At 43.7% G+C, this 144,179-nt stretch overlaps 2 protein-coding genes across 3 annotated transcripts; both read right to left on the reverse strand.

Moving 5' to 3' along the window:
- Window positions 1–24,727: 24,727 nt before the first annotated feature.
- Window positions 24,728–106,932, reverse strand: LOC147458609 (pyruvate dehydrogenase (acetyl-transferring) kinase, mitochondrial-like). Of its 2 annotated transcripts, XR_015187760.1 has the most exons (7): window positions 106,178–106,932; window positions 27,325–27,583; window positions 26,960–27,140; window positions 26,659–26,806; window positions 26,371–26,584; window positions 25,227–25,347; window positions 24,728–25,043 (listed from the first exon to the last, which is right to left on the reverse strand). XR_015187760.1 is itself a non-coding variant. In XM_086510060.1 (6 exons), the coding sequence occupies exons 1-6, from the start codon at window positions 106,424–106,426 to the stop codon at window positions 24,985–24,987; spliced, it is 1,110 nt and encodes a 369-aa protein (XP_086366186.1). In that variant the 5' UTR covers window positions 106,427–106,932; the 3' UTR covers window positions 24,728–24,984. The 2 variants fall into 2 exon arrangements, 1 of the variants encoding a protein (XP_086366186.1); XM_086510060.1 differs by lacking the exon at window positions 25,227–25,347.
- A 13,482-nt stretch (window positions 106,933–120,414) lies between these two features.
- On the reverse strand, window positions 120,415–121,047 carry LOC147458610 (uncharacterized). The gene has a single exon (XM_086510036.1). The coding sequence runs from the start codon at window positions 121,045–121,047 to the stop codon at window positions 120,415–120,417; it is 633 nt and encodes a 210-aa protein (XP_086366162.1).
- Window positions 121,048–144,179: the final 23,132 nt, after the last annotated feature.

Below are 144,179 nucleotides of genomic sequence, written 5' to 3' on the forward strand. Positions count from 1 at the left end.
CACTCCCAAGCGCATGGAGCATCACCCACTCGGAGGTGCTGGAGTGTCACCCAATAAGTTCCCTGCATGCATGTCACTTATGCCTCAGCTTTTACACGGCAATCACGGCTACCTCAGGTATATTATAGGTACTATGCAATGAAGTAGGTTAAGGATATGCATGTCCAGAAGATGTAGATATTCCACCTTATTAATGTTTGTATGCAAAATCTTGAGAGAGAGAGAGAGAGAGAGAGAGAGAGAGAGAGAGAGAGAGAGAGAGAGAGAGAGAGAGAGAGAGAGAGAGAGAGAGAGAAGAAGAAGAAGAAGAAGAAGAAGAAGAGAGTTTTAACATCGTAGAAAACTATCCCAGAGATCTAGTCGACGAGGGGAGTTGTACTCAAGAACTGTTATTCAAGAGGGAGAGGGTGCAAGCTTTTCCACTACTTTTTGAGAGAGAGAGAGAGAGAGAGAGAGAGAGAGAGAGAGAGAGAGAGAGAGAGAGAGAGAGAGAGAGAGAGAGAGAGAGAGAGAGAGAGAGAGAGAGAGAGAGAGAGAGAGAGTGCAAGCTTTTCCACTGCTTTTTAGACCCATGTTTTGCATGGTGTCACTTACACAGACGCCCTATATAAGGGTTGTCTGGTTTCCAACTTACAATAGGCGGACAGACAATCCAGACAATCCTCACCAAGACTTAAAAAAAGTCTAAAATAATTCTCATTAACCAATGAGGTACACTAGGGTAAAACCCCCAATAGCGGAACACCTAAGCTACGTGACAAATTCTTGAGAGCCTTCTGCTCTATTTTGAGCTCAAAAGGGTGCAAAGGAAGGGTGAGTGTAGCACCTATATGCAGCAACATTGGCACCATAAACAGTCAGACAAAGGCAGAGACCAACGTGATCTAGCAAATCCTATGTATCAAAAACAGGATCTAGTAGCAAGATGATCGAGGGGGGCAGTTGGAAGAGCAGGAATTGTACCCGATTGATTGCACGGTATAGATCTAATCGCCCCAACCTCTAACCACGCTAGCATTGGAGATATGTTGTACCTGCTCTATGGTGGAAAATCTATCTTAGCACTGGGGGTAGACAGGTCCTTGTATAGGGGCCCATTTTGTTATTGGCCCCTTTACCCTAGGTGAGTGTTGGACAAGGGGAAGGGATGGTTGTCAATAGCAAGGGGTCTGTTGAACATGAGACAACAACCATGCTCGAGTAGAAAGTTTTGACCACCACCTTGTGTGATAGAGAAAGGCCATGGCAACCTCTTTTATAGGGCCAACTCATACTGAGGATCGTGCAACTGTACTTATATGACAAAGGCTTCAATCACAATGACTTGAAACTCTCGTATTAACCTTTATTATCGATTAGTTTTGAGTAGATTCAATTTGTGAGAAATGTTATTTCTTCAATTAATTTACACAGTCCTCTTGATCACAAATCAGTGTTTCAAAAAAGTGTGTCAACTTAGCCTTGAGCTATTTAGAAATCTAGTACAACTAGCTAGGGGTAGATTGAAACAAAAGAAAATTTGATTAGATTTTGAAAAAAAGAAGAAGTAAATATAGCTAGAAATACAACTCACTTTGCAAACATTTCCACTTATATACTCCCTTGAAGGGATCTGTGTATGTTTGGGACACAGGTTTTTCCTGAACCGTTATGAAGGCATGCTATTAGTAGCAGGCTATTGTAAGCAAAAAGCATTATACAAGACTACTATAAATCCAAAGAAAATGAAGGTCATGTTTACAACCTTGGTAAGGTTTCATCCTCATTTGCTGGAAGAAATGCTCCATGTGCATCACAATGTGCTACTATCTATTGTCGTTAGAACTACCACTCTGAGAGTTATCTACTTCTCCCTAAAAAAGTTTCACTTTTAGTGTTGAATACCTCACTCCCTTAGCTACTATGTAACAATTGCAAGTACTACCCTTCCCTTTCCAACTTTTGCTAGAGAATAGCATCCCAAGAATAGACATATCTCTATCCTTGGTCCTCTTCTTGGCTATAGTTGTGCATTGATGTTGGAGAATATAGAATGCTTGAGATCAAGGTTATTCTTATAAAAAACATTTTGATCCCATTGCAGACCATACATCTTTGCATCCACTGACTTTTTGGAAGCACACGTGAAGTTTGGAGGCTAAAAACATAGATAATGGAGACAATGCACAGGTGAAGTTGGAGACATATAAATAGATGATGGAGAGGATGCTTTCTTACTTAATCATGACCTACATCAATTCTACAACATGGATTTTATTAAGGTGATTTTCCAAATATTGCTCGATTTTGTGTTCGCTCGGAATGGCTTGCTCGGAGTTTGGGATTCCTCCATTCTTTCCAACTGCTCTGTTGGATCGTCTGCCTCTTTTCTGGTATGATGCTTTGTTTGAGGTCCTTTTAGTCTTGTGGGTACCCATTTTTCTGGGTCCTTCCCTTGTGCTTGCCTACTGCGCTGGCATGCCTGTTTCTCTCTTTCAAATCGTGCTTGTTTTTTAGCTGGTTCCTCTTGGTGTGCAGCCACAACTTTCCTTTTCATCTCTTCTCTCTGAGCTCTCTTTTCTTCATTGTCAGAGCTCTCGCTGCAGTGCTATTCCAGCGAGCTGTCAGCTGACTCATCATCTGATTTATGTGACCTTTTACATGACCTTGTAGCTCGTGGAGAGGGTTGTGCTGCCAATATCCATGTATTATGATCAGGGGCAGGCGGTAGGTTGTCGGCCATGCCAATGGCATGATACACTATTCTAGTCAACACCTATGGCACACCCAAATATGTGATTTTGCCTTCCTTCTTGGTGCCCTTCAAGGTTGTCAAGACATACTACATGTGGTCCACTGGTTGTCTTGTTGTCGACTTAAGAACCTGAGTGAATGTGGTGGCCACGGCGTGATTTGGTGTAGTGTACCTTGATGGCCTTTTTGCCAAAAAATGGAAGTGTTGATTATACAAACGGGCTGGCTCTTCCACTTGTTTGTGGATAAGATTGGTGAAGGTAGTCGCGACTGTCTCCTTGGTAAATGTGCCTGCGGTTTTCCTGTCTGTTGCCCGCATGGTCATTCCTTCAGTGGGCAGTCTGAGTGACTCTGCCACTGTCTCTTTTGTGATCACTACCTCGACCTTGTTCCCTTGGGTGTTAGATATCTATGCGGTTCTATTCTCTTTGATGGTGGATAGAAGCTCGTAAGCTTTCTGAAAGTCCACTCTGCAAGGCTCTTGTTCATAGAAATGCCTGAGCCCCAACCTACGGTTAGCGTCATTTGTCTCTGGCTTGTTGGCAGTTACATCATAGACTTCTTTGGGCAGGAGTTGCAACTCCACCTGATGCCCCTCTTCACTCTTGAACTTGCCAGTGAAGATCGTAGTGTGGTGCTCTTCAAGTTGTTCTCTAGAAAGGTAGGATGCCTTTGCCGCTTTGACTGACTCGGGGTCTAGTTGATACGTAAGCAGTTCTTCTAGTTTCTCTTTCTGGTTTAGCTTCTTCTTGGCCCTCTCCGCTGCTTGCATTGCTCTTGTTCAGTGAATAGAGTGCAAAGTTAGTAGATTTGTCAGAATTTTCTCTGGAATGTCCTTTTAGACTGAAATGCTGACAATTTGGTTCAAATTGCTTCAAATCAATTTTTGAACAAGCAAAGATGCAAAAAAACATGCAAGAAACAAAATTGTATGGTCAAAACAAAAATTTGCAACCAAAGTAAATAATCGCGATTATTTACAGCTGAGAAAAATTTCCAACTTTTTTCAAACTTGGCTTTATAGGCTTGAAGTATATACCAAATACATGCTCTGAGGAAAATATGGGCTCATTTGGATGCACAGGGTGAAAATGGTACCAGATTTTGGCTTTAGGTCTCTGAAACAGTAGATATAAAGGAAATTTGAGATTTTGAACTCCAAATTGATTCAAAATTGGCTAGTGGGCTTAACACATCATGTGCTTTGGATGTATGATGACAAAATATCCAAATTCCTCAATTTTGATCAAAAAGTAAATAATTGTGATTATTAACTTTTCTTCCAAAATTGACATTTTTTTGTACAAATTGGTTCTAGGCATTGTATGGACCTTGGGTATGAGATATGAAGTGATTTGGATCAAGAAATGTGGTCCATAACCCAAATTTTGGCTTGCAAAGACTTCTTTGCATTTTTTTGGCAATTTTACAAGTAATGGGTGGTCATTTTGGTTCATACTTGATTTTTGGCATGTAATAGGTGTATACACATGATAGGTGAGGTGATTTGACAATTTCCAAACAAAAATGATGCAAAAGTAAATAATCACGATTATTTACTACAGTGAGAAAAACTTTGCAAAACCTACAAATTTTGACCTAGACATGTTTCATACACCTAATACAAGTCCTAAATTGAATTTGGTCAAGTTTGATCATGCCGGCATCACTTTGTGCTCTGTCGACTCTGAAATCGCCGTTCTTTGTGACAACTCTGTCTGTTGGGTTGGTCGGTCAACTTTGAGGCTTTGGACTTGTCCGTAACATAGTCATGAAGCAACCTGTCCAATTCTGGCTCATTTGGAGTCAGTTTGACCTCGTATATCGAATTTGACGATTTGTAACCTTTGAGCCGTTTTCTGCTTTTCGAGGGCTTTGCTTGATGGATTTCACCAAACTAATCATATACATTGTATATGGACCTCATTAGCAAGCCATCTGTGGAGTCAGGCCGAAATTCTGGCATTTGCCAAAAACCTACTTTTCTACTGGGGACCCCCTTGACCCCAGTCGAATGGTCATCTGATGGTATAGAAAGGTTCTATTATGTTGGGGCATGCTATGATTCAAATCCCATCCGATTTGGTCAAGCTGGAAGGCCGCTATGGTTAGTTTTAGGTCGTAGGTCTTAGTGCACTCCTCAATTTCTAGGGTTTTTCTTGGGCTTTAGACTAGCTACCGGCCGTACAAAATGGATCATTGTTGAGTAAAGAACTTACCCCTCATGTCTCGTGTGAGACGGCGTTGAAAATGGTCAAGTGTGGGCTCCAGAAAAGTCGCACGAAAGAGGCCAAAATCTCTCTCTGCAAAGGCTCCAAGTGAAAATGAGGTGGTTTTAGCCTACCTCGGATATCTATATCCGAACTTCTAGAACCAAATCCCGATTCCCCCGTTATTCCTACTAGACCGTGACATCTATGTTAAACTCAAAAAATTCCCTGATCGGATTCCTGTAGCTCATTGTGCAAGAATTTTGCAAAAGTAAGCTTGGCCATCTAATTTAGGCTTCCCGCTTTCATCTTCTGATTTCATTGAAAATTTTTGTGCTTGTCTGCCTTGTCTTTTTTATCACCATCATGTCTTCAAATTTTCCATATGAGCTTCCCTACTATTTATTATTAATTTTGACGTGTTTATTTAAAAAATCAAAGAAAATAGCAAAATGCTCTAAACAAGTAAAACTAAAATCCAATAATTAAGAAAATCCCTTGAAAAACACAGCTTTATTGTTTTTTGTTGGATTTCTCCATTTTTAAGCCTTATTATCAACAAAAATGATTAAAAATACCCAAAAAAGAACTATTTTTAATGATTTCTGATAGTATATACGCTATTTACACTCATCGGGAAGATATTATTAGTGAATTTTCCCTTGATGATGAATTATAAGGGCATTATTAGGTAATTTTGCAAAAAATCACACATTGACATAGAACTTTTTTCTCCCTCTTCAAACATTGCCCTTAATTACTTTGACTTAGTGCCCTTCCACCCCTCCTAGATGGCGTACTCCGGGACAACTGTGTGCATGGGTTGAACAACAGTGTCTATACATAGCCCTGGTTGGCTCTACCATGATATGAAGATCAATGCAATTCAAACCAATATGTTGTGCAAGAGCTAGGTCTTGAGTAATTAACTCAAGGGTTTCCGATGTCGAGGTTTGCTGTTGATGTCTTCCAAAGAAAAAATCTTGTTGTTTGTGTGCTCTCTGTTTGATTGTACCATCATGATTTTTTAGTACGCTGATTGCCTGAGGTGTTGGTAGCACTTTTGACTGTTGTCGAGCTTTTTCTCGCCATTGGTAATTTGGTCGGTGTGGTGCTGCATGGTGTGGTGGAGTCTGTTGAGACTTAACTCGAAATTGCTTGATTGGTTTCGCGGATTGTGGAGAAGATAAGTGGTCCTTTTTCTTCCAAATCATTTCCATGTTAGGTTCCTTGCTCGGAGATGCTCGGCTCTGTGTTCTAACGCTTGGAGCCTTCTTTTGTTTTGTCGGTAAATTTTTAGGCACTCAGATATGAATCGATTTATCCTTAAGCCGTGCTTTCGGTACCCAAATTTGCCTGACTCCTTGCATGCTACATGTAGCATTTGATTCTCAAGGGGATGGAGAAGATTGACTTTGTGGATTGGTTTGTTTGTTGATTGCTTCTTTTCCATCCGTCCTTGCTTGGTGCAATTGGAACAATGAGTTTCCCTCCTTTAGGTGACAGCTTTAGTTGATTTGTATCCCAATCTGGTACTGCTTTGTATGATCGCATCCAGGGAATTCCAAGAATCATCGTCTCATTCATGTGTTCATCTGGCAAGCATACAAACTGATGAGGACATGAACATCCATGTACTATCACGTTCAAGTTGACTACTCCCAATGTTGGAGTTGGGTTCTTGTTGCATCCTTTGATCGTCGCTATTCCTGCCGTCAATGCTTGACTTGTTGCCTTCTTGTATGTGGAATAACTGACTGCATTCACTCTAGCTCCTGTGTCGACCAAAGCATTGGTACTATGATTGGGAGCTTACTTTGATGCGCATATCCATTCCATCTAACCAGTCATCATCTGTTGAAATTACATCTTTAGGTAATTTCCATTGTCGATCATCTATTTCCAAAGTGTTGATGGGAATCGGTATCTATTGATTCTTGAGAGCAGCTTTCCACTTGAGTACCCAAAGCCTAGCTTCCTCTTGGGCTTCATCAATAACCTGCTATCGTTTGATCTTCCTTTGTTTGGCTACATGCATTCTCTCTATCAATTCATTGGTTAGTGGCAAATTGTATTTCTTTAAACGACATCCACTAATCCAATTAGCCATTGATTCACCATCTAGGGTGGACAATTTTACTGCTCCACTTGGAGATACATCTTCAATGACAAATGGTCCGTTTCCCTTTTTCTTAAACTTGGAATGTGTTGCTTAAGGGAATAGACTAGAACTAAGTCCCCTTTCTTGAAGATTTTTGTGATTAAGTGGGAATCAAAAAATTGTTTTTGTTTCCGCTTTTGTGCATAGATATGAGCTACAGCAGTTAACCTTTGCTCGTCTAGCTTTTCCAAATCTTCAAGTCATTTTGACAATTCATGTCCAGTCCACTCAAGATTTTGTGCTACCTCCGTAGCTACAATGATATATTGAGCTTGGGTTCTATAGGCAGGTGGTTGTATTGGTCCAACAAAATCTATACCCCATTTTGCGAAGGCTCTAGCCCCCATCATTGGTCTTAAGGGCATGCTATCTAGTCGTGTTCGCATTTTTTCTCGTTGACAAGCATCACATCTTCGAACATATTCTTTGGCGTCTGCAAAAAGTGTTGGCCACCATATGCCTCCCTTCAAGATTGCTCTTGTGGTGGTCTCATTAGAAAAGTGACCTCCAGCTAATCCAGCATGTGCTTGTTCTATAATCGGAATATACTCGTTTACATTTGCACAAAGACGCAAATGTTGATCTTTACCTCTCCAATACAATTGGTTTCCAATAAGAGCATAATTTCTTGCTTCAATTTCAATTACTCTTTGATGGCGTTTACTCATATTTTCAGGAAATGTTCGGCTCGATACGTAAGTAACCAGATAATTACTCCACTTAGGAACATGTAACATTTGAAACAATGTTACATGAGGAATGTGTGTTTGTTTTTTACATTGAGGGAAATCCTTTACAAAAGATCGAACATCTCTCCTCATAGTCGGCCAAATTACTCCAAGTCTCAAGATTTGTTGCATAGTTTGGTCTTCTGCAAAGTGAAGTCCTACTATGGTAACATGTGCTTGACTTGGGTACTGTTCTTTTTCTTCAGGGTTAATGCATAAGAGCAATATTTCGTCTCGATTTCTTTTGTATAGCCTTCCAGCTAGTAATTGACACATAGCCGATTGCTCGATTAATCCGATTGTGATAGGAAGTGGTATTTGTGAATCCACTTGAGCTATTGTCATTAATGACACAATGTTTTTAGACCATCTAGGTATCATTTCTACGGAGAACAAATAGGCATCTGGTAGATCATCATCTACCCCTTTAACAATCCTTGACAAATGATATGCTCGTTGATGTATAGTGCCTTTTTTTACAACCACAGTGAAATCAAATTCGAGGAGAATGATGAACCATCTCACTATTCTTCCTGTGCTGCATGGCTTGTTGACCAAATACAACAAATCTTGGTGGTCCACAAAGAACACAAACTTGTTGGCTAATAGGTAATGTCTATACTTTTTAACGGCATAGATCATTCCTAGTCCTTTTCTTTTGGTGGTGGTGTAATTCTTTTCTACCATGTTCAATTGTCGGCTAGCATAAGAAATAAGAAAGTCAATTTTCTCATCTCCTGGTTGAGCTAGTATACAACCGATAGCAAAATTTGAAGCATCTACATGTACGTGGAATACCTTATCCCAATCTGGTGCTTTCAATATTGGAGCTGAAGTGAGAGCCTGCTTAAGCTTCATGAAGGATTTGTCCATTTAATGACTCAAGGTTTACAAGATCAACAAAAAATTATGGGCCCAAGAACTAGGATCCAAACCAAAATGTCAATAATTTTAGACATAGACCACTTGTAGCTCAACAAAACTTCAATCAAAATCAGAGACCTCCTTAAAATCTGGGAAATTTTTTACTAGGGAAACCACCTTTTGTGAGAAATGGACCACCCAACAACAACAATAATAATGGGAACAACTTCAATTGACAACCTTATCCAACAGGAGGAGGAACAAGAAATCAACGACCTCAAGGAACAACTCAAGTCATCAGAGCTCAAAGTGCTAGAGACGATGGAAATCAATCAAATGTCTATATTCATATTGCAATAGAACACCAGGGAGTTAACAAGTAATTTTCAATAGTTCAGACTCCAGCAAAGTATCAAAGTAAGCATTTTACCTTATTGATTGATTCTGGGAGTACACATTCTTTTATCTCTCCTAGATGCATTAGAAACCTCATTCTACTTAAACACCTTGATACTAACCTCACAATGGAATTAGTTGCGGGTAGGAAAGTTAAATCTTCTACTTCAATGGATCTTGAATTTTGTTTTGGATGGCCACAATAATTTAGGTCATTTTAAAATTTTACTCATAGGAGTCTATGATAGAATTTTAGGAATGGATTGGATTAAGAAAAATGATGCTCACTTACATTGCAAAAACGGTTCATTAACTTTTGTAGATAAGTATAACTCCAAGGTCACCATTATAAAAAAATAGGGACAACCCAAGCTTTAGCTCGTGAACTTCACTAAACTAATGAAAAGTTACAGAAAGAATGAGATGATTTATGCAGTTAAGCTTAAGCCAGTAGAAAAGAAGTCAGAAACACCTGAACTTGAGTGGCTAACCAAATTTGTTGATGTGTTTTCTGAAGAACTTTCAAAGTTACCATCCAAGCGATTATCTATTTTTTCTTGTACTCTTTGATTATAGTTTTATTTACTCAAAGAATGAACATGAACAACATGTGAAATGAGTACTTGAACATCTACATCAAAACCAATTTTATGCTAAGCGTATCAAGTGTATCTTCTTCATTGACAAAGTGGAATACTTGGGATGCGTTGTTTCCAAGGATGGCATCTCTACTGACTCAAGTAAGATTGAAGTTGTTATAGCTTGGCCTACACCAAAGCTTATAAAAGAAGTACGAGGCTTTCTTGGATAAACAGGATAGTATCATACTTTAATTGAAGGCTATGCTAAGATAGCTTCTCCATTGACCAATACCTTTGAAAAGACTAAAATGTTTTCTTGGAATGATTGTGCCCAAGCTAGTTTTGAGCGACTCAAAGAAGCTTTCATGAATGCTCCAGTTTTACGACTTTCAGACTTCACAAAGGCATTCACTGTCCTCACTGATGCAAGTGGACAAACAATTGGTGACATTTTATCTCAAGAAGGAAGACTGGTAGCTTATGAACCTCGTTACACATTCATGAATTAAATTACCCTACACATAATTGGGAATTTTTAGCTATTGTACATGCTCTTGAAGTATGGCGGCACTATCTTCTTTGACGGCAATTTGAATCACACAGACCTTAAGAGCCTCAAGTCACAAGTGGATTTACACTCAACCTGAACTTAATATGCGACAACGGATATGGATGGAATTATTATGCGAATATGATTTTGGGATTGAATATAAACCAAGGAAGGAAAACTTAGTGGTTGATGCTTTAAGCAGGAAAAGTATAGTAGGAGCAATTAAAACCTCTACTACCTCTTTGATTAACCTTTGTAGAATCTTTTGTAAATGGAGATTGTGATGCCAATATAGAGTGGGCATTTAGTGCATATTATACCTATGATCCTTCTATCCATGATGCATGTATGTCAGTTGCTATAGAGTCACATATGATAGGTTAAGGGGGATAACAAAGTGAGCCATTCATGGGTGAAATAGAACATAGTTAAGCTTAAATTCATCATAAAAATGAGTACATGAGAGCCTCTTATATAGACATAGGCTAGAGCTTTTCGCTTACATCATGGATGAGGAGCGAGAAAGCTCAAAAATTAGCCCAAAAGAGGATAAACAAGTGGAGAACTCATATACACCTTTTTAGGGTCTATTTTGACTTCCTTCTTGGCCTCTTATGCACTTGGCAAGATGCTAAAAAGGTCCATGGGTCTTGTATACATATATGGGCATCATTTAGGATGTGTACATGGTCATGGAAAGCTAGGAAATGGCTCCATAAGCTAGGATAAGCTAGGCTTACCCCAACATATGCACTCCTAATCCTAGATTATTCATATGCCTCTAGGAACATCTTATACACATCTACAAGGCTCACATGATTCATCATGGTGGTTCTCAATTGGATTCATCAACAAGATTCACTAGGATACAAATCTCAGGGTTTGATTACATGTTAGAGCACATGTGTTTAGGTAATGAGAGACTGTCCAAGAGTGTATTCATCTTCATGATCATGTTCTTCAATTAGGTTTACCTTTTCCTTGCCTTGATCTTTGTATCTGTTCTCCATGGTCCTTTCATTGCCATCGTTTTGTCTTTGATTGGTGTTCCTATAGAAGTAGCGGAATGGTTGATGCCCTATCCTTCCACAATGTTGGCATTCTTTAACTTTGAAGCAATCCTTGGACTAGTGGCTAGTTCTGTTGCAATGTGTGCATCTCTTCTTTGAGGAGGTTATAGCATACACTCCATTTGCTGTTGATTCCTTTTTGCTTTTGTTGATCTCCTTATCTTCTTCTTGTAGAAAATTAATGACACTTTCAAGTGAGGATATTGGTTCCTTTTTTTTGGGCACACTTACAATTTGATCATATTCCGTAGGAAGGGCCTTCAATAGCACAACTACTTGGTCTTCTTCTTCAACTATCGACTATATATACATGAATTGTGTGCAAATTATTTTAAGCCTATTAATGGGACTAGAGATATCCTCATCACTCCTCAACATGAGCCCGTATGATTGCATTTTCAATGAAGTTTTTGAGTGCTTTCCTTTAGCTCCAAAAAATCTTTCTAGGGTTTGCCATGCACTAAGAGTGGTGGTGGCTTCATCTGAGTAATGCACAAAATTATCATGAAGTACTATGAGGATGATGACAAGTGCTTGTTTATTACAACTTTGAAATTGTGATGTGCTAGTCTCTCCATCACCCATTGGCCTCACCACACTCCATAGCCCCCTTTTTTCATGAGATATCCCTTGAGTTTTACTTGCCAAATGTGAAATCCTTTTCCATTGAACCTGCTTAGATCGTTTTTCCCCATGGCGTGATTGTGTGTGAGAGAGGTTTTTATCAAGGGACTCCCTTGGTGGTCTCTATTGTCTAGAGTACCAGACAATTAGCTTCATACCCATGGGAAGATCGCATACATTTCAAGTGGGATTTAAAAAAAAAAAAAAAAAAGTGCCTCGTGACACAACTCTTCCCATTGTGAAGCACCTCTTCACAAGCCTTTGGAGTTTAAGAAGTAATTCTTTGTGAGAAATTACTTGAGTCTTTTTCTTCATTTCTTTGTGGTTTTCTGCAATGGGAGAGCCCTCCAGAGACCAAGAGGTCTAATGCATTTGACACACAGTGGTGAATGTTGGTAAGAAATGCCCCTTGATGACCTTGGTGGATGAAGCTTATGAGAAGTCCCCCTTGGGTACAGGCATTGATTGGCCGATGGTGAGCGATGATGGTCGGAAATAGCAGACGGTCATTGGAGGTAGACCGGAGCAAAGGGATTGACTGGCGCAAAAAAGACCTACTTGTCGGTGGGTTCAATGAGCCTATCCGATCGGACCCAAAACCCTTATGGGCTACAATTAAGCGCACCTTTTTGCTTTCGCTCAGCTTGCCATCCTTGTAAAAATAGCATGCATGAGTTGAGCTCAATCCCCACGATCGAATGCCCTATATATGGTGCCCTAGACCACTTGTTCATGGACCATTGCACGTGGGCTTCTCCGAAAAAGGACTTTATGAGCTGTTTTTGGCAGTAGTGCACAAGGGGACACACACACACCTAATAATACCAAAATTATTATCAAGGTTCAATCTTGGCCAAATGGTGAGCTTGAAGGTGCATTGGAGAGCTCTTGCAAAGGGCTATCAAATAATGTGCTTGATGAACCGAGATATGATTCCTAATTCAAATTGATTGGACTAAACAAAAGGGAGTTAATGAGAGACAAATAAAAGCCTAATTACTGAAACTAATCAAAATCTCATTGATCAAGAAGGGTAGTGGCCAATTGGTCTTTCCAAAAACTTGCCCAGTCTTGATTAGGAGCTTCCAATTAAGAGTTTCAATGTTTCCCTCTTTGTCCTCTAATAAAACTCTTTTATTAGAGGACAAAGAGGGAAACATTGAAACTCTTAATTGGAAGCTCCTAATCAAGACTGGGCAAGTTTTTGGAAAGACCAATTGGCCACTACCCTTCTTGATCAATGAGATTTTGATTAGTTTCAGTAATTAGGCTTTTATTTGTCTCTCATTAACTCCCTTTTGTTTAGATCAAAGTGTGTGTGTGTGTGTGTGCACTAGATTTAGCGTGGAGATAGTAAGATGCCTAAGATCTACCAAGATGATTAGTGGGTACTAATCATCACCAAGGCTCTAAAACCACATGACGATAGGTTAAGGGGGATAACAAAGTGATCCATTCATGGGTGAAATAGAACATAGTTAAGCTTCAATTCATCATAAAACTTAGTACATGAGAGCCTCTTATATAGGCATAGGCTAGAGTTTGTTTCTTATATCATAGATGAGGTGTGAGAAGGCTAAAGTATCGCCCAAAAGAGGATAAAAAAGTGGAGAACCCGTATGCACCTTTTTAGGGGTTGTTTTGATCTCCTATTTTGCTTCTCATGCACTTGGAAAGATTCTAGAAAGGTCCATGGGTCATGTATACATATATGGGCATCATTTGGGATGTGTACATGGTCATGGGGAGCTAAGAAAAGGCTCCATAAGCTAGGATAAGCTAGACTTACCCCAATAATGTGTTTAGTACTTTCATAGTGGTGCTAGAAAGCACATTACTTTGCATCGTGACTTTGTTTGCCTCTCTCAAGGCTATCCCTCATAGGAATATGGTCACTTGTGCCAACAATGCCTCTTATCCGGTCATGGGAGTTGGAAATATTGTGCTAACTACTATGAATGGTATCTCTTTCACACTTGTTGATGCACTTTATGTACCAGAGATCAAAATTAACATTTTGTCTGTATCTGCAATTGCAAGACTTGGTCGTCTTGTCAAATTTTTGGGTGGCAAATATGCAATTCATGGCCTCAATTTTGGTGATGAAGTTGTTGCATCTAACATTTTGTGATGTGGATTGTATAAGCTCACTTTGTATGACAAGTATAGGAATTTTTTTTCAAATGCAGTTGTGGATCCAAAGACTATTTCAGATGCAATACTTTGGCGTGCATGTTTTGGGCCTTTTAATTTTTCCAATTTGTTGCATATACAAAAATATGACATGGTTGCTTCTTTTCCACCTCTTCAAGTACCTTCTAAGCATGTTTGTGAAGGCTGTATTTTGGGTAAGATGCGACATTCAAAGTTTCCAAAGGGCTCTTGGTAAGTAGTACTCACTGCTCCTTATTCTTTCAAAGTATCCAAAGAAAAAGTTAATCATTAGTGAGGGGCAATTGGCCAATTGGCCTAAAGCCTAACAATCTCCCACTTGAAGGCCAACGTGGCCCAAGTGGCTATAAACGTAAGGGTTAGTATGTACAACTATACAATTGTGAAGAATCACCATATCTTCAGCCTATGCCCATCATCTATATGCAATGTACCAAACCCCTCTGAAGATAGACTCTTTGTCAGAGCATCCACTGGGTTCTCATCTGTGTGGACTTTGGCTAACTTGACGTGTTTGCTAGCCAAAATATCCCGTATCACATGATACCTAACCTTGGTGTGTTTCAATTTGGAATGAAACATGGGGTTCTTTGCTAATGCAATCGCACTCTGGCTATCACAATGTAACACTGGAGTCTAGTGTATACCAAGGTCTCTCACTAGACAAGATAACCACACAACTTTCTTGGTGGCACTAAAAACTACAACATACTTAACCTCAATGGCGGAAGACAAAGTAAAATTTTGGAGACATGATCTCCAAGATATTACCTCTTTAGCAAATAAGAAAATGTAGCCAAATGTGAATCTCCTAGTGTCCACACAACTCGCATAATCAAATCAATGTATCCAACTATGGATGCATCACTGTTTCCAAAACATAAGCACTTGTTGATTGAACCCTTGATGTATCTCAAGATATGCTTAAGTGCTTCTTAATGCTTTTTGCACAGATTTCCATATACATGCTGACCACTCCCACTATAAATGCAATGTCTACTCGTGTGCTAACCATGGTGAACATGAGACTGTCAACAACTGTCGAATAGTATGGCACCTTTTCCATCTCTATCTTTTCAACGTCCGATTTAGGGAAATCATTCTTGCTAAGTTCTACATATGCAACCATTGGGGTACTCAATGTCTTCCCCCCTTGCATGTTAAAACATTGCAAGACCTTGTGAATACTCTTCTTGTGATAGTTCAAGTATTCCACGCTTATAATCTCTCTTGATACACATACCAAGAAAGTGATGTGCATCGCCCAAATATTTCATGGAAAATTGGTTGCTTAAGGCATCCTTGAGAAGTGCAATCTCATATTTTGACTTCTCGACTATAAGCATATCATCCAAGTACAAGATTAGAATGATGAGGGAACCATTGTTTAACCTCATTGTGTACAAGAAGTGATCCTCTTGGCTAGGTACATAAACTTGGGACTAAATGTACTTATCAAACTTAATGTACCAACACATTGAGCCTTGCTTTGATCTATATAAAGCTTTCTTGAGTCTACACACTAGTTCTACCCTAGTTCGCTTCTCACACTTTATCTCGAAACCTTTTGGCTTTCATGTAGACATCTTCTTCAATACCTCCATGAAGAAATGTCATCTTCACATCCATTTGGACCAATTTATGTCCTCTATGGCTACTAAACCAATCACAAGACACAGTGTATTCATTTGAAATATCTCATCAAAATCTACCCCTTTCTTCTGCTTGAATCCTTTAGCAACCAATCTAGCCTTATACTTAGGCTCAGGATCTTTTTCCATGTATTTTTTCTTGTACACTCATTTGCAAGGCAATGCTTGTTTATCGGATGGTAAATCTTTCAATTCCCAAGTCGCATTGGCTAAGATCGAGTTATACTCAAACTACATTAGCTTGCTCCCACTTCACACTATCTTCCATTTGAATAGCTTCTTTATAACAAGTGGGCTCACCGTAGCCAATGACTAACAAATAGTACAATCCTGGCTAAAAACGCTTAGGTGCACAAGATACACGAATAGGTCTTCTAAGTGCCTGACTACTAGATTGAGCAACATTTGTTTATGTACTATTGGAAGGTGCATCAATAGCACTTCCAGCATTCTGCATAACTGCATAGCCTACTCCCACTTCATGCTATCTTCCATCTGAATAGCTTCTTCATAACAAGTGAACTCACCGTAGTCAGTGACTAACAAATAGTTTAGTCTTGGCTAAAAACACTTAGGTGCACGAGATACACGAGTAGGTCTTCTAAGTGCCTGACTGCTGGATTGAGCAACATTTGTTTGTGTGCTAGAGGAAGGTGCATCCGTAGCACTTCCAGTACTCTGCATAACTAATGGTGAGGCAACATTCTCAAACCTGACTGTGAAATATTCAATCTCTTTCATTGGCTATCTATGCATCCTAGAGTCATTGAATATCACATGTGAATTGCATATGACCTTCTTAGATTCTGAGTGCCAAAGATGATATCCCCTCTCTTTGTCCACACCATATCCACTTGTGAGATTTGGGATCTAACTTTTACCTAAGCAATTTTGATACATGTGAGATTGCCTCACACCCAAATACACATAACCTATTGTAATTAGGTTGTTTGCCCATCCACATCTCCTGTAGAATTTTGTACTTCAATGGTGTACTAGATGAGCGGTTTATCAAGTAAGATATCATAACGGCTCCCCCCCAAAACTTCTAAGGTAAAGTGGCCATGAACAACATAGAAGTGACTTGTTCCTAGGTATTCTTATTCATCCTTTCTGCCACACCGTTCTGAGCAGGTGCGTAAGGCGCATTGAACTGTCTTCTAATGCCTTGTTTACTGTAGAAATCTATGAACTCAAAGGAGATGTATTCACATCCATTAGTTTGTAAAGCTTTAATATTTTTACCTCATTGATTTTCTATCAATGTTAAGAACTTCTAAAAGACACTAAAGACCGCTCTTCTGCTTCAAGAGATAAACCCACACCTTCCTAGTAGATTCATCTATGAATGTTAGGAAGTATAGTGCCCCCCCTAGAGACTTAACATGCATAGGTCTGCATAAGTTTCTATGAACAAGATCTACACGGCTTTCTAATTCTTTGTCTAAAGGAGTTGTGGTCAACTTAGTCTGGTTTCCATAAATACAATGCTCATATAAAGAAAATCAAAGTAATCTAACACAAGGATATAACTAGGATGTTGCAGTACCTTCATTCTTTTTAGACTCATATGTTCCAATCGTCTATGCCACAACTCTACAGATGCAACTCGGGTATATGTTTGACACTTTGCAGCATAAACTTGATGCCACTATGCATACAAATTCTGCATATGTCAAGCTCATAAGAACTACCTAGCTTCATTATACCATTTGCAACAGTATATGTGGAAAAACATTCCTTATGAGGAGTCACATGAAAGCTAGCACCTGAGTCCATAATCCAATTCTAGGCAAAACACTCGTCAAGAGCTAACAATGTATCATGACTCAAATATGAGGTGAAGATCAACACATTATTAACAGTCCCAACAGCTGCAGACTCGACAACATTAAGTTCTTCTATCTTCACAATGCTCTTAGGTTGTGAGAATTCACTTTTTCTTTGCCCTTTTTGCGTTGTAATGCATGGAAATCCTTATTTACATGTCTTTTTTTATGACAATTATAACATTCAACGTTCTTCATGTCTCTTCCACAACTGTTGCTACGATTATTCTTGCAATCTTCAAAACGATCGTGACTAGCGACCACGCTGCCTTGTCTTGTCACGACTGCCACTAGCCATATACGCATCACCATGCCCACTCACATCAAGAGACCAATGAGCAACATTCTAGTAACATCATTGAACACTAGCTTCCCGATAGGTGTTGAGTTACTTATGGCTGTATTGAATGTATCCCATATGACGATGGTAAGGAACATAGCAAGAAGATGGCTTTCATCTCATCATCAAAGCTAAGCACTTTGAAAGTAAATTGCAAAAAGACATTGTTGAACTCATTCAAATAAGAGCTAATGATGATGCTTTCTTCATGTTCATGTGCATAAGTTTCTTCATGAAAAGGACCTTATTTGAGGCTTTTTTACCATCCCATGCTGCACATAAGGCATCCCACAAATGTTTGGCATCGGCTTTATCCATTATTGTGCAGTAAACAGATTCACCAAGATGCAGGAAAATGGTCGCCATAGCACGCTCATTTAAATCTTCCCACTCACGATCAGTGTATGCATTCTCTTTTCTCTCACGCAATTGCTTTATCAAACCCTTATTGATCAACACATCATGCATATGCTGCTTCCAGATTGCAAAGTGTGTGCCATCAAACTTCTTAATGTACAACTCATCCTTGTCCGAAGCACTACTATTAGCCATAGTTTGAGAGAATGTGACAAAAGACTTATGGCAAATTTTTTAAGAGAATTTTGACAAAGTTCCAATGTAACGGGAGCAAAACCTTTAAAAAAATGCAACAAAATCACAGTGTGAACGATTAAGTGTTCCAAGAACGCGTATGGACGACTTGCGGAAAAAATACGACAGTCTCCTCTATTTGGAGATCAAAATCTCAAGGCAGCCAACATGTGAACAACACAAGAATAACCTGCAAGACAATCAAATAAACCCCCAAATGGCATACACGAAAGAGATATCATCACCTTGCACAAAGAAGCCCAAAGTGCAATAGCACGCTCTGGCTCTACAGAGACCACGCGGCCTAACAAACAATAACCCAATGAGGGCCCTGCACAACACCCCACAAGCCACCTAAAACTTGCTTGCAAATCCTTATACAATCAGCCTTGTTGCGAATATCTTTTCCTTGTCAAAGGTGTGTGTGTATGTGTGTGCATGTGTGCAGACACACACTTTTTGTTGCTTGTAAACCCGAGAGCTCACGCTCTTGCTGCTCTCTTTGCTTGCTCTCACTATAGCACTGCAGAGACTCCGAGAATCTCCAACGCTATGTTTGCTCTCTCTGTAGCACTACTGCTTATTTCCAAACCTCATAGTAGTCCAAGGCTATTGCACAGAAAACTCCAACGCTACTGGGTAAACTCACTTAGTGCTATTCAAAAAATTTGTGCTTTTGTCTTTCAACGCTACCTTTGCCTTGAAATTTCCTAGTGCTATCTGGTTTTGCATGTAGTGCTACTGCAAAAGGAGAGTCACTAAGAGACATTTCAACGTTGTCTTGCTGAGTAATTAGCACTTCTGTGTAGCTATTTGAATCTCCAATACTCAATGAATCTCTCTCTCTCTCTCTCTCTCTCTCTCTCTCTCTCTCTCTCTCTCTCTCTCTCTCTCTCTCTCTCTCTCTCTCTATCTCTGCTAAAGCTTTGAGCCTTAACTTGTACTCGAAGTCCATAGACGTGAAGCTTCTGCCACCCTCCCTCTTGCTTTGATGCCACGTGTGAGGCATTGCGGGAGCGTGTGCATGCAAGTGCGCGAGTGCAGTGCAACAGGAGACAAGATTTGGTGGAGCTCTTGATTAGAAGTAATGCTCACTGCTACTTATTCTTTCATTATATCCAAATAATAAGTTAATCATTAGTACCCTAACACAATATTTAGTTTTTTGTCTCACAGGGTAGCATATATATGTATGCATAACACATGGTCTAAGCATTATAAAGTTGCTAAAAAGATATTTCACTACTGGTTGTTATGACACACCTGTCCACAAGTTGTTTTTGTTTTCATGCTTGGAAATTCATGAATATCGTGGTTAATCAAGAGGCAACCTACTTTCGCCACTTCCAGTTGTAAGGTTGAGTACAAGGTAGTCTTCATAGCTACGGTTGAGCGTGTATCACTCAAACACCTTATGGTTGGTTTGGTTGTTGGACAAGACACTGCCAACGTCGTCTACATTGACAATTAGAGTGCATTGGTAGTCGTAAGGAACCCAGTTTTTCATGCTTGCACAATGCACATTGAGGTGCATTATCACTATGTCAAACGGAGACTCTCAATAGGAGTGATTATAAAGCTTTCTGCAAAGCTTTGGGCTTGCTTCCCTTTGTGGATTGGTTATGTATGTAGGGCATGTCACTTCCCTATACACTATGTGCCAGCTCTCGTTCACTGCATCCCTCCAAGGGGGGGATTTGTTACCATTTATGTGGTAGTGTTGTGTGTGAACATACTTAGGCCATCCAGGGCACTTTTTCCTCACTAGGAGGTTTTTTATTTTGTGCATTATATATGCACCTATCATTCTAGGGCTAATCTTTCTATTTGTGCACTAAGCAATACACTCTTTGTTGTGTGCCTTGAGCTTCTTCAACTTCTCCATTTGTGTGTGCATCTTTGCAACCCTAATTCCAAAAATGTTGATCATACTTACATCTCACTCTCCCTTGACATCACGTGCCTACCGTGCATACCACCTACATGTACCCCACACACCACCATATACTTCTCACACGGTTTTTCTCATATCTACACTCATCACGTCTATGATGGTATTTATCATCTAGAACTCTCATCACTACTTCAAGCATTCACCTAAGATCTCTTCTAGTTTGCATGTGCTAGCCCTCAGTAGCTTCCCACACCAAACTCACTCGTGATGCACCACATGCTCGCATACTATGTATGCCCCATAACCGAAGGTATGATGATGGGTACAAAGATATATATAGACAAATCTATATGCAGCATGCAAAAACTACCAAGGGGCTTGCAGACAGATGAAGACCCTCACCCACCACCAAAGGAAGAAATTCAAGGAGTCTTGAGAGCTAGGATTGTATTGCCTACTCATAATCCGTAATTCAATCGTGGCATGGCACCACCTACAAGAGCCCCACTTGTTGATTCTTTTGAGGACCCACATAGATGGAATAACTATGCGTGGAGACTCCATTAGGTACCTAGGCAATTATCGATTCCAATGCCTCATATACACCACAGACACCCTTGCCCTATTCATTGGCTTGTTCTTCAATAGAGCATTAGTAAAAGGATTATCAATACAATGGATTAGGCCACCATTGTGCCTATACACAAGTCCGAGGATTCTCTTAACTTGACCACCTATCAAAACATCATGAGTTGTCACACATTGGACAAAGTATAGGGAGCATTATTGGATGCAGATCGAAGTTCATACACAGAGAGCAAGGGCCTACAAGCCACTAGGTGGGGACCGGTTTCACACGACCCTTCTCTACCATCAACCACATCTTTAATGTATGCTACTTGATAGATTAGACAAAGGTGTGGAGGAGGTGACTACATTGTTGCTTTGTGTCTTTTTGCAAGCATTGGCTTCATCTTTGACCATCTTCTTGGTGTTGGTGATGGCCTTTTTCTTCCAGGATTGATCTTTAAAGTAGCACCTCACACCTTGAATTTGGTGCACTCTTTCTCTTCTAAGAATTGTGACAATGTATAATCATATTGGTTTGGAATTTCTCCTAGTAACATTGCTCCTCTTGATACTTTTGATTGAAGCCTCATTGTTGGTGTTGAAGATTAGTGTGAATATGTCCTTAGCATCAATCTCTGCCTCTCTTTTGTGGGAACCTCCTCTCCTTAAGAAGTTGGCCTTCTAGTAGGTGTGTAAGACAGCCCTTAAGAAGAGTGGCACCTCTTCAAGACTCTCGGTTGAGAGACAACACATGGGATCCAAGTTTGTCGGACCCACTTTTGAGAATAAGATTAAATATATATTTGTTTTTGACACCCAATGCCTCTTCAAAAGGATACTTCCCACATGTGCCAAGGCGCCAACAATCTCAACCTCAAACTTTACTTCAATTACCCGCTATCTTTTGCCAAAAATAATTCAACCCTTTCGAATCCACAACCTCAAGCCCCAAAGATAGGCTACACTCAAGTTAGCCACCCACCACGTGGTGATTTTGTGAGAGACTAAGAAATTAAGCTTCTTATCTAGAAATATCAAGAGGTTACCCACACACGCACCTATTTTGGGGTGAATTCAATGAAGTTAATTGAGTGGGCTATGGAGCTCCAAAATCAAGATTTAAGAGCTTGATCAAGAGGTCTGGAGAAGCTCTATTCACACACATAAACATGCATGGCTATGACAAGCTTGGAGAAACTAATTGAGAGTGTAAATATTGGAAAATTAGCCTAAACTCACACAAAATGAAGGGTTGAATCAACCAACAATTAATCCACTATACCATTCAATTGTTTGAGCATTGAGCATGCTTCAAGGGAGTCCAATTGAAGAAATAGATGAAAGTAAGATTTTTATTATGCAAATAAGAAAAAGCACATGCACAAAGAGAGAAAGCTCATCTCCCTTAATCAAGGCTATTAGTGGTTCAAGGGACTTGATACCCATGAATATAATTGCACTTGATCAAGGCCATTATTGCTTAGAGAAGTACATTGACACAAATGCTTAATTACACATAATAAGTTAGCAATGCATTAACTTTCATTAGGCTATGATACCAATTGTATGGAGCTTGGAGGATTGAGCAAAGTACCATTCGTGATCAACATAATCATAAGCACTTAAGCAAAAGAGTGAAATCAAAGTGAAAAACTTGATTATTAAACTAAGTGAAAGAGATGCAAAGAAGCTCAAGTTATAGCCATGAGCTAAGCTTGAAGGTTGGTGGAGGCGGCATCCCCACATAGTGCCAAAAGTACATGCATGCATCCTTACAAAGAAGGGTCAACCCTAGGAAGAGAGAAGGGTTTGGGAGGAGTAACCAATGCATGCACCTAAGTTACATTGAGTTACATTTCATCTCATGCCATCTAATGTAATGTAATGTCATGTGCATTCCCTAGGCTAAAGACCATCTTCATCATGTAGCAACAAATTGGGGGCACCTTGACTTACAACTTCATGGTGGAAACAGATTGAGAGCACAAGTCAAAGTGGCAGAGTTGGCCATAGCACCCATGGTAGCGGAGGCTTTCTTACAAACATGTTTCATCCAAAGATTGAAGGGGCTACGATAGGATATCCCTTCACACATAGCTCTTGAGGAATAAGACAGCTGGCAGAGGCAAATAAGACTAGATCATCATATTACACACATATGACATGCTGGTTTAGCACACATGGTCTAAATATAGAGCGACTCACCCTTTCAATCTTACCATTTACACACCCCTCACAACCGAGTCCTTGGATGGAATCTCTAGAAGTTGTACATCCTGGGCATGGATTACATCTCTTCCATCAAGGAGAGAGTATTATAGATAGCAGTTCATGACTATTCTAGAGGACAGCTTCATTTAATGGCCACAAAATATGTGCCAAATGTGTTGGTGATTGGATAGCTCAAGGTCTCATCTCACATGCTAAAGATCGATGAGCATTGCAACTTCACAAGGACACATATATGCCAAGTGTGTTGGTGATTGGATAGCTCAAGGTCTCATCTCACATGCTAGAGATTGGGCCATCAAAAGTTCACAAGGACAAAAGGACATGCAAACATGCGGACATGGAAAGGAAATACATCCATTTTCAAAGGACAACCCACACATAAGTACTATTGGAGTGGAAAAATCAAAGACAACCGGGTCCCTCATTACTAGAGATTCATAGACATAGGGACTTCTTTCAGAGAGCTGCCCAAATCGATAATGAAGGAGAGAAATTTTAACTTCGTAGGAACAATCCCAAGATTTACAAGGCAATTTGGGAGATCCGACTACAACATAAGCAAACCAGACAGAGAGATATACATGGCCTTCTCTAACCCAACTTGCACCTTGTACGGACTCTCTTTATTTATACTCCCTTACGCATATAGTTCCACATCCATTATAGTTCCATCCCCCTCACCCCTCATGTACACACACAACCAAACTCCCCCCCCCCCCCCCCCCCCCCATGTTCAATCTATTTGGTTTTGTTGCACATTCATTTCCAGATACCTAGAGGACACACACATGCACACCGTTTTGACTCAAAGGCCGAATTCGGCCTAGAAGACATTAAAAAGCCTTCTATCTTTTCTCTCTCGCCATCATGGAGTCTAATTGTTGTTGGGGCGGGCTCATTGGGTATGAATGCATAGCAAGCACATAATTTTTCCCCGCAGAGCAAGTCGTTGCATATTGAACTACGTAGTTTGACCTATCAAAGCTTATCCAAGATGGCAAAAGGTGCAACTGAAATGCAAGAGACAGGCATCTCAAAAGTGTCATTCAAAAGAGTAGGACGCAGACATTAAGATTAGGAACCAAAACACAAAACTACAAAGAGACCCAACCCTCAAAACGTTTGAAATAAAAAGGAGGCCAGAATCAACCAAAAATGAGAGTGAAGCACCCCATTGTATCAGGGGGGCTATTTTTCTAATATACAGTTAAGCCAAACGTGTGCTCAACTCAGAAAATTGTTTTCTAAGTTAGCACCCCCTTCATCATTACATCTTCTAAAAAAGATTGAGATCCATACTACTCAACTGTTAGGGAAGATAAAAGGATTGCATGTTAGAAAGACCCATTCTCAAACCTCTTCAAAAGAACAAACACAAAATTATCTCAACAAACTAACTTGATAGAGCACTCTGACTTTATCACATAAATACGCAACACCTAGCTTTGCTTTAAGAGAAGGGGGGGAAAGGCCAAAAGATTTAGTAATCCACTCAAGTAATGCTGGAAGAATTCTAAAAAATGCTAAATACAATTGAAAGGTGAAGCTTTCATGATCTTCTTCAAAACATAGTTGACATGAATGCTTTCTGGCGACAACAAAACTAAATTTTCCCACTACCAAAAAATGATAATTAGTTGTCATTAGATGTAAGCTCAAATGATATCCTCTTGTTGAGCGAGGCATACACACTTTAAATAGATAAAGACATCAGATAATGAATAGAATCTGATTTGAACAGAAAATACTGGACTCTCTACATCTTTGTTCCTCAGCAGCGCTCAACATCACGGTAGTGGTTCTTGAACATTGCCTAGCCTGTTCAGGTGAAGATAAGCATCTGTGCCTACATACAAAACAAGGTTATTCACAACTATCAGTCCAACTTCATGACTTGGAAGCACCATGTGCATGGTGCATTGCAAAAAATGAAATAAGCAAAACAGAAACATTCAAGCACATGCCTACCCGCCCATAAATTTTGGCACAAATTCCATTACTGGAGTTCAGTGGGAAAGAAATTGCATACCTCTGTCTCTCTCTGTGCGTGCAATTTTCATGCTACATCCATGCATGAGCATGTGTTGGCACGTAAAGACTTGAAGGCTTCTATGAACCAAGAATCAAAGCATCCCCTCTTCCATTTTGTACTGAAGAACAAATGTCAAGTCACTCCCAAGGCTGAACAACTTTCTTGGATGCATAGCAAAGACACAGCAAGCTACTACCAGATCTCTGCTTTCATTGTTTGTAATTGATGCACACAAGCAACAATGTCCCAGCACACCTGCTAGACTTGCTCTCCACCATTCAAAGCCATGAACTAGATCCTCCGTGCCAGACCAGTCCTCTTATCAGGAAGCCCCTCTCTTTTTTTATCCATCCCTCTCTAACCATGGCCCAGAAATCATTACACAGTAAATTGTGAACACTCGGTGTGATCCTGGAGTTCTGTAAGGCCACCCTACTGCAGTATCCAGCAGAACTTGAAAGGCCCTCATAACTACACCCTGCTGAAGTATTGAAAAAGAGTGCCCCTCTCTTGCTACATCTCTCTGCTTTCTCCCGAGTCCACAGACCAAAAAAAAGGCTTCAACTGTAGTTGAAACCAATGCATGCCCTTGCCTTGATATCCCAGATTAAGCCTTTGAAAGTGGAATATGGACAGCAGTAAGACCACCATATATCTACCACCTATAAGAGCAAGGTTATCCAATACCTCCCTCGACCCTTGCCATGCTAGCCCAGTGAGCTACACTGATCAGTTCTTTCCTGCAATAAGCACTTCCACCCCTTGAGCGACTGCCACCTGAATCTGGCAGCTCCACAATAACTTCCCAGCCAACATTGACACACACCCCATACCCAAAGCTTAATGTAAAATAGCCACAAGATGGGGATTTCTAGGGTCCTAACTTACAGTCAACCAGAAGATAGTAAAATCATGATGTAACCTATGTAATATTGATGAGAGGCTGAGGTCCAGCCCACCCATGCACTATGGCTTCACTAACATTCACCCGGGCCCCGGTAATAATGTTGAACTACAAAGCAGACACGGATTTGGAAAAACAACAAAAATGCATGTCCTACACCAAGACTTACTCTCGGGAAAAGAAACAATAACAAAACAATGTACAAACATATGAACCAATTGTAAATCTTGTAATTACCATAGCCTTCCATAGATATAACCTGTAAATCCCCTCCAAAATACTTTGCATAAAGTTTACTTATTGGAAGACCATAACCATATCCTGCCATTACTGGGGGCATTTCTAGCAGCTGCTGCTTGTCATCTGAAACGGGACTTTTTGCAGTACTGTACAGGTATGTCCAAATCTTGGAAATGCCGCTTCTCGGGATTCCACCACCCTCATCAGAGATCTGCAACAGGAGTGAAATGAAAAAATCAGGCTCTGACTTCATATTTGCAAAGCACAAACATCTCTTTAGTCTACCTTGATAGTAACATCCTCAAGACCATCAGCGACTACGACCCTTATTGGAGGTGAATCTTGCTCCGTATTGCTGAACCGTTCTTCGACAGCTCGAAGTGAGTTTTTCACGAGTTCAAACACCATCTGATGCAAGTGAGTTGGAACATACCTATGATACATAAGACCCCACATTCATTTCAATACAACGGATACATTGCAGTTGAACAATTTTTAGCCCATGATTCTGTCAAAAAGAAGGATATAATGCAGTTGGAAAAATTCTAGCCCATGATTCCATCAAAAAACACACACACAAACTTACGCAAATGTGAAACTTGGATCTCCATACACATGCACCTCTGGAGAACCCCCGTATGTGCGCATACAAGCAGATCGAGCATCATCAATTGCCAGCTGAGCAACCTCAACAGGGGATACACGAGTGCATATAAGACCAATAAAGCCTGGCGGCGGATTAGGTCGATGCAGAGCAACATGCTGACCTGAAAGGCACAGAACGCAACACATGTGAGTTATCAGTACTGACATATAGATTGCCAACAAGTTTGCAGCCCCAAAAATATTTTGTTACGTGATCATGACTAAACCGAGCTCGGAGTTGACCTTGAGAAAGTATAAGTTAATTTCACAAACTGAAATTTTTTATTAAAAAGCTCGAATACATACCTATAAGCATCCGTATTCCTATTCGAGACATGTAGAACCGATCAAGGAATTGATGGATCTCTGGCAGTTCATTTAAACCCACCTTTTTACCTAAGTCTTCTTTGAGCTCTTGAACACCCAAAGCCATTGTTGGCATAACATCATTGTGACGCATTTTAACTCTTTGTATAAGATCTGTAAACTTAAGTTCGTCCTCATTATCCATGATGTCAGGAAAACTGCGTAAGTCTCGAAAAGAATCAACATACCAATCACGCACCTGGAACCAGATCAAAACTCCTCAGAAGTGCTCAACCCATGATTTAGTACAATGCACTAGCTTGAGTCTAAGACAATTATTATTAACTGTTCGAATCTTGTATTTATGCAACCTTACTGTTTAGCGAGCCCTAAATAATAGCTGCACTCTCTTATGGACACAGCAGATAAAGGTTGATAAGACTCTATTACAATGACCTTGTTGGCCTCCCTAATGCACAACCTACATTTTCCATAAAGAGGCAACTAGCAAAGGACGTGTAGCAGTACCCTTTATAACATTCACCCTCACATCTACACCAACAACTAGCACACGATCACAAGCATATGAGAAGCCAAGTGCATAATAGACACAATCACAGAAATCTTTAAAACTTCAGTTCAGCTACACACACAAACTCACATTATTACTTCAGGATCAATTCGATCAGCAAGTCCTTGCGATTTCAATGGAGCAGACCTTGTATTAACTTTACCTCAGCCACACATGGGGGCTTCACTTAAGTTTTTGGTCTGGCATGGCAGCTATAGAGCTGATGTGCTAGGTGCTTGTATCCAATTCATTGTAGGCTCGTTTTTCCATGGTTGTAAAGCCAAGGTTCGAGGAGATACATCCACATCCATTTGAGTTCTATACACAGCCACATCAGATGGGGCTTTTTCAATTGCTCCTGCTCTGTAATCAGTTTTTGTACTTTCCCTCAGAATCAGCACCATTGGGCGTTGTGAGGGATTTTCAAGTAATAGAGATCAGTGCACGCGAGAGAGAGAGAGAGAGAGAGAGAGAGAGAGAGAGAGAGAGAGAGAGAGAGATGAAATGAAATGTTATATTAATGTCCTCAAGAGGCCAAAATGACCTATGAGACCAAAAAGTTACAATTGGTGAATCTGATATAGTGTCCGAGTACAGAAAGTACAAAAAGCTGAAAAAACTGAAGCTGAAACAAAATAGGTGGGGAGGGGTGACGGGGTGAGGGCTAATATTGTCACGTGACACATCCCAACCCTATGTGTCCGTGGACAAGCTACACCATAGCAGGGTTCAGTCAGTCCGTCAGTCTAGATTTAGCAGTGATCTGGCACTTTTGTGAGTCTATTCGTAGACCATGCATGCCCAGTCACTTAGCATAGATGCATATCCTCCGGTTGCACACAGCATGATCATCGGAATTCCCATTAGAATCCATTAGCATCAGTTAGGGGAATTTTCCAGTGCATTTAACCTATTTTCCTATTTTTGGTTATTTTCACTTATTATTTTTAAGTGACTTTCCAACAAAAGTAGGTAGGGCAATTTTGCTAAGTTAATATATAAGCAAACCCAAGTTAGCACTTTCTGGCAGAAGAGGCAGCAGGAGCTTCCCGCTCAACAAGAAACTTCTCAGCAGTACCCTTCAAGGACCCCTAGCGTTTTCTGTTCCCAGCAGCACCCACTCATTTCCCTTGGCGTTTCCACAGCAGGCCATCGCCATCAACCACTCAGCATCCTAGCGACAGCAAAATCTCAGGATCGCCATCAGATGTCCAACATTCCTAGCGTTTTCCCAACACAGCCCCATCAGCATTTTTGCTTTGAAGATGCAGATCAGCCTAGCGTTTTGGCAAGAGACAGATCCAGCCAGCATTTTTGCTTTGAAGATGCAGATCAGCCTAGCGTTTTGGCAAGAGACAGATCCAGCCAGCGTTTTTGATTCTCAGCCCAAACCGGCAGCAGTTACACACAGTTTTTAGCCTTAGACACAGTAGCAGATCAGTCCCAGATTGGTTGCAGATGTTCCCCCATTTTCAGCCATAAAAACGCAGCCAAAACAGTCATTTTCAGCCACCGAAATTCAGCGATTAGAAGATCTCAGATTTCAGCCATCAAGTCGTCGTCGTCATCGGCATAGTCCCATTGCATCAGTCCATTGCATATGCGTTGTACACCTTTGTGCAATCAAAGTAGACCGCTCTCGCCGACGAGAGTGGGGCCTTCGGAGGAGGGTTTTACAACTCTCGGGTGGCGTATCTCTTCTCTCTCCTTCTCTCAATCTCATTCACTTGCACGCACAATATCCACTCACTTTGTTCGTGATCATAGCACTCTCCATAAAGACGGAAGGCTCTCTCCTTCCCTAAGAACTAAAAGGAACCTTGAGCAATAAAGATCACTAATCTTGAGAAAATACAACATTCATTCCGCTGCACCTTACATTGGTATCAGAGCTTTGGAAGTGTTTTGCATTACTCAAGGAAAGAACCACAAGAAATTTTTTTTTGCTTGTTGCGATCGCACGAACCCAAGTTTACTTGGGCGTGGCGATTCCTAATCGTGTTTTGTTGAAGAGTGACAGGAATCCCAAGAAAGAAGGGCTTGTCCAGCCTCCCCTCGTGTCTCTTTTCACTCATTGAGAGCGGACCATGCACTTAGCGGCCGGCCAATCGATGTGAGGTAGGAAAAAGCAACCTTGGTGTGAGCGCAAGGCCGCCAAGGGGTGCGGGTGCGCCCGCAGAAAGGAGTAGAACTCGGGTGAAGAGAAGATCCTTCTCCAATGCGATTTGCAAGCAAAAGAAAACCTCAAGAACCCAAGAACCCAAGACCCTCAACACTCAAGGACCTCAAGAACCCAAGATTCTCACGAATCAAGGACCTCAAGAACCTCAAGCACCCAAGTTCTTCGCGAGCTTAAGACCCCAAGATCATAGTGCATGGTCGTCACCCGAAGCGGAATGGATACTTCGCATACAGGTGATGAGCATGAGAGAGGCGATGAAGATTCGTCCCCACCCGGAGATGATTTCTTCAACCCTCCCCCTTCGCCATCTACACCACAAAGTGCACCAGACCCTATGGAGGCAATGATGAAGCAGATGATAGCCATGATGGATAGACAGGAAGACAAGCGCCTTGCTTTAGAACGCGAGCGCGACGCAAGAAAAGAAAGAAAAGAACTAAGGAAGGAAGACGCGGCAGCACGAAACGTAGCACTGGAGGCCGATCGTGCCGCTCATAGATTGGCTTTGGAGGCCGAGCGTGAAGCTCGACAAGAGATACACACTCAAGAATTGATTGCCCAAGTCCTAGCCTCGAAGACCGAACCACCCAAAGATCGTGGGAGTTCGTCAAGTGGTGCAAGCCACGAGGCGGATTCCAACCATCCAGTTACATAAAAGTTGATTTTCAATAAGTATGACGATAAGATGGATGCTACAGTTATTCGTTCTTGGTTGCATCAATTTAATGCTTATTTTGCGACAACTAAGAAGACAGGAAATAGCAAAGTTTTGACGACAGCTATGTACCTTGCTGGTGATGCCATAAATTGGTACCAGGCATGGCAAGAGGCACAGCTAGCCGCGCACCTAAAGGCAGCCGACGATTTCACTCCCCTCTCTTTTAGTTGGGCTGATTTCCAAGACAAGCTCAAGGCGCGGTTTATGCCACCTCAGTACCTCGCACGATTAAAGGACGATTGGCGCGCTCTCAAGCAAAATGGTATGCCAGTCATGTCTTTTTCTAATCGTGTTTTGCAGCTAGGTACCCAATTACGCATGTCGAATGATGAGCGCAAAGAGGCTTTTCTCTTTGGATTGGACGAGTATATCAAGTACGATGTCGAGGTACTCGATCCAATCGATCTCAACAAGGCGGTAGCGATTGCTCTCGTACAAGAGATGAAGCACAACAAGCGAAATCCTAAGGAGAACAAGACTTCCACAAGTACCTCGCAAACTTCTCAGAACCCTCAGAACGGTAAGGATGGTAAGAATGATAACTCTTCTAACCAATCTACCAACAGTATCTCATCAAAGAATTCTTCCAATGAATCTAAGGGTAAGGCTAACACAACTGCTAAACCTAAGCTTACTCTAGATGAAAAGATAGGACAAGGAATTGTAGGAGGATATATCACGTCGGAAGAACAAAGCACGTATTCTAAGGAAGGTCGTTGTTTTCATTGTCACATTAAGGGTTAACATAAAAAGAACATGTCCTAAACTTGAATTGAATGAATCTAAAGGACCCACAGCACCCACTACATCTGTCAATGCAATGAATGATAACACGGGTGTGCCTAAAGTTTCGCAGGACCCTCCCATTGATGATTCTCTCATTAAATGTTATGGTCGTACGTCGGGGTACCGTTTTGTCATATTGTTTGACCCAGGTAGTATGCATGATGTGATCAGTCCCTCTCTTGTTAAGAGAGCCCGCCTCGAAGTTAGTCTGAGATCTCCTATCAAGGTCTCTAGCTTTCGTCCTGGTATGGACGCTCTCATCACGAAGGAGTACCTTGATGTGTTGTTTGCAATTCAACAGTCTGCCTTCACTAGAAGATTTGTTGTTTCTCCTCTCTCAGGATATGATATGATTTTAGGCATGAAATGGTTTCATGAAATAAACCCTCTCGTTGATTGGGAGGCTAACACTTTAACTTTCAATGCCAAAAGTGATTCTCCTACTGTCTTTCATGGAGTGGACATTGTTCCTTCTCCATCTCTCATTGCTAGTATGCAGGACAAGGTTGAAAGGATTCGGGATAAGGAGATTCTCTCAATCTCTTTTTCTCCACAGCATGATACACAGGATTTGCATGATTATGAGAGACAGGATGATTTGGATGATAAAGATAAGCATGATGAATTGCATGACGATGATGTGATTGTTCACAAGGATGATGTGTTAGTGGATGCTTTTTCTAGCGAAGCTAACCTCGTTGTAGATTCGATCAATCACGAAGAATCGATCTTGGCTTCCGAGTCGAGGTCCACAGATCCCCCACAAGAAGATTCGATAGATCTCGAAGAAGCGATCTTGGCTCTCGAGCCTTGAGCCAAAGAGGCCTCACAGGAAGTATTATGTGTTCGCATGATTGATACGTACGCATTGTTCGAGTGTTTCATTCGTGAAGGTTTCCTGTATTTTAGTCAACATCGTTATATGATCCCTTTTCCTAGGCATGACTTATTGTATGTTGAGCACGTTTCTATCATGGATGAGCAAGAATGTATGCGGATTGTTCATGAAAAGCTGAAAAGTTTGTATGTAAGGAAGTCGCATTCCATGTCTCTTCCTTGGCATGACACAGTTTCCGAAAGAGCACATGATAGTATGAGCACCAAGCATGGGCATTTCCATTGTGATTTGCCACAGTTGATTGATTTCGATCAAACTAAAAAGATTCGACCTCATTGTGTGCATGTGTTTGATGAATGGGTTGTCACTACGTCTCTATGTTCGTCTACATTGCATACACAGTCTTTAGAGAAACAAGATTTTTTTCCTTCACTTTACATGGAATGGGTATGTATGTTCATGGTTTTGTGTTGGAGATGGTTTCAGGAATTTTCAGCCATGGAGATTCTTGAAGACGAAAGAAGCAGGACTCTAGACGGAGTTGAAGCAAGGAAGGAGATTCAAACGACTTTGTGTCGCTTTCGGCGCGGCCCAAAGAAGCAAGCGTTGCAGACCTTTATGAAGTTCAAGTACCGCAAGACCCACCCATCAGAGTGGGCCGGCGAAGAGTCCCTTCCAGGATTCCGGATGCTGTTGGCGATCTCCCTCGACGCCATACAGTTCGGTACCAATACCTCACTTTGAAAAGGAGGGGATGTCACGTGACACATCCCAACCCTATGTGTCCATGGACAAGCTACACCATAGCAGGGTTCAGTCAGTCCGTCAGTCTAGATTTAGCAGTGATCTGGCACTTTTGTGAGTCTGTTCCTAGACCGTGCATGCCCACTCACTTATAGCATAGATGCATATCCTCCGGTTGCACACAGCATGATCATCGAAATTCCCATCAGAATCCATTAGCATCAGTTAGGAGAATTTTCCAGTGCATTTAGCCTATTTTTGGTTATTTTCACTTATTATTTTTAAGTGACTTTTCAACAAAAGTAGGTAGGGCAATTTTGCTAAGCTAATACATAAGCAAACCCAAGTTAGCACTTTCTGGCAGAAGAGGCAGCAAGAGCTTCCCGCTCAACAGGCAACTTCTCAGCAGTACCCTTCAAGGACCCCTAGCATTTTCTGTTCCCAGCAACACCCACTCATTTCCCTTGGCGTTTCCATAGCAGGCCATCGCCATCAACCCCTCAGCATCCTAGCCACAGCAGAATCTCAGGATCGCCATCAGATGTCCAACATTCCTAGCGTTTTTGCTTTGAAGATGCAGATCAGCCTAGCGTTTTGGCAAGAGACAGATCCAGCCAGCGTTTTTGATTCTCAGCCCAAACCGGCAGCAGTTACACACAGTTTTCAGCCTTAGACACAGTAGCAGATCAGCCCCAGATTGGTTGCAGATGTTCCCCCATTTTCAGCCATAAAAACGCAGCCAAAACAGTCATTTTCAGCCACCGAAACAGTCCCGAAATTCAGCGATTAGAAGATCTCAGATTTCAGCCATCAAGTCGTCGTCGTCATCGGCATAGTCCCATTGCATCAGTCCATTGCATATGCGTTGTACACCTTTGTGCAATCATAGTAGACCGCTCTCGCCGACGAGAGTGGGGCCTTCGGAGGAGGGTTTTACAACTCTCGGGTGGCGTATCTCTTCTCTCTCCTTCTCTCAGTCTCATTCACTTGCACGCACAATATCCACTCACTTTGTTCGTGATCATAGCACTCTCCATAAAGACGGAAGGCTCTCTCCTTCCCTAAGAACTAAAAGGAACCTTGAGCAATAAAGATCACTAATCTTGAGAAAATACAACATTCCTTCCGCTGCACCTTACAAATATAAAGGGTTAGCTAATGGATACACATCACTAGTAATACAAATACAAATGAAATACAAATCATCAGAGGTAGGCGGGTCAAGCTCAGATGAAATCCCTCATCGATCGCTGCCAAATCTCCTCAATATCCTCCATGGTCAATACTCTGACTAGTCGTCTCACATGTCGAGCTACAATGATCTGTATCCTTTACTGCCACCTCCGTCGATGATGTGAGGCCCCCCATGGTTGTGGGCGCCTAGATTTGACTAGCTCAATGGCTCGGTCAATCAGCGTACCTCTGGTGTAAGTGGGATCTGAGATCTACTGTGATGACTGCTCCTCTGGCTATTCCATGTCTGGTGTAAAGAAGTCTCTGATCTGTCTCTGAGACTGGCTCTCCCTTGATGCCCTCAACAAGCTCTCTCTATGTCTGGGCAGCTCTAGTAGAAACAATCCAAGACATCTCTGATCCTCGTATCTCATGACTCTAGAAAATGGTCCAAAACCCTCTCTGAACAGACAGTAGAAGCGGCCTCGTATCTCATAGTACACCTGGTAGTGACATGTATAGTGTAGCTCTGTCTGTGGCTCTAGGCGACATAAATGACACATCCTAGCCTCTGCTAGTACCCCTCGAAATCGGCCAGTCTCAATCTGAAGCTGATGTGAGGATGTGCGTTTTTGCCCAATAGCACACCATATCCCATAAGATAAGTGTGTATCCATGTATGCAGGTCTAGTCACAAAACCGTCCTCCATGAGTTGGGAAAGATGCTCTTTATAGAAACCCGTCTTCGTGCCCAACTCATGTGCCGGCTGTATCCATGTGCTATTAGTATCTAGCTGAATCAGATCCTGACGTATGAGTCTGGTGATCTCTGTCCATGTGAGGGGTAGGGAGGGTGCATCCAAGAAATACTGGAACGGAGGCAATCTATCCATGCTGAAACCATGTGACTAAAACCATGAAGTCATCTATCCATACCAACATGCTGTGTCACCCTGCAGTGCTCGTTGTTGGGATGACTTCAAGGCTAGCCGAGCGTATCTGTCCCTGGGGAGGTCACAAGACCCATACACTATGTATAAAGGATACTGATCTAGTCAATGCCTCGACCACGAGGGGTGGGGCGGCAAGCTCTGCTCGAATAATCTCATGTGGCACTAAGGCCTTAGCCCTAATCGTCCGGAAAATCATAGAGACAAGAGGCCTCTCCATACATCTCCATCCATCCGTGCTGCCAGATCTTCCATGGTGGTCTATTGAAGGTCCCCATATCTGAACTCCGTAAAGTATAACTGAAGCCACTAGAGTGTCAAAAAGCTAGAGCTTTGTTCGCGGGTCCTGAAACTGAATCTGTGAACATGTCCTCTCCAATCCTCCCAAGGCTGCATAGGCTCTCATTAGTCTGGTCTCTGCTGCTCTCCTCAATGAAAACACCGGTCCATTGAAGATACCCTAAGATAGGTGTAAGCATCTATGTACTCCACTGTCTCCTGGCCATGCGTAAATGTGGGTGCTGACCTCCTGACCCACTGAGATGTGGTATTGAACATCATAACTTTGATTTTCCCAAACTTGACAGACATTCCACTATCATGGGCAAATGTGTGCAAAGCATCCAAATAACGTTGCATCCCCTCTGGAGAGTCGGAAATCAACACAATATCATCAACGTATAACAACATCAAAATCCATGTCTCTGCTCCCTGTCGCTCTACATAGTCTGAAAACTCATCCACATACATCCCAAAAAGAGTCGGAGATAGGGGCCATCCCTGCTTCACCCCAATAGTGGAGTGGACCATGTCAAACATACCCTCATCATAGTTACAGGGAATGGCCATTTTCAAGTCTCCGTCCCTCATTGCCATCCCAGTTTCCTATTTCGGACCATCGTTCCGTGTTTCAGACGTGAGTATCCGAAATAGGGAATGGCATTCATGCATGTTGTGTTTCGCGTTTCGCGTTCCCCGTTCCAATTTCCCGTTCCGGGTAACTATGACCCTCATTAGTGCGTACCCGCCCTACCACTGTCCTATATAAAGCCAAGATCCCCTAGATCAGCTCTGTGGGCACACCAATGTCTTGTAGTCTGTGTATAAGTCTGGATCTTGGCACTGTGTCAAAAGCTTTGTGGAAATCCACAAAGCTACAGTAGATCCTCTTGCCATGGTGTCTACCCTCCTCGATCATAGCTCTGAGTGTCAGAATCTGGTCAAAAGTGGAGAAAACCTTTCCTGCCCTGATGCTCGTATGCCCTCTCTTTCTGCCCATTTACTCAGCTCTTCATCAAGAATAGATGCATACAGCCTAGCCAGAATGTGACCAACCATGATGGTGCGATAATTTCCGGGAATCATGGGATCGCCTGACTTGAAAATAGACACGATCGTGGACATACTCCAACTCTAAGGAAACCCTCATACATGGCTCGATTAAACATCATAGCAAGAAGCTTTGCAAGCATAACTCTGGCATGGATGAAGTGCTCTGCTACCAGACCTTCATGATCATATGCTCTCCCTGTCTTCATCCTGTCAATGGCTTTCCTTACTCTCTCAGTAGTAAGAAAGTACATGTCTCAAGGCATGTCCCCAATGGGTCCGGCAAAGGTGGCTGCCCTGATGATGTGTAGAGAGATGTGGCATATTCCCCCCGTGTCTCTGTGGAGGTGATGGTTGGTGATGGTGAATGCTCATGGAATAGTCTCCATGCCTCGCCTCACACCTGACTCATAAACAACTTATACACATCCCGCTCTAGCTGAGATATATAAGCCCTCTTCTTTCATCGCACTAGCCGGCAAAAGACAATTCATGATTGTCTATGTGTGGTAATACCCATGATCACCTCCCTCTGCAATCTAATCCTCATCTCTCTGCACTCCTCATCATACCAATTGTTTTGAGGCATGCTTCCATATCGTCTCCGTGTAGGCTGACTGTGGGGGAATGCCTCTGATGCTGCATCATGGAGCATCTCTGTCAGTATCTGAGTGAGCTCATCAAGTGGCCGTACTGGCTCCTGAGTGCATAGTTGCCTGTTTATCTCATCCATGTATACGCAATCTGTCTCCCTCACGAAGGTATACCGAGTGTGTGTGGGGACCTCTCCTAGTGGAGCTGTGCTGAACTGGAACGTGAGAGTGAAAGACAAGATAGCATGATCAACTGCTAGCAGCTACTCCAATTGGCCTAGTGCCCACTATAAAATCCTGAAAGGATGGAATGAGACATGGTTGGACCATAACATAATCCCCTGTGCTAGCCCCATGTCGGTGTGGAAAACATGCGAAACCTCCCGATGTAGGAAATCTCTGTAGGCTATTCAAAATGGCCAATCCATGTGCAGTTCCCATGTCTATCAAGTCTCTGCCATACTCAGTGTGCTCCTCATCCTGTGGTAGTCTCGATAAGCCCATCTCTATACCATCAAGCTCCCTAAGCATCTCCTTTGAAGTATCATAGAATACTGTCTGAGGATTGGTAGTCCTAGCATTAAGTCCCCTAGTATGATAATGTCACCATCCTTGGAAAACTCCCATATGTCATCATCCAAGATAGAAAAGGGGGAGTGTCCTCTAGGTGATGCATATACTGACGTACTAGGAGGGAAATAACAACTGCAATGTAAACATATCTACCTTTCTCTGCCTTCAATCTCACCCACATGTACCTAGCCTGCTCATCCTTGCGTGCTATATGTATCAACTCCTCCCTGAATAAAATTACCACCCCCCCTGAGCCCCACCCTCGATGCTCTGATCGGGTCTCCTGTCTGCAAGCTGGCTCCCATCTATATCCGCTCACCTACGGCATGGACTACCCAAGAGCCTGATGTGTCTCAGAATAGAAAATGATGTCCCTCCCAATGAAACTATCCTCAAAGGCACCTACATTAAGGCGTAGAGATCCATAACAGTTCCAGGCAGCCACCTCCCATAGGTCCCGCACCATCATGTGGAGCGTCGCTCCATTATCGCGATCCTCCCATCTATAAAAAGCAGTCTTCCCTTTTCCCTTGCCGCTCTAATCTCAGACATTACTTCCTTCATATGAGCAATCTCCGAGAGTGTGAGGTCGTCCCCAAGAAAAATACATGTCTTCTTAAGAGCGGGTCTTTTCTTCAAAAAGTCCTCCTTTGCTTCTAGAGAGGGGAAGTGGAGGACAAGCGCTCTTTCCCTAGAAGTTTCCCCCTTGCTTTCACCTTTCTTGTTACCTACTCGCCAAGCCTTTGTATGCGCTGGCGCAGTAACCCCCATCATAAACATGAGTTCATTGACCTCTTCCTCAACATTATCTTGGTCTTTGAGATCGGCAATCCTCACATGTAAGGAACGCACATGCCTCCTTTGCTCCTAGCAAACTAATGATGGTGGGTGTGGGGGTTGATTCTTTGCCTTTGCCTTTTTTGGTGATCTCAATCTATTTCTTGGCCTCAGTTTGGTAATTATGTCCACCCAAGAAGTTGTCATTTCTTTATTTTGCTCCTCCCCTTCTTTCATGACCCGCACTTGCTCTTTTATAGTGTTGAGCTCTTCCATTACCGATGGTTGAAGTTCCCCTTCTTCGAGTGCACTTTGTGAGCGCACCTCTTCTAGCTCCTTCTTGAGCTTGAGTCGTGCAATCTCCTCGTCTTGGGCCGTCACCCGTTCCTCAAGTATCTTTATCGTGCCTAGGAGGTTGCAGTTGATTTTGGTGATGGACGCTTGCATTTTTGGATGGCATCTTCGAGGGGGTCATCCTTGTCGTTTTGCTTCCTCATGGCCGCTTGTCCTATTTGTGCGCTTGTTTCACAGTCTATGCAATTCCTCAGAGAGAGAGAGAGCCCTAGCCTCCTGTGACACCTGCGCACAGCACCATTCTGCTCCATGCTGACATGCCCTGTTTGCTCATGCCAACTGCTGGACTGCCTGCAAAGTCCGTCTTCTGCCACAAACTGCAGGCTGCATGCGTCGCCTTCTGTGGAAACCCTAATTGCCTGCATGCGCATCGTCTGCTGCAGAGAACCCTACCCACCTTCAGCGCACAACTTTGTTGCAGAAAACCCTATCCTATATGCGCAGCTTCATCCACTTGTTGCAGGACAAACCTTATTTGCACTGCTGCTGCTTCAGTGCTAAATGGTGATTGTTGGCTGTTGACTGCTGTTTTTGCCCTGCTGTCCACTTCAGCCCACTTCCGCTGCAATCTTACCCGCTTCAGCCTGCTTTCGCTTCCCCCTCACACCCGCTCATCATCAGAATTTGCAGCCCAAAGAGGTGAAGGTGGTCTTCATCATTATCCGCGGCTGCTCTTCCACCTATTGTAACGGGAAGGGCACCATGTGCCAACGGAAAAGAACAGATTGAACAAACTTTAGATGCTTCAAAACAACTCAACTGAGAGAGATGCACGGCACACGAGACACGGAGTGGCAGAGTTCCAAACTCAGTACAACGCCGTGTAACAGATTTGGACACTCCAAGTCAAGATTCTACCGCGACACAGCAGAGAATCACTCCAAAACAGTTCACAGTTCACAATTGATTTGACACTGGCCCGGCGGAGTTCCGTGCCTAGAGATGTTGGCCCCAAAGACTGGCGCCCCTTTCGGTATTTCTTTTTGTATTAATCTGCAACTCAAAGTACAAGGGAGTGGGAGGCTCTCACTCTCAGACTCTGCGTCTACATGCTCTGAGAAGTGGGAGGCATGCCCACTTATTTATTCATTACAAGCGATGCCAAAGCAGAGCCCAAAAGCTGGTAAATCAAAAGCTTTCCAAAAATAAAGCAGTTTCAATTTTTTCCCTCTCACAAGCCCTCTTGGGGTAATTAAATCAATTCCCAAAAGCTTCTAAAGCTTTGGAATTCTCCTTGCGTAGACAAAAACAGCCCACGTATCTGCTTTTCCATACGATGTTGCCACATCAGCATTCCGTGATTTGCACCGCATTTTCCGGCCAGTCCGTATGGCAATGCCACGTCATCATTTCAGCAGGGTTTTCCGCGGGACTGTCCATGCCTAGGGGTAGGTGTGTGTGTGTACAAAGGCTGCCACGTCACTAGGTTGTGGCATACCCCCCTCTTGAAAGCATTGTAATCGCCCTCGATTATGCCTGCAAAACAGACAGAAGCCATAAATTGTCTTAGCAAACACTGACTGTTAGTACCGACGCACTAGGAACACACATCTAGCACATGTACCAAATCGACAGTCACATCACACGACATCACAAGACATCACAGGACATCACATGACAAATCACATTCAAACTTCATTCGGATCTCAGACCATGATTAATCGGCAATGCAATTAGCAATCGCAACTAGATCCACTCAAGACCTTAGAGATGCCCGATTGACTAATCCCTATTGCAACCATGTCTATCGAGATCATTCAAACCAAAATGCTGCAGTCATTTCGTCTATCAGTTCTTGCACTTCAACAAGTCAAGAACAAATCGGTATCATATTATCGGGAATTCCAGTTCATAAAGTCATTACAGCAGAATATTGTCAGCTCACAGTATCCCTGAAACTCAAAGAGACATAGAGACATCAGTGACTTTAGTATCAAAAATCGAGGCAATCCGTTGACAAAGGAGTGGAGCAACTCCCCTCTTGTGCATACCCGTTGCACCAGATTCCGCCAAGCTAAGTTCGGGATTCCATTTAGGATAGACTATGCTAATCCAAATGCTTCAAGGTAAAGATTCACAATCTGAGGAGTAACTGCTAGGTCCTCCTCCTCCATCCACTTCGCATCCAATGCAGGATAGTCCTTGAATTTAACCAAGAATCGCCTTATTGCTTTACCCTTAATCTTTATGTCTTTATGTGCTAATATATGTTCTAGAACAAGGATCTCCTCGTTTTCTTCCACTTCGGGTTGCTGATCACTCTCCCCATCTTCGGGCACATCGCCTTCAAAAGGCTTCAGGAGACTCACATGAAAAGCATTGTGAATCCTCCAAGTTTCGGGCAGCTTTAGTCGGAAGGAGACATCATTTATCTTTTCGGAGATCTGGAAAGGTCCGTAGTATCGTATACTAAGCTTTGGAAAAGGCCTCTCCTTTCCCTTTTTCTTTCTCAGGCGTGCCTTCTCAAAACGTAAGAGCACCCAATCGTTCTCCTTCAATTTCAAATCGTGACGATGGCGATCTGCTTCCTTTTCTGTCTTTCTTGAGATTTCTGCAAAGCCTCGTAGACCTTGGCAAAAGCCGTGTCCAAGTCACGCGTGTACTCATTGGCTTCAAAAATCTTATATTTCGTGCTTAGGAAGGGTGGAATTTGCCTACAATAACATGATACACTCTTCGACGGGGAAGGCGCCATTTGAGATTATTGAAGGTGCTACGAAGGTTCCACCAAAGGTAAATACTTTTCCCATTGAGTCTTCTGATCCGAGATGTAAGACTTCAATAAATCTAGTACCACTGAATTGGCAATCTCAGATTGCTCGTCAATCTGCGGGTGGAAAGATGACGAGAACTATAACTGCGTGCCAATGTTCTCCCAAATAGCCTTCCAAAACAAACTCGTAAATCTGGGGTACCTGTCGGAGACAATCGTCTTGGGCATGCCATGTAATCTGAAGATCTGGGCCACAAACAATCTCGCTAAGTGATCCGGCTTGACTATTTTCTTCACTGGAATGAAATGAGCTTGCTTGCTAAATCTGTCAATAACAGTCCAGATACCATCGTGACCACTCTGTGTTCTCGGGAGATCAAAAATGAAATCCATTGCAATACTTTCCCAGGGGCGGGTGGATATGGGTAAAGGCTGTAACAATCCCTGTGCTTTATGCATGTCAAACTTGACCTTCTGGCATACCAAGCAACTGCTCGTCCACATCCTTCTTGAGTCTCGGCCAAAAGAAGTATCTCTCTACCCATAAAAGGTGGACAGTGGCATTCGGTCATAACCTTTTCCCTCAACGGCTGTGTAACGCACAACATGGTTTTCCTCATCAAGTAGCCATCCCGAATGGAATATCCCGCTACTATCTCCCCATTCCGTATTCGAGTGAAAATATATGCAGAATCTGTATCCGTGGCATACTGAATGACCATATCCTCGAAGCTCCTATGATGTATCGCGGGAATAGCCAGAACCAACAGCTTCTGAGACAAAGCACCTACAACCAAATCCTTATGTCCTACACATGGACAATCTGGAAGTGAAACTGTGATAAGATGTTCGCCCACCGCATCTACTTTTTTGATAGCTGCTTCTGTGACAAGAAGTAGCGTAAACTCTGGTGGTCTGTGAAGACAGTAAAATCCGCTCTGAGTACGTAATGCCGCCACTGAGTAAGAGCATGGATAACCACCAAAAGCTCTTTCTCATAAATCTGTGCGGTCAATTCCGGCCTTGTGAAGACAATAAAATCCGCTCCGAGTAGGTAATGCCGCCACTGAGTAAGACCATGGATAACCACCAAAAGCTCTTTCTCATAAATCTGTGCTGTCAATTCTGGCCTTGAGAACAATCGGCTCTCGTAGGCAATGACATGGCCTTCTTGCATTAAGACCGCACCCAGACTACGACCACAAGCATCACAATATACTTCAAATGACTTCTGCAAGTCCGGCAAAGTCAAAACTGGTCCTGTAGTCAATTTCTCTTTCAATGTCTGAAAGACAGTCACCTCTGTGGGGCCCCACAAGAAAGCGACTCCTTTCTGTGTCAAGATATGCAAAGGGAAAGCAACCTCTGCAAACTTTCTAATGAACCGCCTGTAGTACGAACACAAGCCCAAGAAGCTTCTAACTTCATCGACATTCTTCAAATCGGGCCAATCACGGATAGTCTATATCTTGGCCGGGTCCATCTGCACTCCTGCTGCTGACACAACGTGTCCCAAAAAGTGTCTCTGGTAGGAAAAATTTACTTTTCTTCGCATTAATCACCAACTTGTGATCTCGTAATGCCTGAAAGACCTGTTGTCACCAGGAGGTGTATTTTTCCTATTGCCTTCCGTAAATAAGTATTAGATATATTTATTTTATTTTTACTTGTTTGTCCCAAAACCCTTGAAAAGGTGCAAGTGGACATTGCATGGCCAGTGTGAAACGGCTGCAGCCAAATGGGTTTCTCACATCGGGGATCTAGGTCGGTCAGACAGGGACTGCCCGGGCCAGTTTAGCACTGAATTCTGATGAGTATGGAAGCTCGTGTGCGCCAAACTGAAATTTGGGCCACTCGTAAAGTCACTACAACTTTATAAGTTGAAAGGGGCCAGTAAATTAACCCACATTGTAGATGTTGGTCAAATGGTAGTCTTCAATGATGGTCAGGAGACCTACAGGGACGCCATGGAAGCATCTCCTAAAATTTAGGCTGCAACTTTATAAGTTGAAAGGGGCCAGTAAATTAACCCACATTGTAGATGTTGGTCAAATGGTAGTCTTCAATGATGGTCAGGAGACCTATAGGGACGCCATGGAAGCATCTCCTAAAATTTAGGGAACTGCTATTTTTGACCGGAAAATGTGTTCGCGTCATTAGCTCTGGAATGACAAGGGGAACACTTTTTTGCTCTGCTGCCAAGTCAACTGACGCACCAGTTGAGATATTTTTAGCAGGAAAAGCCCAAACTCGGAAACTGGGCGACGTGTCAGCCTATTAGCGATTCTGCCACTTTGCGAGGCAAAAACGAGCTGCATATCAACAAAGGGGGCGCCATTTTCAGCCTCATGTGGATTGTAGCAGGTACAAAAGCTATGGAATGCTTACCTTGTCCTCTATGCACAGTATGGTGACGGGAGTGATGCCCCGCACGCTACATACTGCTCTCTTTCTCCCCTACGTACAGTATGTTATGCCCCACTAGTGGGCTTCTCATTTGACCTATGTACAGTTCTGGGGGTTTATGCGCGTTTGCCAAGGCAAGAGCCTTCTGAACAGGATCCGGATTAGCTAATTGCTAATCCCCCACAGGTACGCACAGTTCCATCACGAAAGATTGCGAGTTTGGAGAGTTTTCTCGCGTGAAAACTCGTCCAATTCACAGGGGAACTGTCCCATTGCGTGCGGGAGCCCTTGGGACACGCGTAGGCGTGTTCGCTCCGCTAAAAACGATCCGAAACAGGGAATTACAGCCTGCTGTGTTTTTCTGCAGGTTTAGGGTTTCGCACCTAAACTGCAAGGGAACATCGGGGGAGCCTCGTGAGAGCCTTGGGATGCGTGTATAGGCTTTTGGGCTCCCGGCAGTGAAAAACAGAGAATTACAGCCCGCTGAATTTCTGTGACAGCTCACCAGAAAGCTTCCAGATATCGAGGGAATCCGTCCTAGACAGGTGTTTTTGACCTACAGGTGTTTTTGCGCCGTTATGCTGTCGAAATCCGGTCGAAAACGTGTGTTTTCAGCCCTCGCCAGGTTTGGACAGCTTTGTGAAAGTTTGTGCTTAGTGGTCGGATCGTCTACCTTAATTTGAATAAAGAAATACCGAAAGGGGCGCCAATCTTTGGGGCCTACAGGGTGTCGGTCTCGTGTGCACAGTGACATTCTAGTCGCTGGACGCAACTATGTTCTCTTCCCTTCTCAGTGCTCTGTGTAAAGTTAACAGGTAATTGAAATAGTACCGTCCTCTACGTTGTATAGGCCGGTTATACCTGTAGCAAATGTTCTCTTTGTTCTGCCTCATCCTTGGAGAAAACAATGATGTCGTCAAAGGAAGTGCCAACAAATATTCTATACTCTCGAAAAATCGTGTCCATCATCCGGTTAAATGTCACAAGAGCATTGGTTAGGCCAAAAGGCATCACCTAAAAATCAAATAACCCAAAAGTCGTCCGAAAAGTTGTCTTGTAGACATCTCCTTACGCGATTCGGATCTAATGATATCCGCTCTTCAAATCGATCTTGCTAGAGCACAAGGATCCTTGTAGTCGGTCAAGAATATCATCGATCCTAGGAATCAGAAATCTATTCTTTATGATGATTTTGTTGAGAGCTCTATAATCGATGCACATTCACCAAGATCCGTCTTTCTTCAAAACCAACAACACTCGAGAGCAATACGGTGAAGTACTAGGCTGGACAAGACCCTTTTCAAAGAGGTCTTTCGCTTGGTTCATAATTTCTTCATTCTGGGCTCGGCTCAGACGGTAAGGTGACTGGTTTGGTGGCTTGCTTCCAGTTATCAAATCAATGGTATGATCCTTAGGACGAGCGGGTGGTAACTCGCCTGGCAGACCCTTTGAAAAGCAATCAGCATGAGTGTGGAGAAAATCCTGGCGTTCTTTATCAAATTCTAACATATTTGTCCTATGCTCATCGCTCAACTCTCTCAAAAAGATCGAGTAAACAAACAGACTGGATTTTATTAATTTTGAAACGGCCAAAGCCGATACAATAGGGGCAGACTCGCCCTTAAGTTTCACAACAAGTACAATGGTTCGGTCCTTCTCTGTAGTCAAAGTCGCTTTTATCGCCCGATAGTCGACCACGGCGTTGTTCTTATGGTACCAAGGAATTCCCAAGATGACGTCACAACCTTCCAAGGGCATTATGTACAAGTCCTCATGCCCTAAATACCCCTGACAATGCAACCGAAGTTTGCCAATGACAGGTGTAATGGCTACGTCCCTACCGGGTGCCGCTAGAACTGCCTCTCCTAGTGGTCCCATCCGATCGGGTGTGATCTCGAGCCGCGCTGCCAATTCATGTGAAATGAAGTTGGCCTTGGCTCCTCCATCAAAGAAAATCAGGGCTTCTTGGTCTTTCACTTTGCCCCAAGCTCGGCAAAGTTCTGAACTCTCGTCAATTGTGCTTGGGTTAGTACCCATGCAATCTGGAACCAGTCCTGCTTTCATCTTGCCTTTTCGTCCACGTTCCTCAACTGCTTTCGAACCCTCAGGACTGTCTTCATCCTTGTTGTTATTTTCTATCGGTGCCTTTTTAGGGCACTTAGGGGAGATGTGCCCAGTTTCCCCGCATCCAAAGCACTTCACCTCTTTGAGTCGTGCATCCTTTTCTTTCTTCTCTGGCTTGCTCTTCTTCTTTCTACTTTCATTGTTCGAAGTCTGTTCGGTCCTTTGCATCATGATTTCATCTGTGGGGTAAGTCAAACTGCTTGAGTGAATGGCAAAACCCCGTTTTGCATGACTTATCAATTCCTGAATGGAATCTGACTTTTGCTCTAAGCAGTGATCTCGAATCTTTGTAGGAAGTCCCAAGGTAAACGCTCAATCTGTTCTTTGAACAAGATCTTCTTAAATGAAGAGGCTGGTAGAAAAGAGCTCCAGAATCTTTCGCAATATGCGTCCAATGAATCTCTCTTGGTCATCCGAAGATGGTTCCAAGCAGTTCATATGTCACGTTCGTACTCTCGAGTCAACCAAGAAGAAATAAAAAGCCTTGTAAATTTCGGCCATTTAACTGGCGCTTTCTTGTTCAATAGAAGCGTGGACCACCAATTTTGAGCATTTTCCCTGAAGTAAGTGAAAGCATGAAGCAGAAGGTAACGGTAGGTGCACGTCGCGATGTAGTGTAGGATTGAGGCAAGAAGCAGGAAGCACAGAGCAGCAGAGAGCTAGCGCTAGAGATCGAAGCAGGGAGAGAGAGAGCTCACGTTTCCGGGGAAAACTCAATAATTGAGTTTTGGGTTCTCCCACTCTTATTATAAGTGACTTTAAAAAATTGTGTCCAGGTTCAATCAATGTGAACCTGGAAAAAGTATAAAAATGTACAAAAAGGAGTTATTTAGGCCTTTAACCCAACCTCCTCCCACTTAAAGGCATAAATGACGCTTTTAAGTTAACCAACTGCCACCAGCTGTATGCAATGCTCATGTTGAGCCTTAGCAAGACTCTTGGTGAGAACATCTGCAGGGTTATCCTGTGTATGGATCTTAGTCAAGGTGACTAGACCATCCTCCAATACTTGACGTATGAAGTGGTACCGCACATCTATGTGTTTGATACGCGCATGAAACATGGAATTTTTGGCTAAATAGACAACACTCTGGCATCACAACCCAAGACGGGTGTATGAGCAGGCATGTCAAGTTCTTTTGCAAGTCTGCCCAATCAAATGGCCTCCTTTGAAGCCTCTGTGGCTGAAATATATCCAACATCAGTAGTACTCAATGCCACAACTTTTTGCAACCTAGAACACCAAGAGACTGCACCACCACCAATGGCAAATACATATCCATTGGTAGATTTCCTGGTATCCATGTCACCTGCCATGTCTGCATCACAATATCCCTACAACTTTAAGTCACTTTTTCCATAACAAATGAACTTTGATTGTGTACCTTTCAACTCTCTCAAAATGTATTTGACAGCTTCCCAATGCGCTTTGCCAGGATTCGACATGTATCGACTAACAACTCCCACTGCATAAGCAATGTCAGGACGAGTGGCAACCATAGCATACATAAGAGAACCACAAGCTGATGCATATGGGATTCCCTTCATTGCTTTCAATGCCACCTCATCCTTTGGGCAATCTGCTTTGCTAAGCTTAGTGTATGGAGGTAAAGGTACTCCAAGAGGCTTAGCATCAGCCATGTTAAAACCTGTCAAGTACTTTTGCAATGTACCTTTCTTGAGATAAAAACAACAATTTCAGCTTTCTATCTCTTTTAATACGCATGCCCAAAATATGCTCTGCATCACCCAAATCCTTCATAGCGAATGCTGAATTTAGCTTACGTTTCAGAGCATCAAGACTAGTCTTATGTTTCCCGGCAAGTAGCATGTCATCGACATAGAGAACAAGAATGATGGGATGTCAGGTGACACATCCAACCCTTTGTGTCCGTGGACAAGCTACAGCACGACAAGGGTTCAGTCAGCCCAGTCAGTCTAGATTTAGAAGTGATCTGGCACTTTTGTGAGTCTGTTCGCAGACCGTGCTTGTCCAGACACTTAGTTTAGATGCATATCCTTATTGCACACAACATGATCATAAGCATTCCCATCAAAATCCATCAGAATCATTTAGGGGAATTTTCCAGTGCATTTAGCCTATTTTTCCTATTTTTGACATTTTTCACTTATTACTTTTAAGTGACTTTTGTTGGAAAGTAGGTAGGGCAAATTGAGTAAGTTTGTATATAAGCAAACCTAAACTAGCAATAATTGGCAGAAGAGGCAACAGGAGCTAAGCTCAGCAGGCAACTTCTCAAGCAAGACCTTGGCGGTTCTCCCCTCCAAGCAAGACTCAGCACCTAGCGTTTCTGCAACAAGGCATCATCGCCAAGTAAGTCCCAGCCCTTGGAGGTTTTGCAACAGGTAGTCACTGCAAGCAGATCCTCATGCATAGCGTTTTCAGCATTAGCTTCATCACCGGCAAAGCTGCAACACATCAGCGTTTTCAGCCCTTGCCATCGCCACAGAACCCCCATGCCTAGCGTTTTTGATCCTAGCAAAAGCAGCCCCACTTTTCAGCCTTTGGACATTTTCAGCAGGCAATTTTCAGCCATCAAAGACCCTTAGTTTTCAGCCCTAAGACCTGCAGATTTTCAGCCTTAAAGACAGCAGGTACCAGCGTTTTTCCTAGCGTTTTCAAGCAGGCCAGATTTCAGCCCATAGTGTTTTTGGACAGCAGATGAAAGATTGCAGATTTCAACCCTTAGGTCGGTGTCGTCATCGCCGACATAGCCTAGACTTGCATCAGTCACATGCATTCAGTTTATACAAGTTTGTGCAATCATAAGTAGACCACTCTCGCCGACGAGAGTGGGGCCTTCGGAGGAGGGTTTTACAACGTCTCTAGTGTCGTATCTCTCTTCTCTCTCTATCTCTCAATCTCATACACTTGCACGCACAGTGTCCATTCACTTTGTTTGTGATCATAGCACTCTCTCATTAAGAACGGAAGGCTCTACCTTCCATAAGAAAAAGGAACCTTGAGCACAGTTCGGAGCACTCATCTTGAGCAAAGCGCAAACATTCATTCCGCTGCACCTTACATTGGTATCAGAGCTTTGGCAGTGTTCTGTATCACTCAAGGAAAGAACCACAAGAATCTCAAGAATTTGTTTTGCTTGTTGCAGTCGCACGAACCCAAGTTCGCTTGGGCGTGTCGATTCCTAATCGTGTGTTTGAAGAGTGACAGGAATCCCAGGAAAGAAGGGCTTGTCCAGCCTCCCCTTGTGCCTCTTTTCACTCTTTTCGCTTAGGCCTCAAGAAAGGAAACCTCAAGAACCCAAGACCCTCAAGAACCCAAGTTCCTCGTGAACTTAAGCACCAAAGATCATAGTGCATGGTCGTCACCCGAAGCGGAATGGATACTTCGCATACAGGTGATGAGCATGAGAGAGGCGACGAAGAATTTTCCCCACCAAGAGATTTTTCCGACCCTCCCCCTTCGCCATCTACGCCACAAAGTATACCAAACCCTATGGAGCCAATGGTCAAGACAATGATGGACATGATGGCCAAACAAGAAGAGACTCGCATTGCCTTGGAACGCGAACGTGACGAACGAAAAGAAAGAAAAGCACAAAGAAAGGAGGAAGCTGCAGCAAGACGCGCGGTCTGGGAGGCTGAGCGTGAGGCTCAAAGAGAACTACGCGCTCAAGAATTGGTTCGACAAGTACTTGCCTCGAAGTCCGAACCAGCCAAAGATCGTGGGAGTTCCTCAAGTGGCGCAAGCCACGATGCGGATTCCAACAACCCAGTCATAGAGAAGTTGACTTTCAGTAAGTATGATGGTAAGATGGATGCTACGGTTATTTCATTCTTGGTTGCATCAACTTAATGCTTATTTTGCGACAACTAAGAAGACAAGGAATAGCAAGGTTTTGACAGCAGCTATGTACCTTGCCGGTGATGCCATCAATTGGTACCACACATGGAAAGAGACACAGTTAGCCGCGCACCTAGAGGAAGCCGACGAACTCACGCCCCTTTCCTTCAATTGGGCTGATTTCCAAGACAAGCTCAAGGCGCGGTTTATGCCACCTCAGTACCTCGCACGATTGAAGGATGATTGGCACGCTCTCAAGCAAAATGGTATGCCGGTTATGTCTTTTTCTAATCGTGTTTTGCAGCTAGGTACCCAATTACGCAAGTCGGATGATGAGCGCAAAGAGGCATTTCTTTATGGATTGGACGAGTATATTAAGTACGATGTCGAGGTGCTCGATTTAGTCGATCTCAACAAGGCGGTAGCGATTGCTCTCGCGCAGGGGATGAAGCACAACAAGGGAAAGCCTAAGGAGAACAAGACTTCCACAAGTACCTTTCAGACTTCTCAGAACCCACAGAACGGTAAGAATGATAAGAACGGTAACTCTTCTAACCAATCTTCCAACAGTCTCTCAGAAAAGAATTCTTCCAATGAACCTAAGGGTAAGGCTAACACAATTGCTAAACCTAAGCTTACTCCAGATGAAAAGGTAGCACAAGGAATTGTAGGAGGATACGTCACGTCGGAAGAGCAAAGCACTTATTCTAAGGAAGGTCGTTGTTTTCATTGTCACATTAAGGGTCACATAAAAAGAACATGTCCTAAGCTCGAATCGAATGAATCTAAAGAATCCACAGAACCCACTTCCTCTGTTAATGCAATTACTGATAACACGAGTGTGTCCCAAGTTTCTCTTGACCCTCCCATTGATGATTCTCTCATCTCTCATTAAATGTTATGGTCATGTTTCAGGGCACCGCTTTGTCATATTTTTTAACCCAGGTAGTATGCATGATGTGATCAGTCTCTCTCTTGTTGAGAGAGCCCGCCTAGAAGTTAGTCAGAAATCTCCTCTCTAGGTCTCTAGCTTTGTTCCCGGTATGGACTCTCTCATCACGCAGGAGTGTCTTGGTGTGTTGTTTACAATTCAACAAGCTGCCTTCAGTAGAAAATTTTTTGTCTCTCCTCTCTCAGGATGTGATATGATTTTGGGCATTCGATGCTTTCGTGATCTTAACCCTCTCATAATTGGGAGGCTAACACTTTCACTCTCTACGCCAAAAGTGATTCTCCCATTGTCATTCGTAGAGAGGACATTGTTCATTCTCCCTCTCTCATTGCTAATATGCAAGACAAGATTGAAAGGATTCAGGAGAAGGAGACTCTCTCAGTCTCTTCTTCTCCAAAGCATCACACAGGATTTGCATGATTATGAGAAGCATGATGATGAATTGATTGACAATAATGAGCATGATGATTTGGATGTTAATGATGAGCATGATGATTTGGATGACAATGACAAGCATGATGATTTGCGTGATCAAGATGTGATTTTTCACAAGCATGATGAGTTGCATGAAGATGATGTGATTGTTCACAAGGATGATGTGTTAGTGGATGCTTTTTCTAGCGAGGCTAACCTCGTCATAGATTCGATCAATCACGAAGAACCGATCTTGGCTTTCGAGTCGAGGTCCAAAGAACCCCCACAAGATGATTCGATCACTCAAGAACAACCAATCTTGGCTCTCGAGCCTAGGTCCAAAGAACCCTCACAGGAAGTATTATGTGTTCGCATGATTGATACGCACGCATTGTTCGAGTGTTTCATTCGAGATCGTTTCCTGTATTTTAGTCGGCGTCTTTATCTGATCCCTTTTCCTAGACATGACATATTGTACATTGAGCACGTTTCACTCATGAATGAGCACGAATGTATGCGGATTGTTCATGAAAAACTGAAAAGTATGCATTCAAGGAAGTCACATTTTGTGTCTCTTCCTTGGCATGACACTGTCACCAGGAGGTGTATTTTTCCTGTTGCCTTCCGTAAATAAGTATTAGATACATTTATTTTATTTTTACTTGTTTGTCCCAAAACCCTTGAAAAGGTGCAAAGTGGACATTGCATGGCCAGTGTGAAATGACTGCAGCCAAATGGGTTTCTCACATCGGGGATCTAGGTCGGTCAGACAGGGACTGCCCGAGCCAGTTAGCACTGAATTCTGATGAGTATGGAAGCTCGTGTGCGCCAAACTGGAATTTGGGCCACTCGTCAAGTCACTACAACTTTATAAGTTGAAAGGGGCCAGTAAATTAACCCACACTGTAGATGTTGGTCAAATGGTGGTCTTCACTGATGGTCAGGAGACCGATAAGGACGCCATGGAAGCATCTCCTAAAATTTAGGGAACTGCTATTTTTGACCGGAAATATGTGTTCGCGTCAATAGCTCTAGAATGACAAGGGGAACATTCTATTGCTCTACTGCCAAGTCAACTGACGCACCAGTTGAGATATTTTTAGCAGGGAAAGCCCAAACTCGGAAATTGGGCGACGTGTCAGCCTGTGAGCGATTTTGCCACTCTGCGAGGCAAAATTGAGCTACATATCAACCAAGGGGACGCCATTTTCAGCCTCAGGTGGATTGTAGCAGGTACAGAAGCTATGGAATGCTTACCTTGCCCTCTATGCACAGTATGGTGACGGGAGTGATGCCCCGCACGCTAGATACTGCTCTCTTTCTCCCCTACGTACAGTATGTTATGCCCCACTACTGGGCTTCTCATTTGACCTATGTACAGTTCTGGGGGCTTATGCGCGTTTGCCAAGGCAAGAGCCTTCTGAACAAGAACCGGATTAGCTAATTGCTAATCCCCCACAGGTACGCACAGTTCCATCACGAAAGATTGCGAGTTTGGAGAGTTTTCTCGCGTGAAAACTCGTCCAATTCACATGGGAATTGTCCCATTGTGTGCGGGAGCCCTTGGAACACGCGTAGGCGTGTTCGCTCCGCTAAAAACGATCCGAAACAGGGAATTACAGCCTGCTGTGTTTTTCTGCAGGTTTAGGGTTTCGCACCTTAACTGCAAGGGAACATCGCAGGAGCCTCGTGAGAGCCTTGGGATGCGTGTACAAGCTTTTGGGCTCCCGGCAGTGAAAAACAGAGAATTACAACCCGCTGAATTTCTGTGACAGCTCACCAGAAAGCTTCCAGATATCGAGGGAATCCGTCCTAGACAGGTGTTTTTGACCTACAGGGGTTTTTGCGCCGTTATGCTGTCGAAATCCGGTCGAAAACCTGTATTTTCAGCCCTCGCCAAGTTTGGACAGCTTTGTGAAAGCTTGAGCTAAGAGGTCGGATCGTCTACCTTAATTTGAATAAAGAAATACCAAAAGAGGCGCCAATCTTTGGGGCCTACAGGGTGTCAGTCTCGTGTGCGCAGTGACATTCTAGTCGATGGACGCAACTGTGTTCTCTTCCCTTCTCAGTGCTGTGTAAAGTTAACAGGTAATTGAAATAGTACCGCCCTCTACGTTGTATAGGCCGGTTATATGGTTCCATCGACGGGATAGTCACTTTTTCTTCAAAAAGTGCAGCGTGGATTGTTGTGGGTGAAAGCAACACAGAGCTTGTCGATATGGCAGAGAAGAGAGACCAAGTACCTGAAGAGGGATCTTCCTCACATGGCACAGAGAAAATTCCTTCAACTCTTCAAGAAGAGGACAGGTTATATATACCTAGATGAATCCAGGATATACCCAGATTCACCCTTGAAGAAAAGTGCAAGGTATAGACTCATGGTAGTCACCCACGAGACAATATAACCATCAGCTCCATCATGCATAGTATTGACTAAATACCACGACATCCCCACTAACGTCGTCAATGCCCAATAGTGGGTGTAGAACTAGGTACAAACATATGCTCCCAAACACAAAACACACCACACGCACACACATGAGCATACATCAACACAAAGTTCAGCGTGCTGAGTTTCTGTCATGACTCCAGAGATCAAGGGCAGACTCAGCCATAATGAAGCCTAGCACTAAGAGAAGCGTTAAATTGGAAAAATTAGCACAAAAGAAAAGGTAGTTGATAGGGCATACGCACCACAAAAGATAGAAAGAATTAGCACAATATCAACTGGTCGTAACTCGGACGAAAACTTCACAATGTGAGGTCTGCATGTCCGCTATACGACTTAAAAATATACCTAGATGAATCCAGGATATACCCAGATTCACCCTTGAAGAAAAGTGCAAGGTATAGACTCATGGTAGTCACCCACGAGACAATATAACCATCAGCTCCATCATGCATAGTATTGACTAAATACCACGACATCCCCACTAACGTCGTCAATGCCCAATAGTGGGTGTAGAACTAGGTACAAACATATGCTCCCAAACACAAAACACACCACACGCACACACACATGAGCATACATCAACACAAAGTTCAGCGTGCTGAGTTTCTGTCATGACTCCGGAGATCAAGGGCAGACTCAGCCATAATGAAGCCTAGCACTAAGAGAAGCGTTAAATTGGAAAAATTAGCACAAAAGAAAAGGTAGTTGATAGGGCATACGCACCACAAAAGATAGAGGACAGGTTGTTTAGAATTCAACTGCGTTGTTGCATGCAAAGTTTCAGCAGTTGGCTAACAACCCAAGGATGCAGGAGTTCTTACAGGCTCCGACACAGGGTTTTCAGCCTCCTACACAGGGCATGACTGAGCCGTTGCAGGAAAAGGAGATTTCCAATGCGCAGAGGACTCATGATACTCGAGGGAAAGCCAATGTGGTTGAGCAACTAGCGGTGTCCAATGATCCAAAGCAACTTGCTTTAGCTGGATAGGAACCGTTTGTGAATGGTCAAGGGAGCAATGAACAGGCTATGCGTCAGACCCTTCCATTACTAATACTTATCCTGGTTATTTAAGAGGTGGTTCAGTGTTTCAAGCTATGGCCATAGGTTATATGCCAGGGAATGTGTTCGAGACAATGCAAACAGGCATGGGTAACCCTATGTACGCGAACATGGGTGTCCAACCAGGTTTTCAGGGTGCCTACGGCCAGTTTTGAGTGCCTGGAACACAATTTGGTATGGCTGGTTTTTCGCAGCCATGCGTACAAAATGCAGATATGACAGGGAAAACAGTTGATGCGAGTGCTGGAATGAACACTCATGGGGCACCACTGCTACAGGCACCTGTTTATGATAATGTGGCTCCTTTGAGTCAGCCTAAGGATTACAAGGAAGGTGGGCAAGGAGTGAAGTTTGAAACTTTCAGAGGAACTGAGGACCAATTAGAGGCTTTGACCTTTATACAGCAGTTCGATGCAGCTTATGCTGGAGGCAACTTCACGGAATCTTCAAAGATACGCAAGGCTGCCACTTTCTTGAAAGGGAATGCGCTTCAATGGCGGACCGCATTGTTGAACCAATGTCAAGCCCCAACAACGTGGGTCCAATTCAAACAACTTTTTGCGCTTGCATGGTTGACAAACACTTTTGAAGTGGATGTAATGACGGAATGGCACGAGTTGAATGCTAAACAGTGTGCGAATTTGGAAGAGTACAATGAACAGTTTTGGGCCGCACCGTTGCCAGCCACCTCTTACAGGTTTGTGCCATTGTCAGAACAGATTGAGAAGTACTGTTGCGGATTGCCCAAGAAAATCAGGGACTACTGCACAAAGACTACTGTCATGAATATGTTTCAATCGATAGAGAGTGCAAGAGTGGCCAACAATCTGTCGAAGGGAGATTCCGATGGATTTAATAGCCACAAGAAAGGGTCCCAGGGCAAACAGTTTTCAGCCAAGGGCAATGTTGCAGCAAAGCCTTCTGAGTCTCCTGCAAAGAAGCCCTCCACTCAAGAAGTTGATACGTCCGAGAAGAAGTCTAAATCTTCTTCGGAACGAGGACAAGGACAAAAAAGGCATTTTTCTGGCAAAACTTTTCAAGAAAGGAAAGCTCTTAGGGAGGCCAAGAAATGCTACATTTGTGAACAAGAAGGACACTTTGCAAATGAGTGCCCACAGAAGAAGTCACAGGATAAGGATGACAAGTCAAACCATAAAGGAAAGAAGCCAAAGCCGAGTGCAGGACTTGTTCCAGATTTGGTTGGAGATCAGCCAAACACAGATGCCATGGAGGTGTGCAGAGCTTGGGGCAAAGTTAGGGACCAGACAGTGCTAGTTTTCTTTGATCGAGGAGCCCGTGCAAATTTCATATCTCACCAGAATTGGCATCAAAGTTGGGCATTCGTGCAGAGGAGATGGGTATGACAGGCGAAGCAGGTTTGGCATGCCCAGGACATTCAGAGCCTGTTACTCCCATTCTGGGAAAGCTTCGTCTGCACATTCAGAGCTATGTGGATGCGTAAGAATTTCATATTATGCCGCTTGAGGGCTGTGATGTGTTATTGGGTATCCCATGGTGTTACAGGTTACATGCAATGGTGGATACTTACAACAAAAAGATTACCCTTGTACATAGAGGAAAGACTCATGTCCTCGATGTAAAGCTTAAAGGCGAGTCTGTTCCAGTTGTTTCTGCTTCTGCTATTTCATCTGTAATAAAGAATCATCTTTCTGCGTACTTGATCTTTGCAAAAGAAGTACCTCAAGTTGTATCTAATTTGTCTACCTTAGATAAAGACAGGTCAACTTTTTTGAGTGGTTTCAGTGATTGTTTTTCGGACTCTTTGCGAGGGGAGTTAGCTCCTGAGAGACCTGAGGATCATACTAAAGATCTTGTGCCAGGTTCTAGTCCACCGAATAGACCACCATACAGGGTTAGTGCAGTCCAGCAGAAAGAGATTATGGGTCAGGTAAACGAGCTTTTAGAGAAGGGGCTGATTCAGCCCAGTTCATCCCCTTTTTGTTCGCCTGTACTCTTAATGCAGAAGAAGGATGGTTCATGGCGCATGTGCATTGACTATCGCGCCTTGAATAAGAATACTATCAAGAACAGGTTCCCCATACCGAGGATAGATGACATTCTTGATCGGCTTGAGGGAGCGTCATTGTTTACAAGAATAGACCTAAAGAGCGGGTATCATCAGATACGCATTAGACCAGAAGATGTCCATAAGGCTGCGTTCAAGACAACATTTGGTCTCTATGAGTTTCTTGTCATGCCATTTGGTCTCACAAATGCTCCTACCACATTTAATAGAATGATGGACAGAATTTTTAGACCACATTGAAACTTCGTGGGTACCTTCTTTGATGACATGATTGTCTACTCAAAGTCTGAAGAGGAGCATAGGGATCACTTGACCGTAGTTTTCAATGAGCTACGCAAGAATAGGCTACTCATCAATGCGAAGAAAAGTGAGTTCTTTTTGCAAGAAATTCACTTCCTTGGGCACATTGTTTCAAAGGATGGCGTACGCATGGATCCCGCTAAAGTGGAAGCAATTAGGTCATGGCTAGACTTCAAGTCCGTACATGACATTCGAAGCTTTCTAGGCTTATGTTCCTATTACAGGAGGTTCATCCGAAATTTTGCTGAGAGTGCTTCTCCACTCCATGCACTACAAGGAAAAGGAGTTACTTTCAAGTGGACAGCCAAGGAAATTTTAGAGTTCAAACACTTGAAAGAGAAGCTGACTTCAGATCCGGTAATTATTTTGCCAGATCTTTCTAAACCTCTTGTGGTTCAATGTGATGCGTGTGGCCATAGTCTTGGTGCAGTTTTAATGCAGAATGGCCGAGTAGTCGCATATGAGAGCAGAATTCTTTTGAAGACTAAAAGGAACTTGCAAGTCTATGAGAAAGAATTGCTGGCAGTAATTCATGCTCTCACTAGTTGGAAACACTATTTGCTAGGGGCTGATTTTGTTGTCCAAACGGATCATCAAACCTTGCGATATTTTCTTACACAGACGAAGTTGTCTGAGAAGTACATGCGATGGGCAAACATCTTGTCAATGTTCCATTTTCAGATTGTGCATGTGCAAGGGAAAAAGAACGTGGTGGCTGATGCGTTGTCACGAAAGCCCCAAATTTCAGCAGTGTCAATTCCGTACCATTGTTATGGATGTGGCCGCAGTGTACAAAGAGGGTCGGATGACCTAGAAAGATACAATGGCAGCATCGCCTAAAATTTAGGGAACTGCTATTTTCGGACCTGAAAATGTCTTCGCGTCATTATGTGCAGTTTGACATGGGGATCATTTTGTTACTCTGTGGCCAAGTCAACAGAGGTTGCAGGTGAGATATTTTTAGACCCGGGGGTCTAAAGCGGGAAAATGCACAAATGAGTGACACTTGGCACTTTGAGGCCAGTTTACTACTTATAGAGAAGGCAAAAACGTGATTTATAGCTGGGAGGCTCATTTTGCAAGTCTCTGTCACAGGTCAAGAGCTATGGAGTGCTTGCTTTCCCTCCTATGTACAGTGCGGTGCCAGGAGTGATCCCTGCACGCTACGCAATGCACTCTCTCTCCCCTTTGGCAGTATGTTATGCCCCTCTAGTGGGCTCTTCATTTGACCAATGTACAGTTGTGTGGGTTGATGTGCGATTGTCGAGGCAAGAGCCTCTTGCACAGGTACTGGATTAGGTAGCGGCTAGCCCCCCCGCAGGTACATGTGAATTCGGAGAGGTTCCACGCCAGAAATCTCGTCCGATTCAAAGGGCAAGTAGCCCTACGGGTGCGGGAGCTCGAGGACTTGCTATGGATGCGACCGGCACGCGAAACGGAGCCCGAAACAGTAAATTACAGCCTGCTGTGTATTTTTGCAGGTTTAGGGTTTTGGCCCTAAACGGACCCTAATACCCCCAGGAGCTTCGGGGACGCGAGGGGACCGCTGTACAAGTGATCTGGTGCATTTTCGGGGCTGAAAACAGAGAATTCAGCGTGCTGCAGATTCTCGCCAGGTTTTGAAAAGTGCCCGTATGCGTCGGGAAAGTCAGTCAATGCGTGGGAATACTGACTGTGAAGGGTTCTAGTACAGTTATGCTGCCGAAATCGGGCTGGAACAGTGGAAATTCAGCCGAGTTTGTGCGGGGCAGCGTGTAGGGATCCACAGCGTTTATTCTGTAACAAACTTGGACACTCCAAGTCAAGAATCAACCGCGACAGCACCAAATAACCACTTCAAAACAATTCACAGATCACAATAGATTTGCACTGGCCCGGCGGAGTTCCGTGCCTAGAGATATTGGCCCCAAAGACTGGCGCCCCTTTCGGTATTTCTTTTTGTATTAATCAATCATCAAAGTACAAGAGAGCGGTTAGGGTTTCACTCTCAGACTCTGCGTCCAGATGCTCTGAGAAGTGAGGCCCTCACCACTAATTTAAAGGTTACAAGGGATGCCCAAAAGCAGAGCCTCAAAAGCTTTCAAAATCAAAAGCATCAGTTCTCTCTTAGAGAGAGTCTCTTTTTTTTTAAATTTTAAAAAAAGCAAGTTCTCTCTCTTTCATGCAAAAAGCAACGCCCAAAAGCTGCCAGCGCAAATTGCGGCGCAATTTCCGGAAAATCCGTACACCCCTGCCACGTGGCACTGGCGCAGGAATTTTTAGGGTTTCTGGCAGAAATTAGGGTTTCCAGAAATTAGGGTTTGCTGCAAATTAGGGTTTTTGGCAGTTGTTAGGGTTTGCAGGAATTTTAGGGTTTCTGGCAGAAATTAGGGTTTCTGCTGTCCGCCACGTCATCACTTTGTGACATACCCCCCTCTTGAAAACATTGTAATCGACCGCGATTACGCCTGCAAAACCGACAAAAGCCATAAACCGTCTTAGCAGACACTGACTGTTAGTACCTACGTACTAGGAACACACATCTAGCACATGTACAAAATCGACAGTCACATCACACGACATCACATGACATCAGCAGACATTACAGTACATCACATGACATTCAACATTCATTCGGATCTTAGACCATGATTTATCGGCAATGTAGCTAGCAATCACATCTAGGTCCAATCGGGACCTCATCGATGTCCGATTGACTAACCCCTATTGCAACCATGTCTATTCGAGATCAATCAGACCAAAATGCTGCAATCATTTCGGCTATCAGTTCCTGCACTCACAAGAAGTCAAGAACAAATCAGTATCATAATCAGGAATTCCATTTCATAAAGTCATCCAGCAGAATACTGTCAGCTCTCAGTATCCCTGAAGCTCAAAGAGACATCAGTGACTTTAGTATCAAAATCGAGGCATCTGTTGACAAAGGAGCGGAGTAACTCCCCTCTTGTGCATCCCACTGCACCAGATCTTCGGCCAAGCTGAGTTTCTGGGTTCCGTTTGGAGTAGACTATGCTAAACCAAAACATCGAGGTAAAGTTTCACAATCCGAGGAGTATCTGCTAGGTCCTCCTCCTCCATCCACTTCGCATCAAATGCAGGAAAGTTCTTGAACTTAACCAAGAACCCGCCTTCGGACTTTACCTTTCTTCGTATCATCATGTGCCAAAATCTGTTCAGGAACAAGTATCTCCTTGTTTCCTTCCACTTTGGGTTGCTCATCAGGCTCCCCATCATCAGGCACATCACCCTTAACAGGTGTCAAGAGACTCACATGCAATGCATTATGAATCCTCCAAGTATCTGGCAGTTCCAATCGGAAGGAGACATCATTTATCTTATCAGTGATCTGGAAAGGTCCGTAGTATCACATACTAAGCTTTGGAAAAAGCCTCTCCTTTCTCTTTTTCTTTCGCAGGCGTGCCTTCTCAAAAGTAAGAGCACCCAATCATCCTCCTTCAATTTCAAGTCGCGACGATGGCGATCCGCTGCCTTTTTCTGTCGTTCTTGAGACTCGTGTAAAGTCTCGCGAACCTTGGCAAAAGCCGTATCCAGATCTCCATATATTCATCCGCTTCAAAGATCTTATCTTTCGTGCTCAGGAAGGGTGGAACCTTTGCAGCACCTTCAACAATCTCAAATGGCGCCTTCCCCGTCGACGAGTGTATCGTGTTATTGTAGGCAAATTCCACCAAAGGTAAATATCTTTCCCATTGAGTCTTCTGATCTGAGATATAAGACTTCAATAAATCTAGAACCACTGAATTGGCAATCTCGGATTGCCCATCAGTCTGCGGGTGGAACGATGACGAGAACTGCAACCGCGTGCCAATGTTCTCCCAAATTGCCTTCCAAAACAAACTCGTAAATCTGGGGTCTCTGTCGGAGACAATTGTCTCAGGCATGCCATGTAATCTGAAAATCTGGGCCACAAACAGTCTCGCTAAGTGATCCGGCTTGACTGTTTTCTTCACTGGAATGAAATGAGCCTGTTTGCTAAATCTGTCAATAACAGTCCAGATACCATCGTGACCACTCTGTGTTCTCGGGAGATCAAAAATGAAATCCATCGCTATACTTTCCCAAGGGCGGGTGGGTATGGGTAAAGGCTGTAACAATCCCTGTGCTTTATGCCTGTTAAACTTGACCTTCTGGCATACCAAGCAACTGCGCACAAACTCTTCCACATCTTTCTTGAGTCTCGGCCAAAAGAAATATCTCTCTACCCCTTTCATGGTGGTAGCAATGCCGCGGTGACCGGTAAAAGGTGGACAATGGCATTCAGTCATAACCTTTTCTCTCAACGGCTGTGTAACGCACAACATAGTCTTTTTCATCAAGTAGCCTTCCCGAAGGGAGTATCCAGCTACTATCTCTCCATCCCGTATCCGTGTAAAAATATCTGCAAAATCTGTATCTGTGGCATACTGATCGACCATATCCTCGAAGCTCCTATGATGTATCGCGGAAATAGCCAGAACCAACGGTTTCCGAGACAAAGCATCTGCCACCACATTCTTCTGTCCCTGCACATGGACAATCTGGAAGTGGAACTGTGACAAGATGTTCGCCCACCGCATCTGTTTTTCCGAAAGTTGCTTCTGTGACAAGAAGTAGCGCAAACTCTGATGGTCTGTAAAGACAGTAAAATCCGCTCCGAGTAGGTAATGCCGCCACTGAGTAAGAGCAAAGATAACCGCCAAAAGCTCTTTCTCATAGATCTGTGCTGTCATCTCCGGCCTAGAGAACAAACGGCTCTCGTAAGCTATGACATGGCCTTCTTGCATCAAGACCGCACCCAGACTACGACCACAAGCATCACAAAAACTTCAAATGACTTCTGCAAGTCCGACAAAGTCAAAATAGGTCCCGTAGTCAATTTCTCTTTCAACGTCTGAAAGGCAGTCACCTCTGGGGGTCCCCACGAAAAAGGTACTCCTTTCTGTGTCAAGATATGCAAAGGGGAAGCAACCTCTGCAAACTTTCGTATGAACCGCCTGTAGTACGAACACAGTCCCAAGAAGCTTTTAACTTCATGGACATTCTTCAAGTCGGGCCAATTACGGATAGTCTCTATCTTGGCCGGATCCATTTGCACTCCTGCGGCTGACACAATGTGTCCCAAAAAGTGTATCTCTGGTAGGAAAAATTCACTTTTCTTTGCATTAATCACTAACTTGTGATCTCGTAATGCCTGAAAGACCTGAAGCAGATGATCTCTGTGTTCTGCCTCATTCTTGGAGAAAACAATGATGTCGTCAAAGAAAGTGCCAACAAATAGCCTGTACTCTCGAAAAATCCTATCCATCATCCGGTTAAATGTCGCAGGAGCATTGGTTAAGCCAAAAGGCATCACCAAAAACTCAAATAACCCAAAAGTCGTCCGAAAAGCTGTCTTGTAGACGTCTCCCGGTGCTATTCTGATTTGATGATATCCACTCTTCAAGTCAATCCTGCTAAAGCATGAGGATCCCTGTAACCTGTCGAGTATATCATCGATCCTAGGAATCGGAAATCTGTTCTTGATGGTGATTTTGTTGAGAGCTCTATAATCGATGCACATTCTCCAAGATCCGTCTTTCTTCAAAACCAACAATACTGGAGAGCAATACGGTGAAGTACTAGGCTGGACAAGACCCTTTTCCAAGAGGTCTTTCACTTGGTTCATAATCTCTTCATTCTGTGCTCGGCTCACACGGTAGGGTGGCCGGTTCGGTGGTGTACTACCAGGTATCAGATCAATGGTATGATCTTCAGGACGAGCAGGTGGTAACTCTCCTGGCAGGCCTTCTGAGAAGCAATCGGCGTGAGAGTGTAGAAAATCTTGGCGCTCTTTATCAAGTTTAGACATATTTGTCCTATCATCATCACTCAACTCTTTCATAAAGATCGAGTAAACAAACAGACTGGATTTCATTAATTTTGAAATGGCCGAAGCCGATATAATAGGGACAGACTCGCCCTTCAGTTTAATATCAAGTACAATTGTTCTGCCCTTTTCTGTAGTCAAAGTCGCTTTTCTCGCCCGATAATCGACCACGGCGTTGTTCTTGTGGTACTTGGGAATCCCTAAGAGAACATCACAACCCTCCAAAGGCATTATGAAGAAGTCCTCATGCCCCAAATACCCCTGACAATGCAATCGAAGTTTGCCAATGACAGGTGTAATGGCTACGTCCCTGTCGGGTGCCGCTAGAACTGCCTCTGCAAGTGGTCCCATCCGATCGGGAGTAATCTCGAGCCGCGCCGCCAATTCCGGTGAAATGAAGTTGGCCTTCGCTCCTCCATCAAAGAAAATCAGGGCCTCTTGATCTTTCACTTTGCCCCAAGCTCGGCAAAGTTCTGTACTCTCATCCATGGTGTCGGGATCAGTACCCACACAATCTAGAACCAGTCCTGTTTTCATCTTGCCTTTTCGTACACGGTCCTCAGCTGCTCTCGAACTCTCATGCCTTTCGTCGTCCTTGTCATTCTGTTCTTTCTGTGCCTTTTTAGGGCACTTCGCGGAGATATGTTCAGTTTCCCCGCATCCAAAGCACTTCCCCTCTCTGATGAAGCGAGCTCTCTCCTCAGGAGTAAGCTTGGGTTGTGCATCCTTTTTCTCTGGGTTGCTCTTTTTCTTTCTACGTTCATTCCCAGAAGTCTGTTCGGCTCGTTGTGTCATGGCCTTATCTGTGGGGTAGGTAAAATTGCCAGAGTGAATGGCAAAGCCCCGCTTCGCATGACTCATCAACTCCTGAATAGAAGATGACTTCTATTCCAAGCAGTGATCTCGGATCTTTGTAGGTAGACCCAAGGAAAACCGCTCAATCTGTTCTCTGAACGAGATCTTCTTGAATGAAGAGGCAGGTAGAAAAGAGTTCCAAAATCTTTCACGGTAAGAATTCACTGTATCGCTCTTGGTCATCCGGAGATGGTTCCAAGCAGCTCGTATATCTCGCTCAAACTCTTGAGTCAACCAAGAAGAAATAAAAAGCCTCTTGAATTTCAGCCATGTAATTGGCACAGTCTTGCTTAATAGAAGCATGGACCACCAAGTACGAGCATTCCCCTTAAAGTAAGAGGCAGCTCTCCGAATCTTGGAGTGCTCTGAATAGCGTCCTCCCGCGAAAGCAATGTCAAACTGCTGTATAAAAGACAAAGCCTTCGAAGCATCTAAGTATCCTGAAAAAGTATCAAACTTAAGTGCTTGGCCACCTTCCTTAAACTCTCGGACTTTCTTGCTTTTATCTTCGAGAAAGTCATACTGGTTGGCTTTGTAAAAATTCCTCTTGTTTGCATAAAAGTTTCTGTTGTCAGAGTCTAAACTGTCCGTAGACGAGTCCTTTGTAGAAGTGTCACTCACTGGGCCATTTTCAGAACTGCTATTTTTGACCGGAAATGTGTTTGCGTCATTAGCTCTGGAATGACAAGGGGAACATTCTATTGCTCTGCTGCCAAGTCAACTGACGCACCAGTTGAGATATTTTTTGCAGGGAAAGCCCAAACTCGGAAACTGGGCGATGTGTCAGCCTGTGAGCGATTCTGCCACTTTGCGAGGCAAAAACGAGCTGCATATCAACAAAGGGGGCGCCATTTTCAGCCTCACGTGGATTGTAGCAGGTACAGAAGCTATGGAATGCTTACCTTGCCCTCTATGCACAGTATGGTGACGGGAGTGATGCCCCGCACGCTACATACTGCTCTCTTTCTCCCCTACGTACAGTATGTTATGCCCCACTAGTGGGCTTCTCATTTGACCTATGTACAGTTCTCGGGGTTTATGCGCGTTTGCCAAGGCAAGAGCCTTCTGAACAGGATCCGGATTAGCTAATTGCTAATCCCCCACAGGTACGCACAGTTCCATCACAAAAGATTGCGAGTTTGGAGAGTTTTCTCGCGTGAAAACTCGTCCAATTCACAGGGGAACTGTCCCATTGCGTGCGGGAGCCCTAGGGACATGCGTAGGCGTGTTCGCTCCGCTAAAAACGATCCGAAACAGGGAATTACAGCCTGCTGTGTTTTTCTGCAGGTTTAGGGTTTCGCACCTAAATTGCAAGGGAACATCGAGGGAGCCTCGTGAGAGCCTTGGGATGCGTGTACAGGCTTTTGGGCTCCCGGCAGTGAAAAACAGAGAATTACAGCCCGCTGAATTTCTGCGACAGCTCACCAGAAAGCTTCCAGATATCAAGGGAATCCGTCTAGACAGGTGTTTTTGACCTACAGGGGTTTTTGCGCCGTTATGCTGTCGAAATCCGTTCGAAAACCTATGTTTTCAGCCCTCGCCAGGTTTGGACAGCTTTGTGAAAGCTTGAGCTAAGTGGTCGGATCGTCTACCTTAATTTGAATAAAGAAATACCGAAAGGGGCCCCAGTCTTTGGGGCCTACAGGGTGTCAATCTCGTGTGCGCAGTGACATTCTAGTCGCTGGACGCAACTGTGTTCTCTTCCCTTCTCAGTGCTCTGTGTAAAGTTAACAAGTAATTGAAATAGTACCGCCCTCTACGTTGTATAGGCCGGTTATAGACAGTCTCAGAAAGAGCACAAGAAAGATTGACCATCAAGCATGGGCATCATAGAAACAGGGGACGGGGGGACGCGGCCCTTTTATGCGGGGACGGGACGGGGGACGCCGGGATGTAGACGGGGACCCATTTTTGGGACGTGGGGACATCCCTCACACGGGACGGGACAGGGGACGGGTCCCGGGACACGGGTCCCCGGTGACCAACACGGATGGGATGCGGGCAGGGGACGGGGCTGCAGCTTTCAAAACGTTTTTAAGCGCCCACTTTTGGGAGGGGTTTCAAATTTCAAAAGCACCCTTTTGGGGGGAATTTCAAAAGCACCCTTTTGGGGGGGAATTCAAATTTCAAAATCCCACTTTTGGGGGGCCTTTCAAATTTCAAATTCAAAGTTCAAACCCCCATTTTGGGGGGAGCTCTTTCTACTTAAGAGCACCCACTTCCAAGCCTCAAGGCTCATAGCCTCATAGTATCTACTATCATACCCAAGCCTCAAGCCTCAAGGCCACTTCCTTGAAGACTTGAAGTTCCTCTCTCTCTCTCTCTCTCTCTCTCTCTCTCTCTCTCTCTCTCTCTCTCATCAAGCTTTCTCCTTGAGGTGCCAGAGGCAGAGATTGAGACAACACCACTTGAGCATGATTTTTTGGATCAAATGGACTATACAGAGCCTGTTGACATTCAGTTGGCACCATGGGCCAGCATGTAGAGTCTAGAGTCTAGACCTCTTGAGTCTCGAGTCCTTCCCTTTTTGACTCTCATTTATGCTAAACTCTACTTATCCACTCTTCACTTGTACATCATTATGTTTTGCCCCTTGGCGAGGATGGTTGATGCTTGATCACCACACCAATGGTGTACTGTGTCGCGCACGCCACACACCCTTTGTTTTATTTTAGTGTTATGTAATATGAATGCAAAAACCACTTTTTCTTTGCAATCTTGTGCTCTAAGTGTTCACTATTGTCTCAGTATTAAATATGCAAAGAATTAGTGTTTTTTAAAGCGCGTCCCCTGTCGCGTCGCCCATCCCCTGTTTTGCCACGTCCCCGTCCCCGAGACCTGTCCCCATCCCCATGTGACTATGATGGGCATGTCTATTGTGTTTTGCCACAGTTGATTGATTTAGATCAGCACGACAAGATTCGATCTCATTGTTTGCGTGTGTGTGGTGAACGGTTTGACACTCCGTCTCTTTGTTCATCTACATTGCATGCACAGTCTTTTAGGAAGACAAGATTTTTTCCACTCACTTTACATGGAATAGGTATGTTCATGGTTTTGTGTTGGAAGTGGTTTTAGGAATTTTCAGCCATGGAGATTCTTGAAGGAGAAAGAAGCATGACTCTAGATGAAATTGAAGCATCGACGGAGCCACAAAAGACTTTGTGTCGCTTTCAGCACGGCCTAAAGAAGCAAGCGTTGCAGAGCTTTATGAAGTTCAAGAACCGCACGACCCACACATCAGAGTGGGCCGGCGTAGAGTTCCTTCCAGGATTCCGGATGCTATTGGCGATCTCCCTCGACACCATACAGTTCGGTACCAGTACCTCACTTTGAAAAGGAGGGGATGTCACGTGACACATCCAACCCTATGTGTCCGTGGACAAGCTACAGCACAACAAGGGTTCAGTCAGTCCAATCAGTCTAGATTTAGAAGTGATCTGACACTTTTGTGAGTCTGTTCGTAGACCGTGCATGTCCAGACACTTAGTGTAGATGCATATCCTCTGGTTGCACACAACATGATCATAAGCATTCCCTTCAGAATCCATCATAATCCTTCAAGGGAATTTTCCAGTGCATTTAGCTTATTTTTCCTATTTTTGACATTTTCACTTATTATTTTTAAGTGACTTTTGTTGGAAAGTAGGTAGGGCAAATTGAGTAAGTTTGTATATAAGCAAACCTAGACTAGCACTAATTGGTAGAAGAGGCATAAGGAGTCAAGCTCAGCAGGTAACTTCACAAGCAAGACCTTGGCGGTTCTCCCCTCCAAGCAAGACTTAGCACCTAGCATTTCTGCAACAAGGCATCATCGCCAAGCAAGTCCCAGCCCTTGGCGTTTTTGCAACACGTAGTCACCGCAAGCAAATCCTCATGCATAGCGTTTTCAGCATTAGCTTCATCGCCGGCAAAGCTGCAACACATCAGCGTTTTCAGCCCTTGCTATCGCCACAGAACCCCCATGCCTAGCGTTTTTGATCCTAGCAAAAGCAGCTCCAGTTTTCAGCCTTTGGACATTTTTAGCAGGCGATTTTCAGCCATCAAAGACCCTCAGTTTTCAGCCCTAAGACCTGCAGATTTTCAGCCTTAAAGACAGCAGGTACCAGCGTTTTTCCTAGCATTTTCAAGCAAGCCAGATTTCAGCCCATAGCGTTTTTGGACAGCAGATAAAAGATTACAGATTTCAACCCTTAGGTCGGTGTCGTCATCACCGACATAGCCTAGACTTGCATCAGCCACATGCATTCAGTTTGTACCAGTTTGTGCAATCATAAGTAGACCACTCTCGCCGACGAGAGTGGGGCCTTCGTAAGAGGGTTTTACAACGTCTCTGGTGTTGTATCTCTCTTCTCTCTCTATCTCTCAATCTCAATCTCTGGTGGTGAGTCCATTCACTTTGTTTGTGATCATAGCACTCTCTCATTAAGAACGGAAGGCTCTACCTGCCATAAGAAAAAGGAACCTTGAGCACAGTTCGGAGCACTCATCTTGAGCAAAGCGCAAACATTCATTCCACTGCACCTTACATGGGACTACCATCTTCATCCCTTTTCGATTACAAACAATGATCTGCATGGCTGCATTTAAAGCCTTGAGACAGTATAAAAGTGTCAAAATTCTTATACCGCTGCCGTGATGATTGTCTCAAACCATAGAGAGCCCTTTTCAGTTTGCATACAAGTTCCTCGCGTGTAGGAACTACAAAACCTTCAGGATGTTTCATGTATATGTCCTCTTCAATGTAACCATGCAAAAACGTTGTCTTTACATCCATTTGATTCAATTCCAAATCAAGCACCGCAACGAGAGCAAAAAGGACACGTAAAGTTGTAAGCTTTACAATAGGGGAAAAGATTTCTTGAAAATCAATTCCTTCTTTCTGTGCATATCCTTTTGCAACCAATCTTGCCTTGTACTTGGGTTTTTCATCCACAATCTTAATCTTGTACACCCATTTGTTAGGAAGAGCCTTTCTCCCTTTAGGCAATGGCACAAGATCCCAAGTATCATTTGCATACAAGGATTTCATTTCCTCTTGCATTGCAAGCTCCCACTTACTGCTTGACTCACATGATTTGGCCTCTTTATATGTAACACGTTCACCCTCATCTGTCAACATTACATGATCCAAAGAGGGATTAAATCTCTACGGTTGCCTTCTCAAAATAGTTGACCTGCGTACCCAATGATCTACATTCTCAGGCAACGGTTCTATATCATAAGGCAACTCATTTTCAGCTCTATCATGCTGTTGAAAATCATTTTCAGCCAATTCAGGTGGCTGTCCATCCTCATTAGGAGCATCAAAATCATGTCCTACCTCTTCTGGCTCAAGATTAACCGACTGATTATCAATTTCAGCTTGCGGTAATGCAGCATGAGGCTCTTTTTCAACATCAATGGGTGGCACGGAAGGCTGAAATCTCACTGTTTTCTTGTCAGCATCAGATTTTGTAGCATGCTTAAGCAATTTTGCCTCATTGAACACTACATCTTGGCTGCGTATTACCTTTCTAAATTGTGGTAACCACACTCTATAGCCCATTTGTTAGGTGCAGCGGAATGAATGTTTGCGCTTTGCTCAAGATGAGTGCTCCGAATTGTGCTCAAGGTTCCTCTTGTTCTTATGGAAGGGAGAGCCTTGCTATAATCACAAACAAAGTGAATGGACACTATGCGTGCAAGTGTATGAGACTGAGAGATAGAGAGAGAAGAGAGATACCACACCTGAGACGTTGTAAAACCCTCCTCCGAAGGCCCCACTCTCGTCGGTGAGAGTGGTCTACTTATGATTGCACAATCTAGTACAAATGGTATACATGAGACTAATGCAAGTCTAGGCCATGTCGACGATGACGACGGTGATCACGAAGTCGACCTAAGGACTGAAATCTGCAATCTTGCTACTGCTGTCCAAAAACACTATGGGCTGAAATCTGCGACTGAGCCAAAAACGCTGATTTTGGGGCTGTTTTCTGTGGGTCTTTGTCGTTGAAAATCTGCAGTTTTAGGGCTGAAAACTGAGGTGTCTTTAGGCTGAAAACTGATGGTCTTTCCGGGCTGAATCTGCTACTTCTTTATGGGCTGAATCTGCTATTCTTCTATTGCTGAAAATCGCTGAAATTCTTCTGCATATGCTCGGATCCAAAAATGCTAGGGAAGCTGATGGCAAAAACGCTAGATCATTTGGTTTCTGTTGGCAATTCCTTGTTGATGCAAAACGCTAGGTATGCTGGGGTTCTGGCGATGGTGTGATGATGCAAAACGCTAGGCTGTGATGCTTTTGTCAAAAACGCTAAGGGAGGTCCTCCTTGCTTTGTGGGGGAAACCGCCAAGGTCTTGTTGAGAAGTTGCTTGCTGAGCTTGGCTCCTGTTGCCTCTTTAGCCAAATAGTGCTAGCTCTAGTTTGCTTATATACAAACTTAGCAAAATTGCCCTACCTACCTACTTTCAAACAAAAGTCACTTAAAAATAATAAGTGAAAACTGTCAAAAATAGAGAAAATAGGCTAAATGCATTGGAAAATTCCTTTGGAGGATTCTGATGGGAATGCTTATGATCATGTTGTGTGCAACCAGAGAATATGCATCTACACTAAGTGACTGGCCATGTAGGGTCTACGAATAGACTCACAAAAGTGTCAGATCACTTCTAAGTCTAGACTGACGGGATTGACTGAACCCTTGTCGTGTTGTAGCTTGTCCACGGACACATAGGGTTGGATGTGTCACGTGACACCATTTCACCTTCTTCCCCATAACCTAGGAAGACTGAAACCGGCCTATTCAATCCAAAAAGGGCGGTAGACTTTACTTTAAACCTTGATTTAGCTTTCACCCATTATTAGTCGTCTATTTTACCTGTACTTTCAAGACACAACAAAGGGGAGAGGGATACAGGCTGCTAGATTGCACTTGTATGAGTAGACCGACACTAGATTGCCCCCTAACTTAGGCGCCCCTTTCGGTATTTCTTTATTGTTCAAAAGAGGGAATAAACGCTAAGGATCGCTACACGCTGCCCCGCACAAACTCGGCTGAATTTCCACTGTTCCAGCCCGATTTCGGCAGCATAACTGTACTAGAACCCTTCACAGTCAATATTCCCACGCATTGACTGACTTTCCCGACGCATACGGACACTTTGCAAAACTTGGCGAGAATCTGCAGCACACTGAATTCTCTGTTTTCAGCCCCAAAAATGCGCCAGATCACTTGTACAGCGGTCCCCTCGCGTCCCCGAACCTCCTGGGGGTATTAGGGTCCGTTTAGGTCCAAAACCCTAAACCTGCAAAAATACACAGCAGGCTGTAATTTACTGTTTCGGGCTCCGTTTCGCGTGCCGTTCGCATCCGTAGCAACTCCTCGAGCTCCCGCACCTGTAGGGCTACTTGCCCTTTGAATCGGACGAGATTTCTGGCGTGAAACCTCTCCGATTTCACCTGTACCTGCGAGGGAGTTAGCCGCTACCTAATCCAGTACCTGTGCAAGAGGCTCTTGCCTCGGCAATCGCGCATCAACCCACACAACTGTACATTGGTCAAATGAAGAGCCCACTAGAGGGGCATAACATACTGCCAAAGGGGAGAGAGAGGGCAGTGCGTAGCGTGCAGGGCATCACTCCTGGCACCGCACTGTACATAGGAGGGAAAGCAAGCACTCCATAGCTCTTAACCTATGACAGAGACTTGCAAAATGAGCCTCCCAGCTATAAATCACGTTTTTGCCTTCTCTATAAGTAGTAAACTGGCTTCAGAGTGCCAAGTGTCACTCATTTGTGCATTTTCCCGCTTTAGACCCTCAGGTCTAAAAATATCCCACCTGCAGCCTCTGTTGACTTCGCCACAGAGTAACAAAATGATCCCCATGTCAAACTGCACGTAATGACGCGAAGACATTTTCAGGTCCGAAAATAGCAGTTCCCTAAATTTTAGGAGATACTACCATTGTATCTTTCTAGGTCATCCGACCCCCTCTTTGTACACTGCGGCCACATCCAGAACTGAAATGTAGCCTCTGTAGCAAAGGATTCCACTTTGGCTAGTCAATGACCCCACTTTGGCTAACCATAGTCTTTGTCCAACCTTAGTGCTCTCTTGCCCTCAGGCCTGGACTCCCTCTGAACAGTTCCACACTAGCTATGCAATGCAGGGCAGTTAGATTTCCCGAGGGGTGTTTCCAAAAAGTGAAAGTAAATAGATAATAAGAAAGAAATCAACAAAAAGGATAAATAGTAGTCACACGCTGGTGACATACCCCCCTCTTGAAATCTCAAACGTCCTCGTTTGCATCTATGTTGTGCATGGTTACAGTCAACACTGATGCATTCAACACCTGTCGACACATGTACGACACATACATGCTCATTGTCAACCGTGGTGTATTCAACACCTTGTCGACTCATGTATTGCCTGCGTGTGAACCCTGTACCAATGACATAGTGGTAGCTTCGCACTCTGCCATTGCTTTGAGTGACTAACTTTCCAATGACAAAATGGTAGCTGCACATTTTGCCACTGTCTTATAGTACACGTTGGATCCCGTAACACTTTGAAGCATACCCAAAACGACAGTTTAAGAATGCAGTTACACATGTACTCTTTAATAGAAGCAATTACTGTATCCTTGACAAACTGACAAGAAATACTCACTTCTATAGCACTAACCAAACTTTTGGACATTCCATAAGAGCAATTGCCAAACTGACAATCTGTACACCTCTAACATTCATGTAACATGTATTTCATTTGAGCTCACTTTAAATACCATGTACATCATTTGTTTCAGAAGCCATTGTCACACTGACAATCCATGTAGCTTTGAAACTCAAGGGGTCAAGGTAGGTTGCAAATCGAAGGCTTGAGGGTAAAGTGATAACACAGTTGGTGACTCTGCAAGTTCACCTTCTTCCATCCACTTAGCATCCATTGGTGGATAGTTTCTGAACTTTACTAAGTAACGCCTAGCAACCTTGCCTTTCACTTTCCTTTCTTTGTGTGCCAAAATCTGTTCAGGGACCAAGATCTCGTCAAGTTCCTCTACTTCCGGCTGATCTTCAGCTGGCATATCTTCTTGCACATCACCCACATAGGGTCTGAGAAGACTCACATGAAACACATTGTGAATCTTCCAACTGTCAGGCAATTTCAGCCTATATGCAACATCACTGATTATGTCGCACACTTGGAAAGGCCCATAGTAACACATGCTGAGCTTTGGAAACAGTCTTTCCTTGCCCTTCATCTTCTTTAACCTTGCCTTTTCAAAGCGCAAAAGCACCCAATCACCAAGTGAATATCAGCTGCTTTCTTTTGCTTTGCCTGAGTCTTCTCTAAGGCCACTTTGACCTTCTTGTACATTTCATCCATGTCCTGAACATACTTATCTGCTTCAAATATCTTGTCCTTTGTATGCAGTATGGGAGGAACTTTCTTGCCACCTTCAACTATCTCAAAAGGTGCCTTGCCAGTTGATGAATGCACTGTATTATTGTATGCATACTCCACCAATGGCAAATACTGCTCCCACTTTCCTTTATGCTCTGACACATAGCACTTCAGCAGATCTAGGACAGTAGAATTTGCCTCTTCTGACTGCCCATCTGTTTGAGGATGAAATGACGAAGAGAATTTGAGCGTGGTGCCCATATTCTCAAACAAGCCTCTCCAAAACAAACTTGTCATGCGTGGATGACGGTCGCTAACAATCGACTGTGGCATGCCATGATACTTCAAAATATTGCTCATAAACAAGCGTGCCATCTGATCTGGCTTTATCTTCTTCCTGACAGGAATAAAATGAGCCTGTTTGCTGCATCTGCAAATGATGGTCCAAATACCATCGTTTCCTGTCTGCGTTCTCGAAAGATCAAAGATAAAATCCATAGCAATACTTTCCCATGGTTTATCTGGAATAGGTAGTGGTTGCAATAATCCTGGTGCCTTTTGCCTATCAAACTTGACCTTTTGGCATATTAGGCATTCTCGCACAAAGGCATCCACATCTCTTCTCAATGTAGGCCAATAGAATAATGTCTCAACCGCCATTATTGTAGCATCGATACCACGATGCCCTGCATACGGTGGGACATGACTCTCTTCCATAACTTTGCGTCGCAATGGCTTTGTGACACACAATCTGCCATGCATCATCATGAACCCGTCTTTCAGAAGATAGTGTTCATGACGTTGTGCATCCATTAGTTGCTCGAAGACCCTTGCAAAATCTTCATCATTTGCATATTGTTCTCTCATATCATCAAGTTCATGATGATAAGGAATTGACACAGCTGAAATTTGTGGCTTCCTTGACAAGGCATCAACCACAACGTTCTTCTTGCCTTCCACATCCACAATCTGAAAATGGAACATGGACAAGATATTTGCCCATCGCATATGCTTCTCAGATAACTTTGTCTGTGTCAAGAAGTATCGCAAGGTCTGATGGTCCGTTTGGACAACGAAATCTGCACCTAGCAGGTAGTGTTTCCAACTTAAGAGCGCATGAATCACAGCCAGTAACTCTTTCTCATAGACCTGCATGGTCATCTCTGGCCCTTGCAAACTTCTGCTCTCATAGGCTACTACCCTGCCATCTTGCATTAGCATTGCACCAATGCTACTACCGCAGGCGTCACACTGGACCACAAATGACTTCCTAAGATCTGGCAAGACAATGACTGGATCTGAAGTCATCTTTTCCTTTAAGAGATTAAAAGCTAAAATCTCTTTCTGTGTCCATCTAAAGGTGACTGCCTTCTTTTGAAGAGAATGTAAAGGTGAAGCAATCTCAGCGAAATTTCGGATAAACCTTCTGTAATAGGAGCATAGTCCCAAGAAGCTTCGGACATCATGCACCATCTTCAAATCTGGCCATGACTTGATTGCTTCAGCTTTTGCAGGATCCATTCTGACACTATCCTTTGAGACAATGTGTCCCAGAAAGTGGATCTCTTCCAGAAAAAATTCACTTTTCTTTGCATTGATGAGCAACCTATGACTGCGTAGCTCTTCGAATACAATGGCCAAGTGATGCCTATGCTCCTCTTCATTCTTTGAGTAGACTATCATGTCATCAAAGAATGTACCAACAAACTGCTGGTGTGGACGGAAAATTCTGTCCATCATCCTATTGAACGTAGCAGGAGCATTTGTGAGACCAAAGGGCTGAAACATATGGAAGTGACTGAAACATGGGAACACTGTTAGGGTTCGTTTGTGTTCCCTGACCGCAATTAAGTTGACCTGGAAACGCCATATTTGGCTGCTGATTTGTAATTCAAGCCATACCAAAATTTGCCTGTGGCATCCCAAATTGGCCCTGAGTGCTCTGAAACCCTGGTAGCATGCCCGTGACACCATACATGGGGTTAGGCATCATCGCTTGAGCACCCCCGAACACTGTTCCTGGCGTGTAAAACTGATTTCCAGGTGCATGACCAGCCATGCTCTGGAATACCGATCCACCTCCAAAATAGCCAGGGTGTACTGAAGGTGGTGGGAAGACCTGCTGCATAGCCTGTAGGTTGCTTCCCTGCCCATTAGAACCAGCTATAGGCTGCTGAAAAGTGGCTGGCTGAACTGGTAGAGCTTGAAATACTGGCATCTCAGCCACCTGTTCTTGCACCTTAGGCACAGGTTGTGGAGACTGCATGTTCTCCGTCAAGTGTACAGGTGTTTCTATTGACTGTGCAGTATGAATCACCTGTGCTCGAGCCTTAACAGGCTTTTGAATATGATCCAGTGACCCAACTTGCTGAGACGGAACAGGAGGTTGCAGAAAGGCTAAACACCTCGGATTCTGCATTACTTGTGTGAACATAGCCACAGCAGCAGCCAACTGGGTCCTGAATATATCATCATCCGTCTGTGGTGGTCTCGAGGACTCACCCACTTCATGTGTCTGTTGACCCTGTGAAGAGGAAACCTCTTGAGTCACATCATCTGGTCTGTCAGCCATAATTGCTATTCCCTGTGTCTGGTCTATGATCCCTTGTGTCTTCAAGCCCAATCTGACCAAGGCTCACTTCTAGGCAATCCAAAAAGGGCGGTAGACTTTACTTTAAACCTTGATTTAGCTTTCACCCATTATTAGTCGTCTATTTTACCTGTACTTTCAAGACACAACAAAGGGGAGAGGGATACAGGCTCCTAGATTGCACCTATATGAGTAGACCGACACCAGATTGGCCCCTAACTTAGGCGCCCCTTTCGGTATTTCTTTATTGTTCAAAAGAGGGAATATGTCACAAAGTGATGACGTGGCGGACAGCAGAAACCCTAATTTCTGCCAGAAACCCTAAAAATTCCTGCGCCAGTGCCACGTGGCAGGGGTGTACGGATTTTCCGGAAATTGCGCCGCAATTTGCGCTGGCAGCTTTTGGGCGTTGCTTTTTGCATGAAAGAGAGAGAACTTGCTTTTTTTAAAATTTAAAAAAAAAGAGACTCTCTCTAAGAGAGAGAACTGATGCTTTTGATTTTGAAAGCTTTTGAGGCTCTGCTTTTGGGCATCCCTTGTAACCTTTAAATTAGTGGTGAGGGCCTCACTTCTCAGAGCATCTGGACGCAGAGTCTGAGAGTGAAACCCTAACCGCTCTCTTGTACTTTGATGATTGATTAATACAAAAAGAAATACCGAAAGGGGCGCCAGTCTTTGGGGCCAATATCTCTAGGCACGGAACTCCGCCGGGCCAGTGCAAATCTATTGTGATCTGTGAATTGTTTTGAAGTGGTTATTTGGTGCTGTCGCGGTTGATTCTTGACTTGGAGTGTCCAAGTTTGTTACAGAATAAACGCTGTGGATCCCTACACGCTGCCCCGCACAAACTCGGCTGAATTTCCACTGTTCCAGCCCGATTTCGGCAGCATAACTGTACTAGAACCCTTCACAGTCAGTATTCCCACGCATTGACTGACTTTCCCGACGCATACGGGCACTTTTCAAAACCTGGCGAGAATCTGCAGCACGCTGAATTCTCTGTTTTCAGCCCCGAAAATGCACCAGATCACTTGTACAGCGGTCCCCTCGCGTCCCCGAAGCTCCTGGGGGTATTAGGGTCCGTTTAGGGCCAAAACCCTAAACCTGCAAAAATACACAGCAGGCTGTAATTTACTGTTTCGGGCTCCGTTTCGCGTGCCGGTCGCATCCATAGCAAGTCCTCGAGCTCCCGCACCCGTAGGGCTACTTGCCCTTTGAATCGGACGACATTTCTGGCGTGGAACCTCTCCGAATTCACATGTACCTGCGGGGGGGCTAGCCGCTACCTAATCCAGTACCTGTGCAAGAGGCTCTTGCCTCGACAATCGCACATCAACCCACACAACTGTACATTGGTCAAATGAAGAGCCCACTAGAGGGGCATAACATACTGCCAAAGGGGAGAGAGAGTGCATTGCGTAGCGTGCAGGGATCACTCCTGGCACCGCACTGTACATAGGAGGGAAAGCAAGCACTCCATAGCTCTTGACCTGTGACAGAGACTTGCAAAATGAGCCTCCCAGCTATAAATCACGTTTTTGCCTTCTCTATAAGTAGTAAACTGGCCTCAAAGTGCCAAGTGTCACTCATTTGTGCATTTTCCCGCTTTAGACCCTCGGGTCTAAAAATATCTCACCTGCAACCTCTGTTGACTTGGCCACAGAGTAACAAAATGATCCCCATGTCAAACTGCACATAATGACGCGAAGACATTTTCAGGTCCGAAAATAGCAGTTCCCTAAATTTTAGGCGATGCTGCCATTGTATCTTTCTAGGTCATCCGACCCTCTTTGTACACTGCGGCCACATCCATAACTGAAATGTAGCCTCTGTAGCAAAGGATTCCACTTTGGCTAGTAAATGACCCCACTTTGGCTAACCATAGTCTTTGTCCAACCTTAGTGCTCTCTTGCCCTCAGGCCTGGACTCCCTCTGGACAGTTCCACACTAGCTTACTGAAATGGGCTTGCTTACTGAACCTACAAATGGTAGTCCAAATCCCATCATTTCCCGTTTGCGTCCTTGGAAGATCAAAGATAAAGTCCATTGCTATACTTTCCCATGGCCTATCAGGAATCGGCAATGGCTGCAACAATCCCGGTTGCTTTCGTCTATCAAATTTGACTTTTTGGCATACTAAGCATGATCTTACAAATGTGTCAACATCTTGACGCAAAGCTGGCCAATAGAAGAATGCCTCAACCCCTTTCACTGTCGCATCAATTTCACGATGCCCAGCATAAGGTGGAGCATGACTTTCCATCAAAATCTTTGGCCGTAACTGTTTAGTAACGCATAACTTTCCATGCATCGTGAGAAAGTCATTCTTAAGCATATAGTGCTCATGATGTTGCCCATCAACAAGCTAGTCATAGATCCTTGCAAAATCTGAATCTTCAGCATATTGTGTCTTCATTTCGTCTAGTTCACAATACGGAATTGACACTGCTGAAATTTGGGGCTTTCGTGACAACGCATCAACCACCACGTTCTTTTTCCCTTGCACATGCACAATCTGAAAATGGAACATTGACAAGATGTTTGCCCATCGCATGTACTTCTCAGACAACTTCGTCTGTGTAAGAAAATATCGCAAGGTTTGATGATCCGTTTGGACAACAAAATCAGCCCCTAGCAAATAGTGTTTCCAACTAGTGAGAGCATGAATTACTGCCAACAATTCTTTCTCATAGACTTGCAAGTTCCTTTTAGTCTTCAAAAGAATTCTGCTCTCATATGCGACTACTCGGCCATTCTGCATTAAAACTGCACCAAGACTATGGCCACACGCATCACATTGAACCACAAGAGGTTTAGAAAGATCTGGCAAAATAATTACCGGATCTGAAGTCAGCTTCTCTTTCAAGTGTTTGAACTCTAAAATTTCCTTGGCTGTCCACTTGAAAGTAACTCCTTTTCCTTGTAGTGCATGGAGTGGAGAAGCACTCTCAGCAAAATTTCGGATGAACCTCCTGTAATAGGAACATAAGCCTAGAAAGCTTCGAATGTCATGTACGGACTTGAAGTCTAGCCATGACCTAATTGCTTCCACTTTAGCGGGATCCATGCGTACGCCATCCTTTGAAACAATGTGCCCAAGGAAGTGAATTTCTTGCAAAAAGAACTCACTTTTCTTCGCATTGATGAGTAGCCTATTCTTGCGTAGCTCATTGAAAACTACGGTCAAGTGATCCCTATGCTCCTCTTCAGACTTTGAGTAGACAATCATGTCATCAAAGAAGGTACCCACGAAGTTTCAATGTGGTCTAAAAATTCTGTCCATCATTCTATTAAATGTGGCAGGAGCATTTGTGAGACCAAATGGCATGACAAGAAACTCATAGAGACCAAATGTTGTCTTGAACGCAGCCTTATGGACATCTTCTGGTCTAATGCGTATCTGATGATACCCGCTCTTTAGGTCTATTCTTGTAAACAATGACGCTCCCTCAAGCCGATCAAGAATGTCATCTATCCTCGGTATGGGGAACCTGTTCTTGATAGTATTCTTATTCAAGGCGCGATAGTCAATGCACATGCGCCATGAACCATCCTTCTTCTGCATTAAGAGTACAGGCGAACAAAAAGGGGATGAACTGGGCTGAATCAGCCCCTTCTCTAAAAGCTCGTTTACCTGACCCATAATCTCTTTCTGCTGGACTGCACTAACCCTGTATGGTGGTCTATTCGGTGGACTAGAACCTGGCACAAGATCTTTAGTATGATCCTCAGGTCTCTCAGAAGCTAACTCCCCTCGCAAAGAGTCCGAAAAACAATCACTGAAACCACTCAAAAAAGTTGACCTGTCTTTATCTAAGGTAGACAAATTAGATACAACTTGAGGTACTTCTTTTGCAAAGATCAAGTACGCAGAAAGATGATTCTTTATTACAGATGAAATAGCAGAAGCAGAAACAACTGGAACAGACTCGCCTTTAAGCTTTACATCGAGGACATGAGTCTTTCCTCTATGTACAAGGGTAATCTTTTTGTTGTAAGTATCCACCATTGCATGTAACCTGTAACACCATGGGATACCCAATAACACATCACAGCCCTCAAGCGGCATAATATGAAATTCTTACGCATCCACATAGCTCTGAATGTGCAGACGAAGCTTTCCCAGAATGGGAGTAACAGGCTCTGAATGTCCTGGGCATGCCAAACCTGCTTCGCCTGTCATACCCATCTCCTCTGCACGAATGCCCAACTTTGATGCCAATTCTGGTGAGATATGAAATTTGCACGGGCTCCTCGATCAAAGAAAACTAGCACTGTCTGGTCCCTAACTTTGCCCCAAGCTCTGCACACCTCCATGGCATCTGTGTTTGGCTGATCTCCAACCAAATCTGGAACAAGTCCTGCACTCGGCTTTGGCTTCTTTCCTTTATGGTTTGACTTGTCATCCTTATCCTGTGACTTCTTCTGTGGGCACTCATTTGCAAAGTGTCCTTCTTGTTCACAAATGTAGCATTTCTTGGCCTCCCTAAGAGCTTTCCTTTCTTGAAAAGTTTTGCCAGAAAAATGCCTTTTTTGTCCTTGTCCTCGTTCCGAAGAAGATTTAGACTTCTTCTCGGACGTATCAACTTCTTGAGTGGAGGGCTTCTTTGCAGGAGACTCAGAAGGCTTTGCTGCAACATTGCCCTTGGCTGAAAACTGTTTGCCCTGGGACCCTTTCTTGTGGCTATTAAATCCATCGGAATCTCCCTTCGACAGATTGTTGGCCACTCTTGCACTCTCTATCGATTGAAACATATTCATGACAGTAGTCTTTGTGCAGTAGTCCCTGATTTTCTTGGGCAATCCGCAACAGTACTTCTCAATCTGTTCTGACAATGGCACAAACCTGTAAGAGGTGGCTGGCAACGGTGCGGCCCAAAACTGTTCATTGTACTCTTCCAAATTCGCACACTGTTTAGCATTCAACTCGTGCCATTCCGTCATTACATCCACTTCAAAAGTGTTTGTCAACCATGCAAGCGCAAAAAGTTGTTTGAATTGGACCCACGTTGTTGGGGCTTGACATTGGTTCAACAATGCGGTCCGCCATTGAAGCGCATTCCCTTTCAAGAAAGTGGCAGCCTTGCGTATCTTTGAAGATTCCGTGAAGTTGCCTCCAGCATAAGCTGCATCGAACTGCTGTATAAAGGTCAAAGCCTCTAATTGGTCCTCAGTTCCTCTGAAAGTTTCAAACTTCACTCCTTGCCCACCTTCCTTGTAATCCTTAGGCTGACTCAAAGGAGCCACATTATCATAAACAGGTGCCTGTAGCAGTGGTGCCGCATGAGTGTTCATTCCAGCACTCGCATCAACTGTTTTCCCTGTCATATCTACATTTTGTACGCATGGCTGCGAAAAACCAGCCATACCAAATTGTGTTCCAGGCACTCAAAACTGGCCGTAGGCACCCTGAAAACCTGGTTGGACACCCATGTTCGCGTACATAGGGTTACCCATGCCTGTTTGCATTGTCCCGAACACATTCCCTGGCATATAACCTATGGAAGGTCCAACCATAGCTTGAAACACTGAACCACCTCCAAAATAACCAGGATAAGTACAACGTAGAGGGCGGTACTATTTCAATTACCTGTTAACTTTACACAGAGCACTGAGAAGGGAAGAGAACACAGTTGCGTCCAGCGACTAGAATGTCACTGCGCACACGAGACCGACACCCTGTAGGCCCCAAAGACTAGCGCCCCTTTCGGTATTTCTTTATTCAAATTAAGGTAGACGATCCGACCACTTAGCACAAGCTTTCACAAACCTGTCCAAACCTGGCGAGGGCAAAAAACGCAGGTTTTCGACCGGATTTTGACAACATAACGGCGCAAAAACCCCTGTAGGTCAAAAACACCTGTCTAGGACGGAATCCCTCGATATCTGGAAGCTTTCTGGTGAGCTGTCACAGAAATTCAGCGGGCTGTAATTCTTTGTTTTTCACTGCCGGGAGCCCAAAAGCCTATACACGCATCCCAAGGCTCTAACGAGGCTCCCCCGATGTTCCCTTGCAGTTTAGGTGCGAAACCCTAAACCTGCAGAAAAACACAGCAGGCTGTAATTCCCTGTTTCGGATCGTTTTTAGCGGAGCGAACACGCCTACGCGTGTCGCAAGGGCTCCCGCACGCAATGGGACAGTTTCCCTGTGAATTGGACGAGTTTTCACACGAGAAAACTCTCCAAACTCGCAATCTTTCGTGATGGAACTGTGCGTACCTGTGGGGGATTAGCAATTAGCTAATCCGGTTCCTGTTCAGAAGGCTCTTGCCTTGGCAAACGCGCATAAACCCCCAGAACTGTACATAGGTCAAATGAGAAGCCCACTAGTGGGGCATAACATACTGTACGTAGGGGAGAAAGAGAGCAGTATGTAGCGTGCGGGGCATCACTCCCGTCACCATACTGTGCATAGAGGGCAAGGTAAGCATTCCATAGCTTCTGTACCTGCTACAATCCACGTGAGGCTGAAAATGGCGCCCCCTTTGTTGATATGCAGCTCGTTTTTGCCTCGCAGAGTGGCAGAATCGCTCACAGACTGACACGTCGCCCAATTTCCAAGTTTGGGCTTTCCCTACAAAAAATATCTCAACTGGTGCGTCAGTTGACTTGGCAGTAGAGCAATAGAATGTTCCCCTTGTCATTCCAGAGCTAATGACGCGAACACATTTCCGGTCAAAAATAGCAGTTCCCTAAATTTTAGGAGATGCTTCCATGGCGTCCCTATCGGTCTCTTGACCATCATTGAAGACTACCATTTGACCAACATCTACAATGTGGGTTAATTTACTGGCCCCTTTCAACTTATAAAGTTGCAGTGACTTGACGAGTGGCCCAAATTCCAGTTTGGCGCACACGAGCTTCCATACTCATCAAAATTCAGTGCTAACTGGCTCGGGCAGTCCCTGTCTGACCGACCTAGATCCCCGATGTGAGAAACCCATTTGGCTGCAGCCGTTTCACACTGGCCATGCAATGTCCACTTTGCACCTTTTCAAGGGTTTTGGGACAAACAAGTAAAAATAAAATAAATATATCTAATACTTATTTTCGGAAGGCAACAGGAAAAATACACCTCCTGGTGACACACCCCACCCTTGAAATACCGCAAGCGACCTCGCTTGCATGCCAATAATACATGCAGATATCTCCTGATATCACATATATTCTATGATGGGAATCCAAGATATACATGCTTCCGGAAATGTAGCATTGGACGATTAAACAATCCCACCAACTTGGCTACGACACATATATCAAGCATAGAAGTCTTCTAGTGTACTCTTGAGCACAAACTTCTCTAGCTAAATTCTGTATGGAAAGAGTAGATACAATTGCTTAACTACTCTCTTGAGCATCATGAACCATGCTCTTGCCTTGCTCCTAAAAGGCTGCATCAAGTCACTGTGGGTTCCATTTGAAAGGCTTCAAGATACAATTGCAATAGCTGAGGTGAATCAAGCAATTCAGACTCTTCCATCCATTTGGAAGCTAATGATGGATAGTTCTTGAACTTCACCAAATAGCGTCTTGCAACCTTTCCTCTAACCTTTCTTTCTTTATGTGCCAATATCTGTTCTGGAACAAGGATTTCATCCAATTCTTCCACTTCGGGTTGTTCCTCATCAAGCATATTCTCTGGCACATCACCAACAAAGGGCCTTAGAAGGCTGACATGAAAAGCATTATGTATTTTCCAGCCTTCTGGTAGCTTTAACCTGTAAGCTACATCGCTGATCTTTTCTGAAATCTGAAAAGAGCCATAATATCGCATATTGAGCTTAGGAAAGAAGCGTTCCTTGCCTTTCCTTTTCCTTAACCTGGCCTTTTCAAAGCGCAAAAGTACCCAATCACCAAGTGAAAATACAAGTTCACGACGGTGACGATCAGCAGCTTTCTTTTGCTTAGCCTGAGTCTTCTCAAGAGCAATCTTTATCTTCCTGTATGTTTCATCCATATCTTGCACATACTTGTCTGCCTCAAATATCTTGTCCTTAGTCTGCAAAATGGGCGGGACTTTCTTTCCTCCTTCCACTATCTCAAATGGTGCCTTACCTATTGACGTATGCACAGTGTCATTGTAAGCATATTCAACCAATGGGAGATGGTGTTCCCAAGTTGCCTTGTGCTCTGAGACATAACATTTGAGCAGGTCCAAGACAGTAGAATTTGCCTCTTCTGACTGTCCATCAGTTTGCGGATGAAACGAAGAAGAGAACTTGAGCGTAGTGCCCATGTTCTCAAACAATGCCTTCCAGAAAAGACTCGTCATACGTGGATCCCTGTCACTGACAATTCACTGAGGCATCCCATGATATTTATAGATATTGCTCATGAATATCTTGACCATGTGTTCTGGCTTTATCTTCTTCCCAACAGGAATGAAATGGGCCTGCTTACTGAACCTACAAATGATAGTCCAAATCCCATCATTTCCTGTTTGCGTCCTTGGAAGATCAAAGATAAAGTCCATTGCTATACTTTCCCATGGCCTATCCTATGCTCCTCTTCAGACTTTGAGTAGACAATCATGTCATCAAAGAAGGTACCCACGAAGTTTCAATGTGGTCTAAAAATTATGTCCATCATCCTATTAAATGTGGCAGGAGCATTTGTGAGACCAAATGGCATTACAAGAAACTCATAGAGACCAAATGTTGTCCTGAACGCAGTCTTATGGACATCTTCTGGTCTAATGCGTATCTGATGATACCCGCTCTTTAGGTCTATTCTTGTAAACAATGACGCTCCCTCAAGCCGATCAAGAATGTCATCTATCCTCGGTATGGGGAACTTGTTCTTGATAGTATTCTTATTCACGGCGCGATAGTCAATGCACATGCGCCATGAACCATCCTTCTTCTGCACTAAGAGTACAGGCGAACAAAAAGGGGATGAACTGGGCTGAATCAGCCCCTTCTCTAAAAGCTCGTTGACCTGACCCATAATCTCTTTCTGCTGGGCTGCACTAACCCTATATGGTGGTCTATTCGGTGGACTAGAACCTGGCACAAGATCTATAGTATGATCCTCAGGTCTCTCAGGAGGTAACTCCCCTCGCAAAGAGTCCGAAAAACAATCACTGAAACCACTCAAAAAAATTGACCTGTCTTTATCTAAGGTAGACAAATTAGATACAACTTGAGGTACTTCTTTTGCAAAGATCAAGTACGCAGAAAGATGATTCTTTATTACAGATGAAATAGCAGAAGCAGAAACAACTGGAACAGACTCGCCTTTAAGCTTTACATCAAGGACATGAGTCTTTCCTCTATGTACAAGGGTAATCTTTTTGTTGTAAGTATCCACCATAGCATGTAACCTATAACACCATGGGATACCCAGTAACACATCACAGCCCTCAAGCGGCATAATATGAAATTCTTCCGCATCCACATAGCTCTGAATGTGCAGACGAAGCTTTCCCAGAATGGGAGTAATAGGCTCTGAATGTCCTGGGCATGCCAAACCTGCTTCGCCTGTCATACCCATCTCCTCTGCACGAATGCCCAACTTTGATGCCAATTCTGGTGAGATATGAAATTTGCACGAGCTCCTGGATCAAAGAAAACCAGCACTGTCTGGTCTCTAACTTTGCCCCAAGCTTTGCACAGCTCCGTGGCATCTGTGTTTGGCTGATCTCCAACCAAATCTGGAACAAGTGCTGCACTCGGCTTTGGCTTCTTTCCTTTATGGTCTGACTTGTCATCCTTATCCTGTGACTTCTTCTGTGGGCACTCATTTGCAAAGTGTCCTTCATGTTCACAAATGTAGCATTTCTTGGCCTCCCTAAGAGCTTTCCTTTCTTGAAAAGTTTTGCCAGAAAAATGCCTCTTTTGTCCTTGTCCTCGTCCCGAAGAAGACTTAGACTGCTTCTTGGACGTATCACCTTCTTTAGTGGAGGGCTTCTTTGTGGGAGGCTCAGAAGGCTTTGCTGCAACATTGCCCTTGGCATAAAACTGTTTGCCCTGGGACCCTTTCTTGTGGCTATTAAATCCATTGGAATCTCCCTTTGACAGATTGCTGGCCACTCTTGCATTCTCTATCAACTGGAACATATTCATGACAGTAGTCTTTGTGCAGTAGTCCCTGATTTTCTTGGGCAATCCGCAACAGTACTTCTCAATCTGTTCTGACAATGGCACAAACCTGTAAGAGGTGACTGGCAACAGTGCGGCCCAAAACTGTTTATTGTACTCTTCCAAATTCGCACACTGTTTAGCATTCAACTCGTGCCATTCTGTCATCACATCCACTTCAAAAGTGTTTGTCAACCATGCAGGCGCAAAAAGTTGTTTGAATTGGACCCACGTTGTTGGGGCTTGACCCTAGTTCAACAATGCGGTCCACCATTGGAGCGCATTCCCTTTCAAGAAACTAATCCTTAGGCTGACTCAAAGGAGCCCACCTTCCTTGTAATCCTTAGGCTGACTCAAAGGAGCCACATTATCATAAACAGGTGCCTGTAACAGTGGTGCTCCATGAGTGTTCATTCCAGCACTCGCATCAACTGTTTTCCCTGACATATCTGCATTTTGTACGCATGGCTGCGAAAAACCAGCCATACCAAATTGTGTTCCAGGCACTCGAAATTGGCCATAGACACCCTGAAAACCTGGTTGGACACCCATGTTCGCGTACATAGGGTTACCCATGCCTGTTTGCATTGTCCCGAACACATTCCCTGGCATATAACCTGTGGAAGGTCCAGCCATAGCTTGAAACACTAAACCACCTCCAAAATAACCAGGATAAGTATTAGGTAATGGAAGGGTTTGACGCATAGCCTGTTCATTGCTCCCTTGACCATTTACAAACGGTTCCTGTCCAGCTAAAGCAAGTTGCTTTGGATCATTGGACACCGCTAGTTGCTCAACAACATGGGCTTTCCCTCGAGCATCATGAGTCCTCTGCGCATTGGAAATCTCCTTTTCCTGCAACGGCTCAGTCATGCCCTGTGTAGGAGGCTGAAAACCCTATGTCGGAGCCTGTAAGAATTCCTGCATCTTTGGGTTGTTAGCCAACTGCTAAAACATGTCCATGCAACAACGCAGTTGAGTTCTAAACAACCTATCCTCTTCTTGAAGAGTTGAAGGAATTTTCTCTGTGCCATGTGAGGAAGATCCCTCTTCACGTACTTGGTCTCTCTTCTCTGCCATATCGACAAGCTCTGTGTTGCTTTCACCCACAACAATCCACGCTGCACTTTTTGAAGAAAAAGTGACTATCCCGTCGATGGAACCATATAACCGCCCGTACAACGTAGAGGGCGGTACTATTTCAATTACCTGTTAACTTTACAAAGAGCACTGAGAAGGGAAGAGAACACAGTTGCGTCCAACGACTAGAATGTCACTGCGCACACGAGACCGACACCCTGTAGGCCCCAAAGACTGGCGCCCCTTTCGGTATTTCTTTATTCAAATTAAGGTAGACGATCTGACCACTTAGCACAAGCTTTCACAAAGCTGTCCAAACCTAGCGAGGGCTGAAAACGCAGGTTTTCGACCAGATTTCGATAGCATAACGGCGCAAAAACCCCTGTAGGTCAAAAACACCTGTCTAGGACGGATTCCCTCGATATCTGGAAGCTTTCTGGTGAGCTGTCACAGAAATTCAGCGGGCTGTAATTCTCTGTTTTTCACTGCCGGGAGCCCAAAAGCTTGTACACGCATCCCAAGGCTCTCACGAGGCTCCTGCGATGTTCCCTTGCAGTTTAGGTGCGAAACCCTAAACCTGCAGAAAAACACAGCAGGCTGTAATTCCCTGTTTCGGATCGTTTTTAGCGGAGCGAACACGCCTACGCGTGTCGCAAGGGCTCCCGCACGCAATGGGACAGTTTCCCTGTGAATTGGACGAGTTTTCACACGAGAAAACTCTCCAAACTCGCAATCTTTCGTGATGGAACTGTGCGTACCTGTGGGGGATTAGCAATTAGCTAATCCGGTTCCTGTTCAGAAGGCTCTTGCCTTGGCAAACGCGCATAAACCCCCAGAACTGTACATAGGTCAAATGAGAAGCCCACTAGTGGGGCATAACATACTGTACGTAGGGGAGAAAGAGAGCAATATGTAGCGTGCGGGGCATCACTCCCGTCACCATACTGTGCATAGAGGGCAAGGTAAGCATTCCATAGCTTCTGTACCTGCTACAATCCACCTGAGGCTGAAAATGGCTCCCCCTTTGTTGATATGCAGCTCGTTTTTGCCTCCCAGAGTGGCAGAATCGCTCACAGGCTGACACGTCGCCCAGTTTCCGAGTTTGGGCTTTCCCTGCTAAAAATATCTCAACTGGTGCGTCAGTTGACTTGGCAGCAGAGCAATAAAATGTTCCCCTTGTCATTCTAGAGCTAATGATGCGAACACATTTTCTGGTCAAAAATAGCAGTTCCCTAAATTTTAGGAGATGCTTCCATGGCCTCCCTATCGGTCTCCTGACCATCATTGAAAACTACCATTTGACCAACATCTACAATGTGGGTTAATTTACTGGCCCCTTTCAACTTATAAAGTTGCAGTGACTTGACGAGTGGCCCAAATTCCAGTTTGGCGCACACGAGCTTCCATACTCATCAGAATTCAGTGCTAACTGGCCCGGGCAGTCCCTATTTGACCGACCTAGATCCCCGATGTGAGAAACCCATTTGGCTGCAGCCGTTTCACACTGGCCATGCAATGTCCACTTGCACCTTTTCAAGGGTTTTGGGACAAACAAGTAAAAATAAAATAAATATATCTAATACTTATTTACGGAAGGCAACAGGAAAAATACACCTCCTAGTGACAAAACCTCCTTTGGAATGTCATTTTTCAGCGTACTATTAGGAGAGCGATGGAAAATATGAACTGTAGTTTTCAATGCCTCCCCCCAAAACTCTTGGGAAAGATTCGCGGTGGACAACATGCAACGCACTCTCTCGCATAAAGTACGATTATACCTCTCAACCACACCATTAGAAGACGGATTACAATGCACCACCAAAAGACTTAACAGGCATAGTGCATACATTAGAGTGAATAAGATCAAGAGGATTAGCTTTGCGAGAGACACCAGAGTAATAAGAAGATTTCTTTTGCTTTCCATAAAGACAATCGTTACAAAAATCCAAGTTTTTGCCTTCTACATCAACCCTTTCCAGAGAGGAAAGCACATCAATACCCTTTCGGCTCATATGGCCAAGTCTCTTATGCCACAATTCCGTGTGTGAAGCAACTTCAGCAACAGCAAGAAACTTGTCAGGCAAAACTTTGCATCAAAGATGGTACAATGTACCTCTTTTAAACCCTTTTGCAACAAGCATAGAGCCCTTAAGCAACTTCCATGAACCCCAGCAAAGATGGTAGTATAACCATGTGCATCTAACTGGCCAACACATAGTAAACTTTTCTTAATGCCTGGTACAAACCTGACATCATTCAACACAAGCTCTTGACCATTGTTAAGAGCCAAACGCATGGTACCCATTCCCTCTATGTTGCAAGCAAAATTATCACCAAGGTACACCTTGCCATAATTGTCTGCAGCATATGTAGCAAAACACTCCAAAGATGAGTCACATGGAATGAAGCACCAGAGTCCACTATCCAAGACTGGGATAGGCCATCATTAGCACTAAGCAATGCATCAATGACATCTTTCTTCGAGATAAGCATGTCTTCTACATTAGCTATCACCATATCTGAGGGGCATGAAGCCGCAACCAAAATTTCCTTAACGTCTGACAACTCCTCAATGACCACACTAGAGGATACATTCGCATTCTCAGTATCCCTGGAGGAATCACCTGCTGATTTTTCCCCTTTCTTCTCATCTTTCTTCTTCTTTTCTTGCGTTTCCTTCTTTCTTTCCCGCTCTTTCCTGCAATCGGGTTTCTTGTGACCCTTTCTCACATTGATAACAAGTGACATCCTTATCTTTTGTCTTGCTCTTACTTCTATTTTGAGTCCTCTTGCCCGCATCACGCTTTTGATTTCTACCTTCTTGCATTGTAGGCAGGACTGCCACCTTCCCCACTAGACTTGCGTATAATCTCTTCATTGAGAATAGACCCTCTCACACCGTCTTAAGTGAGGGTGGGACAGTTGCTCGAGGAGACTGAAACCGGCCTGTAGGGCGGGGGACTTTAGCTTTCACCCGATTCTTTAACACTTGACTTTACGACACAAAGCAATGACTTAAACGGAACTTGTAATTTAGAATGAAATTACACTTCAAAACAAAAGCACGGCCAAGAAGCTAGAATGCTCCCAAGCAGACAATCACACCTGTAGGCCCCAAAGGTTGGCGCCCCTTTCGGGCTAAAGCACGGTCAAGAAGCTAGAATGCTCCCAAGCAGACAGTCACACATGTAGGCCCCAAAGGTTGGCGCCCCTTTCGGTATTTCTTTATTACTCTTCACGAATGAGGATAAGCTACAAAACCCAAGTCCTTGAGACTTTCATGTGCATCCAACTAGATGGCACCTGTGCAGGCAATATATCAACAACATAACGGCCCCAAAACTTTCCCTGGACAGTTTCCCAAGCTCCGACTCGTTTCCAATAGCATAGACCCCCTGTTTGCTGTGCAAAAACAGTAATTACAGCACACTGTAATTACTGGTTTTTCCTTTGTTTTCAGCCCTAAACAGCCCCAGAACTGTCATCTAACAGTGGGGTCACAAATTGCTGACATGTCAAGTCACTGAAGAACAGAGCCAACCTTCAGATCCTGACCGAGGGGCCTAAACCCTAAGTAAAGAAGCAGAAGCAATAGAAGAAATTTTACCAACTTGCAAAGTCTTGCCGAGTGGCCTATTTTTAAAGAAGAGTTCCCACCAACTTATGGGACACCGTACGATGGGGCCTAAGTGACCTAAAGGCATTAAAAATTAAAGAAGGGCCAACACACACACACACACACACACAAAGCATAGAAGATGATGACGTGACAGTTGTACGGACGGCCCGCAAAACGTGCTGACATGCTGACGTGACACCTATATGGATTTTCGCGTTTTACGTTGATGACGTGGCATTTGTACGGATTTTCGTAAATTACGCTGGGTTGTTTTTGGGATCAATTGCTTTTGAATTTGACCGCTTTTCATGTAACTGCTTTTCAAGGCCAAGGGCCTTTAAATATGTGCAGAGCGCTCATTCTCTCGCATGCTTCAGCGTGAAGGTGCCGTTATTGGAGTACCGGTATTGTACTCAATCGAAGCAATATAAAGAAATACCAAAAGAGGCGCCAACGTTTGGGGCCAGTGCTCTCTTGGGGTGGAACTCCGCCACTCCCCGTCTCGTGTGTTGTGCACTCTCCATCTCTTTCAGTTCAGTTCTTAATTGAAGTGCTTAAAGTTGTTCAATCTGTTCTTTCTCCGTTGGCACGTGGTGGCTGGTCTCATGATAGAGAGAATTGGCTCAATTGAGAGCTAAGAGAGGAGACTCTGCGTGAATGGGAAGTGTTGCAGAGTGCCCACAGATGGTAGCGCTACCTTCCTTTTATCCTAGTGCTACGAATTTCCTTGCTAAATGGCGCCACAGAGAGAGAGAGAGAGAGAGAGAGAGAGAGAGAGAGAGAGAGAGAGAGAAATGGCTCGCAAAATCTCCCACGCTACCTTCTTTCTGAATCTTACGTCAATTGCTGATTTTTAAGCCTTAGTTTAATGTATTATCATTTGAACCGGCCGCTCAGTTTTTAGAGGTTTTAAAAACGAGCGTCCAAACCCGAATTTGTGGCCAATCTGGAGCATTCATAACTCGGCCAATATCATAACTCTTCCGACTCAATCTGCCGGTTCCCGCCGTGTCGTATTTCTGCTTTGTCCGGCCAGCCGGCCACTTCTTGGGCGGCCACCACAAAATCTATTGAATTATAGCTTTTCTGAGCGAACTGGGTGCACCATCTTATTCATGTGCTTGTTCTCAATTATTCTACACTACATCCGGCTACTGTTCTACTTATCATATTATCTGGACACGGATAAATTTCCAGATAGCTGTAAAGTGCACAGAAGTAAATGTTGAACTTTGCTCAAGATGAGTGCTCCGAATTGTGCTCAAGGGTTCCTTTTTACTTACGGAAGGGAGAGCCTTTCGTTCCTTTAGTGAGAGAGTGCAAATGATCACAAACAAAGTGAATGACACTGTGAATGAAGGTGCTGAGACTGAGAGAGAGAGAGAGAGAGAGAGAGAGAGAGAGACAGAGAGAGAATACGACACCAGACGATTGTCAAACCCTCCTCCAAGGGCCCCCCTTCTCTATGGCGCGAGAGGTCTATGCTATTGATTGCACAAATCTAGTACAATGGTCTAGATGCAATGGACTTGCTGATGATGTCGACGACAATGATGACGACGACAAGGACGGGCTGAAATCGGAAAACGCTAGGGCTGAACTGCTGAAATCTGCAAAACGCTAACTTTCTGCTGATTTCTGACATTGTGTCGGCAAGGACGACGATGGCGACGACGCGACGACGATGTGCTAAAACGCAGATGCTGAAATCTGCGGACAGCGGGCTGAACTGAAAACGCTGGCTGATCTAACCATGTGGCGAGGATCTACTGCGGGTAGCTGAGATCTGCGAGCCTAGGGGCCGGATCTGCTGTGTCTAAGTGCTGAAAACTGAAAACACTGATGCTAGGGCTGATCTAACTCCGAAAATCTGCAAAACGCTGATGCTGATCTGCAACCAAAAACGCCAGGGAATCTGTGTAGTAAAACGCTGGTCCTGATCTACAAACTGCTAAAAACTCTAGGCTAGTATTGCTGATGAAAAACGCCAGGCTGAAACTGAGCCAAACACTGGTCTTGATCTACTGTTGGCTGGAAACGCTAGTCACCTGCCGGTCTTGTTGAGAAGGTGCACCGTAAGTTGGTGGACTTTTGTTGCCTCTTCTGCCAGAAAGTGCTAGCGCAAGGTTCCTTATATATTAACTTAGCATAAATTCCCTACCCAGTTTCCCAACAAAGTCACTTATTAATAATAAGTGAAAAAAGGAAAAAATAGGGAAAATGGGTTCTCTGCACTATAAAATGCTCCTGATGGGTACTGACTGTCATGTTGATGATCATGCTGTGTGCAACCAAAGGATATGCAACTACTCTAAGTGCCTGGACATGCACAGCCTGCGCACAGGCTCACAAAGGTGCCAAAACACTTCTTTAAGCTGATTTGAACCCTAGACCTGAAGTAGCTTGTCCTCATGCACATAGGGTTAGATGTGCATGTGACAATAGCATATTGCAATGGAAAATTTACTTGTTCATAGATTCATAAACTCATTCTGTGTGCATAAAAATCATTTTCATTTATCTGTAGCCGTAGCTAAAAAATAGTACACCTCCCCATCGCTGGTCTTCAAGAGCCACCTTCAACAAGTGGACCGATTTCGATCCAGGCTTGCAGGCACCATTTGGGTGTTCTGAGGAATTTTTCAAGCAATATAAATGAGACTCTTTCTTTGAGAGAGAGAGAGAGAGAGAGAGAGAGAGAGAGAGAGAGAGAGAGGGGAGAAGAGGCTTGTTGCTTGACTGCTCCTTGCCACTAACCTTCTGCCCAAGCAATCTCACTCCCCAATGTGCTATCATGGTTCGATTTATTGAAGCCTGTTGTCAAATAGTTCACAGTATGGCTAGGAAGGCGTCGGGCCTGTGACTGTGAGAGTTCGTTGCTTAACAGATATCAAAAACCACTTATTCAATAGATAAAAACAAAGAACAAAAGCTTCAATTCAACCATGGAAGCTCCACTCATACACAAGGCCAAGATCAACTCAAAACTCTCGTGTGTGTGTGTGTGTGGGGTGATTTCATGTAGCCTTAACCCCAATTGCACAGATATAGTGCACGTTTGCCCTATGGAAAACTCTATTTTTCTCCATCAATTCTTCGTCAAGGCAATTTCATGGAAGCTTGGGTACTTCCATGGGAGCCTACACACCTTTTTGAAGAGCGAAAATAATTGGAGCCCTCACACACTCAAATACAAGGTAGGAGCAACACGGAACTACACTAGCACACCATAGTAGAAGTATGTGTATCCTTCCTCAAAGAGGCTTAAAGTGTTCATATTCCACTCCAAACAAGCAAGCCCCTTGCTTATAGTCGTGGCATTGTGAGTGATGTGCCCAGTTATTTGAAGGTCCTTGGCCTCCCCTAAAACCAATACATGAAAAGCATCAAGTCTAAAAGCTTCTGGTCAAAAAACTAGCGCACAAACTCCAAAGGGCTGTCCATACAGCACTGCCATGTCATCAACTTGTAGCGCAAATCCAAAATTCCGTACAACATGCCACATCAATAGTTTTTCTGCAAATTGGGTTGTGTGCATGTGAGCGTGCGACCAATTTATTTTTAAGGTTAGGCCCCTCGGCCTGTTCTTGTAAGTTGGGTTTCGTTAGGATTCTTAAATCCTAACCCCTTTTGTATCTTTAGGCCACTCAGCCAGAATCTGTAAGTTGGTGAGGACGGCTTCTTCTTCCGCTCCTCCTTCTATTAGGGTTTAGGCCCCTCGGCTGAGATCTGAAAATTGGCTAGGGTTAGGCTCAGGGAGTCTTAATGTTAGGTGCAGCGGAATGAATGTTTGCGCTTTGCTCAAGATGAGTGCTCCAAACTGTGCTCAAGGTTCCTTGTGTTCTTATGGAAGTTAGAGCCTTCCGTTCTTAATGAGAGAATGCTATGATCACAAACAAAGTGAATGGACACTATGCGTGCAAGTGTATGAGACAAAGAGATAGAGAGAGAAGAGAGATACGACACCAAAGACGTTGTAAAACCCTCCTCCGAAGGCCCCACTCTCGTCGACGAGAGTGGTCTAGTTATGATTGCACAAACTGGTACAAACGGTATGCATGAGACTGATGCAAGTCTAGGCTATGTCGAGACGACGACGGGGATGACGTCACCGACCTAAGGGCTGAAATCTGCAATCTGGTATCTGCTGTCCAAAAACGCTATGGGCTGAAATCTGCGACTAGTCCAAAAACGCTGATTTGGGGGCTGTTTCTGTGGATCTTTGTCGCTGAAAATCTGCAGGTTTAGGGCTGAAAACTGAGGTTCTTAAGGCTGAAAACTGAGGTCCGTACCACGCTGAATCTGCGACTTCTTTAGGGCTGACTTGCAAGTCTTTCATTGCTGAAAACGCTGCAAGGTGTCTCCAAAAACGGTAGCTTGCTAAGATCAAAAACGCTAGGTCACGGATTTCTATCGCGATGATGCTGCTACAAAACGCTAGGCTTGGCCCTTGCTTGGCGATGGTGGCTGATGCTGAATGTGGAAACGCTAGGGGATGCTGAAGGTTCTTCTTGCGTGGAGGGGGAAACCGCCAAGGGATCTTGTTGAGAAGTTGCCTGCTGAGCTTACCTCCTGTTGCCTCTTCTGCCAAATAGTGCTAGTTTAGGTTTGCTTATATACAAACTTACTCAATTTGCCCTACCTACTTTCCAACAAAAGTCACTTAAAAATAAGTGAAAAATGTCAAAAATAGGTAAAATAGGCTAAATGCACTGAAAAATTCCCCTGAAGGATTCTGATGGGAATGCTTATAATCATGCTGTGTGCAACCAGAGGATATGCATCTACACTAAGTGTTTGGGCATGCCCGGTCTACGAATTGACTCACAAAAGTGCCAGATCACTTCTAATCTAGACTGACTGGACTAACGGAACCCTGATCATGTTGTAGCTTGTCCACGGACACATAGCGTTGGATGTGTCACGTGGCACTAACCCTCTTGGCCTTCAATGGTTGGCACATCGGCAATTCGTGACAGACAGCCCGTGACTGAGTTACTATTTATGCTAATCAAAGGAGGTCTCCAAGGACTCTAGATGTGGGACAATGGGTCTATCTGAAGATACCCAAAAATTCCAAGACCATGCAAACTGGAAAGCATTGTAAGCTTTTAGCTAGATTTTGTGGTCCATTCTTGCTCACAAAGAAAATTGGCCCTATTGCCTATAAATTGGCTCTTCCATCGGATGTTAGCATACATGCAGTGTTTCATGTTAGCAGCCTCAAAGAAAAACTAGGTGAAGCTGACACTATTGTGCATATCGAGGAAAATGTTTGGGAGAATATCCAAACTCAGTATATTCCTCCAAAACCAAAGGCCGTTTTAGATCATCGTACCTGTCATTCGCGTCGATGTGCTTATGTTCGAGTATATAATTAAATGGAAGGGTCACTCTGAAAAGTTTGCTACTTGGGAGTCAGATCCCCACTCCATTGATGAGGACATCAATGGCTCTTAAGGGGGGAAGTATGGTATGGCCTGATCACAGGAGAGGGGATCTAGTCTGACACCGTCGGGATGGGTGTCCAGTATATAGATAGACATAGTGTGAACCCGACCAGTGTGGCCGGTCACTTTATAAAAGCAAGCCAAGGCCTCATTTGCAATTATCGACCCCACTAGCAGAGTGCAAATGGTGAGCCTGCAAGGCTAGGAGTGTGCAAGAAGGTAAGGCCAAGTCGTATGGTACGTCCGGTCTTACAAGTGCACGCCTACGTCCTCGGACGCTGGCTCAGCAAGGGGATGTTGGAGGATGGCGGCTACGGTTGTGGGTGGTTGGTTTAACCTCACAGTCCAAGTAGCTAGAAATCTTGCCTTGCGTTGTTTTTGAATATTTGCAAATTTTGGTTGAAACACAACAGGCGAGCAAGAATTGGCGCAACATAGGAGGAGCAGTTGTCAACGAAAAGCAACCATGCATGAGGAGAGGGAGGGCAGCAGCCAAGCACGGCGTGGCAACAGGGAAGCTGCACATCGGTGGCCCTAGCACGCACTCACATACTCTCTCTCTCTCTCTCTCTCTCTCTCTCTCTCTCTCTCTCTCTCTCTCTCTCTCTCTCTCTCTCTCTCTATCTCTCTCTCGAAAAGGGGCTGTATTTTGTATACATAAGAGACCTCTGGAGATGCTCGGTGGCCCATAGTAACAGGGAATGGCCGTTTTCAGGTCTCCGTTCCCCGTTCCCATTCCAAGTTCCCATTCCAAGTTCCCGTTCCAAATCCCCGTTCCGTGTTTCAAACGTGAGTACCCGTAACAGGGAATGGCATTTTGTTCCACGTTCCCGTTCCCCGTTCCCGTTCCGGTTTCCCGTTCCTGGTAACTATGCGGTGGCCTATCACCCAAAGGAAGTACAAAAGTGGACTGACAATCATAAACAATGTGTAGGCTATGTAAATATCAAGGTGGCCTAATATGATGAATGTAAAAGGAACCATTGTGGGGGTGCATAATGCCACGTGATGAGTGCATGATTCCGACGGAAAAGAATTGACGATCTTGCCCATGTGCAAAGAAAGACGCATCGATGCTACTCCACTGTCTAGGAGGAGCTGGCTGAAGAATCTCATTGATTGCGAAGAGTATGTCACAAGACGGGCACCACGTGCCAATAGAAAAGAACAGACTGAATAGACTTTTAGCACTTCAATAACAACGGAACTGAAAGAGAGAGACGACACGCGACACGGAGTGGCGAAATTCGACCCCAGAGAGTATTGGCCCCAAACCTTGGCGCCCCTTTCGGTATTTCTTTATATTACTTGAACTCTGTACAAGCCGGTACTTCAGACGTTGCACCTTCTCCAGGAAGCATGCCCGAGAATGAGCCCATGGCCTTATATTTAAACTTTAAAGGCCCTAGGCCCCCACAGCAGTTTACAGTAAAAAGCCTTCAAACTCAAAAGCATCTGGTCCAAAAGCAAAGCCAAAAAGTTGTCAGCGTAAATCATGGAATTCCGTACAGCAGTCAGTGCAAAACGCGGAAATCGTACAGTCTGCCACGTCATCATGTCAGAGCAATTTCCGAAATTTCCGTACAGCCGCCACGTCATCAACTGCTCCGCCAACCTTTCTGCGTGTGTTGGTCTTGCTTTATTTTAATCCTTTATGTCACTTGGGGCCCCATCGGACGACGTCCCCATAAGTTGGTAGGACTTCTTCTTCTGTTACTTGTTCTTTTTAGGGTTAGGCCCCTCGGCCGGCATCTGCAAGTTGGCTCCATTCTTCAGGGGTTTAACACCTCAGTAGTTTGTGACAGAGTATGCAGCAACTCTATCCAAATGGTTGTCAAAATGGTGGACGTAGGGGAGGACTGAAAGCCCAGAAGGTGGGCACATCGAGCCTTCCACATGGTCCAAAGCGTGAAGCTGCATATTATGGTGGAACATTGTGTTTCGCTGGCAGAAATCCAAGTCGTTACCTGCATCTAGGATCATTTGTAGAGTGCCTCGTCTATATCCTAACAGAGTAAGCAAGAAGACTGGATTTGTCGGCAAGCCCTAAAAAAAGGTGTGACCTCGGAAATTGCAAAAGCCATGCAACTGCCCCCCACGTCACAAACCCATCGTGGATGCCCACTCTAATCAGCAAACAACAAACTACCATCCACACTCGTTGCGCATATGGACAAACCTAGAAACAGTGCCTCAAAGACTTCGGCTCCAAAGTATATCTCTGACAAGGTGGATCGTGACCAGTGACTGCCGACCAAAAGTGCCTTTAGGCAATCCAGTATGTGCTATCATCCACATGAAAAAACATACCCTGCCTGGAAACAATCCACATACTATGAGCTTCGCAAGCAATGCCTTCTCTGCATCCCTAGATCAATAATCCCCAATCCTCCCTCCTTTGTAGGCAAAATGATTGTGTCCCAATGGACTTATGGTCGAGTGTCACTAGAGCAATCCAGGCCACCCCACAAAAAGTTGCGTACAAGACGCTTCAAACACGCCATGATGCTAGAGAGAAGAGTCATGCTGGATGTGGTGAACCAAGCCGTCGCAAGAAGAACCTAATTCACCACAAGGGCTTTTCCAACCAAAGATGAGTGTAAGGATGACCAATGGCAAAGTTTCTTCCTAATAGACTGTAGCGCGGGCGCAAACTGCTGCTCATCTATGCCGACATGGAAACCCAAATATCTACAAGTCCGTCCTCTAGGTAGCCAAGTGCAATTATCATGCGCACCCAAGTGACAATCCTCATCCACTCCTACAAGAAAACCAAAAGACTTGTGCCAGTTTATGCGAGCACCACTAGCCATGCAGAAGGTAGCAAGAGCATCCCGTAAACTGTCCAAGGTGGGTGTGTCATATCAAACGGAGAACATAGAGTCATCTGCATATTCTTGATCCAACGAATCTGGCGAGTTAGCCAAAGGCATAGTAAGACCTCTCAACTATGGGGTCCTGTGGTGCAAGAAGAGAGACATGACCTCAGCAAAAAATAGAAATAAATAGATAGCCAGGAAACATCCTCGACAAGCTAAACGAGACACACGAAAACGACCAACCAATGTGGCCCCTGATGTGACAGCATTGGAAGCAGTACAGTATAATGCAGATACACCTTTGATCCACTACAAGAGAAAATCCATCCTCTAAATAGTGCCCTACAAGAAACTTCAATTTACTCTATCATAAGCCTTTTCAAAATCAAGAAGCATGAACGCTCTAGGCTGGTCTGTCTGACGAGCCCACTCGATTGCTTCATAAAAAGTGAAGATGAACATCGCAAATCCTATTTAGAGAGCCAAAAGTTAAAAGTTATCGATGAATCAGCAGGTTGAATCTGGTGCGTTGCGGACTGCACAAGAGGGGAGAGACTCCACTCCTTTGTCACAGATTGAATAGATTGAATAAAATCACTAATTTCTCCTTGAAATTTTAGAGCCAAAAGTTATCATGAATCAACAGGTTGAATCTAGTGCGTTGCGGACTGCACAAGAGGGGAGCCACTCCACTCCTTTGTCACAGATTGAATAGATTGAATAAAGTCACGAATTTCTCCTTGAAAATTTAGGGGTACTAATGGGCTCACAATATTTTGCAGAATGACTTTATGAACATAGGTGCATTGAATGGACAGATGTGCGACAGTTTCACCGAGAAACTTGGCTTGGACAAGTTTATAAGTAATTCATTTCAAATAATTTATTTTTTAACTTTGTCTTCCAAATTTGCCCTATCTAAGTCCTAAAAATTTCAAAATTTTCACCTATAAAGGGAGCAGGAGACCTAGTGTTTGCAATCAGATGAGCTAGTGCCAGATCCAACCCTCGCATTTTGCTCCACACCATAGATCAGCCCAGTGTTTTTCTACAGCAGCAAATCAGCCCATCATTTTCAGTTTTCAGCCCTCTTCCTCGCCGAAAATTGCTTGGATCTGCAGGCGCTATCTTCCTTGCTGCAGCCCCGTACTTCGGCAGCCCATTGAGCCTCTTCTCGACCATTCCCTCACCGCATCGAGTGCTCCCATCGCTGTCCATTATGGCTCCAACATCGTCTGCGTTTTCAGCCCTTGATTCCTCTCACATCAAGAGCACAAATCAGCCCCAGATCTTCCCCTTGGTGGCCATCAACAACCCCTCATCAAGACGGATCCAAAGGCGCATCAAATCAGCCCCGGAGGTGCTTCATTTTGAAGAGTTGCCACGGCAACATTCTCCATTTGAGTCAGTAGAGTCTGCATTGAGATATTGCATGTGTGTACACTCCATTTACGCAATCAAAAGCAAATACCACATTGGCAACGGTGTGGGGGGGCGGCGGGCCCTTCAAAGGGTTGGCTGGACCCCATCATGTGTCATTCTCTCTCTCTCTCTCTCTCTCTCTCTCTCTCTCTCTCTCTCTCTCTCTCTCTCTCTCTCTCTCTCTCTCTGTGCAAGGAAATAAAGGAACCATCTCTCGTGCTAGGTAGCACACATTCAAGCAATGAAAGTAGAGATTTGTGCAAGTGTAAAGTCTAGATCTTATCACCATTTCAATTCCGTTGCACCTAACAATTCATAGCACATGGGAGTTAATAGATATGCACATCTAGCGCTTGAGTCATCGCTACAACTGACCAGTGAGGGAGATACTTCATGTTCGTGTCAGGCGCGGAAGTGTTTTAAGGGTTTAGCTCGGATCCACTACTCCGCACAAACACAAGGGACGCTTTGCTTCACTTGAAAGAATTGAACTGAACAGAATGAAAGAGAGACATGAGAGAGCGAATGTCGGGTCCCAAACCCTCAAGGGTCCCCCTTGCTCTGTTGCCAGAGCAAGTACTTTCTTTATTCTTGCACAATGCTGATACAATGACTAAATGCTGAGATGTTGATGCTAATGGGTATTGATGTTAATGATGTTGGGTACTACTCAGATACTGAAGGGTACTACGGGTACTAGGGAACTGCAGGTACTGATGGGTAATGAGGTACTGCTGGGTAATGTGGGTACTGCTGGGTAATGAGGTACTGTTGGGTTCTGGGTGGACGACGATGACGATGGCGACGAGGTACTGATGGATTCTATGTCGACGAAGATGACGACGACGACGAGGTACTGATGGTTCTATGTCGCCGACGATGATGTCGACAACGGGGTACTCATGGGTTCTCCGTCGACTCCAACGACAACGACGACGATGATGACATGGTTCTGATGGGTTCTGTGGATCCTTATGCCGAACCAGGGCACAAGGGATACTAGGTGTTGGGGTTCTGTGTCGACAACGGTGACGACGACGCTACGGCTGAATGCCGGAATCTGCTAGCGATGTCGATGGCTAGGAATCTCCAACCACGACGAGGCTAGGGCTAAAATCTGTTGGCGCTTCCAAGATGAAAACGCTGATCATGCTGGCTGAAAACGCTGGTCTTCTGGCTGAAAAACGTTGGTCGTCAGGGGCTGAAAATGGATGAAGAGGAGGCTACAACGCTGGCTGATCTGGCCATGCAAACACTGGGCTTTCTTCTCCTGCTTCCTCCTCTGCCAAGTGCCAGCACCCAATGGCCTGAATATATAGATGCATGAGGCTAGGTCAAGCAAGGACAAGGCAGCCCCACGACCTTGCAAGAAATAGGCTAAGATTCACTTATTAATAACTAAGGTGCTAAGAGGTGGTTCACACGGAAAATTGCCTACATGCTGGAATGTTGTCCTGTGCAAGAGAGGGTATGCAACTATGACCAGCCTAGGCATGCATGTCCTGCTAGAGGCTCACCAAGCTAGGTCCTAAGCTAATGACTCATGCTAGGCTATAGCAAAAAAAAAGCCCACGTAGTGCAAGTGAAGTGCGCACGTGATGTCCCCCCCCCCCCGTTAAAGGTGAGGCACAACTGCCAAACTTCTACCTTTGGATGCTTTCTATACTGCTAATGCTACTGCTTCTGATGCTTGTGGATACATAACCGATGAAGATTCCTGCAAACGGGTGGATACTGCGGATGTAGGTCTGGTGCGATGCAAACACCGACCATACGAGTTGCTAGGCAGGCTTACTACTGTCGCAGAATACCAGCCTTAGTGCTGACTCTACCTTGCGAGCAAATACTACTATTTGAATAGTCTTGTCGAGAAAATGTGAGTGCACATCTAGCCATATGTGTACGTGGACAAGATACTTCATGACTAGGGTTCAATTCAGTTAGCTTAGGAAGTGTTCTGGCACTTTTGTGAGTCTGTTCGCAGATCGTGCATGTCCAGGCACTTAGAGTAGATTCATATCCTTTGGTTGCACACAACAGGATCATCAGATTACCATCAGAACCCATCAGGAGCATTTTTACAGTGCACACACCTATTTTCCCTATTTTAGCCATTTTTCACTTATTATTAATAAGTGACTTTGTTGAGAAACTGGGTAGGGCAATTTGACTAAGGCAGTATATAAGAAAAGCTAGCGCTAGCAGTTTCTGGCAGAAGAGGCAGCAGGGACCGAGTGTCCAACAGAGCACCTTCTCAGCAAGACTCCCCGGCAAGACAGCTAGCGTTTCTTCGTCAGATCAAGCCTAGCGTTTTGCTACAAGATTCAGCCCTGGCGTTTTGTAGTTACAGATCAGCCTAGCGATAGCAGACCACAGCAGATCCCTTAGGGTTTTTGCAGCAAGACATCAATTCAGCCTAGCGTTTTGCACCAGCAAGTAGCCTAGCGTTTTGCATTTTCCGGCGACAGTTCCACTTTCCTACATCAGAGTTTTCAGATTTCAGCATTACGACTCCGCACCGCAGTCCCCCAAACCTCGCAGATCTCACCTTTCCGCAGCAGATCCTCGCCGCACGGTTAGATAAGCCAAAATTCGCAGATTTCAGCCCGCTATTCGCAGATTTCAGCATCTGCGTTTTCAGTGCGTCGTCGTCGTCACCGTCGTCACGGACATAGAGTCAGAATTCAGCAGATACAAGATTTGCAGATTTCAGCCCTTAGCATTTTCAGTTTTCAGCCAGTCTCGTCGCCATCCTCATCGTCGGCAAGTCCATTGCATTGTACAGATTTGTGCAATCAATAGTAGACCGCTCTCGCCATAGAGAGTGGGGCCTTTGCAGGAGGGTTTGACAACATTCTGGTGTCGTATTCTTCTCTCTCTATCTCTCAGTCTCAGCACTTTCATTCACAGTGTTAACCACTATGTTTGTGATCATTTGCACTCTCTCACTAAAGGAACGGAAGGCTCTCCCTTCCGTAAGTAAAAGGAACCCTTGAGCACAGTTCGGAGCACTCATCTTGAGCAAAGTTCAACATTCACTTCCACTGCACCTTACAGAAAACATTGTGGGTGAAGCTGAAAGGTAAGGGTGCTCAGAGGTATTTCCAAGAATTTCTTGTCGATGGAAGTGGATGCACGCTACATGTGAATGCGAATGCATAAGAGGGTTAGGGATCCTATCAAAACACAAGGGACACTTTGCTTCACTTGAAAGAACTGAACTGAATGAAAGAGAGAGACACAAGAGAGAGAAAAGAGATGACACTGAATGTTGGGTCCCAAACCCTCAAGGGCCCCCTTGCTCAGTTGCCAGAGCAAGTACCTTCTTTATTCTTGCACAATGCTAACAATGACTAAATGATGAGATGTTGATGCTAATGGGTATTGATGCTGCTGATGTTGGGTACTACTAAGATACTCAAGGATACTACGGGTACTAGAGAACTATGGGTACTGATGGGTGCTGAGGTACTGCTTAGTTCTGTGTCGACGATGATGACGACGACGACGAGTACTGATGCGTTCTATGTCGACGACGATGACGAGGTACTGATGGGGTCTATGTCGAGACGACGATGACGAGGTACTGATGGGGTCTATGTCGAGACGACAATGACGAGGTACTGCTGGTTCTATGTCGACGACGGGGTACTATTGGTTCTATGTCGACGACGGGGTACTGATGGGTTCTACGTCGATGACGATGACGACGAGGAGGAGGTTCTGATGGGTTTTGTGGATCCTTATGCCGAACCAAGGCACAAGGGGTACTAGGTGTTGAGGTTCTGTGTCGATGACGATGACGACCACGACCACGACGCTACGGCTGAATGCCGAAATCTGCTAATGATGTCGAAGGCTAGGAATCTGCAACCATGATGAGGCTAGGGCTGAAATCTGTTGGCGCTTCCAAGATGAAAACGCTGGCTGTCTTGGGCTGAAAATGCTGATCATAGAATGCTGGTCTTCTGTGTGAAAACGCTGGTCATCAGGGGCTGAAAACGGATGGAGAGGAGGCTAAAACGCTAGCTGATCTGGCCCTACAAACGCTGAGGCTTCTGGCTTTCTTCTCCTCCTTCCTCCTATGCCAAGTGCTAGCGCCCAATGGCCTGCATATATAGATGCATGAGGCTGGGTCAAGCAAGGACAAAGGCAGCCCCACGACCTTGCAAGAAATAGGCTGAAATTCACTTATTAACAAATGAGGTGCTAAGAGGTGGTTCACACGGCAAATTGCCTATGTGCAAGAGAGGGTATGCAACTATGACCGGCTTGGGCATGCATGTCCTGCTAGAGGATCACAAAGGTGCCAGGCTAGGTCCTAAGCTAATGACTCATGCTAGACTACAGCAGAAAACATGTCCACATAGCGCAAGTGAAGTGCGCATGTGACAGTTGGTTTGCATAGATATTATCTTGGTTTCAGCTACATGGATTTAGTATGGACAGGCTGCCCCCTTTTCAGTATTCCCTGGTTGCACCATCCCTCACCTCACACATTCAAAGATTAGCAGTCAGACACAACCTCATTCAACTGGTCAACTGGATTCTAGGAGGACTAGGATGTCTCCGTCACATGAGTTGGAGACGAAGATGGCTTTTAATCGGGACCATCTTCTCTGGATGACAAATGATGGATTTATCTCACGCCCCAAGTATATGGACACCCACCTATCTCATGGCATTAGATGTGTTATTGGTTAGTTACGCACCTCATCTCACATAATTGGAGATAGAGACTAGCCGATACAGAGGTACCACCCCAAAGGAGATATTACACCAGGTTTGCCAAAGAGAGCCAGAGACAGAGGAGCACTATATTTGCCAATGCACAGCATAGCATAAGATCCGCAGGCGTTTTCATTGCTTATTCAAAGAGGGCTTTGGCCCCTTATCCCACATCGGATTACTATGATCAAAGGTGCCTAGGTCTCTTCTTGCTGGAGATACGTAGACTAAGAGAGACTACCCTTAGGAGCAAAAAACCTACACATAGAGGACCCATACAGAACCAGATCACTACTTTTTACAAAGGGACTACTCGGGATGACCCACCATAGGTTACCCAATCACATCCTCATTGAGGTATTCTTCTTGATCGAACCATCGAGCTTGGCCGCTCACGACGTCCGAGGATACGAGGATCTTCACACCGTGCCGAGGTCTACATCAGAGGCTATGGAGCATCATTCAGCAACATCGAGCCCCCCCCCCCCCCCCCACCCCCCCCACCCCCGGAGAGCTGACCATGGAGGACATTGAGGTCATACTACAGAAACCCATGAGAGAGCTCGAGGGATGAACATCATTGTCTACTTTCTCCATTGTGCACCTCATTAGCTCTCATGTGATTGTACCCCTCCCCATATGTTTTGAGCTGATGTATTATGTGATGACGATGTAGGTTAGGCTTTGGTCTCATAAGTCATTTTGGCCTTTTGAAGACGTCATACAATATTTCAATTCATCATCTCTCTCTCTCTCAATATTTCAATTCATTCATTCTCTCTCTCTCTCTCTCTCTCTCTCTCTCTCTCTCTCTCTCTCTCTCTCTCTCTCAGATGTGTGTGTGTGTGTGTGTGTGTGTGTGTGTGTGTGTGTGTGTGAGAGAGAGAGAGAAGAGAAAACTGGAATAACCTTTCTACCACCCCAATGTGGTAGACTGGTTATCCCAGTTCTCACTTGAACAAGAGGTCTTGAGTTCAAGACGCATCGAATAGTATCTTTGAGATCTCTTAGAATTGATCCTTCAACATTAAAATTTCTCCTCCTCTATCTCTCATTTAACATACAGCTTGATTACCTTGACAACTGGGGCCTTCTCGGAGAGCCCATAAGGAAGATTCTCCAGCTCGATCACCCTGTGTGCAAGCCGGACAGGCAGTTCTTTGTGAAGAAATTGCGCAGACACAAGTAGGTTTTTCCTAGTTGGAAAGGCACCAAAATCCATCATATATTTAAGGCTGACTCCTGTCTGCTTCTTCTGGCTGCACCGGTAGATATCTTCTACGAGACGCCTGGATAGCGTCTCTGCAAGCCGGCGGGCAGCCATGGTAGAAATCAGACAACTACCAATGAAGCTCTCTTAAAAGCGAACAATAGTACATAGGCTTCTCATTCCAGAAAGGGGATCCGATGCAGGAGTTTGTAGACCAAGAATTAGACATCTTCTTCATTGATCTTCTTCAGCTGTGTGGCTTACAGACTTAGACAAGGGCCGTCTAATGCTCTTCTGCCAACCGACGATTGATCATCATGGGTATAAGACAGAAAACCGAAGATAAAAACTCCGCCTGATTACACGCTTTTGCAATGAAATGTGGGTATCAAAGAGCACAAAATTGCCTCCAGGAAACCCTAATCGCTGGACACGGTTACTCCTCAAAGCTGACGCCAGACAAAGCATCAAGCCGAAAGAAGGAACTTCGATGAAAACTCTGCATCAGTACACGGAAGTTTTGTGTGGTGGCAGCCCTCCCTGGCTGCTTTTAGCTCCACCTAGGACTACTGTAGGCTATATATGATTCGCGAGGCCACCACTATAGCCTACTAAATTTTTTTTTGTTAAACCAGATTCTCCAAACAACGCCACTAACTAAGGCCTGTTGTCAAGACGCATCCAGATGGACAAGCTTCGTGCTGAGGTGGGCGAGTGTTTCTTGCCTTGCCTGTCACACCCATCCAATGGACACAGAAGTAGTGTCCGAGTTGGCAGCCAGGTCATGGCCATCTTCCTCTTGCTGGTGGGCGACCCCCCCAAGCCGCCCTTCCCTCGCTTGTCTGAAGAAAAATACACATGATTGGTTGAGCACACTGCATATCACTTGTTGGATACCGCCTTGTGTGACTGTGATGAGGGGAAATGCCTCCAGCTGTGAAAAAGTAGCCGCCCGCAGGCAACCAGGTCACGCTTGTCCGTTGAACTTGTGTGATAGGGACCTAAATAAAATCTTTTTCTTTCTTTGTTGGCAATGCCTCGTGTCTATCAAATGTTGTACACATTTTAATGGCTTTTAGAGCCAGTCTCACATTGTATTTAGGAAATTAGTTAAATTAAGTTTTAAACTAATGTGTGACCCACACGTTGCTATGGCCAAGAAAAGCATGGCAATTGGATCTCTCTCTCTCTCTCTCTCTCTCTCTCTCTCTCTCATACACACACACACACAATGGAAACGTAGTCCTTGGAATCGCTATAGAAAGATAACAATGCATATGTACGCCTTCTCTCTATCTTTCTATCTCTCTAGAATAGCATGGCAATTGGATCTCTCTCTCTCTCTCTCTCTCTCTCTCTCTCTCTCTCTCACACACACACACACACACAATGGAATAGTAGTCCTAGGAATCACAAGTAGGTCTTTGATATCTCTTTTATCACCTTCGTTCCTCCATTTCTCAATTCTTTTAAGTTGAAGACTTGCTCAATAGCTCTCTCTCTCTCTCTCTCTTCACACGGAGTGCTCTCTCTCTCTCTCTCTCTCTCTCTTCACACGGAGTGCTTTTGGCCGATCGGTTGTGATCAACAATCCTTCACACGACTTCTAACAAATTTGAGTTATCCATATCTCCCCACTCATCAATCAATAACAATGTACCACATTTCTACCAACTTGCTACTATTGCGCCATGCTATCAAAATCATGGCTTGCCAATATACGGGTTTCTCATGACTCTCGGTTGGTTGGAGGTAGACAGGTTTTGATGCTTCGTGGTCATTTTGGTGGGCTACCAAGTTGCCAAGGAAAGGCCCTCTCTCTCTCTCTCTCTCTCTCTCTCTCTCTCTCTCTCTCTCTCTCTCTCTCTCTCTCACACACACACACACACACACACACACACTATAAACAGTGATATGCATGCACACACAGAGCGTGTACACACACATGCAAACTATCAGGTGCACAACTTTGGCTACTACAATCTGTATGTTGTTGAAAAAGGTTGGATTTGCATATTCTACATTCTCTCTCTCTCTCTCTCTCTCTCTCTCTCTCTCTCTCTCTCTCTCTCTCTCTCTCTCTCACATACACACACACACACACACATACACACACAGATTGACAACAACTTGTCAGACTCACAAATTTGACTATTGCAAGTCGTTGGGAAAGGATGGAGTTGCAATCTTAACTACTTTATGCAATTTTTGAAGGCTGGGACTCAACATCTTAATATCGGCATTGATCCACGGGCCATGCAAATCAACCAAAAATGCGACGTGTGGAGGCCCTCTCCTTCCTCTAATTTTTCGAGGTCCATTATAAAGAGTATAGATAATGGACTATTGAGTAATAGTAGAAAACTATCTTGTACGCAAGTGCTCGAGAAAAACCTAGGTTTAGTGCAATCCCACCTACAAATTTCTCAACTATATCTTATGCACCTTGGAGGCCCCTGCCATGTGACATAAGGAAAGGGCTTTGGGGGGGGGGGGGCGGTGTGTGGAGGCCAAGGCAAAGAAAGAGAGAGAATGGATTGGGTGCCAAGGAAAGGGGCATCTCTCTCTCTCTCTCTCTCTCTCTCTCTCTCTCTCTGACGTCTCTCTCGGACGGGCCACACACTTGTATAATTTAATTTGAAGATTAGGACACCCACAACATTGCAAAAAAAACATAGGTTTAGCGTAATTCCACCTACAAATTTAAAGATTTACCTCTAATTTTTTTTTTTAAATGTTGTCAACAGCACTCACTCAACGATACTAAATTAGAAACATAAAAAATACAACATCGCCATGCTCCAACTGAGCCATGGATGCAAAAAGAATGACACTTAACATCACAACCTTGACTTTTAAATTGAAAGACCACCTCCAAAGCTCAAAGAAACTACAAATTTCAGAAACGTAAAACTCAAAGTTTAGACAATCTACAAAGTGCAAAGAAATTTACTGCAAAAACCTTCAAATTTTATAGTAAATTTGCCTCTATTTTTTTTTGGGAAAAATCATAGTATAGACAAATGCTCTAAAAAAACTAGATCTAGTGTAATGTCACCTACAAATTTAGAAAATTATCTCTATACGTACAAAGTATTAAAAAATTGAGTGTAAAAGCTTTCAAATATAATAAAGTTACCCCTAAAATTTCTCATACCTAAGTTTTTCATGTTTTTGGGAAAAACCATTGCGCCTCAACTCAATTTAGTGTAACCCCTCTTACAAACTTTTATGATTTGCCTCAAAAATTCTAATTTGCCTTTAAGCGGTTCAAAAAATCTAGGCTATGTGTAATCCCACCTACAAATTTTGAGATCTACTTATAAATTTTAAGTCAACCCGAAGGAAACCACAAAGCTCACAAAAATGTAGCGTAAAAACCTTCAAAAATATTGAAGAGTTGTTGGAGTTGCCTCCCATTGTTCGCCTTTGCCATCTGTTGAGGTCCGCTCTTGCCTTGGGTATGCACGCTTTCTGCCTTGGATTCATAGGATCAAACTTTTTTTATTACGTCAATTCTCGATTCAGTAGATGTCAATTATCAATTATCAATTCTCGATTGCAAATTTCATCGGTTGTTGATGTAAGACCAATGTTTATTCTCCCTTCCCTCTGACTCTAGTTCCGATGTGAGAGCCCTCTCTCTCTCTCTCTCTCTCTCTCTCTCTCTCTCTCTCACACACACACACACACACACACACAGAGAGCATGATTTGCATGGACCATTCTCTATTTCTCAGCACACTCATCCACACATAAAAGTATAGAATGGTTCTCTCTCTCTCTCTCTCTCTCTCTCTCTCTCTCACACACACACACACACACACGCACACACGCACATACACACGCACGTGCGCATACGCATATGTACACACACAATGTGTTTAAAACATCCACAACAAATTATTAGACTCCCATGGATGAATTGTCGAGCTCATTGCACTTCATTAATGCAATGCAAATATGGAAGACCTCCGCAACGCTCAATACCACAACAAATGGCACGCCAACTCTATCTCTCATACACACACCTGCAACGGGTCTCTCTCTCTCTCTCTCTCTCTCTCTCTCTCACACACACACACACACACACACACACACACACATACTAACACAGATGTGTTGAGATCGAAGATCATTTACTGCATGGAAGGTTCATTGTGGAAGAGTATTGAGAGAGGTTCATTGTGCGAGCGTGTTGAGAGAGGTTAATTGGGCGACACGTAGAGGGGATTTCTTCATTGCCTTCAAAATGCAAAGTAGAGCTACTCTTCAAATGGCTTTCAAAAAAGAAGTAGTCAGTGGTCACCCTTGACATTTGAGGACCAAAGTGAAACTCCATGGCCTTCCAAGAAGAACTGTAAATAATATAAATGTAGAAAGAGTACTACTTTTTTGACTTTACATTTCCAAGACTAAGTTATAATCTTTTGACTTTACATTGTTAGCAATCAATCAATCAATCAATCGGAAAGTCTTTTCATTTTTACCATCTAAGTACTTAACTCTTCACTTTTGCATTTCAAATGAAATGTTTCCAAAGGTTTTCTTTGAAATAAACCAGAGTGTGACACGTGGAGACTCTCTCCTTCCTTCAAAATTTTAAGCTGCATTATAAAGAGTATAGAAAACTGGTTCCAGAATCTTAATACAAAAAAAAGAGTGTGTATTAGCAAGCTTGCTAGTTTTAAGGAAGTTCTCTATTTCATACTCCTAAAGTTACTTACGTGCAATGTGACTAGTATTTAAAATTATCTAAATCGTACCACTAATACCCCTTATGCAAAGGGAGGCCCGCCTCTTAGAAGCTATTTTAAGAATGTTGCTTTTAAGTGTTCCTTTCAACGATGCTTGTAAGAAAAATAGCATTGGCATTAATAAGACTTTGCGATATCAGTTGTGCAAGGAAATGAGAGTAAGAAGGAGCTTATGAAGATTGTGTGTGTGTGTGTGTAGTGCCACCATCCGCGTAGTAGTGACGGACCTTGTTGGATATGTATGCACAATTCTCATAAAGTGGGAGGAGGGGAATCTAAGTAGATTCTTTTTCTCTCACACATTGTTCAACCCAGCGCTCACATAGTTCTTTTCTTTCTTCTCATGGGAGTCTATATTTGCATGTGAGACTTCCTTTTCTCATACAATTTGTTGTCGCTCATGCGAGACTCTCTACAAGTCTCACTAACAAATATATGGAAGAAGCAATATTCACTACATAAGAAGCGAAGGTTGTTTTCACTGGAGACGATGGGATAGCCTTTCCCTAGAATCAATCACCTATGCCTTCACCTTGAACGGACCTGGCCTTATGCAAGACATTGACACTGGGGACAAAATTCACGAGGAGGTTTGTAGTCATGTGAATTATTGGAGAAAGGTGTCATGCTTGCTTAATGGTGCTTTGGGCGATATGTATGTTGTTTGCGGGGGGGGGGGGAGGTAATGGAGAAGGAGGAAGAGGAGGTGTTCGAGACAGATCAGGGGCAACAAGGCCATGAGAGTAGGAGGCGGGGCCATGAAAGTAGGAGGAGGTGAGGGGGAAGCCCTAAGGGCAAAGAGATGATAGCAAGGCTTCAAATGGAATCTTTTTACTCATGTCTTAAATTTTAGAAGAGCCAAAATAAACTAGATGGGCTTCAATTTGGGAGCGGTTTTGAGCATCATTGATATTTGGGGGTCTTCTTCACTAGGAAACCGTTAAATCATGTTAAGTTACTACATGCCCAAATATAATCCTTAAGGTGTTAGTGTGTCTAGAGTTTGGAAACATGATCAAAATTGAGCATGCACTGATGAGGAAAACATGTGGCTAAACTAAACTTAAGGAAGCTTTGAAAAACTCAAAAATACAGAAAGCATAGAGAGAGAGAGAGAGAGAGAGAGAGAGAGATTTTTCTTTGTTTGTCAAAAATTGATTGGAGAATCCATTGCAAGTGGTGGCCCCTCCCCCCCCCCCCCCACACACACACACACACACACACAGATTCAACACTATTGTATGATGGTAAAAATTGATTAGAGAATCCATTGCAAGTGGTGGCCTCTCCCTCCCTCCCCCCCCCCCCCCCCCCCCCCCGAACACACACACACATTCAACACTATTGTATGATGGTAAAATTTGGATGGCACATGCACGCTTGTAGAATGTATTAATCTTAGAGAGAGAGAGAGAGACATCATGCTTATGGATTCAAGATTATGTATTACTAATATACTTCATGTTTCTCCCATATCCAGCATATGGCCTGCTCACTCGTCCAAAAGGGGAAGAGATCATGTGTGCGAGGTGGTTCCTCTCACATCGCACATTCAACCGCACAAGGATTAGCATCAAAGGTCAATGCAGCATCATGTGTAAAGAGTGAGGCTCAGGTCCAACATGCAAAAGTGGGGAATGTGGATGTAACCCAGAATCAAGAAGAGGGATCTCCTTCCTGTAAGGAGAGTTTCAGCAGGCGAACGGATGCGTTGCGAGTGCAAGTGCGTGGAGTGCGTGTGCAGGAGAGTGAGCGCTCGGCGTGGGTGGAGCTATCGTGGATAACTATCCATTGTCCCTTATTGTTTTATGTATTAAAGAATAAGGTTAATGAAAAATGGACAGCACCCGACCAGTATGGCATGCACCCTTACAATCTCCCACTTGAAGGCCATAGTGGCCCAAGTGGCCTATTTTAGTACAAACCTGTACAATTGTGAAGCATCATGAGCTTCACCCTACGCCTATCATCTCAATGCAATGTGCAAACCACTTTGTGGATAATCTCTTCATAAGAGCATCTGCATGGTTGTCATCCGGGTGAGCTTTGGCTAACTCAATGCGTTTGCTAACCAAAATATCCCATATCACATGATACCTGACCTCGATGTGTTTCGACTTGGAATGAAACACAAGGTTCTTTACTAATGCAATCGCACTCTGGTTGTCACAATGTAACAATGGAGTCTGGTGTATAACAAGGTCTACCACTATACGAGATACCCATACAACTTCCTTGCTAGCACTAGAAACTGCAACATACTCAGCCTCACTGGTGGAAGATGAAGTACAATTTTGGAGACATGATCTCCAAGAGACTGCCGCTCCAACAAACAAGAAAACATAGCCAGATGTTGATCTCCTAGTGTCCACACAACCCACATAATCCAAATCAATGTATCCAACTATGGATGCATCACTGTTCCCAAAGTGTAAGCACTTGTTGGATGAACCCTTGATTTATCTCAAGATATGCTTCATTGCTTCCCAATGCTTTCTACACGGATTTCCCATGTACTTGCTGACCACTCCCATTGCAAATGCAATATCTGGTCACGTGCTAACCATGACGAACATGAGACTGCCAACTACCTAAGAATATGGCACCTTTTCCATCTCTGCCTTTTCAGCATCCGATTTTGGGGCAATCATTCTTGCTAAGTTTTACATATGCAGCCATTTGGGTATTCAATGCTTTCCCCCCTTGCATGTTAAAACGGTACAAGACCTTGTGCTGTGATAGTTCGAGTATTCCACGCTTACAATCTCTCTTGATACGCATACCAAGAAAATGATGTGCATCACCCAAATCTTTCATGGCAAACTGCTTGCTTAAGGCATCCTTGAGAATTGCAATCTCATCTTTGGACTTTCCAGCTATAAGCATATCATCCACGTACAAGATCAAAATGATGAGGGAGCCATCGTTCAACCTCCTTGTGTATAAGCAGTGGTCCTCTTGGCTCCTTACATAACCTTGGGATTGAATATACTTATCAAACTTGATGTACCACTGCCTTGAACCTTGACTTCGTCCATACAAAGATTTCTTGGGTCTACACACCAATTTTGCTCTTTTTGGCTTCTCATGTTTAATCTCAAAACCTTCTAGCTGCTTCATGTAGACATCTTCTTCAAGATCCCTGTAAAGAAACGTCGTCTTCACATCCATTTGGACCAATTCCATGTCCTCAATGGCTACTAAACCAAGCACAAGATGTAGTGTAGTCATCTTGGCTACTGAAGAAAAAATCTCATCAAAATCTATGCCATTCTTCTGCTTGAAGCCTTTAGCAACCAATATAGCCTTATACTTAGGCTCGGGATCTTCTACCGTGTACTTCTTCTTGTACACCCATTCGAAAGGCAATGCTTGTTTACCCTCTGGTAACTCTATCAATTCCCAAGTCTCATTGGCTAAAATTGAGTTATACTCGGATTGCATAGCTTGCTCCCATTTCAGCTATCTTCCATCTGAATAGTTTCTTTGTAACAAGTGCGCTCATCATAGTTAGTGACTAACACATAGTCCAATCCTGGCTCAAATTGCACAGGGGCATGAGATACACGTGTCGATCTCCTTATTGTTTCATTGCTGGATTTAGCTCTCTCTGGAGTACCACCAATGGTACCAATAGACTGAGTTGGTTTTCCCAAATTTGTTGAGGCTACATCCTCAAATCTTACTTTCCAATATTCAGCCTCTTTAACAAGTTGTCTATGCATTTTAGACTCATTGAATATCACTTGTGAGATGCAAATAAGCTTTCTAGATTCCGGGTGCCAAAGACAATATCCCATCTCTCCATCTGCATCATAACCAATGAAAATGCACTTGTGTGACTTGAGATCTAGCTTCTTGCAAAGTTCTTTGGGAATGTGTGAGAACGCTTCACACCCAAACACACGTAATCTATCGTAAGTTGTCTTCTTGCCAGTCCACATCTCCTACGAAAGCTTGAAATTCAACAGAGTACAAGGCGATCTATTGATGATGTTGTTAACCCTCACGGCTCACGGACACCTTATCACCTACGATGGACGTTGTATTATTTACTTGGTAGAGTCAGGTACCGGGCTTGTCGGTCCAATGGGTAAAGGGTAAGAGTGATCGTCGATGAGAGGCACACTCTAACTGGAACATTCAAGGGATTAGTTGGTTAAGCATGGGCGCCCAAGTGTGAATGGGGCGAGCTCACATAAAAGTCAACTAAACCTAAAATTCACTCATTCTCTCATTTGTGCAATTGAAGAGTGCTCTTGCTCCATCTCCGTCTTCTTCTTCTTCATCTCCTTGTGTGTGTGTGTGTGTATATGCGTGAGAGAGAGAGAGAGAGAGTGCTTGATCAGCATCTCCGTCTTCTTCTTCTTCTTCTTCATCTCCTTGTGTGTGTGTGTGTGTGTGTATGCGTGTGAGAGAGAGAGAGAGTGTGTGCGATCAAGCATTGCGGCGGCACGACGGCTGCGAGGCGGTTGAGCGTGGCGTAGCGGCGTCTCCCTCTTCTTCGCGGCAAGGAATCCTCCACAAAGCAAGCGTGGAGCGGTGAGTGACACACCATCGCCATCTTTGAACTTAATAGTTTAGGCTTGTTGTGTGCTTGGAGCCATTTGTGGCTCACACTGCTACAAACGGAAGCCTGGCTGCCATGCATAATATCCAAAATTGCGCGCTACAAACCATAAAATAATAAATACGCATACCTGGCATATCCACGAGCACGGAATAAAAGATGTACACGAACATAGAGAGATAGAGAGCGAGAGAGAGTAAGCGAGAACGTGCAGGCGCACCTCCTAGAGCGGAGTGCTACGTCGGCATGGCAAGAGAGAAGGGAGGAGAGAAGAGAAGAAAGACACGGGCGTTGGGTGCAATCTCCCCCCGTGCAAGAGTGAGCATGCCCCTCTTGCATGTATTTAATTTATAGAAAAGTTCATGCTCAAAATTGAGTTACATGCAATTCACACTTGGGCATAAAATAGTCATGGCTCATAAAGAGCTCAATGTAACAATTAACAACTGTCTACATCTCAACTTATAACTAAACCATAAATACTAAGGCTTGCCACAAAAAATCCAACGGTGGTAGTTTTATTTCGAATAACTGCTATCGCCTTATTGTCCAGCACGTGCCAATCATTGATCTGCTCACACAACACCCAACAAGTGATCATATTCCACAATTCAAATCAACATTGCAATGCTTCATCAAAATATCAAAAATTTCACAAATATATCATCAAAATATCAATTCCATTACATACCCCGGGGTTGAAAGACAATTGTCCTCAATTGTTACCAAAACCAAACTAGCGACAGTGGTGGCCAGCCACTAGTAGAGTGGTCTAGTAATTTGGTGTTGCTTAGATCGACGGATCTACACCAATGGTCGTGCTGCCTAAATCGGCGGATCTGCACTAATGCTGCCTAAATCGGCGGATCTGCATTTTGAATTCGTGTTGCCTAAATCGGCGGATCTACACTAGTGCTGCCTAAACCGGCGGATCTGCACTTTTAAAATTCGTGTTGCCTAAATCGGCGAATCTACACTAGAAGAGAGGCACTGCCTAAATCGGCGAATATGTGTCTCTAGGTGTGTGGTATGTAAGTATCAAGTGATGGTAGTGCGGACTTAGCGATTGTTCAGAAATCCATTGACACTCTTCCAAAGAATGGTTTTTGTATTTTACCAAATATCTTCTGTACTGGTTTCCTCTGCGGGTAATGGTCATGTCATGATCTAAAATTATTTCGGGAGTCAGAATTTCTTCATCATCCTCAATGAAGGGGGGGTCAGCTGTGGAAGGGGTGTCGGGAATAGGTCCCTTGTGTGGTCTCAACAATCTGACATGGAAGGAGTTGTGTATTTTCCAATGTGAGGGAATGCCCAAGCGGAACGCATTGTCATTTATCTTATGAAGAATTTTGAATGGGCCATAAAATCTAGGGGCCAATTTTACTTTAGGATGTTTTTTTACACTTTTTAAGCGTCGTTTTTCTACTCTAAGCCAAACAAGGTCGTTTTCTTTAAAACGTGCAGGTCTTTGTTTCTTATTGGCTTGCGCAGTGTATCGTTGTTGTGCTCATTTAATGCAAGCTATGGCTTCTTGTAAAATGTGTGTGTGATCTCTTGCTAAAGTGTCAGCCGTAGGGACATCAATGCTAATAGTGGAGACAGGGACAGGGAGTTTCTTTCCATAGACAATTTCAAAGGGTGCACAATTTGTGGAGGAGTGGGGGGTGTTATTGTAAGAAAATTGAAGCATAGGGAGGTGTTGGTCCCAGTTTGCAGTATTTTCAGTGGTATAAGATCGAAGAAGGTCCATAATAGTACTGTTTGTGGCTTCTGTTTGACCATTACTTTCAGGGTGAAATGCAGATGTGAAATCCATTTTAGAGCCTAAGTTTTTGGCTAGGGCGACCCAAAAATGATTGCAAAAGCGTCCATCACGGTCGGAGAGAATGACCTTGGGGAAGCCGTGATAAGGGAAGATGGTTTGGAGGAAAAGCTTTGCAGCCTGTGGTGCAGACAATGTCTTTTTGCAGGGTATAAAATATATGCTTGTTTGCTAAAGCGATCAACTATGGTCCATATCATATCATTATGTGAGGATGTGGTAGAATGTCCCGTGATGAAATCCATGGAGATTTGTTCCCAAGGGCCAGCAGGGATGGGGAGAGGCATCAAAAGACCATAAGACTTACCATGATGACGTTTAACTCTTTGACATATCAAACATTCTGAAACAAATTTTGTGATATCGTGCTTCATTCCAGGCAAAAAAAAATGATCTTGACATGCAATGAGTGTGGATTGAATTCCTTGGTGACCCATATATGGTGGTGCATGCATTTCAGTCATTGCTAGTTCCTTGAAGGGTGTTGTGATGCATAGCTTTTGCTGAAAATAAAGATAACCATTTGCAATGTGTAGTGTTCATAGGGAAGACCATTATTGTGAGTTATTTCAAACCAAGCACGTGAGAAATGTGGATCGTGAGCATATGTGTTAGGCATAGAATGAAAAGATTGCACATCACTCACAGAAATGTGATTCAAATAAACATGCTTGATTTTATCGAAGACAGATGAACGAGTAATAGAGAGTACATTCACTTCAGGTTTTCTACTTAATGCGTCTGCTACTATATTCGCTTTACCTGGTTGGTATTGTATCATAGGATGAAAATTTTAAATAAAACCGGCCCATTGGATATGACGATCAAAAATGGTGGATTGAGTTAGAAGATGTTTAATGGCATGTTGGTCAATCTTGATTAGAACTTCGGAGCCCATAAGATAGTGTTTCCACATGTCTAGAGCGTGGACCACGGCTAGAAATTCTTTATCGTATGTGCTGTATTTGGTTTTAGATGGTTTGAGTTTTCGACTTTCGTAGGCAAGTGGGTGATCATTTTGCATTAAGACTGCGCCTATGCCTGAGCCACTCGTGTTTGTAACAACTACAAAGAAGGGTTGTGTGAAGTCGGGTAATTGTAGGATGGGGGCATGTGTAAGGAGATATTTGAGAGTGTCAAATGAGTTTTGTTGTGTGGGGCCCCAATTGAATGGTACTTTTTGACGGAGTAGAGTGGTCATTGGTGATGCAATGTGTGAGAAGTTTTTGACAAATTTTCGATAAAAGCCTACTAAACCTAAAAAGGATTTTATGTCATGCACGGATTTGGGGGTAGGCCATGTTTTAATAGTGTCAATCTTTTGAGGGTCAAGAGATATACCTTTTTCTGAGACTATGTGGCCTAAATAGTCAATGTGTGTTTGAAAAAATGTACTTTTGTCTGGATTTGCAAACAACTGGTGGTCACGCAGTAACTCAAAGACAATATGCAAGTGATTTTTGTGTTCGTGCTCATCATGACTAAAAATCAAAATGTCATCAAAGAACACAATAACAAAGTCTTGATAATCAAGAAATATTTTGTTCATCATCCTAGCAAAAGTGGCAGGTGCATTTGTGAGACCAAACAATAAGACAATAAACTCATAATGACCAGACCGGGTACGAAATGCAGTTTAAAAATATCGTTAGGGTGCATACGGATTTGATGGTATCTTGATTTCAAGTCAATTTTGCTAATCAGTTTCGCTCCGCGTAAGCGATCTAGGAGGTCGTCTATACGTGGGATGGGATAGCGGTTTTTGACAGTGACCTTGTTTATGGACTAGGAGAACCGGGGCACCAAAAGGGGATGCACTAGGACGGACGAGGCCCTTATCTAGGAGTTCGGTGATATGTTTTTGGATTTCTTGTTGGTGCAAGGGACTATGTCTATATGGTGCTCTGTGCGGAGGTTGTGAGCTAGGAAAAATTTCAATTTTATGATCTAATTCACCACAAGAGGGTGGGAGGTGAGGGGGTAATCATCCACAAAGCAATCATTATACTGTGAGAGGAAATCATTATGTGTGTGAGAGAGAGACGATTGTGTGTGCTCCACTTCAGTAACAAATATCATGTATGCTTTGTCATCCTTTCGTAGTGCACGTTTTGCTTGTGTGTGTGATATCAAGGGAAACATAGCAAGTGATGCATCAACAGAAAGTGAAATAGATTTGCCACTGAAAGTGAAATTCATTGTGTGTGTGCGATAGTCAATTTGTGGATTATGTTGGTGTCAAAAAGGCATGCCCAAAATGATATCGGTGGATTTCAATGGTGCAATTAAAAAATCACGTTGTTCTGTGTAATCACCAATGGTAATTGTGAGAGATTTAATTTCACGTGTGCCATTGTACCTAGTACCTTGAAAAGCACATTTAACTTTGTATGCAGATGGTGTGGTGGTTAAATTCAATTTTCGTACCAATTTTTCAAAAATAAAATCGTGTGTACCATCATTGTGTAAAATAGACACACTTGAATTTTGAATTTTGCCTTTCTGACGGAGCAAAGCATGAATTGAAATTGGCGTACCTGGTACGTGAGGTGGGGTTGCGGCTATCCAATCAGCCATGGCGTCGTCTAGGGGTTCTGATTCATCTTCGATGTTGTGTAGGCAAGCTGTGGGTTGGCGAGGACTGGGTGGACGGTTGTTGGTACAGTTGGCCTCAACATGGCCGTATTGGCGGCATTTGAAGCACCAAACACCATTGCAACATGCGGGGGGGGGGGGGGGGGGGGGGGGGGTTGGGGTGATAATGTGTGTTTGAAATTTGAGGTGCAGTGTGTGTGGGTGGAGTGGTTGGATTGTGTTGTGGGCGATGATTATTTTGGTGACGACGAGGAAAAGGGGGTGGACGGTTTTGTGTGTAATTATTTGTGCGAGGGTTTGAAGTATACCTGTTGAAATTATTACCGTTGCAATTGCGGTTGCGGTTGTTGTTACCTCACTGATTGCGAGGTTGAAAATTGGGACGGTTGTGGTTGTGCGTGTTGCGCACTTCATGGACGATAGAGTTGATTTCTTTCTCAGCATCGTAGGCCAAGGATATAGCTTCATAAAGAGACGCCGGTTTAAGAGAATTGAGTTTTGACTGTATACCGTTGGGAAGACCGTCTTCATATTTGCGTTGGAGAGACTCTGTAGGCACTTCTTCTACCATACGGAGGAGTAGAAGACATTCCCAGAAGCGGTCAGTGTAACAAGAGATGGTGTCTTCTTGCATCCAGGAGAATTTGGCCCAAGCACGACAAGCATCAAGACCAAACTGAGGGGGTAGGAAGGAATCTTTGACCCGCTGTTGAAAATTGTCCCAAGTTGATGGTCGTTCTGCCGTTTCACGAAGCACGCTCCACCAGAGTGTAACTTGACCAGAAAGGTGATTAGTAGCACATTTAATTTTATCTTTTTCAGTGAAAGATTCGCCAGCAAAATAATCGTCGAATTGAGTTAACCAAGATAGCACTCTTTTATCAATTTTGCGACCATCAAACTTGAAAAACGTGAAAGATTTTTGACTTATCGTTGCCTCTTTGCTGGATTCTTGAGCTTCGAACGCAACCTTAAAAATTTTGATCATACGTTCATCTTCGTTGTCGTCTTCGCGTGCTCATTTCTGATCATTTGCGGCAAGGCGTTGATTCACAGTGTCTAATTCCTGTTGAAGCAAGAATACTTGTTGCTCCAAGGTCGGTGCCGAGAGAGGTGAATCACTGGTCCAATTGGAGGGGTCACTCGCGTAGTTTGTCTCCATGATGAGTGGGAAAATTGGTAATCGCGTTGATTTGCTGCAAATCCCGATCCAGGGTAGAAGGTTTGCGGCGAATAAATTCGACTAACGTGATTCCACGCTGTCGAATAGAGTAAAAGAGTTCATAAGCCCAACGCCAGGTAGTGCGAAGCTCACGGTGGTGTAGGGCAATTGCGAGGTTTTTGACGTAGAAGCGATGCAAACGAGTGGGTTTTTGATGATGTAGCGGCGCGCAATCAACGTGTTGCTGGTTGTGAATGCGGCATAGCAGAGGAGGCATATGATTGGAGAAGAACGACGAGAATTACCACCCTGCTAGATAGGTTCGACAAGCTTGGTCTAGGCGAAGAACGGTGATGGCTATCGTTGCGGCTTATTTTTCAATAGAGATGGATACGTCTCGGGGGTCTCTGTTTGGGTAGGGAGATGCGGTCCATTCCATCGAGATGTTGAAGATGATGACACTGTGTATGTTTGTGTGTGTGTCTGTGTGTGTATTAAGCAGCTGCGTAGGATATGTGTGTAGCTTCCCTTTGGTAATCCCTCTCCTCTCTGTAGGGAGTCGGGAGTAAAAAAAGAGAACACCCCCCGAAAAAAACAGAGCCTTTAATGTTCGATTTTGAACGCCATCAGCATCTCGTGGGTGTCGGCCAAGAGCGAAGAGAGAGAGAGAGAGAGACTATGAATGGAGTGAGTTACTGGAGGTGTTCCCTTACTTCAGAACCTCTGCATGGCAATCCAAAAGAAGGGGTCGCACAGTCTGCATGGACGAGGGAATGAATGGGTGGTGATGAGATGCATGAGATGAAGATAGAGAGAGAGAAACAGACCGATATCCAATGGTTGGTATTGCTGGCAGTGATCCCGTGAGGCTGCTATGAAGTCGTTAGGTCTAGTGGTTGGAGGAGAGAGATATGGGAGGATTTTCTGGTCTTCCAGTTGATGAGAAGTGGGGCGGGGTTGTTGAATACGAGAGGGCAAGAGAGAGAGAGCCAGTGAAAGTGTGGTCGGCATGCGAGAGAGAGAGAGAGAGAGAGAGAGAGAGAGAGAGAGAGAGAGAGAGAGAGAGAGAGAGAGAGAGAGAGAGAGAGAGAGAGAGAGAGAGAGAGAGTGGTTCAGCGGAGTTTGAGTGTTGGGTAATCAAAGCCGCCACAGATAAAGGTGAGGGTGAGGGTGAAGTGAACTGGGAGGGGGGAGTAGGTAAGCTATAAAAAAAAGAGCGGTGGATACCGCATGAAACAAATAGCGGGGCAGGCATTGCAGCACGAAGAGTGGAACGGCAAGAGGAAAGCCGACGGAGTCGGGTTGCCTGGTCGCCAGGTTGCGTAGGATCGGCTCAGGGTTTGCTGCGAGCCTTCTGCAGGTAGAAGGGGTGAGGTGGCATCCTGGGCAGACGTGGTGAGGCTGGCGCCACACAGAGACAAAGAGGGAGAGATGACGACGATAAGTAGCCAATCTTTTGCCTTAGGGTAATAATTAAACACAGAGAATACGAGGGTGTTCCCACCAAAAGCAAGCAAGAACCTTGTTAGAGTAACCTTGTACAAATGTAAACTACCCCGTGGACGGAGATAGTTGGTCATGGCGAAACTCCACCGTACGCATGCAATCAAGATGTGATTAGCAATGATATCATGTGATTAAGAAAAATTTGAAGCAAATTGTAATCATAATCATGCGATTAATAAAAATTTGAAGCAAATTCTTAATCATAATCATAATACTTAGGATCAAAGTTTCACTCATCTTTGCATGCGTAGCCTTTGTAATGTTGAAAATAATTGGAGTGTAGTCCCTGGCTTTGATACCACTGCTACAAACGGAAGCTTGGCCGCCCTACATAATATCCAAAATAGCGCGCTACAAACCATAAAATGATAAATAAGAATACCTGGCATATCCACGAGCACGGAATAGAAGCTGTACATGAACATAGAGAGATAGAGAGCGAGAGAGAGTAAGCGAGAACGTGCAGGCGCACCTCCTAGAGCGGAGTGCTACGCCGTCACGACAAGAGAGAAGGGAGGAGAGAAGAGAAGAAAGACACGGGCGTTGGGTGCAATCTCCCCCCGTGCAAGAGTGAGCATGTCCCTCTTGCACGTATTTAATTTATAGAAAAGTTCATGCTCAAAATTGAGGTACATCCAATTCACAGTTGGGCATAAAATAGTCATGGCTCATAAAGAGCTCAATGTAATAATTAATAGTTGTCTACATCTCAACTTATAACTAAACCATAAATACTAAGGCTTGCCACAGAAAATCCAACGGTGGTAGTTTTATTTCGAATAACTGCTATCGCCTTATTGTCCAGCACGTGCCAATCACTGATCTGCTCACACAACACCCAACAAGTGATCATATTCCACAATTCAAATAAACATTGCAATAATTCATCAAAATATCAAATATTTCACAAATATATCATCAAAATATGGATTCCATTACATGCACACGGTGTATCGGCAAGTTACTTGCATTGACACGTGCGACATACGCGCATATTTTTGGCGTCACCATACACTAAGCTTGAATGGCACTCTGTGCTTCTTTTGTGGTGCAATATTAATTGTAAGAAAGGTAAGGAAAGAGGGTGTGTGTGTTGAGAAGAAGGATTTTGTGTTGCTACTGTGTATTTTTTTTGTTTTTGGAGTTTTCAAAGGTACTGTGTTTTTTCTCTGTGTAAGGTGTTAGTATTAAGGTTGTTAGTTCTGTGTAATGTAATGTACAGTAAGTAGGAAGTAGATCTGTGAGAGCTAATAGAGTGCGTTAGTGTGTAACAGTAGGTGTATTAGTTGAAAGTAGGTAGGTAGAGTGTGTGTGTGCTCTCGCGCAAGCCACGATGACCTTATCCTTAAAAAAAATAAAAAATAAAAATAAAAATAAAGGTAGGACCGGAATTGGGAATATCTCCTAGACCCAAGCCCAAACCCCATCCCAAGCTCACGTTCAAGCTTAGGCATCTATCGCCCTTTAAAATTACGAATTTTAGCTTCACATGTAGCTAAAAATCGGCTTTTTTGAGGACCAACGGAGCTTTAGGTGACCGAACGTTTTGCTATAAAGCCAACCGCGACCCTTCGAGTGATACGCTTGTTTTGAGCTATCACACACTTTAATCAAAAAAATCAATCATTAAAAAACATTAAAAACGTAAAAAATACGAGTGAAAACGGACGCTTAAAAAAGTAAGCGGTTAACCTTCGAGGTTATTCGCCGATGCTTGTAGGGTGCCAAAGGCACATGCATCTATGCTCTTGTTGTGTGCTAAAGATGGAGCAACTAGAGAGAATTTCGACTTACGCGAGTTCTCAGTATCCACCTACTTTAGGTTCCGGGCCCTCGACGGGGACCCAAGGTAGTACAAATCAAGACCCGAACATAGCGGCTAGTGACTCTTCCTCTGACAACGTCATGGAGGGTTTCCCAATGCCTAATCCCGATAGCTCAAGCCAAGACATGCATGCCATGGGTCCACTGTCCGGGCTGAGCGTGCTTAGCCGCTTGTAGGAAACCTTTAGTAGAGCCACTCGCTCCGAACATGGAGCTAATGATGTAAATGAGGGGGGTGGGGAAGTAAATTATTCATTCATGACCAACTTAGAGCCTATTCCCTTAGAGAATGTGCACGTGAATACTTCATTCACAGCACCTCCTGACTCTTCAGAGTTATTTCCCTCTGAGGTCATATTACCCGATGGTAGAAGCCTTGCCGAAGTGCAACAGATTGAGTGGTATATCCTTGTAGCGAGGGAAAAGGAAGTCGAGAGCTTACGCAAGGCGGAGCAACAAAGAGAGTTAAAAGCGAAAGCCCCTATGTCAATATCCTTGCTAAGAGAGCAATCAAGTGTTCCTGACTTAGCAACCGCTAAGGGTCAACCTCAAGAAAGCAACATTGCATCTAGCTCAAAGGACACCCCTAGCACCTCAATCCTAGATGGAGCGTTCTTAAATGAGAATTGGGAGTACGAACTACAAACGAAAACTCTGACCGACCTATACACAGGTCACACCTATCATGTGGGTTGGTTAGATGTCCTACAATCCACAATGGGTGCTACTAGTGTGGAGGATCAACAACAAAGAGTTTGTGAGGTCATCCATAGGGTCATTGAGTTAGAGAGACAGAACAAGGGGATCAACATGCCTTCAACGGGTCTCGTGAGATTCTTAGATACAGGAAAGGCTAAACAACCGACCTTATCGCAAATGGAGACTCCCTCGGTAAGTCCGATGGATCCTCCATATGTTGTTTCTCCAGGGGTCTCAATGCAATTTGAGCTCACAAGTGATAGCTTCACCTTTCCAAGTCTAGCTCATCTTTCCCTTGATGACACCACGGCTATTATGCCTACCCCAATGATGGGCATGCCAAGAAACACTCCATGGACCTCATTTGTTAGTAAAGCACCACTACATGGTAGCTCAATGCCTGCAATAGTACCTACAAGTGTGTACCAATCGTATACACCCATGGGTCATCGTACTCATATAGTCCCTACCCCTCCCATTGTTTCAACAACCTATGCTCCACAACCACAACACCCAAGCTCTTATTTCCATGGGACTATACCGGCTAGCATTAGCATGTCACATTCGACGTCTGCTATGCCTAGGGCCACACATATGAACTATGGACCACCACATGGCACAACATCGTACCCAACGTGGAACCGAAGGGCTTCCTATGCGCCAAGCCCAATGCCAATACCTACTCCACATGTAGTCTCTGGAGCGCCTTCACCCACAGTGCCTGCTCACTTAGGTGACTTGGCAACATTTGCTCAAGCTATTGGTCGATCTATTGCTGAGAATATGTGTAACATGCCTGATAGAGAGCTTAGAAGTAAGGCAATACAAATAGCCAAGCTCACACAAAAATTTAGTGGAGACGGAGATGTGAGAAAGCATATCGAAGTGTTTGAACAAATATGCGATTCTATAGGAGAACACAATGACCTACATAAGAGTAATGCTTTAAGCCTAACCTTAAGTGGGAAGGCTGGGGATTGGTATAGAACCCTAAGGGTGGAAGAAAAAACGATTTACCCTACTCTTAGGAGACTGCTCTTGGAAGAATAAATACGAGAGGGAGTGCTTTGGGGTGTAGCCTCTCAGCTCCAGAAAGCCCAACGAGAGGAAGGAGAGTCGGTGAGAGACTTTATTAGTCGCTTGAAGCATTTGAATTCTCGTTGTAATCCAAATGAACGCTTCAATAATAATCAATTGCTAGATAGATTCATTAGGGGATTACGACATGAGGATATCTACAATGGCTTAGTCATTAGAGGTATCACCACTTGGGAAGCAGTCACCACCAATGTGATCCAATTGGAGGATAATTTAATGATTCAACGAGAAAGAGTGTCTGTTGAGCCTAAATCTATTAGCTCGCAAGCATCAAGGCATCAGCCAATGACCCTAAAGCCTATTGATAAGGAACCAAAGATCTATGAGATGACTTTAGCAGATCTCACCAAGGCTATTCAAGAGAGTCTTAGAGACAATCATGCTCCACAAAACAATCATATGTATCCAAGAAGGGAGCAACAATGGTGCTCAGTATGCTATGGACCGCATAGTACCAGTGAATGCCCTACCTTTAAAGTAAAATTCAATGGGAATTGCAATGCATGTGAAAGGTATGGTCATCAAGCTAAGGATTGCATAGTATTTAAGCGCGCGATGGCCAATACACCAACCTTAGCATGGACAGACACACCTCGAGTGCCTGCATTGATGCCGGCCCCACCTCTTGAACAAAAAGAACAACACATGGTCCCTACGGCCCAAAATGTTCTTCAAACAACACCCTTACCACCTCCAATGATAGGACCGCAACCACCACATCCGAGAATCACTTCTGTGAATCAAGTGGGTTGTGAGTCATCTATTGCTTGTTTGGAAGGTTGTGAGGAAGATATAGATCCTAATATTGCCTATGGGATGGATGTGCTTGAAGAACGTCCACAATACTATATGGAGGACTATTGGGGACAAGTCAAACCTGTATATCAAGTAGCTGCTTTTGTGGCAAGAGGCCAAAATATTAATTACACTGCTAAGAGACCACCTCTTCAATGCTATGAATGTGGAGGTTCACATCGTGTAGCCGAGTGTCCTATTAGGCTACAAAAGAACGCCACACTAATGCAAACCAATCAAGCGAGCACATCTACAATGCTAATACTCATGTGTAATCGATGTGGCATAGATCATTTGATTGCCCAATGTCCAAATAATCCAAATGCACCGAAGATCACGCCATTAAACTTGATTGAAGTTACCGAGGAGCCATCACAAAGTACACCTGTGGTGCCAGTAAACGTACTCACACGATCGATGCTCCAAAAACAAAATTATATCCTTGAGGAAAGAGACACGGCATCAATTGCCTAATCTCAGAAAAAGAAGAAAACACGAAGGAAGAGATCACAAAAAGCAGCGAAGTCAGACCCTAGTTCAAAGACCAACATAGGGACTGGTGACGACCCTGTATATATGAACGACGCTGAAGAGGATTCGGATTCAGGTGAAACCATGGAGACCAAAACGACCACTAAGATAGAAACCAACAAGGAAGACCTTCATGAGCCACAATGGCCAGGATCCAAGAAGAAGATAGGAACTTATCCAAACCCTACAAACGAGATCGAGCGAGTCAAGCAATTAAGGAGTTTGGTAGAAGATACCCAAAGGGATCTAGAACCAACACCTAGGCAGATCCAGATTACAGACACCGTGTTCCCTATGCAACAACAACCTCACCAAGTCCATAGACCCTTAGCCATACCTAGTGTTATTCAAGAAGAAAGTGACTTAAAGTCATGGGAAAGTGGGCGTACTCACTTCTTGATGGAAAGAATGTTTACAGAAGGACTACCTGATCCTATCGAAGAAATGGAGATCCCATCTTCCCCACGTCAAGGGACTGAATCCCAAAAGGTGCCGTTAAACATTGCCAAATTGATGGATTGCATGTCTTCAGAAGTTAGAACCACCATCATGTACAAACTATATAAAGACCCGGAGCTAGTCTCAGCTCTTCGAGCCTTCCTCAATGGAGAACTAAAGTTTGGGCTACCACAATTTGCACAGATGGATGGAGCTGGGGAGATGCCAATAGAGGAGGAACACTTAGATCCACAACCCAACCTAGATGAGAACCTTGTTATAGAAATACATGTTAACAAGTTGGGATAATACTTTGAGAGTGATTGATCCAATGCGACCATACCAATCACTACTAAGGGATTAACTGTGAAGGGAATCCTTGATGGTGGCGATGGGGTTCGCATTGTGACTAAAAATTGCTGGAAAACTATGGGAAGACCTCACCTTGCGACCACAACCATAGTAGTGAAGATGGCCAATGGGTCTATTGTTAAACCTATTGGGCTGCTAGAAGATCTCAAGATCAAGGTCTTTGGACATAAAATAAAGATTACCTTTATTGTTATGGATTTCTCCAAACACACTATGGCATCAAAAATGATTTTAGGACGTCCTTTCATGAGGGAAGCAAAAATGGTACATGACTGGTCTAAAAACCGTGTCTACTTGCAGTCCCAAGATTCTGTCATTCGAGTGGATCTTGTGACTGGTCGAGCACATCCCCTAGGAAACAGGTTTATAATTGATCATAGATCTGACACCACAGTTCACTCGGCCCCATTGCAATATTGTTACACGCGTAAAGCGGACACTAATGTTGGGGAAGATTCTCCTTATATGGATGTACTACCTGGGATGACTGAGTCAGACAATGTGGATTGGGTCCACCTAGCAGTAACCATAGAAACTTGGGAAAATAGGGGGACGACCTAGGTAACACCTGAGGGGGATGAAATGCCACCACTCATACCCTTAAATATGCTAGAAGCAATGCATATAGCTTCTGATGACCTACAAGATGAAAGTTTGACTGGCATTGGAACCAGTAGCGCCTCACAAGACTATAGCCCACATGATTTGGGGTCAAAATCATCAATTGAAATTGACTCCGAGGACGAAGAATTTGAGTTAAATCTTAGTGCAAATGTGGGGACAAACCATTTAGAGCCCAGTGGTACCCTAGATGACAATCTATCCAAGGGAGCAGAAGACACAAGTAGTGATTCATCTAGTGACTCTTCACTAGAGATCGGCCGTAATCAAAAATTAAACAAGAAGAGTAAGAGATATAAGAGGCAAAGATATCGAGCAAATGTTCATGCTAGAATAAATGAACAGATGTGTACAGATGTCTCATAATAGCCTCTCCCCAAAACTCATGAGGTAAATTTGCCATAGATAACATGGTTGTGACTCTTTCTTGAATCATGCGATTCATACGCTCAACAATGCCATTTTGAGCAGGTGTGTACGATGTAGTAAACTGTCACAGAATCCCGCGTTTGCTACATAAATTCTTGAAATTTGTGGAGACATATTCTCCACCATTGTCAGTTCAAAAATCTTTGAGCTTTCTACCAGATTGGTTCTTAACTATGGCTAAGAATTTGTGGAATGTAACAAACACTTCATCTTTTCCCTTCAAGTGGTAGACCCACACCTTCTGAGTAGATTCGTCTATGAATGTTAGTAAATATAGTGCTCCCCCTTGAGATTTGTGTGGCATAGGCCCACATAAATCGCTATGAACCAAATCTAGAGGGTTTCCCAACTTTAAATGTAATGGCAAGAAAGTTTTCCTAGTTTGCTTTCCATATATGCAATGCTCACATAAATTAAAATCAGAGTAGTATAGCACAAGTAAGTAGCCCAAATGTTGAAGTATTTTCATTCCTTTTTGGCTCATATGGCCTAGCCGGCTATGCCACAACTCAATAGAAGGCTAGTCGGCTACATAGATAGAACTCTCTTTGACTGAAGACATACAAAGAGTAAAATAAACGAGATCTGTGACCTTTTATGACAACCAAATTTGCCTTACGTGAAGTGTGTGTGTGAGAGCGTGTGTGTGTGTGCAGCAATGGAGAAGAGAGAAGAAGAGATGAGACACAGGTTTGGGTGGACTCCAAACACAATATTGTTAGGGTTTGAGTCCTTATTGTTTTATGTAGAATGAATGGTCAGTGCTAGTTCCGGGTTAGTCTCTGGTTGCCCAACACTCAAGCATGGAACATTGGGCTTAAAGGACAATGTGCCTTTAAGCTGGGGTGAGAATGTATATATACATACAATACAGGTAGACAATGGCCATGATCATCTACCCAATGCCCATGAGTGCCCGATAATGTGCAAACTACTCTAAAGGTAAGCCCTTTGTTAGAAGATTAGCAAGATTCTCAGTGGTGTGAATCTTGGCAAGCTGCAATTGCTTATCCTCAAGCACCTCATGCATGAAGTGATACTTCACATCGACATGCTTTTTCTTTGCATGAAACACTGGATTCTTTGCCAATTGTATAGCACTTTGGCTATCACAATGTAAAACAAACATCTCAACATTGATTCCCAAGTCTCCCACTAGCCGACCAAGCCATATAGCTTCCTTGCAAGCTTCTAAAGCTGCAACATATTTAGCCTCTGTAGTAGACAAGGTAACACAATCTTGCAAATGAGATCGCCATGAAACTGCACCTCCATTGAATTTCAAAACATAGCCTGAAGTGGACCTTTTTTTGTCCAAGCCTCCTGCATAATTTGCATCCATTTAACCCATTACACATGCTTCCTTTCTTCCTAAGCAAATGCACATGTCTTTTGTACCATTCAAATATCACAAAACCCCTTTCACTGCCTCCCAATGTTTCTTGCTTGGATTTGACATACATATATGCTAACAACTCCCATTGCAAAAGCAATATCAGGATCTGTAGTGATTATAGCATACATCAAACTCCCAACTACAGATGAATAAGGCACTTGTGCCATTTCAGCCTTTTGCTCTTCATAATTAGGGCAATCTTTTTTATAAAGTTTTACATATGGAGGCAATGGAGTACTCAATGCCTTCCCCCTCTCCATATTGAAATGCTTGAGCACTTTAACAATGTACTCAAATTGTGATAGATAGACCAATTTCTTGCATCTGTCTCACCTAATGTGCATGCCAAGGATATGGCTTGCTTCACCCATGTCTTTCATTTCAAAGTTTGCATGTAATGCTGACTCAAGGCTGAAATCTCATCCCTGCATTTCCTGACAATTAACATATCATCCACATAAAGGACCAAAATCAGCAAACTACCATCTTTAGCTCGCTTAGTGTAGAGGCAATGGTTCATATCGCTACATTGTAGCCTTGAGAGAGCATGAACGAGTAGAATTTATGATACGACTCCCTTGATGACTGTTTTAGATTGTAAAGAGTCATTTCTAACTGACACACCAAGTCTTCATTGCCCTTCTCAACAAAACCTTATGGCTGCTGCATATAAACTTCTTCTTGAAGATCACCATGCAAGAACGTCGTCTTGACATCCATCTGGTCAAGTTCCATGTTGTCTTTAGCAACTAGCACAAGTACACACTGCAGAGTAGTCATCTTGACACCCGGAGGAAAGATCTCATCAAAGTCAATACCTTGTTGTTGCTTAAATCCTTTAGCAACAAGTCGCGTCGCCCCTTGTACTTGGCTTTATTATCATGAGGTGTAATTTTATGCTTATAAACCCATTTGCATGGTAATTCCTTTTTACCTTTAGGCAACCGAACCAACTTCCAAGTTTGATTCTTATACAACGAGTCCATTTTTTATTGCATAGCTTTCTCCACTTTGCCTTGTCATCCATTAACATGGCTTCCTTATAGCAGGAAGGCTTTCCGCAATCTGTCAACATAATGTAGTCCAATTAGGGAGTAAATCTATTAGGAGGCCTTGAAACTCTTATAGACCTTCTAATAAATGCTTGAGCCGGTTGTCCCTCAGCAACATCTTGTACTACAAAAGGATTTTGTGCTTGTTGTTTGACATTAGGCACTTCAACCCTATTGTGGACAACTTCATCTTCTTGAAAGATAACTCTCCTGACCTCCACTGTATGCACAGGCTTCTTATGCATCTTTTATTCATTGAAGTATATGTCATTGCTGCGGACTATCTTTTTAGCTTCAGGATCCCATAATTGAAATCCTATCTTACCAAGATTGCCATAGCCAAGAAATATGCATTTCTTTGACTTAGGAATCAACTTGCTTTGAAACTCCTTTGGGACATGGAAATACGCTTCACAACCAAAATGCTTGTAAGAACATGGCTTCCCAGATGAAATTTCTTCAGGTACCTTCTCATCTAAAGCCTTGTTAGGAGATCTATTGAAGATGGATAGCAGCTGCTAACGCTTTCGCCCAAAATCCATTAGGCAACTCTACATTAGACAACATGCTACATAACTTCTCTTGTATGGTACGGTTCATCCTCTCAGCAACTCCCATTGTGTGGAGGGTTATATGGAGCAATCAACTCTCTTTTGATGCCTTTGGAATCACAAAAATTCTAAAAAGCTTTAGTGACATACTCACCACCATTGTCTAACCTTAAGCACTTGAATTTCTTGCTAGACTGATTCTCCACTAATGCCACAAAATTCTGAAATTTTGAAAGAACTTCATCCTTCTTCCTGAGAGGATATACCCACACTTTTGTTGAGAAGTCATCAATGAATGTAACAAAGTACAATGAACCTCCCATAGATATGTTAGGCATAGGTCCACACACATCACTATGCACTAGGCTCACTTTTTTGAGTGCTTCCCCTTTTGTGTGGTGACTGTGTTTGTTTACCACCCATAAAGGCAATGCTCACAAATTGAAAAGCCTGAGATCCTAAAGCCAGGAACATAACCAAATGAGACAAGATTTCATTCCCTTTTGAGACATATGTCCTAACTGGCGATGCCACAAAGAAACACTTGGCTGCTCGGTTACACAAACTACATGGTTTTTAACATTGGATACATGTAGCATGAACAAAGTCCTAGACTTTGAACCATGTGCTACCACTAAAGAACCTTTGGTAATCTTCCACGAACTATCACCAGATGTGCAGTAATATCCCGCGTCATCCAATTGTCCTGCACTAATGAAGCTTTTGGTAAGCTTCGGCACATGTCTCACATTCTTGAGCATGAAGGAAGAACCACTCTAAAATTTCAGCTGCACATCGCGAACACGAACTATGTCACAAGCAAAATCATTGCCAAGACGAACACAACCTTTATGGGATGCATCGTATGTACTGAACCACTCTCTATGAGGAGTCACATGAAATGATGCACCTGAGTCAAGAACCCAATCCTGTAAAGCATAGTCATCAGTGGCAACCAAAAATGTTGAATCCATGGGAGATGTGAGATAAATGTCTCCATCAAAATCTTCAGCAAAAACATTCTTGATCTCTTCAATCTCTATACTGCTTTTCTTAGTCTTGCCTTCTTCCTGCTTCTTGTCTTTACCTTTCTCTTGTTTTCCCATTCAACATTCTTTCTTCATATGATCCTTTTTGTGACAATGATAGCACTCAATGTCTTTTTGGCCACAAGATTTGCTACAAGATTTTCCTCACTAATTCTACTTGCCCTTTTCCTGCGATCGACCACGAATAACAAAAGCATTGCTAGTACCACGAGAAGCATCAAGATTCTTCCTGCTAACCTCTTTGGTAAGCAAACTGCCCTCAACATCAGTGCATGTTAAACCATCAGGAGGTGCTGAGTTACTTATGGCTGTGCCAAAAGTATTCCCATCGCTTTCATTGAATCGTTGAAATTGACTCCTTGTGCAAAAAGCTGACTGAAAATTGTGTTGAATTCATTGAGATGGTTGCACATGGGTGTGCCCTCATCCATCTTTAAATCAACTAACTTTTTCAACCAATAAACCTGTGATGCTGCACTTTGCTTCTCATACAGGTCACATAACTTCTTCCACAACTCATAGCTAGTCGTTTCCATGTTCACATTGAAGTACACATTCTTTGACAAAGTTAGCATGATGATGGACATGGCAATCTCATCCAACTCCTGCCAATCATACTCATCCATATCCTCAGGCTTTATCCCCTTCATCTTTATCGGCCAGATCTGCTTCTTCTTTACTGAGACATTGTAAATTTGTTCCTTCCAAAATGGGAACTTAGTGTCATTTAACTTCTTGATGTTGAACAAAGAGTTCTCCGATGATGAAGCCATCAATCGACAAGGAACAAAAGTGATAGATTTGCTGCACTAAAGAAGATGATAGAAAACCTGAAAATTTTGCTAGAGTCTTCCCTGGAAAACTGACTTCTGTACTCAAAACAAATGTGTACAATGACTGAAACACTGATCAAAGTGGCTAAATTGGCAACATAGAATCTCAAAGAACTGTCCCTGTCAGTGTCTCCAACTCTTAGAAGAGTGTCTCTGACCAACTGAACACTGTCAAATGCATACGCATAAAGATGACAACAATGCCAACAATGGTGGGTCAACAAATGCACACCAATGCTACACTAACCGCATAAACATACATCCTATGTTGATGCCAAAACTATGGGGATGTTGGGGGCTCACTCCAAAACCTGTATCACCGAAAGGATATCCACATTTGAAAATTCCTCAGCTCAATAAAACCTTACCACGACCCTCAACAATAGGCTTTGCATATTTCCATCACAATAGATAAACCACATAAGATCTTACATCAACCACAAAAACCCTTTTTTGTAACCGCTGCGGCGGTTTGTCTGCTTTAACAAACCCTCAAGATCTTACATCAAATATGCATTTGACAAAGATTGCAGAAAGAGTCTGCAACGAAAACCTGTACGCAAAAGAACTGATGAAGGTAGACCATCCTTTTGTCTGAACAAAATATCTCTCAAATCGTGCAAAATTTGCAGAAACTTCCTTCTACAAAGTTGTAGACTATGCAAAATCGGTTGTGAATTGCAAAAATGGACATGAAATAAGCTATTTTTATAGGTCAAAACAGATATGTAAAAATCTGAAGCTTCTACTTCATGACCTACAGGTAGTTTGAGTGATGTATCTCAATATTGGTGAAGATTTTGAGAAAACTTTCTTCCACAAAGTTGAAGAGGACAAAAAATCAATCAAGATACTCAAGAATCGGCTTGAATGAAGACGTTTTGATAGGTCAAAACATATATGCAAAAATGTGATGCAATTTTTGCTGCTTCTCTGTTTGCTTCCCTACTGAGCTCCAATGGTGCTCCCAATCCCTGAGCTCTAATACCAATTGAAGTACGTGTGCGAGAGCATGTGTGTGTGTGTAGCAACGGAGAAGAGAGAAGAAGAGATGAGACACAAGTTTGGGTGGACTCCAAACACAATAGTGTTAGGGTTATGAGTCCTTATTGTTTTATGTAGAATGAATGGTCAATGTTAGTTCCCACTTAGTCTCTGGCTGCCCAACACTCAGGGGTGGCACATTAGGCTTTACCACCCCAACATTATGAACCATCCAAGAACCATTGCCAAAAATAGTAGTATAGCCTAGAGCATCAAGCTGACCAACTAATACAAAACTCTTAGTCAGTTTAGGAACATGTCTGACTCCATGAAGCATCAATTTAGTGCCATTTGTCATGCATAACTTGAGATCTCTCATACCATATATATCAAGCTGATAGGAATCTTCGAACTTGACTAAACCATGCATAACAGTATATGTGGAGAACCATTCCCTATGGGGAGTAACATGGAAGCTTGCACCTGAATTGATGATCCAATTTTGCACATAACATTCATCAAGTGCCAATAACGCATCTGAACTCAAATCAAAAGTGAAAACAAGCACGTCTAATGGCTGCTGCATGTCAAGAACAACCTCTGGATGTGGAGATTCAACAACATTGATCTCCTCTATCCTTACACTGCTCTTTGGAGCATCAAACTTCACAATAGCTTTGCCCTTTTCATGCTACAAAACACGGTAATCTTTCTTTAAATGGCCTTGAAGGCAAAGAGCATAGCAAAAAAATGGCCTTCATTTCATCATCAAAATTCAACCCTTTCGATGTCAACCAAGAAAATGTGCTATTGAACTCATTCAAGTGTGTACTAACACTGCTACCTTCTTTCATATTCAAACATATAAGTTTCTTCATCAAGAAAACTTTGTTGGAAACACTTTTTTTCATCCCAAGTTGTGCATAGAGAGTCCCAAAGCTGTCGTGCTATAGTCTTGTCCATAATCGTGAAGAATATGGTCTCGCCAATATGTAATCTAATCGTGGCCATATCACGGGCATCCAACTCTTTCCAGTGATCATCAGTGTAAGCATTCTCTCTACGCTCTTTCAATGGTGCTGCCAGGCCCTTGTTGACCAAGACATAAGCATACGTTGCTTCCAAAATGTAAAATTTGTGCCACATTTCTTTATGTAGTAGTCTTCCCTTTTCGAAGCACTACTAACAGCCATAACTCAAGAGAAAATGATCAAAGATTTATGGCAAAAATTGATGGGAGAATAGGAGCGGAAACTCAAGATATAATGTGACAGAATCACTAGTTGTAAGCACTCAAACGTGCCAAGAATGCATATGGTTTACTCGCGGGGAAAATCCTGTAGAATCTCCTCTATCGGGGAGAAAACTCTCAAACTCGACAGGACAAAATGAACACATAAATTGACAAAAGTAACCACTGGGCATAAGATTGATGTAACAAACTGTCATGTGACCGCCAACTAGGTGTTAAAAGAAAAGTGTCCGTCAAGATACATAGCCTATGGCAAGGATACTGAAAGAGGGGTAGTCCAACAACCCGTATCACCAAAAGTGTCTCAACATTCGAGAACACCCCAGGTCAAGAAAACCTCATGCAAACAACCCTCCAAAGGCTAAGCAGACTCAAGACTAACCGTAGTGTCAAAAAACAATCGAGAAAACTACCAAAATCGCCAAAAAATGGCTCCACGCGATGTACAATAAGCAATAACTACAACTCAACGTACATGAGAAATCGCACACAAACATGTGCCAAGAACTACTGCATGCAATAAAACAAATCCCTACGGAGATATCTGCTCTCAAAAGAGCTCGATGGCACTATGTGTGCTCAAGAAAGTATGCATCTTTCAACGCATGACCATCCGCAGAGAAATTGCTCAAAATAACTCCAAGAATGCTTGAAAGGTCTTGTAGTTGTGCATATCTAAAAACCAGTAAATCTGTAAAACTCCACTTGTAATGTCGATGCAGAATGCTATGCCTCGATTGGAAAATGATCTATGGTCGGATCTCCAAAGCTAACTCACCTGTTGTGTTGATGTTGAATCTACACCTCTGCGTAGTGTGCTCAGGAAATTGCATCTCTGAGAGAGCACTAGCACAGAGAATGGCTGCTCTTTATGTCTCACTAATCAAGAAAAAGTCTGACTCACAGTGGGAATCGTGGACTCAGGAAAAATCCACAGGTGTATGCATCAATAAATTCACAAAAGGCCCACATCTAGTCTTTGTCTATGTCGGAGAGCGTTGTCAATGCCGTAAAAGCGATGTTGGAGATGTCAAAGCTGAAGAGAATGATGTCGGAGATGTCAAAGCCAACGTCAAAGAAGAGTCAATGCCAAAAATCAAGATCGAGTAAAGTAGATGATGAAAATTGAGAGCGAGTAGAGTCGATGTCGAAAACCAAGAGCGAGTAGAGTCGATGCCGAAGCCGGATGTGCACACACACACACACACACACTATGTGTGTCAATGTCAAAGAAGTCGGACTTGATGTTGGAGAGTTCATAGCTGGAGAGACGAAGCCGATGTCAGAGAAGCCCACACATGTCAGGACAAGGATCCTAAGGAGCAAGGCTTGACCTAGGGAGTCAGGGACTTGAGCCAGGGGCTCGGACTGGACCAGTGTGGATTGAGGATCCATATTATGGCTAGGGCTAAGAGCTACCCTATATATAGGGTGGTAGGGTGGTGGATACGGCATGTCAATCTCCTAGGTCTCATATTGGTATCAGAGCTCAGGTAGGGGAAGGAGAAGGGTGTGAGTTGTTCATGGATGCATGCTCTCTCTCTCTCTCTCTCTCTCTCTCTCTCTCTCTCTCTCTCTCTCTCTCTCTCTCTCTCTCTCTCTCTCTCTCTCTCTCTCTCGTTGTCAGGTGGCAGCATGGACAAGGCCTCTTGGGTCAAGCAAGGCGGGCTCAATAGAGCAGAGAAGGGTGTGAGTTGTTTCATGGATGCATGCTCTCTCTCTCTCTCTCTCTCTCTCTCTCTCTCTCTCTCTCTCTCTCTCTCTCTCTCTCTCTCTCTCTCTCTCTCTCTCTCTCTCTCTCTCTCTCTCTCTCTCTCTCTCAGGCGGCAGCATGGACATGGCCTCTTAGGTCAAGCAAGGTGGGCTTGACAGAGCAGAGAAGCTCGTGGGGAGCATAACTTCCGTAGAGGAAAGCCAAAGCCACAACGTGGGCAGCAACCCTTAGAGGGGAGGAAGGAGGTGATTCGATCGGCACCAAATTGTGCGCAAGCAGGCTCAATAGGAGCGCGAGGGGGACTGAGGAGAACCCGTCATGTAGGCGGGCGCAATAGAGCAATGCAACGATATCACTCTCTCTTTCTCTCTCTCTCTCTCTCTCTCTCTCTCTCTCTCTCTCTCGACGGCTTTGTTGTGTTCGCCATCGCCATCTCTTGACGTTTTTTCTTTCACATTTAAGCGCGCAAAGGCCTTTGGCCTTACGACAATCACCTTTTTTTACCGGTAGCCCACGAGATCTGCAGCAATGAGTTGGCCGGTTCCGTTGTCAGCTTGGGAGATTTGCTAGCATCGGTGACATGCAATGCGGCATGCGAGAAATTTCAGCTGGGATACTTTGCTTGTAGTGCATGCACATTGGAAAATTTGAGAACAAGCGGACTGGCGGCTCAAAACGGATCTCTCAAAGTTTCAGCGCTTTGGCATGTTTTGAAATGCACAAGTTTTAGCAATTCCAGTATCGATGATCATGTAAGACGTATACAGGGAGTCATTTTCTCATGATCTTGGTAAAGGAATCCAACCCACGACGATATGCAAGGCATGGTGCGGACAAAAAATTATGAGGTATGACGCTTTTCTATGTAAACCATGGGAATTCCAAGGGCAACGATGAGAGTTGGCCACGGACACACAATTCAAATAGTGCGCAAGGCAACTTGGCAGAAGTACTTCAGAAGATAACATTTTGTCAGTTATATAGTCGCAGTAAAGCAATACAAGCAAGCCTTGTGGCTTGTAAAGTAACACTATGGCTTATAAGATAGAAGTATTGGCAAGGCCTCTTACTGTTAATGCAACGGTATTCGGCAAGGTAGACCAATGATTACAATCCACTGTCAAACAAGTTTGCTAGTGCATGGCTCCTATGCAAGTTATCTGCCATTGATGCGGTCATGCAAGGACAAAAATTTGTGTTACCTAGAAAAGAGGGAAAGTGGAGCACGGCTCTATGTCTTGGATATATAATCATTGTAAAGGTGTTTTAGCTTGCCAGGGAGCACGCAACATAAGTATACGAAGCAGTTGTATACACATTGACAACCATAGCTATGAGATGAATCCAATGCCATCACCACACATACATGATGCTATGACTTTCGATGCAAAGGGCACTCGATAGTGTTCAGCAATAGTTGACTCTTGATATCTTATCTCTAGATGCTATCTCTATCATTATTGGGCAATCTCATGGTTCTCAAGATGCTGCAGGATTAGGCAAGGCCGATTCTCTATAAAATTTTGACAATATCGATTCTTCTCTACTTGGACACATGTGTGTCAACAAGCGTACCTATTTTCTATGATCATTCAATCTCATTTTTGTCTCTTCTTACTGATAGACTTCTAGGAAGCAAGGCTTCACTCTAAGACATACAACATATGGCTATGAACCGGATTCAAGGGCACTACCAGCAACCTTCCCACAAGTGGTTGACAAGGTTAGTTTCAAGTTATGTTTGTTTTTGTCTATGTTTTACTTTTCATTTTGGAAAAGATCTCTCTGTTGTGCAAAGCAACGTGCTTGGGCAGACCCCATAAGAATCCACTATACAAAATAGAGTGCTTTGCCTGTCTTCATGTGAAGCATGGCTTCTCTTATGTACCAAGGTATTATCAATTGACTTCAGATCAACGATAATGGCACACATCTTTGGCACTATATGGATATAAGCTCACAGTTTACGCAATGGCACACTGTAATGTATCTATGCCAGTGTAATCATGCACGGCATGTATAACAATGGCTCACATGGTTGAGACTGTCATTGAAGCCATGGGCTTATTATTCTATTTTTGCTATTTATGCACGGTGTACTAGTCTGCTGGGTGTATGACACTCCATCTATGTATATGCTTCCGCTATAACACTAAATACTTTGTCAAGGACAAGGTAAGTAGCTGATATCTCACAATATTTTCTATGTTATTCACAGGCAAAGCGCCGTATTTAAAGTTACCCTAATACAATCATGATTACATACAAGGTCAGTGGGTCAAGATGTGACTCATGGTACCTCTCTATACGAGGGCGTGGTACAAGTACATAGTTGTACGCTTATAGGATAAGATAAACCTCTCTCTACGAGGGCATGTAATTGTACGCTTATAGGATAAGCTAAGACACATACATGGTCTGCACGGGATCATATGCAAGGGGCATACAACACATTAGAATAAGGGGTTTTCCTTAGCCCAACATTCTCCCTTGCTCTCTCTTCCCAACTTCTATGCGGGAAAGGTGAAACTAGGCATGATTTTATTGAAATCTTTCTATGTTAATACGGTAAAAGGAAGGTCTACGAGCCAACACGAAGGGCTAAGAGCCATCTATTACCACCTATGTTGGCATGGCTATTTGTAGTCCATCGGCGATTGATTTCAAGATCGAACAATTATATCCAGTTGAGTACCCATTGATTATAAGGGACAAGCAAGAGTCTTGCTATTAGTGATTTTTTGGGCATTATTTTAGCACTATACACTTTAAATATGAAAGTCAGGTTGAATTTTTGAACGTTTAAACTCGTAAGGGCTTATCTCTACCAAGGTGTATGGATGAAGCCAGCATTTTAGACGGCACGCTTGATCACGAAAACCCAAGATTATGGATTTTTGGGTGCGAAAAAGATCTAGTTGTGAATATGACTCCAACTTTAGTGGAGCTCCTATTAGCACTAAGAGTGATTATATGAGTACAATTTTGGGGTAAGACCCAGCTCGTGATGACTAAATCACTAAGGTTTGATGGTCAATTCTTGGAACCTTCACACTTGCATTTTCAAGGAAAGAAGTCCACAAACTGCCAAGGGGTAGTGGAAATACTTCAACTTCCAAAGGAATCTAATGCCACGGGCAAACCCAAGGGGGTTCACAGACATAGGCCACGGGCCGGCTGCTAGTTGAGCAGTTTTCCTACAAAGTTTAACCAAGAGGTCTGGATTGCAAAGGCAACACCCAAGGTTACATGTGCAATACTACTTGCATTTCACTAATTTCCAATTCGTGTTCCTAAGCCTTTGCATGCGGGAATTTGGGCAAGTGCCTTTTCATTATGGATTAGTGAACACTATGTTCAACCTTCAAATATGCATCTGATTTGGTTTTGTTTCTTTTTGTTTGCTTTTTCCACGTAGGATGCACAAACTATGTTATCCTCCATTTTTGCTCTTAAGAAAAATGACAAGGTCATGTAAGAGCCAAGAAATTTGGGTTGTAGTGTCCAAAATAAGTTTCTGCATTATGCAATTATAGAGCCACTTGTAGGGTTTCTTTGGCACATGTTGTGACATGGGATGCAACATGGTCTAAGAAGTCAAGGAGTTCGGTTTAGACATTGTGGAGCAAAGCTAATGAGGGTCCCTCTCACTCCCGTCGTAGAGTGTTTGCAGTTACCTCCACGCACAAGTACATCTTGTACTTAAAGGATGTTCTTTTTTTATCCATCCTTACATGAGACATAAACATTGGCTAGCGACTTTCGTCCATTGATGGAAGGCGGCATTGGCATGTTCTTACTGGTTTCAACTTAGCAAACACGGTTTTTCTCTCCTCTGGTGTAGCCTTGCCATGGACTTTCCTCCCATGCCCATTCTAGAGCAGTTTTGCTCTGACGGTCCCCCCCTTCCCAGACTCGACACAGCAGGAGATAGATGATAGAGAGCCACATCAGCTCTCCTCTAGCATGCATCTAGAGTGGCTTGGTTGCACATTGTCTCCTTGACATTAGAAAATCCACGATTCTCCATTTTTCTTACTTTGGCCACACATACCGACACATATGGCTCCGATAGACTGGTTTCTATTGATGACAAGGTAGTGTGTGTCAAATTCTAGGCATTTTGCTCACAAGTTGCACATTCCTTGCAATGAAGACTGTACGCCACAGAAAAAATCAGTAATTGACAAGAAGACAAAGTAAAAGGCAAGCTAGACAGAGATAATAGTGATAAAGATTCGACAGAGAACATCAGCATGGCACATGTGGTAGGGACCACAGTGTGGCCACGATGCAAGATTTCTAGTCAAGAGGTGGTTGCCACCACTAGCTTCAGCCAGAGACAGGCTTGTGAGTGGCAGAGAGGGGAAATCAATGCTCCCTATAAATAGTTTGGACCCTTGTGTGGGAGTTCAAGTTATTGGTGTTTGAACCCGTGGGTTGGAGTTCAAGGCATATGCAAATTGAAAGGGCATGGGGACTGAAACATGCTCATCACCACCCAGCCATGCCCTATATAAGCCGTTGGCCTTCTCAATATAGGGATTCCCTTGACTGCATGTTTGTCTTAGCCCTTGGCCGTGACTGTTCCTACCATTGTCTTGACATTACTTCCCCCTTGGAGAAGCATTTTCGTCCACAAAAGCACAAGTGATGGTATCTTCATAAGAACACTATTATTTTCTACCGTAACATCCCTCATGATCCAACGGTTCAGTTGAGCGGAATCCGGTTCAGTAGGAGGTTCAATGAAACCAAGAGTAACATCTTGATTTTCTACATTGTTGTCCATTTGTAACCATCTGATGGTATCGGTTCCTATCCAAACATAGTGTGTAGACTCCATTTAGAACGCTCATGGTAAACGAGTTTATCACAACAACGATCCAAAAAGAATACCTCTTGTCACTTTCCATGAAAGTAGCTTGCTGACAGAACTCATCAGCCAAGTTTAAGTCCTTGACTTGTTTCCAATTTTCATCATCAGTTAACAACCCCACCCTAATGAGTGTTCAATGTTGAGAACTTGAGTTATACATGAAGAGACTACACCTAGTCGCAAACATGCTTTAACTTATAGTAAGCAAACTCTAAGTAGAGCAATAAATGCTTACTAATTGGATCGCTTGGTGCTAACGTGCGAACTTTGCATATCCTTCAGCACCAGATTACACTTTGTAATCTGCTTATCCCCTTGGATAACCGACAGTACTGAAATGTGTTCCCTCACTGTTTACAGACAATCGTCCCAAATGACTGGTAAATGGGAATCACAATATCGTATAACATTGTTGAGGAATCAACAATGTCCGAAACAACCATTGTGGTTAACTTGAGAAATCCACAAACACCCAAACTGAGCCATGACCTCGATTGGAGATTAGTAGACCCAAAAGTAATCTCATAGAGATACTGCACATAGAGTGCAAAATGCTCCATAAGCAACAATTTGAGGAATATGCATGCCGTTCCAAATCAGCCTTTGTTAAACACTAGGGCCCATAACACCTAGTGTCCATGCATTTAGCAAAAAACAAATCCGAACTTGTATATCCATGGTGGTCCTTGTCAATACTTATGGCAAATGTGATGCACCTAGCACACATTAAAAATGAATGTAAATAGTTCTGAAAAGAAACTAAATACTTTCAGTTGCAATCTTTTGCAAGCCTCTGAAACGTCTGAATCACAATAGAAGGTGAAACATTGATCACTTCTAGGTACAGACAATGAAACTTTTTCATTAACAACTTATAGCCTTGCTATATGTATAAACAACCATCTGTAATGTTGTTTAGCAATATTTGTAGCTAA

The sequence above is a fragment of the Adiantum capillus-veneris genome, chromosome 4 (assembly GCF_014529385.1).
Source record: "Adiantum capillus-veneris isolate H3 chromosome 4, ASM1452938v2, whole genome shotgun sequence".
Taxonomy (NCBI): Eukaryota; Viridiplantae; Streptophyta; class Polypodiopsida; order Polypodiales; family Pteridaceae; genus Adiantum; species Adiantum capillus-veneris.

Bases quoted from the DNA above. Each gene is read 5' to 3' on its own strand.
- LOC147458610 (XM_086510036.1), bottom strand. From the start codon at position 121,047: ATGATCAAAATTTTTAAGGTTGCGTTCGAAGCTCAAGAATCCAGCAAA.
- LOC147458609 (XM_086510060.1), bottom strand. From the start codon at position 106,426: ATGGCTGCCCGCCGGCTTGCAGAGACGCTATCCAGGCGTCTCGTAGAA. The intron at 27,141-27,324 runs GTATGTATTCGA...TGTGCCTTTCAG, and splicing joins AGGAATACGGATGCTTATAG to GTCAGCATGTTGCTCTGCAT. The intron at 25,044-26,370 runs GTAATTACAAGA...TTTTGTATGTAG, and splicing joins TATATCTATGGAAGGCTATG to GCACAGATGCTTATCTTCAC.